The sequence below is a fragment of the Chelonia mydas genome, chromosome 10, assembly GCF_015237465.2.
Source record: "Chelonia mydas isolate rCheMyd1 chromosome 10, rCheMyd1.pri.v2, whole genome shotgun sequence".
Lineage (NCBI taxonomy): Eukaryota > Metazoa > Chordata > Testudines > Cheloniidae > Chelonia > Chelonia mydas.
In genome coordinates, this window is record NC_051250.2 from 49,593,240 (window position 1) to 49,729,838 (window position 136,599).

At 42.8% G+C, this 136,599-nt stretch overlaps 1 long non-coding RNA gene across 2 annotated transcripts; it reads right to left on the reverse strand.

Moving 5' to 3' along the window:
* Positions 1–25,090: 25,090 nt before the first annotated feature.
* On the reverse strand, positions 25,091–118,225 carry LOC122462148. 2 transcript variants are annotated; one of them, XR_006284525.1, is made up of 3 exons: positions 118,117–118,225; positions 113,417–113,566; positions 25,091–25,367 (listed from the first exon to the last, which is right to left on the reverse strand). It is a non-coding gene; the product is annotated as an uncharacterized LOC122462148 (long non-coding RNA). The 2 variants fall into 2 exon arrangements; XR_006284526.1 differs by having other exon boundaries at positions 25,091–25,370.
* Positions 118,226–136,599: the final 18,374 nt, after the last annotated feature.

Genomic DNA, 136,599 nt, shown 5'->3' on the forward strand with positions numbered 1-136,599 from the left:
GATCAGTTTGTACACAACTGAGCACTTACATGGCTTGAAAGCTGGTTTAAGAACAGTGAACAAGGGACGATAAGTAGCAAATTATTGAGCTGGGAGAGGTCTTTAGTCTAATACTGAAGGGATGTGTGTTAGGTCTGATCTGATGTCTTCATTAATGATCTGGAGAGGGAGTGAATACTACATTGATAAAATTAGCAGAGGATACTAAAGTGAGTAGAAGCATGAATACTAGTGAGGACAGAGAAATAACACAAAGGGATCTAGAGAGATCAGAAACAGGAGAAGAAAATAAATTAATCCAAAGGGAGGTAGAAACCTGGGAAAAAATGATGCCTGATGAGACCAAAGGCTCGTCTCCTAGTCTGCACTAGTATGTCATGCACTAACTGGCTCTTGTGGACTCTGCTGGCACATACTTAATGTTCCCAGTGCGTGTGAATGTAGTATTGCTTGAAATGGGACTACATTAACATGCACTAGGGAATGTTTAGTACATGACACCAGAGTCCACACGGGCCAGTTAATGCATGACATGCTAGCATAGAGTAAAATTTACACCTTTCTGGTGTGGACTAAACTATCATGTAGACAAGCCCTTATGTGCTAGAAATTAGACATGAATTTGCAATTTGACATGGCAGTAAAAAAATGGTCAGTGCAATGTTAGGCTGCATATGCTGGGTCATTCCATCATGGGACAGGGAGTGGATGGTCCCTCTCTACACCACTGTGCTGCAGCTGCACCTGGAATACTGCACTTGGTTCTGGACAGAAAGTTATTGACAAATTGCAGAGAGATCAGAGAACAGCAACAAAAATTATCATGGGGCTTGGATGGGCAAATTTACAAAGAGATTAAAAGAGGTAAATACCATGTGCTTGACCCTCAGGCCTAGTCAAGCTCCACTCAGTGGAAGACCTTCCTTTATGTTCCTCCTGGAGCTGTCTGGAGGTCATTTTAGTCCCTGGCACAACATACATCAGCCTCAGCGTATAAGGCTGAAATTTAAGTGTGGCTAGCACAGGATCACCAGAGTTTGGCAATGCTCCAGTCATACACCCTATCTGCTAGCCAAGACTGTCACCTGTCTCTCTGCAGGAGGTTGCCAGAGTGGTGATGTAGGGCTGGCTAAGGTGGCTGTGCATCATTGGAAGATGTCCTTTGCTCATCTAGCTTAAGCAGATTTAGCAGGGTTGAGGAACTGGCTTCATGTGAATAAACTGGCTCAATGATAACTCAGGATGACATAACAGTCTACAGGTATTTGCAGGTTGTCAACACCAAGCAAGGGGAAGATTTTTTTAGCATGGCACAGGGGAAGGGAAGGAAGCCGCCCTAAGTAGGAGGAAGGAAATAAAATTAAGAAAGGACAATGTAGCCTGAAGGTCAAAAAGAAAAAGCTTCCTGACAAAGGAATCCTTGGTGCTGAAGGGAATGGTGCTGGAGAGAATGATCCTGTATGAGCAGAGATGTGGGCTCGGTGGGACCTACCACTCCTTTTCCATTCACAGAGTCTGTGATTTTTTGGGGGGACAGGACAATCAGTAAAGGGCTACAACTGTAGCAAAGAAAAATTATGGTTAGTATTATGAAAAACTTTAAAGCAAGTTGAGCACAGGACAAGCTGCCTGGAGGAGGTTTGAAATCAGTGGTTTTCAATCTTTTTTCATTGCAGACCTCTACAAAATTTCACATGAATGTACAGATCCCTTTGGAAATTTTAGACGTCATCTGTGGACCCCCAGGTGTCCACAGACCACAGGTTGAAAACCACTGCTCTATCTTGAGCTATTTAAGGCTGAAGTTAGGCCACCACCTAGTGGGGATGGTTACAGGAGAATGAGCCACTTAGGTCTGATGCAGAAGACTGGATTAGAGAGCCCGTGGGAGAGCTCTCCCTCCCAACCGCAACAAAGTCCAAACTCCTAAATACACTTGGGTACACACTTTTAATCTTTGATTTACTCCTGACAGTGTTAACAGCCCTGTAAAGAGCAGACAGCAGAGAAAAGAATCCCACTCAGATGCTGTATTAACCAGATCCTCTCAGCAAGCATGAAACTGGAGTTATTGAGTGAGCTCACACTGCCACTTCGTGGCTAAAAAGTTTGCTGCAGGAAGAGGATTAAAAACTAGTAGCTTTTCCAGTGGTCAGCTCTGGCATGGAAAAGTGCAGTCCAGGTCCACAGCTCTGGCCAAATGCGTGACTCTTCTATTTAATATGTTGTATGTTTCTGCAGCTGTTTGCAATCTGTGTGACTTCATTTATATGTGGTTAGTACATAATCACTTGGGAGGTGAAGCAGACACAGACAAGTTTTAATGATGCTGTCACCTCTGACCATGCTGAATACTGCAAAGGGATTCAGGAATATGAAAATAGTTGTCTACCCTCCTTCTTTTGACAGCTGTTCATCCCAATTAGCATTGTGTTTCCCCTCTCCTGGCACAAGGAATGTACATGTCTCTAAGACAATCACATTTACCCATCACCTGAGAAAGGTGGCAAGGCTTGAAGGAAATGCACTGAAATGGTGTGAGTCCTTAGACTGCATTGATTTGTGCCAGTGGCTGAACTGACCCTTGGCCAGCCTCATAATTAAGAAGCAGAAAAGTGGCTTAAGAGTATAAAATGGGCACAACTGAGGACTGAGCCCAAGGTTTATATAGTACAATTAAACCTAATCTGCCTCATGTGTAGTTTGCAGTACTGAGGCAGATCTCCCTTTGTGACATGGAACTTGGAGTGCTGGGGGTGCTCCCGCACCCCCTAGCTTGAAGTGGTTTCCAGCATATACAGGGTTTACAGTTTGGTTCAATTGCTCTCAGAACTCCCATTATACAAATTGTTCCAGCCCCCCTGCTTTGTGATGACCTCAGGGTGGAGTTAACAGGGCCTTTCTGTTCTCCTTTTGGCCTTGTCCATGAAACTGGATAACGCTGACTACAAGGTCTCATTCATTCCTTAGACCAGTGTGACTCGTTAATAAGATGTGACTGTGGATTGGTTTGTTTCTGTCTTATTGTCTTGATATTTGAGAATCAGCAAACCCACCTGAATGATCATTGATTTGTATGTAATTTGTTAAGACTCACAGCCCTTCCAGGAAGGAGATTGCCTGTAATATTTTCAGATCCTTTTCATTCATAAAAATCTTAGCTGTTTGCAAGCAAAGCTCTTGGAAAAGTACAATGTTATACTGGGTGACACAGCAGAGCAAATAATGGAAAGAATTCTCCACAAATATTTCTTTGATTTTGAAAGCAAATTGTGACTCAAATTTATGACCTTTCACATTCATTTCTTATGAACATTTGAACTCTCAGGGGCAGATCCTCAGCTGGTGTAAACTGTCATAGCCATATTGAACTCACTGGAGCTATGACAATTTACATCAGCTGAGGATCTGCCCCTTGAGCTTTAGTAGCACAAATATCCACAAAACATGAATTTTTATCTTGAATAGTGGTGTATTCATTCTAGGTCCAATCCTTCACCCAATGAAATCAACAAAAAGGCTCCTCTTGACTTTAATTGACTTTGGATCTGGCACTGACAGTGAATTTCAAATTGTATTTCAAGCTACTTGCTGTACAGTTACATAAATCAGTCAACCAAGTCAATAGAAACAACTCACATAAATAACCAACACAATCCAAGTTCTGAATACATGCAATAAACTGCTTGCTTCCTTCTTTTGTCTTCAGCGGGCTTTGGATCACGCTGTGCAGTAGAACCTCAGAGTTATGAGCACCAGAGTTATGAACTGACCAGTCAACCACAAAGTGCATTTGGAACTGGAAGGACACAATCAGGCAGCAGCAGAGACACCCCTCTTCCCCCTCGCACCAAAAACAAACCACCAAATATAATACAGTACTGTGTTAAACGTAAACTACTAAAAGTATAAAGGGAAAGCAGCATTTTTCTTCTCCTTGGTTAAGTTTCAAAGATGTATTAAGTCAATGCTCAGGTGTAAACTTTTCAAACAACAACCATAACATTTTGTTCAGTTACGAATAACCTCTGTTCCCAAGGTGTTCATAACTCTGAGGTTCTACTGTATCTACAGAGCAAAATGTATTTCCTGAGGAAATATACAAATAATTTCAAATAGCAAATAAATCTGATAATTTCAGAATCAGATAAAAAGCAATATGTGTTGAATAAGTAAGTAATTGTGGATTGTTCACTTGGCTTTACTAGCTAATATAAGTAATCCTTTTGTGCTCAGTTAGCTGTGCTGTCTCATAGATTTTAAGGCCAAAAGGGACCATCATGATCATCTAGTCTGACCTCCTGCACATCACAGGCCACAGACCCTCACCCACCCACTCCTGTAATAGACCCCTAACCTCTGGCTGAGTTACTGAAGTCTTAAAATCATGATTTAAAGACTTCAAGTTACAGAGAATCCACTATTTACACTAGTTTAAACCTGAAAGTGACCTGTGCCCACGTTGCAGAGGAAGGTAGCCTACTGAAGCTATTTCATTTGTAGTAAGATTCAGGTAACTAAATATAGTGGCTGTGTTGTGTGAACCTTGCTGATGTAAATCTGTAAAATTTCACACTTTATATTTCAAATTATATTTAAAATATGAATGGAATACTCAGGCCCCAAAAGCACACGAGATTAGCTGAAAAATCATGAGGTTTTTTTAAAACAATACGTTTTAAGTTCTTTTTATTTAACTTCTGGGGGGTTTTTGTTGTTGAGATTTTAAAATACCACATTTCCAAGCTTTTCTCTCAAACCAGGAGGGTTAAAATCTTTTTTTTTTTTTTAATGAAAAAAGAGATTCTGGTGCAACTGCATAACTCCAGGAATGGAGGCTTTAAAGAAAACTACTAAATGTCAGAAGAGTTGGCAACACTGAAATATTCCTTAGATTACAAACATATTAAAGTGTGGCTGCTCATCACTATCAAACTTCTCCATACCCAGTATTTAATGGCAGATTCTTTTAATCTGGCAAACTGAATTAAAAGATGCCCTGATCTCCCCATGTCCAATTACCAAGGTATTCATGAAAACTGCTCTTATTACACTAACTCTTTTCCTGGTCTTAGAAGAAGGTGAGGTGATGTGATACAATTGAGCAACCGACTTCTGAACACAGCATCATCAGGCCAATGCAGGGGGTTTAAACAAGCCACATCACAGAGGCCCACATCCAACAAATACTTGAGTACACACTTAACTTTAAATGTGTGCTGAAATCCCATTGATTTCAATGGCGTGCTCACAGGCTTAAAGTTAAACGTCAATGCTTAACTACTTTGCTGAAGCAGGGCCTTAAACCTTTGGAATATCATCATTTTCACAGCAACCAGCTGTGACATTACAAAGAGAGGATTATGGCCTCTCTGATTGACATGGACCCAGCAGATCATCCACCTTGACCCCTGTGGATGTGAATCTGCCTTCCATGTGGACGGGGACTCTGCCATTTCCAGGCACGATCCCACTCTGTCCATGGGATCCAGGGTCTGTGTGAGGGCAGGAGGTGGAGACTGGGAGGAGGAGTGGGTTGATGTACATTTTCCCCTCTCTAGCCCTGCAGATTATAGGGAAAAAAGTAAATTCAGGCTGTAATCTCTTTTCAGTGAACCTCCCCCAGGACTCCCATGGGGAACTGCAGCCTGGGGAAGTCCTGGTATCACAGAATATCAGGGTTGGAAGGGACCTCAGGAGGTCATCTAGTCCAACCCCCTGCTCAAAGCAGGACCAATCCCCAATTTTTGCCCCAGATCCCAAATGGCCCCCTCAAGGATTGAACTCACAACCCTAGGTTTAGCAGGCCAATGCTCAAACCACTGAGCTATCCCTCCCCCCATGATTATAATGGAGCTGCACTGCCATCACTAACTGATCATGGTTAGTAGCATGATTTCAGCCTTCTAGACACTTCTTCTTCAACACTTAGCCAAACATTTGGTCATAGCGATGGTTCGCCATTTGGTCCGTTTTTGTGCAGCCTCAAGGGCTTGACAGGCTGAAAGTCCAACGTTGGAACAGACCTGATGCACCCAGGTAATAGGGGTCGGGGATGCCCGCACCCCTCGGTGGGTGGAATTTTATCCCAGATGTAACAAGCCATTCGGAGAATGGCATTTGCTGGAACATATTGTGGCATTCTGGCAACATGTCCGAAAAGCATAAGACACCAGCTGCGGGCAAGGCCCCAGGAGTCTGTCGACTGGAGCGCCCACAAACATCTACGTGATGAATGAAGTCATTCCACTTTGTTCCCAAAATACAAGGTTGGCATTTTGGGTGGAAAGCCTCCAACTTTGCCCAGTCTGAGAAGCATAGTATCCATGTTTCACAACCATACAACAGTCGGAGAAGATACAGCTCTAATAAATCCTGAACTTGGTTGTCGTGTTGAGATGATATTGATTCCATATTCGTCATAAACGACGTGTGGCAGACGCTGTGATGCCAATCCAGAGAAGAACCTCTGTATGAGAACTGGAGGAACTGGTTCGTATAGAACCCAAATAGCAAAAGCTGGAGACTGCTTTGACAGTTTCATTATTCAAAGAGATTGGAGTTGTGAGTGGATCTGTTCCTAGGTTTTACAGCTTTGTCTGACCATGAAACATGAAAGCTGACCTTAGCAGACTCCTCCTCCATTTGCTGGAGTGCCTCATGGAGTGCCTTTTGTTCTCTCTGTACTAGGAGAACAACGTCATCAGTATAGTCAAGATCGTAGAGTGAGAGATCACCGATCTAAATGCCTATGGACCTGACGGCATGCTGCATTATGAAATCCATTGCCCGACAAAAGGGCGCAGGGGCCAAGACACAGCCCTGCCTGACACCAGATACTGATTTAAAAGGTGCTGACATCCAATTCTGCAGACGTACATGGGCAGTGGTTTCATTATGCAGCTCACTAATCAAGTCCAGAAGAGTGGTTGGGACACGTACACCCTTTAAGGCCTTCCATAGCACAACTCAGTCAAATGAATCAAAAACTGCCTTAAGATTGACATTCGCCACAGGCAGGGGCTTCTTGAGCTTGTGGTGTACAGTATCTCTGACAACAAGCAGAGGGCCAAAATGGCAACTAATGTGGACCTGTTCTTCGTAAAGCCTGACTGTTGGGGGCGATGCTTCTGATGAGCAGGGGCTCCAAACAGGCCAGCAAAACATGCACAAGCACCTTCCCTGACATGGACAACAAGGTGATAGGCCTGTAGCTCTTACACTCGCGGCGTGGTACCTTGTGCTTATAAAGTGAGATCACAATACTGTCCTTCCAGGCAGTTGGGAAGGTTCCATTTCTCCAAACCAGGTGAAAGATGGCCAGAAGTGATTCCACTAAAGGGTCAAAAGCACATTTTAGCACCTCTGGGGGGGATACCATCAGCGCTGGCTGTGCATCCATTTTAGAGTTTGCAAATGGCGTGCGCTTCACTTCATCAATGTTGGTGCGTCACTACAAGTGTTGTGGGTATGAAACCACAGTTGCTGCCAAATTGTCCAGCTCTGGGCAAGAAGCAGCTGGAGGGTGGTTCAGTGCACTGTGATAATGTTCCACCCAGCGTGAGAGGATGAAATTGAACTTCTAGACACTGGAGGTTCCGTTTCATCACTGCCTCGTGCTTAACTTGTTATGTTTGGTCCAGGAACTTGGCAATTCTCATAATCAGTTCTCAGAAGAAACTATCTATGTTCACAAATATAACTTGAGAAGGGTTTTCAAAGCATCCATACAGATGGCTTTTGTAACAGGAGCCAAAAACAATTTGGAAAACTTAGCTTGCTACCCCCAGCGTGGCTTGGCTGAGTGAGAAAGGAAATGCATGTCAGGAAGTGAGATCTCACACTCCACCCCTTTAGGAACACTAGCCTACATTTTAACAGAAAATTGTTTCCCAGAACAACTCTGACAAGTATGGGGTTGCAGTACTTTGCCAGCCTCCTCAAATACCATACATATTCATAACAGCCCAAGCAAGTCCTCAAACTGCTCTGCCCAGCAATTGGGCCATAGAGATAAGGCCCTCAGAATTGCAAAGGAGCTCAACAGTTGCTTTTAAGCAAGGAACCTCCTTTCTAGCAAGTACTTCTCTTTAGAGTCAGAGACATGCTTTACCAGAGAGGTTAATGCCACTGTGCTTTGAAATAGATCGTATGGTTAAGTCATCTTGTTCTTTACAAATACAGTCACAGACTATAAATAACCACTGTATCGTCCACCAGATGCTGTTACTATGCAAGCCTTCTCCTTGGCAAACAGATGAGCTCACTGTAAGATAATTTCATGATAACTGGATAGTCTCAATGTAAGGTTGAGCCCATCATTATTAGCCCAATTAAGGTTCCTTTTTGTATCAGGAAATAACTGATACTCACATAAATCTACGTCTTTGTTCATTGTTTGTTCATCATCCACAGCTGGTATGTGCACTGCCCTGTAGTCAATAAGGCTCACTAAAAGGTTTATAAATGAGTTAACTCTTCCAGGAAATGGCTGGATTTCTGGGATATAAAGCCTCATCATTTTTATCTAGTGTTTCTTTTCTTCACTTAGGCATTCACTACAGCTGAGAGCAGATAGTGCACACTTCTACCAAGACCTGTGTCGGTGTAATATACTATTATTATTGCAGTACAGACTTAGATAGGGGATGTGGTGTTGAGGTTAAGGCATGTCCTAGAGCTCAAGGACCCCGGGCTCAATTCCATGCTCAGTTGCCAATTTCCTGTGAGACCTTGGAAAAGTCACTTAATGTCTCAGGTCTCATTCTGGGAAATGGGGATAATACTCCTTTTGTCTATCTTGTTTATTTAGATTGTGAGCTCTTTGAGGCAGAGACTCTCTCTTCCTCTGTGTTTGTGCAGGTCCTAACACAATGGGGTCTTGATCTTGATTAGGGTTTCTAGGCACTACTACAATACTACTAAACTTTCCCTTTTCCTTCTGACTCTGTCCATACCCCTTTCCTTGTACGCCAGTGCATACCTGCAGTACCACTCCACTTCCAGAGAAAGGTCTCTGTGAGCAGAAACTGCCAACTTTATCAAGCAGCCATACTGTGCAGTGGTGTAATGATATAAACTAATATCTGTAGGGCTTGAATTAGGTGACCCAACTTATTTTAGTTTAGATGCAAAGAGCTTAAGGATATAAATAGGGCTGTCAAGTGCTTAAAAACATTAATTGCAATTAATCACGCAATTAAAAAAATTAATTGCGATTAATCGCACTGTTAAACAATAAGAGAAATCCAAAAAATTTAAATAAATTGTCATTTTCTACATTTTCAAATATATTAATTTGAATTACAACACAGAATACAAAGTGTACAGTGCTCACTTTATATTTATTTTTCTTACAAGTGTTTGCACTGTAAAAAGACAAAAGAAATAGTATTTTTCAATTCACCTAATACAAGTACTGTAGTGCAATCTCTTTATCATGAAAGTTGAACTTACAAATGTAGAATTATGTACAAAAATACTGCATTCAAAAATAAAACAATGTAAAATTTGAGCTTGCAAGTCCACTTAGTCCTACTTCTTGTTCAGCCAATCACTCATACAAACAAGTTTGTTTACATTTGCAGGAGATAATGCTGCCCGCTTTCTTGTCACCTGAAAGTGAGAACAGGCATTCTCATGGCAATGTGATAGCCGGCATCAAAAGATATTTACATGCCAGATGCGCATGCTTCAACCACCATTCCAGGGGACATGTGCCCATGCTGATGACTGGTTCTGCTCAAAAACCAGTGCGAACCGACGCATGTTCATTTTCATTATCCAAGTCAGATGCCAACAGCAGAAGGTTGATTTTCCTTTTTGGTGGTTCAGGTGCTGTAGTTTCCGCATCAGAGTGTTGCTCTTTTAAGACTTATGAAAGCATGCTCCACACCTCGACCCTATCAGATTTTTGAAGACACTTCAGATTCTTAAACCTTGGGTCAAGTGCTGTAGCTATCTTTAGAAATCTCACATTGGTACCTTCTTTGCGTATTGTGAAATCTGCAGTGAAAGTGTTCTTAAAACGAACAACATGTGCTGGGTCATCAGCCAAGACTACTATAACATGAAATATATGGCAGAACGTAGGTAAAACAGAGCAGGGGACATTGAACTTCTTGAGGGAGAATTGTGTCACAAATTTAATTAACACATAATTTTTTTAATGGGCGCCATCAGCATGGAAACATGTCCTCTGGCATGGTGGCCGAAGCATGAAGGGGCATAGAAATGTTTAGCATATCTAACACATAAATACTTTGCAATGCTGGCTACAAAAGTGCCATGAAAATGCCTGTGCTCACTTTCTGGTGACATTGTACAAAGAAGAGGGCTGCATTATCTCCTGTAAATGTAAACAAACTTGTTTGTCTTAGCGATTCACTGAACAAGAAGTAGGATTGAGTGGACTTCTAACCTTTGAAGTTTTACATTGTTTTGTTTTTGAGTGCAGTTATGTAACAAAAAAAATCTACATTTGTAAATTGCACTTTCACAACAAAGAGATTGCACTATAGTACTTGTATGAGGTGAACTGAAAAATACTATTTCTTCTGTTTATCATTTTTACAGTGCAAATATTTGTAATCAAAATATATGCTGATTTCAATTACAACACAGAATACAAGATATATATGAAAATGTAGAAACACATCCAAAATATTTAATAAATTTCAATTGGTAGTCTCTTGTTTAATAGTGCAATTAAAGCTGTGATTAATCGAGATTAATTTTTTTTAACCGCGATTAATTTTTTTGAGTTAATTGTGTGAGTTAACTGCAATTAATTGACAACTCTAGATATAAATGATTCAGGACCTTACTTTTGTCATTCTGGCCCATGTAAGCCACAAAAGGCCAAAACTCCATCTTTCTAAGTGACCCATACATGCTATAACTGTCATGCCAAAAGCAAAATTCCAGGTAGCAAAAGACATGTAAATGAGCCTCCCTCGCTCCATCAGCAATTCATTGCCCTTTTTAAGGGAACAACTTCCCAGACTGGGAAAGACTGAACTTCAATAGTAGGTGAACTGCTGCAGGAGCCTCTCTCATTTAGCACAAAGAAAAGGAGTACCTGTGGCACCTTAGAGACTAACCAATTTATTTGAGCATAAGCTTTCGTGAGCTACAGCTCACTTCATCGGATGCATTCAGTGGAAAATACAGTGGGGAGATTTATATACACAGAGAACATGAAACAATGGGTGTTACCATACACACTGTAACCAGAGTCATCACTTAAGGTGAGCTATTACCAGCAGGAGAGCGGCGGGGGTGGGGAGGGGACCTTTTGTAGTGATAATCAAGGTGGGCCATTTCCAGCAGTTGACAAGAACGTCTCGGAGAACACTTCAATCTCTTTGGTCACTCGATTACAGACCTAAAAGTTGCAATTCTTCAACAAAAAAACTTCAAAAACAGACTCCAACGAGAGACTGCTGAATTGGAATTAATTTGCAAACTGGATACAATTAACTTAGGCTTGAATAGAGACTGGGAGTGGATGGGTCATTACACAAAGTAAAACAATTTCCACTTGTTTATTCCCCCCACCCACCCCCCACTGTTCCTCAGACGTTCTTGTCAACTGCTGGAAATGGCCCACCTTGATTATCACTACAAAAGGTTCCCCCCCCACCCCGCCCCGCTCTCCTGCTGCTAATAGCTCACCTTAAGTGATCACTCTCATTACAGTGTGTATGGTAACATCCATTGTTTCATGTTCACTATGTATATAACTCTCCCCACTGTATTTTCCACTGAGTGCATCCGATGAAGTGGGCTGTAGCTCACAAAAGCTTATGCTCAAATAAATTTGTTAGTCTCTAAGGTGCCCCAAGTCCTCCTATTCTTTTTGCGAATACAGACTAACACGGCTGCTACTCTGAAACCTCTCATTTAGTACTTAGCACCTACGTTATCTAATTGGCAGCATTCACTTTTTTTCTAAGCAGAGGGCCTGATTCGCCATTGCCCTGCACCACATACAGTTATTTAAGCCCAGATCTTCAAAGGTAATTAGATACCTCACTCCCTTTGAAATCAATAGGAGTGAGGTGCCTAACTACCTTTGTGGATCTGGGCATTAGTGCAAAGCAGGTGTTAAATTCTGCTTTGCTAGCCTTTCTCACCCACTTTGCAAAGGTGTAAATGCTGCACAATTTGCAGGCTAATGGAGAATCAGATCCTTGGTTTTCTTGTTTAGGATGGTGGATCTAGCTGCAATCTGTGTTAATCACATGCAGTTGATTAGAGAATACACAGAAAAGTGCAAATTTTCAGAACAAGACCAGAAGTTAGACAAAATCTCATCGGATGTCTTCTTTTGTTCCATACCCTAAAACTCATCCCAGATACATTGTGGTTCATGAACACTTCAGGTGAGCCCCACCCTACCCAACTTTCTGGGAAGAATTTATAGTTTCAGTTAAACCCACACATACTTTCGTGAGCTTGGCTGAGTTTTACTTTGAGTGTTTGTTGTTTGCTCCAATACAAAAGCCAAAGCAAAATCCAGAGTACTCAAACCAAAACCATAAACATTTTTAGAAAGTTTGATGAATCATCTGTATGGCAAAATGGTTGAATTTCCACGCATCTCTGCACACAAGCCAAATTCCCTGTTCAACACCACCCGCTACATCTTGATTTTGTGTGTGTCTGTGACATTTTGGACATAGGAGTAGCCCCAGATACCTGTGTAAAGAGGTGCATTGCTCAAGTGATTGTTAAGGTCTCTCTCTACTTGAGATAATTTAAAAACGTCCATTGAGCCAGCTCTAGAAGTTAATTCTACACTGTCTGGTGGTAGTCAGCAGAATCTTTGAATGCTCTGATCTGTTCCTATAAGTCAATCTCATCCTAGTACTTCAAAGAACAAAGTTGAGTGTTGCACAAGTACATCAGTTATTATAGGAATAGGTTTTTGGGGTCTGAATGTTATAGGCTTATGATCTATCATTAAGGTCAAATGATGGGCCATACAGATGCTGGCAGTACATCTTCACACTCTTCAAAGCAAGCAGAAGGCATCTCTGTTAGTGCATCACTCTCTCCAACTAGTGCTAATGGCAGATATGCAAAAGGGCAACATCAACACAGAATCACAGAAATTTAGGGCTGCAAGGGAACTCAAGGTCACGTGTGAACAGAGGAAAAGCCAACAGAGGGAGTTTGCTTGGGAACCGTCCGAGAAGAGCTACGGTGAGTGCTGCATTGGGCGGCTGTGTTGTGAGCTGGTGGGGTGACTATCCAAGTGTCTGTCTGCTGTGACCATTTGTTTAACTAGTGCTAGTTGCAGGGACTGTTTGACCGTGTTTGTTTGTTTGAAAAGTGTGACTGTTTAACTGCATGGTTGTTTGTTTGAAAAGTGTGATTTGGGAGTGCTTGTTCCAGGTGGGTCTTGAATGGTTGATTGGAGGGAAGGCTTTGAGCCAGGGCAACTGCTTGGAGCCAGCAGCCTTATAAAAGAGCAGCCAGTTGCGAACCAAACCGAGTGAGCTGCAAACAGAGGGAGAAGCCAAGAGAAGGAGTTTGCCTGGGGGGGATTCCCACAGAATTTTTGCCTTTCAGGCTTCTGTGAGCAGTAAATACAACATCTGAAGCTGCTCTTAGAAGGAAGACAATATGGATAGTGAGCAATCAGCTGTTGTGACCTGCACAGGATATGCCATGTTTGTTTTTCTCCCAGAGGATAGAAGCGACTTCGTCTGTAGGAAGTGCAAGCTGGTTTCCATATTGGAAGATAAGGTTAAAGGACTAGAGACCCAAGTATCAACCCCGTGCTTCATCAGAGAAAATGAAGATTTTCTGGATAGAAGTCAGCGTTTGGTACTGCAGGTACTGCATGCTGAAGAATCAGAGAGGGCAGTGCAGAACGGGGAAGAAAACTGGCAGCATGTGACCTCCAGAAGAAGAAAGAGGAGAACCCATGAAGCCCCAGTTCAGATAGAGATAAGAAACTGTTTTCAGGGTCTCTGCACAGATGGTGGATAATGGTTTGAAAGAGTCATCTGAGGGAAGGCATCAGAAGGAGACCCCATCAACCAGAAAGCAGGGGATGCATTGTCCTAGGGATGCGGGTCCCATGACCACCACTCCCAAGAGGAGGAGATGGGTGGTGGTGGTCCAGGACTCCCTCCTGAAGGGGGACGGAGTCATCCATTTGCTATCCAGACTGGGAAACTCGAGAACTGTGCTGCTTGCCTGGAGCTAGAATTCAGGATGTGACGGACTGTCTGCCGAGACCGATCAAGCCCTCAGACCACTACCCCTTCCTACTTATCCACGTGGGCACCAATGATACTGCCAAGAATGACCTTGAGCGGGTCACTGCAGACTGTGTGGCTCTGGGAAGAAGGATAAAGGAGTTTGAGGCGCAAGTTGTGTTCTCGTCCATCCTCCCTGTTGAAGAAAAAGGCCCAGGTAGGGACCATCAAATTGTGGAAGTAAATGCATGGTTACGCAGGTGGTGTCAGAGAGAGGGCTTTGGATTCTTTGACCATGGGATGTTGTTCCAGGAGGAAGGATTGCTAGGAATAGATGGGATCCACCTAACAAAGAGAGGGAAGAGCATCTCTGCAAGCAGGCTTGCTAACCTAGTGAGGAGGGCTTTAAACTAGGTTCGTCGGGGGATGGAGACTTAAGCCCTGAGGTAAGTGGGGAAGTGGGATATCGGGAGGAAACACAAGGAGGAGGGTGCAACAGGGGAGGCCTTCTGATTCATACTGAGAAATCAGGGCAATCGACTAGTTATTTTAGGTGCCTGTGTGACTGGAGTCCCAGGGAGCCACACTGGAGTTACTCAGTTAGGGTGAACTGTAAAGAATGGGGCAGACAATCCCCAAAACTCGTGGATATTCCAATACTTAGATTTACCAAGCCAGCACAAAACAGCTTCTATAATTACTGGTTACCCAGAAGTCAACAACATAGTTCCCTTAAAGCAACCCAATCTTAGGTGTCCACCCAGACACCCAAGTCAAATATGATGAGGAGTACTGTGTCCAGTTTTGGGCCCCCCACTACAGAAGGGATGTGGACAAATTGGAGAGCGTCCAGTGGAGGGCAACAAAAATGATTAGGGGGCTGAGGCACATGACTTATGAGGAGAGGCTGAGGGAACTGGGATTGTTTAGTCTGCAGAAGAGAAGAGTGAGGAGGGATTTGATAGCAGCTTTCAACGACCTGAAGGTGGGTTCCGAAGAGGATGAGCTAGGCTGTTCTCAGTGTTGGCAAATGACAGAATTAGGAAAAATGGTCTCAAGTTGCAGTGCGGGAGGTCAAGGTTGGACATTAGGAAAAACTATTTCACTAGGAGGGTGGTGAAGCACTGGAATGTTTACCTAGGGAGATGGTGAAATCTCCTTCCTTCGAGGTTTTTAAGGGATAGCTTGACAAAGCCCTGGCTGGCATAGGTGCTGACTCTGTGGATGCTCTGCGGCTGGAGCACCCATGGGGAAAATTTAGTGGGTGCTCTGCACCCACCGGCAGCCAGACTCCCCTCCCCCCCACCTTCCCCCTCTGCCTCCTCCCCTGAGCGCGCTGCATCCCCACTCCTCCACCTACCTCTCAGAGCTTCCTGCCTGGCTGCCACCAATAACAGCTGTTTCGCCGCTCTGGGAGGGGCGGGGAGGAGCAGAAACATGGCACACTCAGGGAAGGAGGCGGGGCCGGGGTGGGGATTTGGGGAAGGAGTCGGAGTAGGGGCAGGGAGTGGGAGGAGTTGGGGTGGGGACTTTGGGGAAGGGGTTGGAATGGGGGTGTGGGAGGGGTGGAGTCGGGGCGGGGGAAGAGAGGGGTCGAGCACCCACTGGCAGGGGCAGAAGTCAGCGTCTATGCTGGCAGGGATGAGTTAGTTGGGGTTGGTCCTGCTTTGAGCATGGGGTTGGACGAGATGACCTCCTGAGGTCTCTTCCAACTCTAATCTTCTATGATTCTATGATCTACTCCATCCCTCTGTGCTGAGGCAGGATTAAGTATACCTAGACACATGCAGTACCCACTGCTGACTTTTATTGCTTCTTATGCATCTAAGTCCAAAGGTAGACTGTTGTAGAATGCATCAAAATCCTTTTGGGAGAGCACCGATACTTTAGACCCTATGTCCAATTCCATTTTTAAGGGATTCCCATCTACCTAGAGTTCTAATTTGCTTTGGGTTGTTAAGAAGGGTCAGATGTCATTTGAAGATCATGATATTTGAATCCTTCAAGGGAAGAGGAAAAGGTGAACGGGTTGATTACCAGCCTCCTAAATTGCTTATAATAGAGAAAACTGTAGCTGAAGAGATGATCATGTTCACTTTAAATTCAGTCAAGCATCCATATCTCAGTGCAGTTGCTGTAGGAATGGTGATAAAGAAGAGCATGAAGTATGCACAGCAAGCTGTCCTCCACTTGTCACTCCTAGGATGAGAGTATGTGTTCTAAAGAACCCTTGATTCATGGCTATCTCTTACACTAAGGGAGAGCAAACTACGGCCAATGGGCTGGATCTAGCCCATCAGCGCTTTCAATCCAGCCCGCGTGGCGCAGCAGGGCTAAGCCAGGCTCCCTGCCTGCCCTGGCCCTGTGCCGCTCCCAGAAGCAGCCGGCACCACGTCCCTGAGGCCCCTGGTGGGGGGGGGGGGGCACAGCTCCCATTGGCTGGGAACAGGGATCCACTGCCAATTTGGGGGTGGTACTCGCAGGCGAGGGCAGTGTGTGGTGGAGCCACCTGCCCCCCCGCCTCCAGGAGTCACTGCTGGACATGCTGGCCACTTCTGGGAGTGGCACAGGGCCAGGGCAGGCAAGGAGCCTGCCTTAGCCCTGTTGCGTGCTGCTACCACCCCGAAGCTGCTCAAGATAAGCGGTGCCGGGCCAGATCCCACACCCCGAACCTCTCCTGCACCCCGCACCCCAATCCTGAGCCTCCTTCTGCACCGCGCACCCCTCTTGCATCCCAACCCCTTGCCCTGAGCCCCATCCTGCACCCCATGCCCCAATCTCCTGCCCTGAGTCCCCTAAACTCCTACCTTGAGCCCCCTGCCACACTCCTCCTGCACCCCAACCCCTTGCCCTGAGCCCCTTCCTGCACACCACACCCCTTCCCACACCCCGCACTCCCTCCTGCACCCTAACACTCTGACCCAGTTCTACATTCATGGCCCTGCATACAATTTCTCCACCTAGATGTGGCCCTCAGGCTAAAAAGTTTGCCCACCCCTGCCTTACACTCACCATATAGTTATGGTGAGCCAAAACATTTTTAGGAAAATCTTCAATGGAGAATTATCTTTGGAAGCTCTGTCTCGGTCCTGTATTAAGATCTGGCCTTTGACAATTCCAGAGGATCACTTTGGTTTTAGTGAAATTAAGGGAGAGGATCAAAACCAGGCTTATTAATGTGGAAAGCTTCAGCTGTAGTGGACACGGACTATTTTAAAAACCACACCTTTATCAGAATTTGAGTCTACTATTGCCACAAGTATCACATCTAAGATTACTGTAACATAGAGAGAGTAACACCTTTCTCTGTTGTTTTTAGCCAATTTACTTTGTCTGTGTGGCAGCACTTTGCAGCTAGATTTTCTCTGTTTCCCTGGTATTGTCAATCAGTTTCCTTTGTTTATGGGGAGGGGAAGGAAGAGGGGTTCACACAGCAGCAGAGAACAAAAAAAATTTTTTTAAATAGGAAAATTTGACTGTAAAACACAGAGCGATAGGGGGACACGGACAGCTGTAGTACTTGAAATTCCTTTTAACTAATTGTTTTAAAATTGACTGGATTTCAAATTAACTGTGTCCCTTTAACTATGGAAGGACTCTTGTCTTTCTATAATGAAAGATAGGAGTTTGGGTCACCAAACTGCCACCATCTGTCACAATGTCAAAATGAGTTAAGGAAACATGAATTAATCTACACTGTTTAGACGACAGTGAGACTATGTAACAATGAAAGACTCAGTTCTTTTAAATTCAGTGACCAAATTAATTTCTGCTTAGAAATTGTTTATATTCTTTTAAACACTTTTAAAAATGGAAGCTGCAGAGTTGAATAGTAATGCATGCAGGAGTCTGTTAGTATCTAGAAGATAATTTTTGTTTCTGATGAAAAAGTATAAGGAAAATAATTTTTTTAAAGATGGAAAATCCAACATTTACTTTTTTTCCCTTAGACGTTCTCCTAAGCACTGAGGATTTCCACTATGTCCCCTCCTTTATTTCCATTTACATCAACCACACATTGGGCTGAACATTTCTTCCACTAAGGATGGCAAAATATGACTCCCCATGGAGATGAGACTCCTATAGTCAACTCTACTCTCAAATGGTCTGCTTAAAGCACCTTGAGTCTCAATGGATTTGAAGAATAACTTGCTGCATGGAGAGGATGTTTCCCTCACTCTCTTGGCCCTGCCCCTCTCAGCCATATAGAGTAATGGTCCTACAAGACAGGTAGTGCAGAGCAGCTCTGAGGCAGGAGGGAGGCACATGCTGTACTGTTGCCTTTCTCTCCCGCACTGGCCCCTCAGCTCCCCTCTATGTGGTTTTGGGCTGTTCAGCTCCGTGCAATTCCCTTCTGTGGCCTCCTGCTCCCACTGTGGAATATAGGAATTGCCATATGAGTTCAGACCGATGGTCCATCTAATCAAATACCCTGTGTCTGACAGTGGCCAGGCACAGCTCATTCAATGGAATTTGCAAGAAACCTCAAAGTAACCAACTATGGAATGTTTCAGAGTAGCCGTGTTAGTCTGTATTCGCAAAAAGAAAAGGAGTACTTGTGGCACCTTTGAGACTAACAAATTTATTTGAGCATAAGCTTTCGTGAGCTACAGCTCACTTCATCGGATGCAATGGAATAACTTCCTCCATGATGCCCCCTTTCCACCCATTATGAAACAAAACCAAACATTGAAAAGAGAGCCTTCTTTTGGGTCACCCAATATGTTCTCTACTGCCCATTTATTTAGATTGTATGGTCCTCGGGACAGAGACCATGTTGTATCCCATGTTTTGTACATATCCAAGCTCTCTTGACCCTTAATACCCTCTTTGGTGCAGTTATCGATAGGCAAGTACAGCACCTCAGCAGCCTTTTGTATCCTTTGTTTATCCTTCGTCCTATGTCTCCCACAGGAAAGCAAGAGACACAAAAAGAAAGGAAAAGAAATAATAACTATCACTCCAAGCAAGGAGATTTTACATCTTGACTCACCCCTGTGGGCAAAAGACCAGGGAAGGGGTCGGGGGTGTCTCTCGAATTGAGAAACCGTTAATATGGGTGGCCAGGAGATGGCGCCTGAACAACGGTTATCAAAGAAAGTCTCCAGCTATGGCCTTCTGATAAAGCTTTAGCTGTGTGCCAGATTCTGCTTTCAGTTCCACCGGTGTAAACATGGAGTAATCCCACTGAATACATCGGAGGCACTCTGGATTTATACCTGTTTAACTGAGGTCAGAATCTGGCCCACCAAACATATGTATCTATGATTTGCCATGGACGGAGTTTGGCTCATCTCCTACGAAGCTTATGTTTTAGTTCTGCGGGTAGAGCAGAGCTGAATGTGCTGAAGGTTAAACAGAACTATAAAGTTCAAGCAAAGAAAATAATTTCTGGACAATTATGTATATTCATCAATGTTAAATTTATCGGCCTGTTAACAGTTGTTAAAATGTATACAAGTTATGTATATGGCATTTTCTGTATATGCCTGCCCAATGAACGCCACTTGAAATCTACTATTATAATCTTTATTCTCTAATATAGCTTGTGGAAAGCTTTTTCCTTGGGACTATAAAGGTTCCATCCATGTATCCATGGGCCAATGTTTGCATTATTTACTTGCAAGAAAGGATAACTGAATAAAAAAATTAATTCAGAACTAAATAATCACACACTTAGCAAATAAATGCTCCTTTGTCTATCTAAGATGACTGGAAAATGTGCCATACATTGTTCAAAACCTGCTGCTGGATACCTTTTTAGGGAAATGAATGTGTTAATGTCAGCCACTGGTTTAATAATAATGTGTATTCCTTATAAAGTTAATCATTTGATTACTGTGTTCAGATTTATATTAACCCAAAAGGGAAAATATTTTTATTAACACTTATTACGGTAGCACCTAAGTGCCCCCAATTGAGATTGGAGTCATAGTGTGCTAGGCACTGTACAAACAAACACATAGTAACAGACAGTCACTGCCCCCTAAGAGCTTACAATCTAAATAGACAAGACAGACAATGAATGGGAGACAGGTATGATTATCCTCATTTTACATCAGGGGAACTACGGCACAGAGGGCCAAATTTAAAAGTATTTAGGTGTCTAAAGATGTAGCTAGAACACTCAGTAGGATTTCCAAAAGCGCCTAAGTGCCTCACTCCTATTGGTTAGGCACCTATGCACTTTTAAAAATCCCACGGGGTGTCTAACTGCATCTTTAGGCACATAAATACTTTTAAAAATCTGGCCCAGAGAAACCGAGTTGCTCAAGGTCACACAGAAAATATGTAGCAGAACTGGGAACTGACCCAGGATTTCCTTAGTCTCGGTCTGCTACCATGAGTGTCTTTTTCCTCTCAATCCCCCAGCTGTGATTCTGCTGCTCAATGTCAACATGCAATAGCTGCACTGACTCCTAGCCATTTTCTGCTTGATCCCATCACTGAACTTGTCTCCACAAATGTAAAATATATTGTCACGAGAGGATAGACGACAATCACCTAAGGCCTTGAGTGTGGGTTCTTTCCATTGTCTGCAGCAGCGAGACAGTCACAGTGGTTATCAGGAGAGAAGGCAAAACCCAGCACACACAGCACATGGGTGAGACAGCTGGCTCTGGTATCACAGATGTTTGTTCTTACATAGCTTCCCTCCCTCAAGAGAAGGATCTGTTTACCGGGCAGCTGTGAAAGTTTGACAGAGGTATATCACTTCAAGGCATGCACCGCCCCATAAAAAATTTCAGAAAATTAGTGGTACACGTGCATTATCCAAAACAGCTAACCAAATCTATAGCACCCATTCAGGAATGGCTTTGATGACGCCCATGCAGCACCCCTTTGCTGCTACATGAGCCTTATGAGACAAAACAGTGTTAACTGGGGGTGGGAAAAAGAAAAATGATGGGCTTCCCCTCCCCACAACTGAAAGAAGCATACAGTACAATGATACAATACATTGTCACTGATATGCCTGTGGAAATGTATGGTGGTAGGGTAGATAGTCTCTTGTACATATTTTAATGCAAAGTATGTATTTTCGAAAAAACAATTAAGGAGGATGATTTCAATGAGGTATATTCCCTAATGGCAACTCACAGCCACAAGAGTGCATCCTTGTATTTTGGACTAAACATGCCACATCATACTGCAGTGGCAAGATATAAATATCGTTAAATCCATTGGAAAATGTATTCCAGTCCCAGCACCATCCTGTTTCCAGTTTTAGCCTTTTAACACTGGTGAATGCTAGTTTGCTGGTGATCAATTTCAAGCATTTCCCAATTTGATTTTATAGTTTGTTCACAGCATAACAAGCGGAATTAGTAAAATGCCCATTAACCAGGTCTATGGTAGATATCATCCCTTTTGTGCATGAATGTGCTGTACTAAATTATGTTCAGAAGTAACATCTCCAAAAGTGAGGTTGCAACCCTGTCCAATCAGATTTTCTGGTGCTGAAGTCTCATTCCCAAAAGAATGACATCTAAGGCATGCTATTTGTAAAAAAGAGAAGACTGCCTGGCAGGGTTGTAATCCAACTGAGTCTTTGGAGTGATGTTTTTAAGGTTTTTAAGGTCAGGCTTGACAAAGCCTTGGCTGGGATGATTTGATTGGGGATTGGTCCTGCTTTGAGCAGGGGGTTGGACTAGATGACCTCCTGAGGTCCCTTCCAACCCTGATATTCTATGATTCTATGATTCTATGTTGTCAATATCATGAAATGACAATATTAAAGAGCAATAACAATAATCATTTGCAAATACCCAGTGCCTCTCAACAGAAGATCTCAAAGCATTTTATAATAATGGAAATTAATGAGACAATTACTAATACCTTATGGGTCAAATCCTCAGGTTCTTACTCAATTTTAAGCAAATTCACATGAATTAATATTCTGAGCTTCCCCCTTCCCCATAAATACATCTGATTTCCCCATTCACACCTGCTTCCTGGCCATGCCAAATTTGTCTGGGCACAGAGTCAGGACTTTGAGAAGGAAGATGGTCTGACCATCTAGAAAGCTGTATTTCTCTTTTTTAATCAAAACCCCACCTCCCAATCAAGGAGGATATTCCCAACAGGACCTTAAGCCCATCCCATTTATTCCTTAGCAGGCATACAGCACTAGTACAGGGCTCACGCTGGAACATGAATACCACCTTTTTATACATGGCCAGTTTGGGGCTACTTTCAAAGCCATACAATTATTCCTTCCTCCTCTGTAGAGATATGGGTGTCACCCTCTGAATCTCCATGATGTTCTCAATTCCTGCCTCCCTGGAAGTGAGAGAACACAGATTCCCAACAAGCCTGTTTAAGATACAAGTGCTAATGTAGCTCTAAAGTAAGTAGACAGTTTCTTTCAATTGTCTTTCATGAAATAACAGAGGTTTATATTATTTTGATATGCATCTTGACCACATCATTAGATAATTTATTAGGTATAGCAACTGATTTACTGGGGCGTCTGTGTGGTCTGACTCTAGAGAACAGGTCGAAGGGCTCGGCATAAGGAAACCTGGGTTCTTTTGTCCTTGGGCAGGCCACGTCACCTCCATGTGCCAGTTTTCCCTCCTGCCCTTTGTCTGCTTTGTCTATTTAGCCTTTAAGCTCTTCAGGACATGACCTGTTTTTACTAGAAGTATGTATACAATCTCGGTTGGGGCCTCCAGACACTACCATAACACAAATTATAAGAGTTAAGCTACAAAAATAATAGATTTGATCTACTTCAAGGTTTTGCATCCTATTCATTCTACCAGGTTACAGAGACGAAAAAAGCATTGTCAAAGGACATGTTAAGAGCACCCTTGACTTGAATTCAGATAAACTGATCATGGGCCATAGACCCTATATTCAGCACTATACCTCCAGCACTGGTAATAACATACAGCCCCTGGGTGGGAGTGGGGGTAAGCATACAGCCACACAGTCTACAGAATGGCCTTTTCGTGATTGAGAGGGGAGCAAGGGAAATTGGGGAAGACTTGGAATGAGGTTTATGGGAAGACTGTCTATTTTTCTGAACGACTGGAGGGTTAGTGAGATCACTGTTCCAATATGTTCCAGCACTGGCCTGCTGAGCACCATCACATCATTTCCTGTAGCAGGCTGTAAAGTACAGCTCTACTTCAAAAGTGGCACCTTCCTCCTCAGTAAGTCTGTTCCCAGTTATCAAATAGGACATCTGTTCATGTTATTGACAGAAATATTTGTTTACTCTTGGCACTCCAGAGGCATTTCTGCTCTGATGGATGGACGTGTCAACAACGATCATCTAAGTTCCCATTGCAGAATCTTTACTGTTGTTGATGGGTGAGGCAAAAAGAAACCAGCATGAACTTTAGATCCCAGAATCAATTTGCAGGGCTGGCAGTTAGAAAAAACACCTGTTTACTTGGAATCTGAGCTGATTTGATCTGGAGTCACAGAGATGACAAGCATGGAAACCCACAATGACATTTTTGCAGTCACTTTGCACTTCTACACAATTTCCCTCCTCAGATCACCTTGGGGTGGCATGATGTTCTTCTGTAATAGAATACATTCTTGCTACACATTCTGTGGGTCAGACACTGCCACCGCTGGCATTCATGTTAAAACTCCCATTGACTTTAGTGGTACAGGATTTGGCCTTATATGCATTCTTGAAGACCACCTGGAAACATCAGATGATGCACAGCTGCCAGCTGACATAGCCATGTGGAGCATATTACCCCTCTTTGCTAAAACCTACTGCTTCTGCCTCCCTTACTTGTTGAGTAGTCTCACTGATTTCAAAGGGAGTACTCAAGGAGTAAAGCATTACTCCATGTAAATAAAGGTGGCAGAAGTGGGCCATTTTAAAGTGATTTGGTCATTCAATTCCCCTAAATTTCTAATAGGTGGCTTTGAAAATCTCCACTTAATCTACTATTGCTGGACTGAAAAATCAATGGGAGTTGCATGCTGATTTGAAAGAAAGACTGTGAGATCCACTGGCATTTCAGTGTCTGGTGAGTAGCTTTAGCCTGATATGGATGAAAAAAATATCCATTCCCACTCTTTTAATTTCTGATACAGTGCTTTGCATAACACTGCACCAGGTTAAACAGGACCATGCAGTGACATAACCTAACACCAGGCAATACACCACCTTCATGGAAGATATAAAGAAGGGTTTTTCAGCATTCAGACAAGTTACCTGAAGCCACTGTAGTATGCAGACAAGCCATCTACTCTGCAATACAACAGACAGCTTTCACAATGGGTTTTTTTTGACATTTTAAAAAAAACTATCCCTGAGCATAACCAGGCTTTACGAAAGGTCTTTCCGCTGTTGCATCTGCTTAGCTTTCCTCTTCAGCCAGCATGGGGAAGCCCACAGAGACTAGCATCGGTATGGTACAGTATGGAGCTGTGAGAGAATGGCCCTAGATCCCCAGTTTCACAATGTTGTGTCTCTCCCAAAATTAAATGAGCAAATCCAGCCACAAAATATGCCTGGCCTGTAGGGGCTCAGGAATGATGTTATTCAACCTGGTATCTGAAGGTCACGCTAGATTCTTTCTGCCCCATATTTCCTTTATACTAGCAGAATGGGTTTAAAAGCATACACCACCAAGTTGTCACTGAATATTTTAAATTCAGAAGATTTCCCTTTCCCCAAACTCCACCCCCTTCGTCCCTGCTTCCCCTCCCTCCCCAGACTTGTACAAAATATAAATATAAGGAGTCTATGACCTGAAGAAATTTACAGTCTAAAGCACAGTCACAGATAAGACTAAAAACACTGGAAGAGCCGGAGGATGGTGCCAACTCAGATTTTCTTTTCTGGAGAGGGCTTTATATTAAACATGTTTCAACAATATTTTCCAAATACTTTTTCTTGCCTGATTTTGTTTAGTCCCAGCCTTTCTTCCTCCCCTCTGTTTCTTTGGTCTCTTTTTTCCTTCTCTTCCTTTTTCCTCCTCGCTTTGTCCCAGATTTATTCCTGTGTTACACCTTTCCCCTTCTCAAGGTGTACAATGAGTTTCCCATCAATGAAATGAAGGAGTCCTTAATGCAACTAAGTTTAACCATGTATACATACACTGCCCTGAACACTGTCAAACAGCTGTACTCTTCTAAATGATGAAGGGAACCACATTCCAGCTGTAATCCTGGATGCTGCTTTAAAAACAAACAAACAAAACAGGACTTCTTCAGAATAGGAGGGGACTATAACATTTGTTACAAAATAAAAGAACAGGAAGGCAACCTAGTAAGTTTAGGGTACGAACACTTCAGACACTCAGCGTAATTTCGTTGTTTATCATAGAGACGAGGGAGTTAATTTATGCTACAAGTTGTATGAGTTAAAAAAACAGTGAGGCAACTGTAGAACATAAAGTGGGTTCCATCTATGTAACACATGAGCTTTCCTACTGCTTGGCTGTTCTCGCACTGAAATGTCAATCTACGACTGTTTTAATAATAGACTTCCCACCATTTTTCAGCTTTGTCTCACGTCACTAAAGATTCTTAAATATCAAAGAGGTGATAGATATAAGAGAAGTTCTGGAACAATTTTTGCGTGAATATGCTTTCTCTTAAAAGTGGAAAGGAACATTTGTTGTTATTCATTATACCTCAGGGACCTGGAAAAAACATCCGGCTACTTCTCTGTTATATTTAGTAATATGCTTGTTCTATCTTATAAACACTTTCTGATGTTTAAACATAGTGTGCCAAAGGTTCGCCAGGAAGTGGCATTTTACAGAACTGCATTTGCCCCAGTGAGTGTTGCAACAGCCAGGATATAGCTGGAACATAGGAATGCCCCAGTCTTACTTTCTCTTGTCCTCTGCAGCATACCCACAGCACTGGGGGCTCTTGTGAGGGAGAGGGGTACAGGGTTGGCTCTGTGCTTCTCAGAGAGTCTCTTGCCCTGGGATAGGTCTTTGCAGCCCATTTGCACTGGCATAGCTCATGCAGAGCAGCAGTGAATTCCCCTTAGGCTTTGTCTATACTGGCAACTGAAGGACTGTTTGTCTTCCAGAGGTGTTAGTCCCCCCTCCCCCCAGCTCTCCTGCCGACAAAGCTAATGCTGCTCCTTGGGGGTGGAACTTTTTTGCCGGTGGGAGAGCTCTCTTCTGGCGACAAACAGCGGCTACACTGGGTGCCTTTTAGCAGAACGGCTGTAATGGCACAGCTGTGTCCCTAAAAGCTGCCTAGTGTAGACATAGCCTTAGAGTGGGAGAAAGAGGCAAAGCAGGCAAAGCAACTAACAAAGGGCTTTAAGAGTAAGGCCCAAGTTCTGCTGTGTTACCCTGATCTAAATCTACAGTAACCCCATTAAATCACTGCCAAAGGTAATGTAGACATCCATTGAAGAATTTGGCCTTATGGTCCGCATTGTGTTCTTCATTCTGGTTCTGCATTTTCAATTAAATCTTATTTCTGAGAAGGAAGGATGAAAAGCTGTTTAATTTCCAGTATAGCATTTTTGACAGATAGAAATAATGGGCCCCAGTCATCTTCCACTGAAGTCTTTGGGAGTTTTGCCACCGACTTGAATGGGAGAAGGATTGGGCTCATTTTACACTAACATCAAATGAATAGTAATCAGCCCAAATGTGTTACCAAACTATCTCTGTTATTTAGCACCTAGAACAATGTATTTTCAGCTTTAACTCCACTGTGAAATTGTCTACTGTACCTACACTAACTATAAATTATTCTAAAATGAATTAAATTAGATGTCTTTTCATCAAATTATAATTAATGTAAAAAATTCTGACATAACATTTTAATGGAAAGAACTATCAAAACATTGTAAACCTGCCATTATAATTAGTAATTAATCAAACAGCTGGGCCATTAAACCAAACTCTTTCCTCTTCAGTGTAACAAAAGTTACAGCCAAACTGCAATAAAAGCGTTAACTCTCTGTGGTTAAACTGCAGATATTTCTTATCGGGATTAGGACAACTGGCAGATCTCATTTTCCATGGTCTTTAGTTTTGCTGGAGCTGTGATAAATGAATTGCAGTGAATTTGGCTGATGTGTCAGTCAGCGCACAGGTGCTGCTAATATTCTGCCCACCTGAGCTACAATGATAAAAACTTTAAGAATCAGCTTTACACGTCATACAGCGTGTGAGAGTTTTAAAGGAACCCTTTTTAGCTCAAAGATGAGCTGATGTGAGACTGGAAAGCTGCAGCAGCACATTTATCATTAGTTATTTGTAGTACAGTAGTACCTAGATGCCTCAGCTGAGATCATAGCCCCATTGTGCTGGGCACTGGTCTGATAATTAGTAAGAGAGGACTCCCTGCCTCAGGAAGTTTACAACCTAAATAGACAAAACATAGGAGGGGAAACAGGCATAGAGGGAAATTGACTTGCCCAGGGTCACACTCCAGGTCCATGGCCCAGCTGTAGTAGAATCCAGGTTTCCTGTCTCGCTGTCCAGTGCTCTATCCTCTAGGCCAGAGGTTCTCCAGCAGGGGTACATATATCCCTGGGGGTATGCAGAGGTCTTCCGGGGGTACATCAATTCAATTTGCCTAGTTTTACAACAGGCTACATTAAAAGCACTAGCGAAGTCCGTACAAACTAAAATTTTATACAGACAATGACTTGTTGGTACTGCTCTATATAACATACACTGAAACATAAGTACAATATTTATATTTCAATTGATTTATTTTATAAGTATATGGTAAAAATGAGAAAGTAAGCCATTTTTCAGTACCAGTGTGCTGTGACATTTTTGTATTTTTATGTCTGATTTTGTAAGCAAGTAGCTTTTAAGTGAGGTGAAACTTGGGGTATGCAAGATAAATCAGACTCCCGAAAGGGGTACAGTAGTCTGGAAAGGTTGAGAGCCACTGTCTCCCATGATACCTTGGGAATTTGTAGTAGGGTTTTTCTAGGCTAGAAATGTGTTTTGTCCATAGCACTCGGTACCTGCCTCTCTGCTCATACTCTCCTTCCAGGTGTGCAAACTTTTAAAGCTTTGCATCAGTGATGCACTGGAATACTCTCGAACACCAAATATATGGTAGAAAGTTGTGTTAGTGCAGTTTCATGCAGAAAGGCAAATAGTGATGGGGCAAAAACAATAGCTTCATCTCCCACGTAAGGCCCCCATTCATCAGTCCACTCATTCTCAGCAAAGCACTTAGGCATAACTTGAGTCATGTGCTTATAGTAACGCATGTGCTTAAGTGCTTTGATGAATTGGGGTCTAAATTCAGAGGCTGTTCCCCCAATGTACTGTAATTACCATGCTACGTCCAGTACATTTCTACTGTTTGGGTCACTTCTGCAATTTAATCTGCATCATCTCCTTGGGGCTGAATATCCCTCATCACTGCTGTGCTGATCCACAATGCCATTTCCAGTATGCTGTACTCTTTCTTTCTTTCCTTCCTTGGGTGGCTCTTGAGAATTTAGCTCTTGTTTTTCTATGGGTGCAGGAATATTTCTGCCATACAGATGATCTGCATTGCACACTACGGTTTTGAAATTCTTTGACTGTGTTAGTTTATATTGTGCTTATCATTGTGGTATCTCAACAACTTCCTTCACATCTGGACTGTAATACCATGACATACACAGGACATAGGAAGTGTAACCCATCTGAGTGATATATACATATTTTTTCATTTGTAAATAGCCCATTGTATTATGAACCCTCTAAAAGAGATCTTTTTGTGTTCCGGAAGGGCTGAGTACACATGGCCATGGTTGCCTTAACTCAATGTTTCTTTGCATTTGTAGGATTATACATCACTTATAATATCATGTCAGTATAAATTTTAGTTTTTAATTCCCTTTGTTCTTTAAAAGCAGCATAATGTGGGTTGAAATCCTTTCATTTTCCCTGTAACAACAATTCCACGGAAAGCTGTTGCATGTACTGTTGTTATGTCATATTGAATTATCATCAGCAGGTCTCTCCTGACTTGCATTAAAGTCATTTTCCCATTGTAATCTTATATAATGGCCTCATAATGACATTCTAATAGACATCCAACCTCAGACTGTTTTTCAACTTTATAATCTTTTCTTGGTATGCACATTATAACAGAATCATCAAGGGGTTTTCAGAGGGTTCCTTCCAAATTGTTTTGCCGTGATAATGGGGTCTCTATATGCTTGCATTGACATTCAGAGATCATCGAGACAATGTTATAGAAACAGATTTAATATCATTAAGAAGTTGCGTACTGAGTAGCTGGTGAGATTTTCAGACCGGGGCCCAATCCTGAGCGGAAATCCAAAAGAAGTTGTGGGTGCTCATGACCTTTCAAGCTCAGCTCCTTAATGATCTCAGGCAGTTCATTTTAAAGAGAAAACAATCTTCTATCTATTTGAGTTATGGCTACAGGATTCCAAACTAGTGTTAATCCACCATTAAAGAGAATTTTCCTCGGGGAAGATATGCATCCTCTCCTGAAGTTAAATATGTCCCATCATAGAGACTACATTGTATGTGACATAATGAAATGTGTATATTTAGTTAATTGCTACCTGAAGAGCAGATTGCCAGATTCCTCATGAAGAGTTCATATGAGCTAATACTCTGGCACAAATAAAGGGTACTGAGTTGAAAGAGTATAAACGTAATCCAGTATGTTAGGAAAAACAGAGAAATGAATAGTGACTAGTGTCAGTCACCAGAGAGTGACTCACAGTTATATGCTTGGGCTCACACAAAGGTGTCAGTTGAATCAGAAACAGTATGATCCAAGTACTCCCCTACACTGAACACTGAAGTCAAGAGAAAGAGCTACATTTTGCAGAGTTCATTATAAATCTTCTCCTATTAAGTTTATATTGTTCTTTAAATTATATGTTATGTAAGAGGATTTCCTAATCGACAAACAAGTGTTTCAGTCCCCATCTTGAAAACAGGGATAATACTTCTCTACTTCAGACAGGTGTTTGTGAGGATCAGGTAACTAATGTTTGTAAATCACTTTGCAGAGATGTAAAGTGATTTATATATACTTCATCATCATCATCATCATCCATTCGGATTTATCCCTAGCTGCTGCTCCTGGTGTATAAAGTGCATCTGATCCTTCCATATCGTACTTAATAGGAGAAAAAATACAGAACGAATATCCAGTCACATGTCTAACCTTCTCTTAAAAATCTCCAAAGATGGAGATTCCACAACTTCCCTAGGCAATATATTCCTAGTACTTAACTAACCTGACAGTTAGGAAGTTTTTCCTAATGTCCAACCTAAACCACCCTTGCTACAATTTAAGCCCATTGCTTCTAGTCCTATCCTCAGAGGCTAACGAGGACAATTTTTCTCCCTCCTCCTTGTAATAACCTTTTATGTACTTGAAAACTGTTGTCGTGTCCCCTCCCAAGTCTTCTCTTCTCCAGACTGAACAAACCCAATTTTTTCAGTCTTCTCTCATAGGTCGTGAAACATAGAACAAAAAATAGCTACACAAGGTGGCATTCACTACTGTGAGCTACACCCTTTTTAAACAGCCACAATATTAGATCGTAGCTTGTCAGGGATCGATGTCAGCATAGGCTCCTGAGCCCTACTCATTTCCAAGATAGCTCAGAGATGCAGAGGAAAGAGTTAGAACATACGAATGGCCATACTGGGTCAGACCAATGGTCCATCTAGCCCAGTCTCCTGTCTTCTGACAGTGGCCAGATGCTTCATAGAGAATGAACAGAAAGGGCAATTTATTGGGTGATCCATCCCCTGTCATCCCGTCCCAGTTTCTGACAGTCAGAAGTTTACAGAGGACATGGGTTTGCATCCCTGACCATCTTGGTTAATAGCCATTGATGGACCTATCCTCCATGAATTTATCTAATTCTTTTTTGAACCCAGTCATACATTTGGCCTTTACAACATCCCCTGACAATGAGTTCCACAGGTTGACTGTGTATTGTGCGAAGAAGTACTTCCCTTTGGTTGTTTTAAACCTACTGTCTATTAAGAGTTAGTGTTGTTTAGAGCAGCATTCATTCCCACGAAGGAATCTACCAGGCTAGAAAGTGAGCATGCCATGTAGAGCATCTATTCCCTGGCTCCCTTCTGCCATAGAGCAGCCCCTTCTAAACTGCAGATCCTAACTACTTGGTATGTCTGTGAAGAGGCTTTTATGACGAGGGGTGGGGGGGAGGGAAGGGACAACATACCACAGAACTGCTCCTCCCCACTTCCATAGTGCCCTACTCAGTTCTCCCTGCTTTTGCTCTCCTCCAGCTGTGTAAGTGAAGGGGCAGCATCAAGCCTTTGATATTTAAGCCTCATTCACAAAGCTGAGAGATTTCTAGAAGAGGGGGAGAAGGATCTTGACATTACCCTGAAATGTTACATCAGTACGTAACACAATTTAAAATATTAGTCTTTACTCTTTAATAGTCTTAATAATAAGGTTAATGGACTCTAAGACCAGAAGGGACCTTTGTCTGGTCTGACTTCCTGAATAATACAGCCATAGAATTCCAACTAGTGATTCATGTGTGGAGCCCAGTAATTTGCTGAAGCCCATCATCTCATGGCCTTCTCTCTCATTCTCTACCCTTCATTGTGTCCCTTACTCTTTGGTTCTAGTCTCACAAAACGAAAAAAGAAAAGGCTGCTGTTTTATTCCTGTCTCTAGAATACCTACCAAGCTCATACACACATGTACATAAAGCCACAAGAGGAATAAGATGTTCCTCAGAAGTCCATGGGCCTATGTACTCCCCTTTGTTTGCATATATTGCCAGTTGAGTGGAGTCTGAAATTCATTTGGTGGTTTTCTATATGACTTATCTTGTCTCTCTTGAACCCACATGGCCAATGTGGTTCTGCTACAGAAATTCAACAGGAATTCCTTGCACCTGACTTCCATCAGCAGGCTCTTCACATGCTTATCTTCTAGCACTGTACTTCCAAGTCCTTCCTCAAAAGTTCATACTTTTCTCTCTCACACTTCCTGTGTTATTTCAGCTTTGGCTTTCCGTGACCAAGAAAAGCAGCTGCCAGTGGTAACAGATAAGTGGAAACTGCTTGGCTAGAAAAACCAGCCTCTTTTTAGTTCTTTCTTGAGTCTGCTTTAGCTACAAAGATCTCCAGTAGGACTTTCCTACTGCTTCTTTTCCCTCTGCAACAGGCTAAAGAGGTGAGATTTCTGTCTTGGTTCAATCCTTATTTTTTTCTAAAGTTTAAAACCCTTGTCAGGACTGTTAGTATTCCTTCAGGATTCCAATCATATTGAACCTGGGCCTGGGCCATGGTGAAGGCTGGTTAGTAAATATCCTGAAGTTTGCACCTTCACTTCCTATCTCTCTGGCTGTCATCTACTCAAATCCTTAAAGTTACAAATTAAATTTCCTTGGCAGGAGATCATGGACTGTTTTTCATACTTCTTTCATCCATTTTCTATACTTCTGCATGGGAAATTACCCTTTGCTTTTCCACCATCACTTCCATCTCATGCAGTCTAACATGTTTCCAGGCACTGCTATTTTCTTATCATCACAGAGCCAAACTCTAAAGCAGTTCTTATTCAGTCAAACTCTGGTCTGAGTCCTTACTGAGGTGATGGGACTCAATAAGAACTGAACAAGGGCTTCCGAGTTTGGAGAGCACTGGATAACTTCTCCCCATTGCACTTAGTTCTCATTTCTCAGTGCTTCTGTGACTATTCCTTTGACAACATCCTTCCTGTACCCACTGAACTTTGCTGCCATGTAGTCTACTTTTCTGATGCCCTTATGTGCCACTTGGTTTTTCCATCATTGTAGCTATTTAGTATCATCACAACGGTAAGTACAGTACCATAGCACACAGAGAAAGAGATCATCTCTGAATCCTGGCTTCCTCAAATGTTCTTCCTTCCTTCCATACCCATTTATTTGTTTTTCAAAGGAACAGTTAAAGGAAAGTAGACAGCTGAGTAAGCAGCTATTTACACAAAATATACTAGACCTTTTTCTCAACTTTTTTTTGCTGGACATGGACACTGAACGGTCTTTGAAAGTGAATTAGCATAAACCAAATTAAGGCTGTTTCAATTCTGAACGAGGGCTTCACAAAGGGGTTTAATGCAGTTTAACTAATTTACTTCAAATCCATATCATTAGTTAATTCAGATTAACTTTCCTGGATGTCCCTGTGTAGACAAACCTTTAGTCTACTTTTCCTCAGTCACTATCGACTATGGAGCTCTGCTTTATTCCTTTCATGCCCTGGAGGCCATACATCTTGTGTGACTATAACATTCTACAATATTGCTTCTATAATCTGGATTTCATTCTCTGCTCTGTTAAATATTCCCTCTAGCAAGTCACTTAGCCTCCCTGTGTTTCAGCTCTGCATCTGTACAATGGGGATAAGAACACTTCTGTACCTTATAGGAGTGTTACTCAATAACTTAATTAATGTGTCTGAGGTGCTCAGATTCTTTGGTGGTAGAAGCAATATAGATAAGTAGGTAGATAGATAACCTTATGCTCCTTGAATGGGGCAAGGGCATGACCTTTGCCCTGTTGCGCCTCCACGGCAGGGCCAGCACTGGGAGGAGACAGTGCATGCTACAGCCTTTGGACAGGGGTAGCAGTTGTGCTTTTGCACGAGCCTCTGTAACACCAGTGGGAGTCTGCCTTCATCCTCTGAAGGCAGAATACCTCCAGGAACTGCCACCGATGTGGTAACTCACCCTGCACAGCTGTGGCTTCTAAAACCATGGCTGCAGATGCAAAGAAATAACAGTAGTTGAGCCTATGGACAATCCCACGTTTGTAGATTGCTGAGGAGCATCTTTAGTTCTTGAGCCCTGAACATGTGTGGTTATGTGACAGGTAACTGTTTACAAATGGAATTAAAAACTCTCCTCTCCTTCAACTATACCACTACAAACTGTGACCTCAGAGGGGGTCTCCAGCTACACAAGATCAGGCCTGGTCAGTACCTGGATAGGAGATATCAAAACAAAACCTGGGATCCTGGAAGATGGTCCCAAGTAGTAACAAACAAAACCAAGTAAATTACCAAGCAAAATTCTGTGGGACAGGCAAGGATAGAATCCAATTTTCTAGGGCAGCAATTTAGTACCTAAAACCATGAGACCATCCTTTCTTTTCCTGCAGTCCGCTGCCTTCTTCACCACACTCCTTCCAGCTTTCTCAACAAATGAGGTAGGATCCTATAGACAAAAGTTTCACTAAATGCACAATCCTGAGTCATTCTCTGGGTACCATCCATACTGTGCATTGAGTGAGGCAATGGAAAAATAGCATGTGGTCATGTAATTAAAGACTGTATAATAATGTTTATGCACAAGGGGATGAAATTAAAGGCTGCACGAATTAAGGAAACTAATTCTGGTATTTGCTGACTTTTGAGTGCTTTACTTTGCAACACTTACATTTTTTTAAACACTTTTTAGTATTATTTCCTGGATTTTTACAAAAGCAAGCTGAAAAAAATCCTAGAAATTCTATCATGTAGCATCATACTGACACATACACAGATCAGCAGCAGGATTGGAACCCTTCAATCCACAACACAGGCTTCTCCCACTTAAGCTAATGGAGTAACTAATAGAAGTAGTAGGTTGTCATCCTCTATGTGGCCAACCACTAGAGTGGGTTTCACGTTATTTGTTGACAGAAGAGGAAGGTTGAGACGTGGGAATCTTAGGTTCAATTCCATGTTCTGCAGGGAGAACACACTGCAGTGGTCACAGACCTTTCTGCCTCTGTTTTCGCCCTTTCTGCCCGTGTCCTCTCCAGCCTGTCCGTGTGCCAGTCTTTCCTCTCTCACATCCCTAGCTCTTCAGCCCAGTCCCTTCCGCTCCAGGTCTTTGTCCCAGTCTCCCCTTCTAGCTCCTTGTCTGAGCCACAGTCTTCCCCCCACCCAGGCTCTGGGTCACATTCTCCCTCCTTAGACTCCTCATCCCAGTGTCACCACCCTGAGCTGTCAGTCCCAGTCTCCTTGCTTCCCCCATGCTGCCCTGTCCAGCTTTTGCACCCTCTGCATTTCAATCAGTCTGTTTCTTCCTCCTCCTCCATGGTGTCTGGGCACCAGAAGGGGGGCCACTGAGAGCACAGGAGAGACCACTTGCCTGCTCTCAGTTCCTGTGCCTGGCACTACAGCACCTGGAAGCAGCAGTTGCAGAGAAATTCCTGCTGAGCCCTGCAGGCTTAGGCTATATAGTATGCCCAGTACAGATGGAATTTTTGAAGTATTGGCTGTAAAGCTTTAACACAGTGATAGAGAGGAAGGTCACCTGATCCGACTCAGAAGCCAGCTGAAGGGAGTGCTTCATCATCAGCAGTTTAATCTCCCTGTTGTTCCTTGCCCTGAACTTGAGGGCAAGGTAGAAGTTGCACTTCTAGGAGATGTGGGACTCTCCCATGTGACAGATACACTTGGAGAGGCAGTCACTAACAGGTATAGCCTCTTGACAAGAAAGGCAGCATTTAAACCAGGCATGCACTGCCAGAAGAATAAGGCTCTCCGAGGCAGGGGAGGGAGAGGAAACAAGTCAATTTTATCCCTACTTATATCTACTAACTAACTACACTAAACAAATAACTATAGGTAGCTGGACGAGAGATTAGGTGAGGCACACTCAAGGCATTTCCTAACTTTGTGTGATTGACTTTGCAAATACATTCTTGTAATGTATTTTTGTGAGTAATAAACAAAGTTCATGAAAATAAATGCATGATATTATTCATAATATATTTCTGTGAAGGGTTACAAAAGAGGGAAAGAAAAAGAGAAATTCACCTAAGTCTTCATCCAAGTTTTTCATTACATTGGTGATTAATATAAATATGTATTGTTGTTTTTCACAGCTATACTGAAATACCATTTCAAGAATCTAACTAAGAAATCCTCTCCCTTCATCATATATACAATATTCACAGCAAATATTGCTGAGGCAAATTCAGCCCCCAGTGCAACATACACACACTTGTCTGGCTACAGTCTATTCTCATTTTCAGCCTACATATGAAAGAACAAAAATAGCATGTTCAGTGAATGTTAAGAGACTCATACTCATTTGTGACCTTTTCCTCCTCTTGTAATGCACAAATGTTGAAATTACCACTAATGTTCAATTAGAACGACTTTACCAACACATACTGAGTCTAAAATATATCTGGGTTGTGGTGTCTTTTCAGTAAAGATTGAACCTGAAAACCATCATCACATTCCTCCCAAGCTTTCAGTTCTAACCTCCTAATAAACCAGAGAAAAGTTGTTTTGCCAACCTTAGTTTATGCCTGAAGCATTAGGTACCGAACCATTTAACTGTTGCAAACGTCAGCAATTCTAGCATATCTACTAAAATGTTTCACTGAATTCCAAACTATCCTCATGAAAAACACCAGTTTCCTTCCCATGTACAATAAATTTATTTGTGCATTGTTCAAGGAAATATTTCCTCATTCTTTAGAGTACTTAAATGATGTTATAGAAGAGTGATAAATAAGAGCTTCTTCCAGCTCTCTGAGTACTTCGGTTTTATTATTACTGATGCTGTGCTTTCAGCATAAAAAAAACTTAGATACAGGAATCTCAGTTTAGCTATCAAACATTCTCCATACGGAAGTTTATAACAAAGTAGAGGAATGTACACGATGCAAAAAAGTCTGCTCAGACTATGCCTGTTATACAGATATGTGGTATATAAAAGTCAGCAGCAAATGACAGACGTTATACACATGAATTAGCTCAATTGGAGACTAGGTGATCTACTATATTATCCACATGACTGGCACATGGGAGACGTAGATTCTAGACGCAGCTTCGCCACTATGTGGCCTTGGTCAAGTCAGCTAACCTCTCTATTTCCCTATCTGTAAAATGAGGTGAACACTGTTTCAGAGGGATGATGTCAGAACCGGCTAATGTTTCTAATGAGCCACGAATAAATATATAAATGCTAAACAGTTTTAGTACTCTACTCTTACTAGCATACAGTGGTGTGAGATTCAAGTGCACTATGAATTGTCTTGGAGTTAGTCCAATGCTCATTACTGCCTGAAAAAGCAGTTCGGTCTAGGTCACATTTGACTCTGTAGCTTCCTACACTTTCTTGACATCTTGTATTTTTTGCCTGTAATCAGTAGAAAGGGATTAATTCCTGTTGCTCCAAGCAAGCTGTCTCTTTTAGGTATTTTTGCTATACTCATTCTGAGTGATTTTTGTTTTTGACAGTAGAGATTCTTTTTAAACTTTGAGGTGACTACTTGTGTAAAAAAGCAAAATTATGAACTCAGAAAATCCAGTACCACTTAAGTGTGATAGTGTGATGATGATGAAGATAGGTGTGATTTTCAAAAGTGCCTAAGTCACTTAGAGGCACAAGTTCAATTGACTTTCAATGAGGGATTTGTGCTCCTAAGTTACTCTGGGTAGCATTCTCAAAAGTGTCTATCAGGTCTTGGATTTCTAAATGAGCCTAAGGGACTTAGGAACCCAAACCTCTTGTGAAATTAATTGGGAGTTGTGCATCAAAATCCTGCCTAATAACAAAAAGAAGAATGCCATGAGACTAAATTGTCCAGATTCTCAACGAAAAAATGAGGGGGGAAACCAGATATAGCTATGAAGGGAATCAAATGTATTCTTCTTCAAATTGTTTCTGACTTAGGTGTTCTTTGGGAGGTCTGATGTTCTATGGCTATCCCAGGCACCAAGGCAGGCCTCATGGCTTGCTTGAGAAGGAGCTGCTTCAACCTCAAGTCTCTGGCCACTCGTGTCCTCTTTTGAAAAGACTTGGAGGTGGAACACCGTTCCTTAATGTGCCCCTCCCCAATGCACAATAATCATCAAGCGTGGGGGCTGCTATTAGGGACAAGGCTTAAATCTTAGATAGCTGGTTCCTGGTGGAATGCCCTAACTAACTACCATCACTAACTAAACCTAAAGGTACTACTAACTAACCATGTATAGAAGAAAATCACAGTAAAAATTGTGAAGCAAGTGTGAAATAAAAACCACACTGAGCGCTCTGACTATGGGAGGGACTATGAGGAAAGGTCATAAGTGCCACTACTACATCTTCTGCTAGGCAAAAGCAGACTTTGGTGGGCTAAGCGTACACACACCTGAGTGGAATACATATCTGCACCCACATCTTGAAGAACAACAGTTACGCTACAGGTAATAACTATCTTTTAGCAGGGGACATACAACGACTTAATTTTTTGTAACTCTTATTTCATGATGAGGAATCTGAATTTAAAGCAATGTGCCAACCTTTAACATCTTCCCTATCTTCTCTTGAATCCTCATGCCTTCTTCTGCCTCCCTGCTTCATTAAAAATTAATGGGTGATTTCTTCTGAGATCTCATTTCCTTTTATTTAGTCATTATTTCTGTAGCTCTGTACACAGTTTCATCCATTCACTGTATGAGCGGATGTGGATTTTTTTCGGTTCTAACCCTTTTCTGCCTTTCTTCTGCTTGGGGTGTGATGCTGTCAAATGGAGTACTGGGCCACATGTAGGTATTCATTCCCTTGTTCTTCTCCCTTTTCACTGATATTTCCTCCTGGCCAATTCCACCTGTTGGGGTAGGAACTGGTGCAGTTAAACCACTATGGAGTTTGGGCAGGAGATGGCAGTCCCTGCTGGCCAAAGAGGGCAGGAAATACACCCCTGAAATGTAAATGAGATTAACTGGCTGGCAGGCTGTTAAATATTTGGCTCTCTGTTTGAAGTAGTGTAGCTTAAAATTCCAAGGAGGGGTGTGGCTGGGATAAATATATATAGTATGGTGCTTCTGGGGCTTGGGGCTATATGATTTTGTCTTAGCTGTGAGGTGCGGAATTGTATGTCTGGTGAAAGCCTAATTAAAAATATATATAGCTCTATGGTTTGGGATATTTTTAGTCAAGGCATTACATCTTCCCTACAATTTTGGTTTCTAGCAAATTGATACTGAAGTATCAATGTTTCAGCCAGTGGTTTTTGGTGAAAGACAAACAATTTGATATAAACACACTGTTACTACCATGACGGGAGCCACATAGGTTGATCAGATGATTAGGCTGGACGTGAGACAATCCCAGTTGAAAAATCACTTTAATATCCTAATGGGAGACCACCATAAAAGCACTACATACCTAATGCTGATGGAGCACATTGCTGATTAACCCATCTCCAGGACTGACTCTCCTGGATATTTGTTCATTTTATAGTAGCAAGATGAAAACACTTGCAGTGAATTCTAGAGGATTATTACTCCTCTTGGGTGGATGAAGTTACTTGGCTTTCAGCTTCATACCACTATCTGAGGGATGCATAATAAAGGATATAGAAAATGGATGTTCAGAAAAGCAGAAGTAGAAACAGACTGAACAGAATAATAAAACACTGAACAGGTTTTTGTCAAACCCAAGTCTGATGTCTGAAGATATCTCAATATAAATTTTCTGCACTGTAGAAGGACAATGTAGTCTGTTTTGGTGTTCTGCAAAGACTCTGTATTTTTGGACCTTGGTCAGCTGTCTTCCGTCAGCCAGGAATGGAAAGATGGTCTTGTGATTAAGGCACAGACTAAGACTCTGCATATCTTGGTTCAGTTCCTAGCTTCGCCACTGACATCCTATGTGACGGCTGCTAAGTCACTTAACCTCTCTGTGCTTCAGCTCCCCATCTGCAAAATGGGAAGATAATATTTCATATCTCCCTCCTTGTCTGTCTTGTATGTAGATTATTAAATCTTTGGAGCAATGATTGTCTATACTAAATATTTTTATGGTGCCTGGCACACTGGCCTCAGTCTAAGTTGCGACCTCTACCTGTGACCAGAATACAAATCAGAATTATACTTCATCTTCAAACTAAGATATTGCACATACAGCTAATGGATACAGTGATTCAGACAACTAGTTAAGATCAAAAATTATAAGGGATATGTCCACTCTTATGCTGCAAGACATCTCTGTAACTATCTGCCTGGGATTAGGAACAAACTTTTCCCATAGACACATGATCAGAAAAGTTGTGAGGGTTTTACACCTTCCTCTGAAGCATCTGGCCCTGGCCACTGCTGGCGACAGGATACAAGACTACGTGGGTCTGATCCAAGTAGCAATTCCTACATACCACCATAAGGGTTGGTCTACACTTAAAAGTTATATTGATATAGCTATGTTGGCCAGGAATGTGAAAAATAAACATACCGCTGACCGATGTACCTATGCCGACCTAACCCCCAGTGTAGACACCACCTCCCTGAAGTAAGTTGGCTATGTCAACACAGTGGTGTTCCTATACCAATGGAAAAACCTCTTCTGTCAGTGAAGGCTGTATCCACACTACAGGGTTATGCTGGCATACCTACACTGACATAGCTATGACTGTATAGTCTCCATAGTGTAGACATACTCTGAAGTCTTTTAGTGATGCTCTAGTCTAGGACAAAGGACACCTCTCTATCGTAGCTGAAATGTGCCATTCAAGAGCTCCTAGATGGGAGTTTTGTAAGCGGTGCATGAGAAGTACTCACATGAGTTACTGTCATCTAAACTGAGTGAGTTTAACAACCAACTTTATATGCTTCATATGAGTCTTAGTCATTGCTTGATGGGTGTCTTATTAATGCTGTATCAAAGATGTCCTTCTGCTCGTTGCTGAAAATTATAGGTGTAAACTCAATTCAAATTTCACATAATTTAAACCAACAAAATATTCTCTCTTTATTAGCATTTTCCATCTGAGGTCCTCAAAGTGCTTTATAATCATTAATGTATTAAACCACATGAGATAGACAAGTGTTATCCCCATTTCACAGAGGGGGGGAAACTGAGCCACAAAGAGGTTTATATACTACAATTTTGCTTGGACTCTCTCATTCTACATGCAGATGACTTGGTTTTAGTCTCTTACTGTACATGCACAAAAGAAAAAATAAAATAATTTTGGAATACCAGGACTCCTATAGCAAAACCATTAAGCGAAGAGTGTCAAGTACATTAAAAGCACAGTCACTGTAACTGATTACTTCATACACTATATTTATCATCCTGTCTCCTGTGTAATCATGAAGATTGCACTGGCTTAAGGATAGGTGAGCAAGCAACTTCACTCTAGATTATATGAAAGACAGGGAGACCACTGAAAGTTCCTACTATGATTGGGCACTCTGAATGCATACAGTAGATCTGTAATACAATTATCTTTTTACTATTCAAGGAAAAATGGACCAGAATCCTGAGAATTCCCCAAAGTAAAAAGTAAAAAATGGGTGCATGCTGCAAAACTGACACCAAGATCTCAGCTTAAATATTTGGTGTGTTTGAGCCCCTGAGTGTCAGACATGTTCTGCACTGCCATTGCTGGCAGCGCTTCCAGGAGGTAAGTGCCAGCCAATAGTATTACTCGCTTTCAGGATCAGTGACTTCAGGAAATGAGCCAATAATCCAGGAAGATCAGTTCCCCCTTGTTGTGATCTCCAAATATTGACATGTTCTGAAGCACTTATATATGTTTGCATCTGCTGAACTATTAAACCATCTCTTCCATCATCCACAGAATACATAACTCCCAATTCGCAATTACTCTAAGGCTGTTTTGCATGGCCAGCGTAGTATAAAGGGGCCCTCAAGACGGCATTTACACCCCATGGAGGAGTTTTAGAGGTAAAACCTTTGACATCACGTAATGGCAGTTTTGTTGGCTCCCTGCTGGTGGTCTCAGTCCAAAGTATAGCTGCCCTCCTGATAACCTGTAATACTGAGGTCTTCTACAGCATGTTTATCCATAACTCTCCAAGCACTTTACAGAAGGAGGTAGATATAATTATGCCCTTTCACACTAGGAACTTACCACGGTGTCTACGCTGCGCTGCTTTGATGGGAAACGCTCTCTGGTCGACTTATCTTACTCTTCTCAGGGAGCTGGAGTACTGGAGTTTACCGGAGAGCTCTCTGCCATCGATTTAGTGGGTCTTCATTAGACTCGCTAAATTGACACCCACTGCATTAATTGCAGCAGCGTTGATTTCTCCGTTAGTGAAGATAAGCCCTAGTGAAATGGGGTGAAGAGCCTGGCCCAAAATCACATGGCTGGTCAATGGGAGAGGTGAAAAGTGAGCCAATGTCTCCTGACTCTGTTCCATCAGTGTCAGCAGCAAGGCCAAGGAGCGAATGAAGATGTGAACTAAACCAGAGACTGCCCCTCAGAAATAAGATATATGTACACTGGCAGGTCAGTAATCACACAACAAGCTCCCACTGGACATGCTGTATCTGTACTGCTGTGTAGATAAACATGGGGCTTTAGCTTCCAGACCTATCAATCTGGCACCTTTTATGAACACTAAATTAATTTTTAAAATAAAAAGAGCTGAGCTGTTGCCCAGAAGAGGTTGTTATGCTGGGGAAGGAACATTGGGCACGACCAAAAAAGAGCTTACGTGAGGAATTCTTATGTGAGATATATGTACTCTGAGGGATATGTAACTGCATTGAACTGTAACATGCTAAATGATTTATAGGGGAAGTAGGCTAACTCTGAGTGGCACTGAAACCCTGGAAAGTGGTAAATAATGAATAAAAGACATTATTTTCTTGTTAGTCGTTTGGCTTGTTGCCTGTTGGATCTTTTCAGCAGCTGGAGCGAGACAAGAATGGTGGGGCAATGGAAAAGGATGGGCAACTTCCTAAACTTGGATTGCAAGAAAGCAGACCCTGAAGTTGGGTTCTCAACCAGCCCAGCAGCGTTGTTGCTCTTTATGCTGTGTGGATATTAAGGGTATCAAAAAGCAGTTGATGAGGCAAGTAGGGACTAAATTGTCCCCTTATATACCATTAGAGGATACGGAGTCCAGCCATGGAAGCTGTTCACCATCTTCAGCTCCCACCAAAGCCAATGGGAGTTGAAGGCAATCACCATCTTGCAGAATTAGACCCATATGGCCAGATCCTCCATGGAACTATTCCAATGTACACCAGCTGAGCTGGACCCTTATCCTTTCCTACCTCTCGCTGATCAGATCAACCCCAATACCATGGGAGAGAGAGGCCTGACAGTGAGGCAGCTGGATATAGTTTCAATCTACAACTGTGAACAGACCCTTGAGATCTACCACTGAATGTAAAGGGACTCGGAGACAGAAACGTGACTGCTGCCACGCAGATAGTTGGAGCTGTATCACAGAGAGCTTCCAGCACACAGCAGGAGTTGCCCACACAGCTGAACCCTTTGAAAAGAACCTGGAATGGCATTTTCCTGCCAATGTGAAGTGAAGGCCAGTCCTTCTGGGTTATGGAGTTAGCTGTAATAAGGGGTGATGCACAGGAATTCTGGCAAGAAACAAACTTTATTTCCTGGCCCCAGTCTGGGTCCAAGTTGCAAAGGTTGAGTCCCCTGTCACATGACAAGGCCAATTATCTACTGCCTCCAATACTATTACATTACTTATGAAAAATGGCAGTTAGTTACAACTGAAGTAATTCTTCAACAAAAACCTTCAAAAACAGACTCCAACGAGAGACTGCTGCATTGGAATTAATTTGCAAACTGCTGTGTAGATATGGATACAATTAATTTAGTCTTGAATAGAGACTGGGAGTGGATGGGTCATTACACAAAGTAAACTATTTCCCCATGTTTATTCCCCCCCCCTCCACCGTTCCTCAGACGTTCTTGTCAACTGCTGGAAATGGCCCACCTTGATTATCACTACAAAAGGTTCCCCCCGCCCCCGCTGGTAATAGCTCACCTTAAGTGATCACTCTCGTTACAGTGTGTATGGTAACACCCATTGTTTCATGTTCTCTATGTATATAAATCTCCCCACTGTATTTTCAACTGAATGCATCTGATGAAGTGAGCTGTAGCTCACGAAAGCTTATGCTCAAATAAATTTGTTAGTCTCTAAGATGCCACAAGTCCTCCTTTTCTTTTTGCGGATACAGACTAACACGGCTGCTACTCTGAAACCTGAAGTAAGAGTGAAGCTGCTGATGAGGAGCCTGATTCTCCACTGCCCTGCAGCTTGTTACCAACTACACCTGTGCAAAGTAGGTGCAAAATTCTGATTTGTTAGCATTTCATCCCCACTTTGTGGAAGGCTTTGGAGACTCAAGCCTCATTATCTCAGGCAGAGTCTAAGAGGATAAATAAGATGCGTTCTATAAATGGTGGTGTCTCTGTAATTTGAAGTTACCCAGAGAGGCCAAACAAGGAGAACCTGTTTATCATGCATACCATGGAGCACAGCAGATCTCTCATACCTCCATTCAGGGGGACTTGAGCCCAGGGGGAATCAGCTCTGCAGAGGCTCCATATTCTGGCTAGAGGATTCAATTTTCCCCGTCTCACAAAGCCCATTTCTGTAGGGTCTTCCACAGAATATGGACTGTATATTAGCAGACAGTTTGTTAGCTTTCCTCTGGTTCAGTGGCACCCCACGTTTCTGGTTCCTCTGGCTTTCTTTATAACAAGGTATTTCAAACTCGTGAAATTCCCAAAGCTTCTAGGGCAATAATGTCTGTCAGTCATTTCCTCTCTATTACCTTTCTTGGTGACACAGCATCTCTTCTCGTCACCATGACATTCCACAAACACAGTTCTGTTTCACCCTTAGCACTGAGCAGGTCTCAGAAGGTTCTGGAAAGTTGGGATTTGTTTCTCCCCAAATGTCTGGATTCTTTTGATTTTCACACTAGGTAATGTTTCTCCCTGATTTGTGGAGGTGGGGTGGGTTTTCCAGTCTTAGCAAACATATTTATAGTTACAAAGCAAACATTTAAACAATACCTTATAACATGGGATACAGATATTATAAGCAGGATTAACACATGCAGTATCCTACAAACATTCCATAGAAGTTTACCACAAGAGGTGTTATCTCCTCTCCAACAAAAGAAGGTCTACAGTTGGTTTAGATACAACAAATCCTGCATCTCATCAGGGGAATAGACTAGATCAGGGGTGCTGAAACTTCATTGCACCGCGACCCCCTTCTGACAACAAAAATTAATACGTGACCCCAGGAGGGGGAACTGAAGTCTGAGCTCACCTGAGCCCTGCTGTCCTGGGCAGGGGGGCCAAAGCCCAAGCCTGAGCCCCACTGCCCTGAGTGGGGTGGCCAAAGCCGAAGGACTTCAGCCCTGGGCGGGGGGAGGGGGGAGAGTCAGTAACCTGAGCCCCACCGCTCAGAGTTGAAGCCTGAGCCCTGGGCGCTCGGGCTTCGACCCTGAGCCCCAGCAGTCTAACGCCAGCCCTGGCAACCCCATTAAAACGGCGTCCGACCCACTCTGGGGTCCCGACCCAGAGTTTGCGAACTGCTGGACTAGATAACCTAGCAGTCCCTTCAAACCCTAGGATTCTGATTCTACCATCCCCTCCAACACTATGCTCCCATTCCCAAATGATCTTACCCCAGACTCAGTCCCACTTCTATTTGCTCTTCCCTCTATCGGGAATCCCACTGACTGGAGACGACCACTTCAATCAGATCCTGCTGCCCTTTACACCCTGGTTCTATGAATGACCCCACTGCCCCATCTTTCCTGCCACCTCTCCTTGAAATTCTCCATTCTTCTCCAATTCCCATGCTACCATCTCCTTCCCTAGTTCTCTTTTGTTCTTTTGACTTTTAATGATAACTCTATTTTGTGTTTGCTTCCAAGTTTTCCTTAAACATCTGACTATTTTACAATATGCACTTGTAAATAAAAAGATGGACAGAATTATGAGCAGTCAATAGCAGTGTTCACTAATGCTATATGTTTTCTTGCCATGTAAATTCTCTTTCCCCTAATTATTATTCATTCTTTAAAGCCAATTAATTTAATATGGTAATAGGAATTTGCAGTGGGGCTGCCAAGCCATATGTCTCCAAATCTCCATGGACTCACGGTGACTGTATTTGTTATGCACCCAGAAATGACAGATGTGTGACACTGAAAATATTATGTGGATAGACTTGTTCAGTTGTGAGGCTTTGGGCCAAAACCAGTGTAGAAAAATATGGATTCCAATTATGCGACCTATTCCATGTCCTATTCTAAGCTTCTAGTACTGCAAAAACTTACACATGTACTTACAATTAAAACACTTGCTAACATATTGTTCTGTTCCAGGCCCAGGAGGCCTGGCAGGGTTGCTCCGAAAAAGCGAGGCTCAAACGTGGCAAAGTGGCGAATTATTGGCTTTATTGAAGGTAAGTGACACACCCGCAACGGGGACTCCAAGCGTTGCTGTCAGGGAGGCGGAGAGCCCAGCGCACTGGAGCAATGCCTGGGATGGAGTCCAATGAATGGGCGGATAGCAGCCATTAATATACACTTAACATTGTCAGCTCATGTATAATTACTAAGGGGTTGTGCTCCTTTACTGGCAAGGGGCCACATGAGGCAGTCAAGGCCAGTTGAGGACCAGTTTGACCGGTTCCCCATGTCCGACACTGACCGATAGTAACCGTCTGCACGAGAAAGCGTTCTTCCCTAGCTAGGCCGTCACAGAGTCTTCCAGAGTCCCTTACACAATCCAAATCCATGTCTACTGTATACTTTGTTAATGCAGAAGAACTTCATTAGTCTGGTGTTCTTTGTGAAAGTGTGGGAAGGGGATTTACTACAGCTCTTAAAAGAATCCCAATAGGAGAGCATATTACATAATGTTAAAGTGGCTGTGGATCTCAGGATCTTGACACAACAAAAGATTTTATTCAAAACATACTGGATGCCACAGAGGTGGCACAAAAGAAAGGCCTTATCCTGATGTTTTCTGGCACTGTAACAAAGGAAAAGGAACCCTGATGCATATGTTATGGGACTGTCCAATAGTCAGGCAGCTGTGGAAAGAGGTAGACCCAAGAATTAAAGTAGAGCTCAGTGTCAGCAGCCAAACCTCTGCTAAAAGTTATATCCTATGTCATTTACCTGTTAAACTGGGTTTAACTCTGCCACAGAGACTTGGTTCTTGAGGGCTGCAATGATTACCAAGCACATATAACCTTCCTGCCAGGTGGAGCCGGCAGCAACCAGGGCTGGGTTCAATACCTAGGGGTTCTTTTCAACAGTACAACACAGAACTGTCTCAAGCTCCCACCCAGTAACCTGGGAAAATTACTTACCACCCCTGGGGCACCTCTGAGAGGCAACACTTCCCCACTCGCAAGCACAGACTCTGAGTGTAGAAAAGGAACTTTTAATGAAAGGAGGGAAGTCACCCAACATTAATTAGGGAAAATGCCACAAGCAGGATTCACAAACCTAAAACTGTGAGCAGGACACCCACCCCAGAGTCTGCATGAGAAAGCGTTCTTCTGCCTCATCTTCTTGAGTTCTACAACCAAAAGTGTAGAACTGTGCCCCCCGCTGCTCCCTCACCATATCCCACTCACAATGGTTGTCCTTGGTCAGTGAGGACCCAGGGTTCAGAAGTGCACCTGTGTGAGTTCACCACCCACCCAGGGAAGAAGACACCTGGCTTGCTCTGCCACCTGAGCACTTGCTCTGGCTGGCCGCCTCCCGCCAGCCGACTGCTCACCACTTTCGCCAGCCACCCATCCATCACCACCTGCCTCTCTGCTGTGACCTCTGTTGATCAGTATCAGGGCTTGTCTACACTGGCACTTTACAGGGCTGCAACTTTCTCGCTCAGGGGTGTGAAAAAAACACCTCCGTGAAAGCTGTAAGTTTCAGCACTGTAACATGCCAGTACAGGCTACACCCTTGTAGAAGTGGTTGTTTTAGAGCACTGGGAGAACTCTCCCAGGGCTGTGCAGCGACTACACAAGCCACGTTAAAGCGCTGCCAGTGAAGACGTGCCCGTAATGATATTTAGCTCTCAGCAAGCTGGGCAGAAACACTACCCCACCATAAGTGATTTCAGCTCTCATTGAGTACTTAACATAACAATGAAGCCTATTTAGCTTTATCTTTGAACAATGGGAGGAAGAGGTTAAACTAGACCTAGGACCCTTAGGGAGAGTCCACACCTCCTGGCTGGGACTCCTGTTCCTACCCCTCTTACTTTTACAGGGGTCTGACATTCCAGCCCCTACTTAACGAGGTCCTTTCAGATGAGGGTAACGCCCTCATTTGGGACAGGTTAAGCACAGTTCTGCTCCCCTTTATTCATACAATAAAGGCAACAACATTGATAACAGCATTTCACTACCCCACCCAAAGTTGATCACTTTGAGCAACACCGCTCTATCTGCTGGATATCTAAGCAGAGTAAGTGTGTTCATGTAAATACAGATTGTTCCTGAAGTCTCTCCCCCTCCCAGCTAGCTGTCAGACGAGAGTTCATTCAGACTCTGCTTACACACATGATTGTACAAAAATGGAAGAGTAGGCTTATTCCCAGAATAGAGCAGTGGTATTCAGACCTGTTTGAGTTAGCAGCCAAAGAAAGAAGAGTTTATTGCTGTAGCACTTGTCCTCAACCAGACATATGTATACTCCCAGGGGTAGGCAGAGGTCTTCCAAGGGATACATCAACTCATCTAGCTTTTTGCCTAGTTCTACAACAGGCTACATAAAAAGCACTATCAAAGTCATTACAAACTAAAATTTCATACACAGAGAATGACCTGTTTATACTGTTCTATATACTATACACTGAAATATAAGTTTCATAGTATATATAAGTACAATATTTATATTTCAATTGATTTATTTTATAATTATATGGCAATAATGAGAAAGTAAGCATTTTTTCAATACTAGTGTGCTGTGCCACTTCTCTATTTTTATGTCTGATTCTGTAAGCAAGTAGTTTTTAAGTGAGGTGTAACTTGGGGGTACGCAAGACAGATCAGACTTCCGAAAGGAGTACAGAAGTCTGGAAAGGCTGAGAGCCACTGCTGTAGAGAACAATTATATGAATTTGAAGAAATATTGGCCCCATCTCTAGATACCATTTGGATGAAAACGTTGAGATGGCTCAAAGAATGCCAGACCTTCATTCCTTGTAACCCCTCCTCTTTTGATCACCTCCCTCCCTCTTCTTCCTATTCACGTACATCTTCTCCTATTTTATTACTGACACCCCGACCCTAAGAGATTATGTCTATGTGGTATTGTCTGGTTTTGTATTGTCTGGTCTTGCAGCTTTGACAAGTTGTAAAATTGCATAATAGCGTAATTCTACTGAAGAACCCACAAAGTATCTGGTATTTGGAAACATATACAAGCTGTAAGTCATCTACATTTTGGGCTTTTCATCATCTTTTTTCTTTAGGAAATCAATAAATATTAATTACAACAAATACAATTAAAACATTATAATAAAACCCACCTTCTTAAAATTTAAAAATGAGTAAGACCAACTGACAGGCTTCCCCGCAACAAAGAGACATGAGGCCAAACTTGGTAACTCTGGGGTAAATGTGGAGCGGATCCATTGACATCAGTGGAGTCACTCCAGATTTACACCAGCGTAACTGAAAGCAGAATTTGGGCTTTGTTTAATTTAATAAGATTCTTAAGTTAAACAAATGGCACGGTCCCCAATATATGCAAAGTCATTTATTCTGCTAACATAACATTCTGAGTAAAGATTTATGTCTCAAATGCACAAAATAAGTTATTGTTGCAATAAAAAAATCCCTCCTGAAGGCAGCCTTTGCTAAATTGAGCTGAGGAGTTGCTATGGTGATGAGGTACTGAAGTTGCTGATGCATTATCACTTTGAAAACAATTGACAATGGACAACAACATTATTACATTAATGATCCTAAAGAAAACTACAGACAAATCCACATTCAAGGACAATCAAGGTGGTTTAAATTCAGAGTGGTTCTACTGATTTTAAGGGTCTGGATTTACACATGTGTAAATGAGATAAAAAAAGTTATCTCAAGAAAGTAGCAGTTGAGCAGAAGCAGCAACATCCAAAAGGGGTCCCAATGAGAACTAGAAATGCTACTACAAACAAACCAGTTGCGAGGAAAATATTAGAACACTGTAGTCTCCAAGCCATTACAGTATACTGGACTTTTAAACTTTTCACCAGCAAACAGATGAAGTTGTGCCAATAAATTTGATCTTAGTTATACAGGTATAAAACTGGAGTAACTCCACTCATTTCAGTGAAGTTACTCCTGATTTAAACTGGCATAAATGAGAGCAGAATCTGGTCCAGTGGGATTGTTTATTTCTGTAAGTAAGCCAGCAGGAAGTATTTCCAATCACACTTGGGATAACTGCGATATTCAAATTCTTTCCCACCTCCAATATTTTCTTTCCAGATTGTATTGGAGAAAAGTTTCCTAAGTCCTATAATTTACTTTATAATTTAAAACCTTCCACTGAGTTCACTTCTTCCATTACCTTCTCAAACACAGGCCTAGAGTTCAATATCAGTCCAACTGGTATAAATTCTGCATGTGTGATGCGATTTCAACAGAGCTACTTTGATGTAACTGAGAGCAGAATTGGACCCACGGACTTTAGGTTATTGAATTAGAGCTATGGATCCAGGTACTATTTTTCCTATGGAAACAATGGTTCTGATAGCGTGGCCCAGGGCAGAGACATATGAGATATTGCTCAAGATCACACAAGGGGAAAGCAGTTAACTTGTGTCATGGTCATAAATCAGACTTGGTTTTACTGGGTCATTCTTTTACCCATTTGTGGATGCTTTGCCATCATTGCGCTTTTTACAGTAACAGCAGGTATCTGATTAATGTTGGTAAACTCATATGCACAAAGGGACAACATATGTCCAGTAAAATTCTACCAAAACAAAACAAAACATACAAATTGTTTACTCAGGAATATGCTATTTCCACTAACAGAATGAAATTTCCTACACCAACTATGAAAAACTAGGCATATAGCCAGGGAGCAACATAAAGTACTGTTCACTACCATCAATCACACACTGTGAAATCACTCTAGCTGACAGCTCTAAAAGCAATTAAACTTCATCTTGGTTTAGGCTACTTCCATTTGCAAGGAAAGCAATTTTCCTATTAGTCTCCAGAGATATTTTGCAAGCTGTAGATAACCTTTTAAAATCCCTCTCACTGCGCATGTACAGGAGGTTATAATACCAGTTAGTGGGGACGGTGCAGGGAGAGGAGACGAAAATCATAAAATACCATTGGGTTATAGCATTACCTGAATTAATGCATAAAAAATTGGAAGCACTGTATGTCCGGTCATAATGCAACAGCTTAGCAATATACAACACATGTTCATATTACTGTACCCCAAATCCTAGCCTTTCTGTACACCATACAGAACTACAGGGTAATAAATATTTAAAAAAAATTATGTTTTTAATCTATTGAAAATTTCTTATAATACAGAAAAAACAACATAGATCAGTCTGCATCAACTAAATCCCTTCAACTGACTAGAGATGCTGTCTGGTTTTGGACACTGAAGTAGTTCAGGACCAAAATGTGACCCATTTTAAGAGAGCTGTAATCTGGTAGTGAATGTCCCCCTAATTTAATTTACGCCTTCCTATGGTTTTTTTCCCCTGATATGTCCCCATTTCTGCTCCGCCAGGGCCTAATTCTCATTCCCACAAGACTCCTTTTATTTTGCTTTGGCAGTATAATGGGGCTTAAAAGGGGGCATTAAACTGGTCCCTTTGCACTGGCAGAACAGTGTAAAAGGCCTCCATGTAAATGAGAATCAGGTCCTCAGGGTGTAATTTAACACCAGTGCTGACTTACAGCCATCTAATTTATGTGACTTCTGAATTTGGTCCATACTTATGGGTGGTCCAATTTGCCTAAATCAGTCACACAAATTTCACACCGTTTCCCAAATACATGTTTTTGATCCTTACCTCTTAATTTGGGTGCCTAATTTTAAGCAAATTTGGGCTCTTCAAAGTTATTGCTTCAAAAGTGAGCTAAAGCTCGAGCTATGTGGAGTTTATTGTTTTCTCTTTGCAGAGGATGGCTGAACATTTTCTTTGGTTTTGACTCAGATAAATTCTCCTCTCCCTCAAGCGTGACTTTGAGAACCAACAAATAAACCCGATACCTCAAAAGAAATTTAGCTGAAACTGTGACGTAGAAACCTATATAACTGACATGGCTCTTTTTCCCTGTACCGCATTTTTAAGTCTCTAAAGTACTCTAAATGCTGAGGTTGATATGCATTATGTATACAAAAAGAAAAGGAGTACTAGTGGCACCTTAGAGACTAACCAATTTATTTGAGCACAAGCTTTCGTGAGCTACAGCTCACTTCATTGGATGCAGCTGTAGCTCACGAAAGCTTATGCTCAGATAAATTGGTTAGTCTCTAAGGTGCCACTAGTACTCCTTTTCTTTTTGCGAATACAGACTAACACAGCTGCTACTCTGAAACCTGTCATTTTATATATAGTTCAGTGCAGACTGATGCACTGTATGATCTCATGGACACTCTACTGTTGTTACTTCTTTGGCTGCTTTCTTAACCAGACTAAAACTTCTGTTTTCTCTCTGTGTACAGAGAAATCTAACAAACCATCACATTTCACCTGGTTTGCATTGAAATTATACAAAACCATGAATTTTGGGGCGATTTCAGTGCCAAAAAAAAAACAAAAAAAACTCCATCACATTTAGTTCACTCAGAATTTGGATCTGATTTGCTAAAGACATTCATGAACCTTGGTGAGCATTTCTGCAAACATAGTGCCTAGTGCTGCATGGGGTTACTCCTTGTGCAACCTTACAGAAGTCAACAGAGCTACACAGGGCACAAATCAAAGCAAAGTTTGTTTCCACTGTTGAATTTTAACTTTCATCTTTATATTATACTGAGGACAGCCTCCGTTGCTCCTTCAATCAGGACCCCTTAAAAAATCCACACAGTCTAGATATTGAAAACATTCCACTTCTGGGGTCCCATTTATCAAGTCTACACAAAGTCTTCATCCCAGTTTCAGCTGGGTTCAGCCCATCCACCCTGGGGGTCTGTCCTTTATTTAAAATTCATTTGTTTCATCCCAGTCCCAAACTGGGCACAACCTCTCCTCTCTGAGGGTCTGTCTTCCCCTTAGAGTTCAAACACACTCCTGCTCCAATTTTAAGCTGGGCCCAGCCCTTCCCTCCTGCGGATCTGTCTACCTGCTCTCCCAAGTATCTCTTGCTTAGAGTATGGCCTTCTCCACAGGTGTCTTGCTCCTGCTGACTCAGGGACCTGCAGGTGCCTTTTTGCTCCCTGCAGTATCTGCAGGCACCTGCCAACGCCCACCAGCAGCTGTCTCTGCCTTCATAAGGCCCAGGTGCTTTTCCATAAGCCCAATTGAGCAGCATATAGGTGCACCGCACCTCACTTCCACTTAAATGGTCCAGTCACCTTGTGACAGTAATCCAAAGCCAAGAGAGTTTTGAGTGGGCACAGGATTCATCGAGAACATTTCACAGACTCTAATTGTGATACACATGGCAAGAGTTGTGGCCAGTTCTGCCGGGGAAAGATGGTGCCAAATAAGCGCCTTTCGCTTTTTTCCTAAATCCATCAATTTCTGGTTAAAAGAGGCAAGTCTTTGGAGATTCAGAAATGAAAACAACAGGCATATCAGGAGAGCTGCGCATTTTAAAGGATGACAGAATTCCAGCTCACTTGGAGGTCAGCAAATGTGCTTCCAATCCAGTGCCTGTTAACCTACAAACACAAGAGAGAGGGAGAGAGAGAAAGAGATGTGGTGGGAATCTGATAGCAGATCATGACCCTTAATACTCAGTATCATTTTTTAAAATCTATTGCTTGTATTGAAAAGCTACAAGACAAATACTGTTTGTTTATATCACATGCAATGATGTGTGCTCTGCTGCTTCAGAGGTAGACGGCTCACCAACAGAGGTCTGATAATCTAACTAAGTGATTCCTGCTTCTGGAGCTGGACTAACAGCACTGCTGATGGCAGCTGTAGCACACAAACAAGGATAAACTCAAACAGGCTATGTCCATTTCAGGTGAAGTGATAACAAAGGGTATGTCTATACTTAGGGAGACAAGATGGGCCATTTTTAAAGGAACAGTCCTGTATTTAAGCCCTCCTGGAGGTGTCCCGACTTTTTCTTAAAAACAGGAAAATTGTCCTGTATTTTCTGTCTCCCCCACATCAGCATTGATGGGTCCTGCTGCTGGCCAGATCCCTGCTTGCCAGCCACCCGCCCACCAGGGGTGAGTGAGGGTGGGGGCCAGTGGCTGACGGCCATTAAAGGCTGGTGGCGGGGCAAAGCTGCCATGCATGGGGCTGGCCACTCCCCCTGCTGGTCCTCTTGGCCAGCAGGGCCCGTCCCCCATCCTGTTTCTGGCTGGCACTGGCTGCGTGCTGCGAGCTACAGTGGCTGGTGAGTGCGAGCAGGCGCCAGTTGGCAGCCCATTACATGTCGCCTCTGCTGCCCACCCATCGGCCCTTTACATGCTCCCCCTCTCGCTGTCCTCTCCCTGCTTTGTCCCTTCACCCCGCCCCCAGTCCCGTGGCTCATCCATAACACCCCTGGCAGGGTGTGTCCCACTCCCAGTGCTGTGTGGAGAACCAGCCCCTGGTCAGAGAGCTCAGCTCATCAGCAGCCTGGCCGGCAGGTTCCTTCCTTCCCCCACTGCCTCTGGCTGGGCCAGTGCCCCAGGAAAGCTCAGGACACTCATTCCTGGGGCACTGGCCGGAAGGAGCCAAGCCTTCCATGTGCCAAAGCCCACAGAGTGCTGGCACGGGGAAGCCTCTCCACCCCTCAGCTCAGCTCTGGAGTAGGGGGGAAGCGATTTCCAGCCTGTCTGCACCCTGACCCTGCAGGCTCCACAGCACCCTCTTCACCTGCTCCTCCCTGCCCTGGGTCCTGCCCACAGGGAGCACAGGGCTGCTCTGTCCTCTAGGCACCCCCCTCTGCTGAGCCACCTCTCTGGCTGGGTTTGCTGAAGCCCCTGCAGTCAGGTTCCCTGGGCTCTGGTGCACAATGCATCCTTAGGGCTCAACTCCTTCCTGCCCTTGCTGTAACTGGGGGACAAGAGGCGGTTAGTTATGTCGGTGGCCAGCAGCAGCCTGGAGGTGTTAGCTGCCTTTCGACACTGTGAGGACAGGAAGGGACAAGCTGGTTAGAGCCACAGGGCCGGGGGAAAGAGATGAGCTCTGCAAAGACACAGACCAGGTCATCCCTTCCCTCCACCCACTGCTGCGGGAAGCAGCTCCTGTCTCTTTCCTCCCAAACAGTGCTGAGGGAGCTGGGATTGTTTAGTCTGCAGAAGAGAAGAATGAGGGGGGATTTGATAGCTGCTTTCAACTACTTGAAAGGGGGTTCCAAAGAGGATGGCTCTAGACTGTTCTCAATGGTAGAAGATGACAGAACGAGGAGTAATGGTCTCAAGTTGCAATGGGGGAGGTTTAGATTGGATATTAGGAAAAACTTTTTCACTAAGAGGGTGGCGAAACACTGGAATGCGTTACCTAGGGAGGTGGTAGAATCTCCTTCCTTAGAGGTTTTTAAGGTCAGGCTTGACAAAGCCCTGGCTGGGATGATTTAACTGGGAATTGGTCCTGCTTCGAGCAGGGGGTTGGACTAGATGACCTTCTGGGGTCCCTTCCAACCCTGATATTCTATGATTCTATGAAAGGCTGCTGCTGGTCACATTCTGGTGTGAACCCTGGCAGGAATCTGGGGAGGGGGGCATGTGACCCTGTGTGCTCCCCTATATGTTGCCTCGGGAAGATGCAGCAGCAGGTACCAGGAAACGTGGTGTTCATCCTGGAGTCTCAGCCAGGCATGGAGGGCACAGAGCACCGGGCAGGGAGGGTCAGGTTGGTCAGTCACCCCCCTGTGTGAAAGAGGTGTATGGGAGTGTGTGTGTGTCACCTCTCCCCATGTGAACACTAAAGCCTCAAAGATAAGAAGGTAAATAAAAATATCCAACTATGCAGTATTTCTTTTTAACAGGGGCTCAGTTACCATGATGTTAATTTGAATGTTTGTACTGCATAGTTCTGATTAATTGCCATTGAACTTGCTTGAATAAGAGTAATTTTACCAGGTATCCTTTATTCAGCATAGGGAAATATGGTCACCCTATCTATACTGCAATTAGACACCCAATGCTGGCCCATGCCAGCTGACTCAGGCTTATGGGGGTCAGGCTAAGGGGCTATTTAATTGCAGTGCAGCCATTAGGGATCTGGCTACAGCCCAACCTCTGGGACCCTCCCACTTTGCAGGGTCCTAGAGCCCAGGCTCCAATCTATGCCTGAATGTCCACAATGCAATCAAGCAGCCTTTTAGCCTGAGCCCTGTGAACCAAGTCATCTGGCATGGGCCAGCTGTGGACTTTTAATTGCAGTGTAGACATACCCAGAGAGAGCAGGGAGTCCACCTAAAGCAGAAATGAATAGAGGTAGCCAGGGCATGATTTTCCCAGAGTTTAAGGTTTCGTAATTTCTTCCTGTCCCAAATCAGGATTAAAAATTGAAATCTCAAAAATTTTCAAATCAATAATCTGAAACATTCTTTTCAGATCGGGTGAACTGAAGTGTTTAATTTACATAATTTTGAAACAGTTCAACCTTTTAAAAAGGTCTTTTGGGTACAAATTAGCAAAACTTTCAAAATGAAAAGTCATTTCGAATTGAGAAGCCAATTTTTTTGTTTTGAAAGTGTCAAAACTAGACGTTTCAACAGTCATGAAACTTTTTTCCCCTAAGATTTCTGAATCAGGAGTTTCATGAAAACTGATCCCTTTCCTGCAAACAGTTTGTTTTGAAGAATCGTCATTTTCCAATGGAAAAACATTTAACCTGAACATTCCTGACCAGCTCTAGAACTAAGTCCTTGTCTACAAACAAAAGTTGAATCATTAACTGTACTGGAATAGTTAAAGTGCATCTCCAGTGGCGATGTACTTATACTGTGGTAAATATGCTTATACCAGTATAGCTTATTCAGTATGGGAAAGGGAACAAGCTATACAGGTATAAAGTATCTTTATACCAGTATAAATGCATCTACTTAAGGGGTTGAACTGATATTACTGTAACAGGGAAAAAAATCCCGATAGTTATATTGGTACAAAAAATGTGTGTAGATTAGACCCGAGACAAATTGACAGGTCAGTGGGCGAAATCCTGCACTGCCACTGTCCTTGCTGTTTTGTGTTCCATAAAACACTTCAGTCTTCAGGACTTTTCATTCTGCACCTTTCACCAGCACTAACATTCATTGAAACCACACACATAAATATTTTAAAAGTACTGTACACTACTTATAGAGGCAGAGGCAGTGCCATTCATACTGTTTTTATTACACATGGTGAAAGGCCTGCTGATAGAAGAGAGAAATGTGCTTTCACTAACTTATACCACTGTGGAATTGGCACCCTACCTTATCACTTAGACTGCTGCAGAACTGGCACTCTGTGCTATGAAAAGGGAGAGACCGGCATATAGACTGAAATGAATGCTCACACAAGAATTCTTTCAGTTAACTCATCATTCTCATTATGTAAGTAAAACCTTGCAACCTGACAAGTTGCTAGGGTGCCTGGGTGCAGTTTCCTTCATGCAGCTAGGGTAAATTTCATCTCTACTATCAAACTCCGATTTCAGCAGGTAACAGTCTCTGGACCACTCAGCAGCAGAAAAGGGAATTATTTCCATAAAAATCAATGCAGGGAAAGAAATAGAGCAACTTTGCATAGTGAAGCTGTTTTTCAGAGCTGGATCAATAGCTGCTACTGCTGATGTACCCTCAAACTAAAAGGGAAGAATGTGAATAGTATTTTTAACCTGAGAGTACCACAGATTTGAATGCAAAGATTTAGAAAGTAGCACCACAGATTTCCCTCCTTTTTTATGATAAGGAAAAACGAATGGGTGACTATAATGAATTATAAGACTTTCCAATCTTTTGATTGTTCCTATGAGGTGAATAGAAGGAGGTGAAAACTGCCAGATTGACAGCACTGAAAACAGAAGTCTTCTGTTTATTCCCAGTTGAGAGCAGCACCAACAGTGCAAGCTGCTGCCCTTATCCCAAATTGCTCCATTAAAAGCTCTTAGCATGGAGTTATAACCATTAGGCTGAAAGGGTAGTTCAGTCTCCATAACTATCTAAACCTTGGCCTTAATACTCAGGCTACCAACAATGGTGACACCATTAGTACTGATTGTGATGATGGAGTTTACGACGTGGTCCACAATAACTGGACTGAGGCCAAATACAAACTCATTTCATATAGGCAGCACTGAGTCCTCAGTAGGTTTTATTTTATTTTACAGGTGAGTTTATAATCCACGTAAAAAGGTAATTCCAATCCAGGATTTTAGGAAAGATTCTCTGAAGTGTTCTACTACTCAACAGCATCCCACCTCTTGGTGGGATACATTCGTGGAAATAAAAGGAATCCATAAGTGTTTGCATACTTTGATTACGTGAAAGATTAAGAAATATGTGGGAGTCAAGACAAACATACCAGCACACATGGGAGTAATGTGCTTTTCCCCAAACAGCACAAGGATGCTTATTTCACAATATTTTCATTTTTGACCCACTATGTACTCTCTTCCCAAAGAGCTTCCCTCAAACTTTAACTTACTCTAAGATTATATTAAAGTGAATGTTACCAGCACATCAGTATTTGTATGTTACCAGATTTCGGTTTCTTTTGGTGCATACACTGAGACCATTTGACACCGTCTTCTCTGTACTAAAATTGTTGTGGGAAAAATCAGACATTTGGGGGATACTGCCAAGAATATAATCAGCTGATTTTGACCCACAGTCTATCAGAACAGTTCTGCTCTAATTCTAATCTAATTTTAGTGTATAAACAGTTCTGTTGTTCTGTCAGGGTGATTTTGTGGACACCCGTTTTCAACTGCATTTTCCAGTGACAAAGCATTCTTCTTTATTAAGCCAAATTAATCCTATTTTAAGCTCTTTTTCTCAAGCTCACTGGTGGTAAAAGATTGGAGTGTGGCACAAGAAAATGACACATCCCAGCACTTTCAAGAGATATTAATTTTGTGTTTCCAAACAGTACACCTTAGAACCCCAGTCCAAGACACTCACACCGCTCCCCCAAATTTCACTATTCAGGCCCTGAATTTAACAACCCATAACTCTAGGAAAGTCCATATTTAGATTCAAATCCAGTTCCAAATTCTGAGGCTTGGGCCCATTTCTACTTATAATTGACATTAACAGGGTTTCTTGCATCTTCTTCTGAAATCATCTGGTACTAGCCAGTGAAAGATAGACTCCCTTGACTAGAGCAACTGCTTGTCTAATCAGGACTGGCAGTTCCTGTTTTCCCTAGCTAGGCCTGGATCCTGCATCACTGAAGCCAAAGCAAGATTTATCACAGACTGTCAATGAAAGCAGGCTCTTGATCCAGATCACAAACCACACTTCAGGCATGTTTGGATTCAGGGTTTTGGTTTGACCCAGTAGAATCAACTGCAAAGTTTAGATCAGGACCCAACATATCGAGAAACTCAGAGTGTTCACATCTGTGGTCTCGATTCAGGCCCATCTCCAATTCCCAGGTACCTTTTCCCATTGTTCTTTGTGATTTTTCCTTGAAAATTCCACTGCTGGGTTTGGCCTGTGCTTAACCCCAGCCTGTGAACTATGATTTCTTTCTAGCCTTGTCTGGAATTTATTTTGGTTGAAAAGGTGAAAAGTAAATAAATAAATAGAGGTAAAATCAAAAAACATTTGAATGCAAACTGTCCAACAATTCTTCAACTGCAAATTAGAACTAAAAACAGAAAAGAAGAACTGGAGAAGACACTGCCTCTTTTCCTAGCCCTTTTTAAAGCTTTTTTGTACACTGTCCTGATGACTGAGCCACAAATCACCCTTGTCAGTGCACCTTTATTTAATTTGCATCAGCTTCATTATATTTCAGTGGAGCGCTGTCAATCAAAGTGACACTAGATCCATTAAGATTGGCACCAGTTGGATGCAATTTAATGTAACTCAGAGCAGGTTAATTTACTCACCATGTGTTCACCTCCTTCATACATATTTTTTTTAAATCACAATCTGAGCAGCTACTTGCATTTCTGCTTATCCTATTAAGTTATGAAGTGATGCAATGTTAAAATCCAGTCAGTCAATCAGCTAGATGGTGAAAATTAATGGCCAGTGGAAAGAAAGGCTGCCTGTGATAGACTGAGCCTTCATGTAAAGAACATTGGAAATGCAAGTGAGAGAGTCAATGGAGTGAGCCAGGGCTGCTTGGGGCCCTGCCAACAACCAAGTGAAAAATATCCACAAAACACATTTTACAACTTGGTGCAATCAGGCCGCCCCTCAGAGCATTGACCAGGGAAATTACTCAGTGCATGGAAACGTCAGGTCTGATCTGAATGAGCTTCATACTGTATTCACCAGCCACAGGAAGAAGCTGATATCTTAAAGGGGCGGGAGAAAGAGGCACTGTCTTTTGGAGATGGGCCAAATGATTCCTGAGTAATCTGAACATGGGTGCCTGTGGCCTGTTTGAAGACCACAGAACACATAGTCCTTCACCACAGCTCATCTGTCATCTATTCACCTCTCTGTGTCAGCTAACATTAACTGATAGCAGCTTTCCTAATGGAACACACTAAAGAGAAGTGTATATTGAGCTCACTCTTTTGATGGTATGTCGTTTTTAGTGTCCTAACATACTTCAGTATGCTTCACCTGTCTGGTCACATAGTGCTCCCAGTAACCTTGCATGATTGACATTGTGCAGTCATCCGCAGTTCACACAATAACTTGGAGCTGTAAGATTCACTCCAAAAGCAATTTGCGAACAAGAGTCTGATGTTCAACCTCTTGAGAATTGTAGAGAAAAACAGCTAATTCAGGATGGAAACAGTCTTCGTTCCCTACCCAAATGTCATCACTGCTCAAGAACTGGAAAAATCAATCAAGGCTGAAACAACCATCTTGTTTTGACAAGTGTGTAAAAGCTACTACAGAAATGCAAGCATTTGATGAAGTAAGAAGGGTAGAGTGCTTGAAGAAGCTTGTATGCCCATCAGTTCCTCCTATTTACTTTACTAAATATTGCTACCTTTTGTAACCTTGCTCAAAGGAACATGGAGTTGGCTACATAAGGAAAATTACAGAACGGACCATCTAACAGTATCACTAGGCAGAGACATGTACACTATTTATGGTTCATCTGATAAATCTTTCAAAAATGGTGGTTGTGGTGTCTTTGCACAGTGGCCTAATGTAGCAAGTATAAGAGCGAGCATTATTTTGGGATAGATTAGCTTGAATTATATGACTGAAATGAAAGCTCTTCTCACTGCATTGCAAGAAATAAACAGAGCAGAAACAGAAGATGATGTTGTGATGTTTGTTAACTTGTAGGTGGTGATCCTTGGTTCCTTTCTAAGAAACCAGAATACTATAAACAATGCATTCATAAGAAAGCTTGGAGGATCAGAAAGCCAATAAAGTTTTCGATGGATTCCATCACACATTGGTATACGTGGGAGTGAGGTAGCAGATGATATGGCCAAAGTTGGAAGATCAGAAACTCGGGTAAGAATGACAATGGTCAAGGATATTGACATTTTATCTAGGAAAACGTTAGCTAAAACTAATGGTCAAAAGATAAAAGATCCTCTGATTAATATCAAAGCATATCAGAGAATAACATCCACGAGCGTGAAATCACAGACAGGGTGCACTGCTGGAATAAGAATTAATAGAGATGAGCAAGAGATATATCCACTCTACAAATTGTGTCAGGAACAGGCTTTAACATGTGCCCACATTTTTGCATGTGACATTGTAAGGTGAAGTGATGCTCTTCAGATTCAACACCTTGGATCAAACCTTAGAAAAGACCTTGTAAGAGTCTCTAAATTCATTCTAGTGTTTTGTCCCACAATCATCATATCAGGCCACGAGAGAACCACAACAACTCTTTTGGCAGGAGGCAGGAATTTCATCATCCAGAGCGTGGGACAGTGTTTAATTGTCTTTGGCAAACCCTAGACCTCAGAGTAGCTAAACTAGAGCCCTCTGTCACCCAGACATTTAAAGTAAACTCATCTTGTTTTGGCTGGACAATCCACTCTGTGTATACATGTTTTTTTCAATGGAAATAAGACATGAGCCATCAAATCAGGCTCAGGTTTACATCAGGTGGACTGCAGTCAGATGGAAGCTCTGAACTGCATGCAAAGCAATTAGTAATGCGGTTTGCCTGTTCTGGCTCCCCACCACTATTTTTCTGATTTCCCATGATAATCTCAATATAAAAGCACATCATTGTCGCCAGTACATAGAGGCAAACTGAGGCACTCTTTAGCTTATCACAAAGGATAATCTTGGAATCATGGGAACAAATCCTAAAGTCATTATTCAGGCAAAAGCAAACCCCCACTGCCTTCTGTTGCAGCTCAAATGCAATATTACAATTGAAAATACAGATCTTGCAAATTTTCTGCAGGACCAGATTCTGCATACCCTTCCTTATTTATTTATATGAGTGAATCCATTGATATTAATGGAACTACTTCTGAGAGTATGGTTTTGTTCCAACCATATTTATCAGTAAGGCACTGCTGAAGTATCCCTTTAGTGATTTTTTTCTTTTTTTTCCTTGTCAATATTGCTTCTGTCTCATTAAATGACCTATATTTAAGGATCTCAACAGATTGCTGGAAAATGCCTTCTTCCTTAGTAACTTCTGAATATATGGACGTTCCCTTATAAAATTAATTTGGATGGGACTATATATTTATTACCCAGAGGTCTTTATGTTACCTTGATCCTATAAATAAGAGAAGCATAATGAGATCATTTTCAGTGGTCTGAATTCTCATGCACATTTACCCAAAAAGAAAAGGAGTACTTGTGGTACCTTAGAGACTAACCAATTTATTTGAGCATAAGCTTTCGTGAGCTACAGCTCACTTCATCGAAAGCTTATGCTCAAATAAATTGGTTAGTCTCTAAGGTGCCACAAGTACTCCTTTTCTTTTTGCGGATACAGACTAACATGGCTGCTACTCTGAAACCAAAAATAAATCATTTGCTTATACAACACCACATTGATACAATCTATCTTACATGCTGATTTTTTGAAAAGGAGAACACAAAGGTGTATATTCACCTCTTAATTAACTATGAAGAGATCTGTCTCTCTGCATCAAAGGGAGAGTTCACCCCCAGGAACTGTTCAGTTGTGTATGCATGTGATTTCTGAGTCATTTCAATTGAGAAATGTAAATATCAGTCTTTAGGAGACTAATTTCTGTAAGACTAAATTGAATTACATATTAGCAGAACTGACATCTGGCTAGCACTCTATTTAATTCAGTCTGTCAGTGCCTGTTTTAGAGCTCTGTGCTGGAGGTTGAGTTAGTCCAAGACTGATGGTCTCTGCTCTACAAATTGAATCCACTGATGCATAATTGAGCTCTTGACTACATCAAGTATTTTCTTTACCAGACCCTCCTCTTGCTTACTTGCTCTATTTAGTTAATGAAAAACATATTTCCTGGTGATTAGGAGGGGAATGAAAAATTTAAGGTTCCGATCATGGAGATGCAGAGTGCCTCATCTCGCTTTACCCTCACCAAAAAGTTGAGTGTGCTTGGCACATGTCAGGTGGGTCCTTGATTTCAACTGGTTTGCTATAAGTCTTAAATCTCCCACAATGTGTTTTTAAAACAAGTTATATAGTAAGTGGAAAACAGCTAATGTTAATGGCACATTAAGGCTGCAACATCAAGTGCTCCAGGTCTTGTAAAGACAAAAACCAGACTCACTGCATGTATCAGCAGATTTGAAGTCTGCATTTGGAAAGGCCTCTAGGGTAGATTCTGGAACATTTCCTAAAAAACCCTATCATGTCCTGTTTGGTCAATAAATCATATATTATACATAATTTACATTACATTATAAGATGGGATGACTCCTCTTTACCTGTTGAGCATGTAGTTTGATTGTTTCATTGTATTTTCCTCTCTCGAAATTGATTTATATTTGCTCGGATCTATAACAACTAACAGAAGATCAAGACTTAATTTTACTATTAAAAAAGAAATATGAAATAGTGGGGATTTTTTCTAAGGCACACTTGGGGGCCTACTCCTCTAGGCTCATCTAGACTGTAATTTGGAAGATGTCAGTTAACACCTGCTACCTGCCTAGGGTACATCTTTGCTGCAAAATTAACATGGGTGATCAGCACTTGGGTTAGCCTAGTGTGGGTGTTAGCAGCCACACTGCAAAGCCTTACCTGAGTTACTGTGTCCTTACTGGGGCTGCACTGCCCTGTGTGTGTTGCTAGGATTTCTGGGGGCATATCCCATAGTTCTTTGTGCTACGGAAAGCTGATCTGCTCTGTGAACTGTGGAAAAATTTGCCTGTCCTGGGCACACAGGGAGGGAATTGTGGGAAGGTACTGGAGAACTATCAACACTAGAGTGATTTTAAGTGTAGACAAGGCAGTGAAGTGTGCCTTTAGCACTTGTTAAACTGCTCCACCTAAAACCTGTAAGGCTAGGTCTACACTTGGAGCTGGGGCTATGATTTCCAGCTTGAGTAGACATTCCTGCGCTAGCTCTCACTGAGTGAGCACACTAAAAATAGTAGTGTAGCCACAGTAGTGCAGGCAGTGCTGAGCGGAAGCACAGGCTAGCCGCCCCAAAAATGTACCCACGAGGTCTGTGCAGGTGTGCACTCAAGGAGTACATCTACATTTCAATTAGACACACGCAGCTGGCCCATGTTGGCTGACTCAAGCTTGCGGAGCTCAAGCTAAGAGGATGTTTAATTTCAGTGTAGATGTTCAGGCTCCAGGCCCTGTGAGGCTAGGGGGAGGGGTGTCCCAGAGCTCAGGCTGCAGCCTGAGCCCAAACGTCTACACTGCAATTAAATAAGCCCACAGCCCGAGCCCCAATCAGCTGGCCCGGACCAACTGCAGGTGTCTAACTGTAGTGTAGACACACCCTAGAGAGGCTAGTTCATGCTGCTGCCTGTGCTACCACAGCTACGCTGCTGTTTGTAGCACAGTAGTGCAACGGCAGCTAGCACAAGTATGTCTACTTGATCTGGGAACCACCCCTGTCTCCAGCTGTAGATGTAGACTAAGTGTCTTGCTCAGGTGCTAACTTGTGAAGCCACAAAAATCCCTATCGCCTTGTTAGCCTGGAATTTAGAAGTTTACTGCACTTGTGAGCTGCACCACACCTTGCTTTGAGTCATTTAAGCCTCTCAGTAATAACATCTCCTAAAAACCTACTTTTATTTGTAAATGGTGTCCATTTGCCAGGGGGTCAGTGAAAAGAAGCTGTAGTTCCAGGGAATCCAGGCATTTCAAACCTGATGTCTGAGATGAAGGATGGTCTTGTGGTTAAGGCACTACACTGGAGATCTGGGTTCAAAACCTGTATCTACCATAGACCTCCTGTGTGACCCTGGGCAGGTCATTTAAGCTGTCTGTCTCTCAGTTCCACTTCTGTACAGTGGATATAATAATATTTTCTTTGTCCATTTTGTATATTTACAATATAAGATTTTTACAGCCAGGACTGTGTTTTACTGTGCGTGTACAGCACATAGCACAATGGGGCCCTGATCTAGGCTGGAGTCAGTAGACACTATCATAATACTAATAAATAACGGAACCACTAAAGCCATCCCCTCTGGGTGTTATAAAAACCAGATTTAGTTTTCAGTCTGATGAAAGAAACTACTGCTAACATTAACAATTGTCAACTTGTTTTCCCATCAGAAGTTGTAGCTTAGAATATCTGTAAAGGGAACAAAGTAATCACAAAAAAGAAAGCGAAAGAGTATGCCAAAAAAACCCGCACAGATAAACCTGTGGAAATACTGCTGCTTACAGAATTTTAAAAAGCACATATAGACAAATGCAGAAGTTTGCCTTATTAATTTATGAAGTAACTTAACAACAACTTTCTTCCTTCCAGGTTTATACCTAGATTTAACGGTTTGTGGTTTATATAAGATTGCTGTCAGCAGCATATATAAACTATCACAGTTTTCATTTGGAAACAAAATGGGGACAAGCCGTTACAAGTTTTACTTTGTTGGAAAGCCCTGGGGTCTTTCTGCAGTAGTTACATAGATTGCTTTTGACATGTGAGTTGCATTTGCTGATGCCACTCATCGACCAGATAGGTTAAAAGTAGTTTCTATCATCCCTCTAGCTGTAGAGGTCACTGCACAACAAGAATTATACTTAGTGTTGGATTAATAGTTTCTGTTTTAGCCACTGTTGAGCAGACAGTTTGATGTTATAGTATAAAGCCCGCACATTTAGCACTTGAAATCCCCCCCACATAATTTATGCTATATACTGTCCATTGTTCTGTATTATTTATTATGTAAATCATATTGGAATGCAGTTTGTATGGAGGATGCTCTAAAGCTCTATAGTTTTGTTACTGTATTGCTTGCTGTCTGTGACCAAATACTTTGAAAATACAGAGACAAAGTGGATGAGGTAAAGATATTACCTCACCTACCATGTCTCTCTAATATCCTGGACCAACATGGCTTCAACTACACTTGAAAAAATAGGCACGATAGGGACTCGATAGACCAAACATTTCCCTTTGCTACTGAGGTGCAATCCCACTAAAATCAATGGGATTGGACAAGGGTGATTGAGGGCAGAATTCAATTCACTGCTACCTTTTTATTCTCACCTGCATGTATCTTTGATCTCACCTTGGGGTGAATAAGTGAGAGGATTGTTTGTTATCTGGATGAAACGTAGCAAAAAATCACCCTATATTAGCTCCGAGCTGTGTTTGAATGATTGCATGTTTGGTCTTTGATTTTAAACATGGGCACAAAGATTCCCATCTCTGTGCAAATATTTTAAAGCTGTCTGTGCAATTTAGAGGGTATTCTGCACCTGGCTCTCCTGGGCAAGATGACAAGGGGTACACTACATGTCTTTTCCACACATCACTGGGTGGCAGTCAACGCAGAATCTGGCCAATACTGTTTTCTACCAATGGAAACTTCACAGTGGATCCAGAAAGCCACAAGATTAGAATAAACTAGGCTTCAATAGAAATGGAGCTTGGGAGTTTGCTTTGCATTCAACAGAATAGATGTGCTTGTTTGAAGAGATAAAATGTGTAAAAGCAGTATAATAGTGTGTGTCAGTTTTTGATAAAATGCATCTTTGTGCCTTATTTCTTATGCCAGTGAAATTGCTGAAGCTCTCATATACACTGCCCAAAACATGAAAAGATGGCAAGATATTTTGTCACCTGCTGGGGAAGTGCCAACTGCACAAGTGATGATTCCTAGGAGGAACTTTAACTTGAACAGTTTTCGCAAACTTTTCAGAATTTTTTTTAAATTTTGCTTTTATGGATTAGTCCTCTTTTTCAGGTTGGATTTGCCAATGTTGATTTATGCAGGTTGCAGTTTCCTGAAGGTAAACTGCACTGCTTGCATCTTAAATCTCCAGGTATGCCCTTCACAGGCTGATCTTTCTCATCTGGGCTCAGCCCCTGCCTCCCCCAGCTTAGTTCCTTTGTTTCTTCAGGTGTTTTCAGAAATCTTTCTTGGGCGGGGAGGCAGTGGAGAAGAGCCTAGATTAAGTCACTCCCCAGCCTTAAATAGGATTTGCATATGGCGGGAATCCTTTGTTTCCCAGTTTGACCCTCACCCCCTTCCCGTGGAAAAGTATCAGCATTTCAAGATGTACCAGGTGACATGGTATCACATGAGCATGCAGTGTCAAAGAAGCATCCCAGGAAACTTCTCTCAGGAAGGAGGGAGACTAGTATCTTCAAAGTTCTACTGTCCTTCCATCCAGGCTGATTGCATACTGTCTGGTGGGTATTCCCCAAGTGTACACACAGTTGTAATTATTACATGGTCAATATTCCTAATTTCAGATACAGAATGATACATGCATACAAATTGGATAATCACATTCAGCATATCATAACATTTCCAATGTTACCTCACATGACTCATCTTGCATAAAACATATCTTAGTTATGCCATATTCCTATCATCAAAACATTTCTATGAAGAATATGGGGCATAATGTCACAGGCCACGGTCCTCACAGGAAAGGTACAGCGCTTCAGTTCAAGCTTTTATACAGATCACATTAAATGGAAGAGGAAAGGATGGGTGATCCAGGAATAAATTACACCTGGAACTAAACCAGTGTAGAAACTCTGTGCACAGAACTCCCATTGAAGTCAACAAGAGTCCTATAACTGCAGCATTGGCAGGATCAAACTCTGTGGTTTGATGTATAGGTAGCACCAAGGGACCAAATTCTCTCGATATAACTGCATTAACTTCAGTGGAGCTAACATCAGGAGAAAACTTTACCCAAGGAGTCTTGGAAAGTCTATCAAATGCCTTAAGAGTCTCAGGTCTTGATTCTGTCCTTTGCTTTCTCTGGTTTTACACTGACTTCAATGGGGTTTCACCAGTGGTCAGAAATGAGTCCCGACCAGTAGGTCCTTTCCTAAAAGGACAGTGATGTGAGGGGCTCCATTGCAGCAGCTTCAAAGATACAGGTGGATCCGATACCCAGCTTTAACAAACACTCACAGAATAAAATGAATAGCCACAGCTGATCCTAGAATAATTTAGAAGGACTAAGATAAAAGGAACGCAAGTTTACAAAGCTTCCCTAAAATGCCTTCCCACTATCTGTACTGATGAAGATGGACAGTCCCGATGTATTATTCACAATGTTGCCAGGGATGCTCTTAAGCCAAGGGAGGGAAACAAATCTTCAAATAATGATGCAAGAAAGCTGCTACTGAAGTGGGTTTCATTCAGGGGCACATGATGAGAAGCAGCATATGTGACTAACCATGAGATTCTAAATGACATCTCTTGACTGAGGACAAAATAGTATATTCTCTCCAATGGTAACAAAGTTCCTTTTCTTGAAGGGGGACGAACGCTCATGGAACAAAACACTTTCTCAAATGCTCCAGGGACCTGGCCTGAGAATGTTCCCTCTTCACTACCACCGCCGTAACACTGCCTTCGACAGAAGACTGAAAGGTTGTAAAAGCTTTAGGCCATTCTCCATACAGATGCGTAACCTTCTATCTTTGACATAGGCAGGGGAAGAATTATGCCTTCTCATATTTCTTATTGCTACCCCCTTTGCTCTGCCAAAGATTCTACCCTCGACACTTGCTTTATCCCCTTCTCCCATCTTCCTCTTTGAGCCCTCTTCCCTGTTTGCTCTTATGCCTCAAACTTCCACCCTGTCCCAGTGTACCAGGTCCTGCACAGAGATATTCAAATATCTCTGTAAAGCTCACTTTTTCCTTTAAATCCACCAGGGCTAATATACTGAAGCCAAGGAATTAAAAACATCAATCAAAACAAAAAAACTACTACTTGAGGAGACATCATTTTCCTGCAATGTATTAGCCTCCCAGTGCATTTTGTGTCTGAAACATGTTGTCTGTTTACTAAGGCCAGATTTTGCTAGCCTTATTTACAGTTAGTAGAACCTTACTCTGGAAGCAATCCCACTGAAGATCAATGGGATTACTAGTGCATTAAAGGACTGCACAACTTGAATATGGGTGGCAGAACCGAGCTGTTAGATTTTAAACTCTACAGGCAGGAACCATATCCTTCAGTGTCTGGTACAGCATAAAGCATGCCATTGGTGCTTTACAAATCTACCTTTTATACAGTGCTTTTCATCAATAGATCTTAAAGCAGAATAATAGCTCCAATGATATGAATGTGTGTGTGTGTGTCTTTTTATGCTGTCCCCTTCCCTGTGGTGGCACTTAATGGGAGTTATGCACATGGACAAAGGGAGGAAAAGACCCTGTAATAGTCAAACACTAGACGTTCCCAGGAAGAGGGAAGCTTAATTTCAACAATACTTGCAAGACAATTAATACTGACTTTTTAATACGTGCATGTAAAAGGCCTAGTATAATGGAGCCCGATTCTTGGTTGGGGCCTCTAGGGGCTACTACAAATTTGTTGATATTTCCTCATATTATCCCCCAAATGTTTTCAGTCTTGCATTTCAGTTTCCTTCAGGAGAGAATTACCTTCTGTGCCTGTATTCTTCCACTTAATAAGTTAGTTATTGTTTTCAAAAGACTGTTTTGTAATTTCAGTCTTTTTTAAAGACACTCCTGGTTTTTAATCGCTGTAAGACACTCCAGGGAATGAATGATGGTGCAATAATTCATGCCTAGTGCTTTCAACATCTCACCCTCAGCCTCAGGCCCAATACCTCACTTGGCATGAATTATGACACTCTAATTCACACCCTGCCAAGTCTCATTACTGAATGAATAGATATTGAAACTAGTTAACTCTTTATGGGTAGACTTTATTGTTAGCATAAGATCTGAGTATATTACTAATCACTCAGTTTTTTCATCACTGGTCTATCAGATGAAGTTGAGGTGGGCTAATATCTATTTTGGGGCTGGAGATTTTAATGAGTCTTTGTATTAGGTTTCTGGAAGAGTCCTTTAACTGACACTGATTCCATTTTTAATTGGTGTTTTACCACCTAATGATGGTCTATTCTGTAAATGACCTTGGAATTGTGACAAGTGATCTGTACCTCTCCTCTATAGCATGCTGTGCACTTTATACTATTTTCAGTTCTCTGTCTGCCAGGCCTCTTGAACCTGGTCAAAACCAGGATATGCAATTCCCCCCAGGGGGTGCTACTTCTGACGATTTGTTTACTTCTCTAAAGGTATGCAGTAATTACGCCTCGTGATATTAGTTCCTGATAGTTCATTAATGTTGAGTGACTTCCCCTCAGTCGTTTCATTGCTTGTCTTGCTTCAAGAAAGAAGTAACCCCTTCCCCATGGTGGAGAACAATACAAGATGAGAGGGGAAACAATCATGCATATACTTTCATAAAAAAATAAGATCAGAATTTTCTCAATTTGCCGCAACACTTAGAAAGGCATCTTATTACCCCAATAAATAAGTTAAAAGAAAAGGAGGACTTGTGGCACCTTAGAGACTAAAATTTATTTGAGCATAAGCTTTCGTGAGCTATAGCTCACTTCATCGGATGCATTCAGTGGAAAATACAGTGGGGAGATTTATATACACAGAGAACATGAAACAATGGGTGTTACCATACACACTGTAATAAGAGTGATCAGGTAAGGTGAACTATTACCAGCAGGAGAGCGGGGGGATGGGGAGAACCTTTTGTAGTGACAATCAAGGTGGGCCATTTCCAGCAGTTGACAAGAACATGTGAGGAACAGCTGGGGGAGGGGGGATAAACATGGGGAAATAGTTTTACTTTGTGTAATGACCCATCCACTTCCAGTCTTTATTCAAGCCTAAGTTAATTATATCCAGTTTGCAAATTAATTCCAATTCAGTAGTCTCCAACAAGAGAATAAAGACTCGGAGTGGATGGGTCATTACACAAAGTAAAACTACTTCACCATGTTTATTGTAGAGTCCACTGGTTTTAAGCCTCCAAACAAGAAAAGATATTTTGTTGACTGAAAGTTCTGTACCACAGTACAGTGCTGCTCTGGGCAGACCAGGGAGTCATAGACAATGTAGGCCTCAAGCCCCTTCCACTGTGTCATTTTCTAATGATCTTCTTTGGGCCCATGTTTATAACATACACTATTAATATTAATAAAATAATAAACTGCATTCCTATGACACCTTTCAGAGGATCTCTAAGTACAAGGCAAATATTTTAGCACTCTTGACAGATGGGGAAACTGAGACACAGAGGTGAAGTGACTTGCTGACAGCACATCAGTGACAGAAGCAGGCAGAGATCCTGACTCACCATCCCCTGCTATCACCACTAGTCACACTATCACAAGGCACAGGTCTCATATAGTTTAGTCCTGACGGGAGGGGGAATAGAGCGATTTTGCAAAACAAAAAAAAGAAAAAAGTCTGAAGCAAATATAGTAAATTCCATCTCTGGTGGCTTCAGGTAAAATCACCAGTACATCAGCCCTATTGACATTTACCCCACTCAGCATCATTCCAGAGTGTTCACTCTGGAGTAGTCCATATCTAGGGTGACCATATTTCCCTATGCTGAATATGGGACACCTGGTAAAATTACTCATATTCAAGTGAGTTCAATGGCAATCAATCAGAACTATGCAGTACAAACATTCAAATTAACATCATGGTAACTGAGCCCTGTTAAAAAGAAATACTGCATAGTTGGATTCTTTTTATTTACTTTCTTATCTTTAAGGCTTTAGGGTTCACACGGGGAAAGGTGACACACACACACTCCTGTAAACTTTTCTCACACGGGGTGGGGGGGATGGCCAACCGACTTGACCCTCTGTGCCCAGCGCTCTCTGCCCTCCATGCCTGCCTGAGCCCTGGGACGAATGCACCTCTCCTGGTACCTGCTGCCGCATCTTCCCGAGGCAACACGTAGGGGGGGTACACAGGGTCACATGCGCCCCCCCCCGCCCCGATTCCTGCCAGGGTTCATACCAGAATGTGGCCAGCAGCAGCCTTTCGGCACAGTACAGGAAGGACGAGACGGGAGCTGCTTCTAGCCGCAGTGGGTGGGAGGAAGGGATGACCTGGCCTGTGCCTTTGCAGAGCTCATCTCTTCCCCCTCCCGCCCTCCCCTGTGGCTCTAAGCAGCTTGTCCCATCCTGTCCACACAGTGTCAAAAGGCAGCTAACACCTCCAGGCTGCTGCTGGCCACCAGCATAACCCAGCTGTCTCTTGTCCCCCAATTACAGCGTGGGCAGGAAGGAGTTAAGCCCTAAGGATGCATTGGGCACCAGAGGGTTTGCTGCAAGGGCTTCAGCAAACCCAGCCAGAGAGGTGGCTCAGCAGAGGAGGGTGCCTGGAGGACAGAGCAGGCCCACGCTCCTTGTGGACAGGTGAAGAGAGTGCTGTGCCCCTGCCCGGGGAGCAGTCGTGGAGCCTGCACGGTCAGGGCACGAACAGGCTGGAAATCGCTTCCCCACAACTTCAGAGCTTAGCTGAGGGGCGGAGAGGCTTCCCCATGCTAGCGCTCAGTGGGCTTGTCACATGCAGGGCTTGGCTCCTCCTGGCCAGCGCCCCAGGGCGGAGGGTCTTGAGCTTTTCTGGGGCCCTGGCCCAGCCAGAGGCAGTAGGGGAAGGAAGGAGCCTGCAGCCAGACTGCTGGTGAGCAGAGCACTCCAACCAGTGGCTGGTTCTCCAGCGCGGGGAGTGGGACACACCCTGCCAGGGGTGTTATGGAGGAGCAGTGGGACTGGGTGTGTGTGTGAAGGGACAAAGCAGGGAGAGGACAGTGAGAGGCGGAGCATGTAAAGGGCCGATGCGTGGGCAGCAGAGGCAACATGTACCCAGCCGCCAAGTGGCACCTGCCCGCACTCACCAGTCACCGCAGCTTGCAGCAAGTGCCGGCCAGAAATGGGATGGGGGGAGAGCCCTGCTGGTCAAGAGTCAGAACACAGTGGGGGCTGTGCTGACGGACCAGCGGGGGGGCCAGCCCCATGCATGGCAGCTTTACCCCGCCACCAGCTTTTCACACCCGTTGGCCCCTGGCCCCCCACCCTCACTCACCGCTGGCGGCTGGCGAGCAGGGATCTGGCCAGCAACAGGACCCACCAGTACTGATGGGGAGAAGACAAAAAATACGGGACAATTTGCTCATTTTTAAGAAAAAGTCAGGACACCTGCAGGAGGGCTTAAAAATGGAACGTCTGGTCACCCTATCAGCAAAAGTGATCAGCAAAACTAGGGTCTGATGAAAAGTAGGCTTCTTAGGAGTAGTTGCAACTTCAGATCTGAGGAGTTCAACTCATAGCTCCATGGGTGTTTGAAAACTTACATCTTTAATGAGGTGAAGTTTAATGCAGTAATTTGCTCTGAGCAAGTTATTCTAGTGAAGTTTACTGTAGCTATTTAAATGATAGAACATTTCTGCAAGCTGATTAGCAGCAAAGGCCCACAAGCACCATCATGAAAATGTCTTTGAAACACTGGTAGCATAATCTGCAGATGCTTGTTGTAAAGTCTAATCAGGACTGCAACCCTTAAGACAAACTGCAGACAATTCAGAAATTCCTCCATGTCAGAAATGGTTAACGTGGCATTCTATATGGGAGCCAAGTAGAGGTTGTAGTACAGAAGAACATACAATCCAATACTGATAAAATAGATCTTTTCAGGGGAGTAACTCAAATATTGCAAGTCTGGGATTTATCTGTGACTGTGACACATGAAGAAGTCATATAATGAGTGTCTGAAGTAGTTTCAGGTGGGAAGAGCATTCCCTAGGTCTATTTCTCCTTTCATTGTTCATTAGCAAGTCATTTTCTTCATACCAGTCCCAGATCAATCCCAGAATGGAGTTGCTTGCCTTATCTAGATGGATACTAGTGTTGCCCATCTACAGGATTTTATTGGTTAAGTGATTCTAAAATAAACTGAAAAATACAAGTTACTGGATGGCACAATGGGAGGCTGGGGAAACGCAGCATGTCACAGGATCAAACCCAAGGTCCCTTGAAAAGGGGCATGGCATCTGGTATTAATTAGCTGGTGTTTGTACAGTGCTTTGAACACGTACAGACCTATTTAAGCGTTCAGTAGTATTGACCGGGAAGCCCACTATATAATTCAAGTCACACCAACGACATTAATGCAACACGAGTGGAAGACATTAGTGCAACGCCAACTGAAATTCTTCTTCTCATTTAATTGAAAATTATCTCCTATAAAAAAATATGGAAGCTGAAAAAAAAAATCTGCTTCTCTTAAATGGCTCCCAAGATGGAGTCTTCAACCCTGACTGAGGCTGATTAAATGAGAGAATATTATGAAGGATTGTTATTTCAGTAGCACATAGAGATCCCCACTGAGATCAAGATCCCATTGTGCCAAGCTCTGTACAAACACACAGTAAGAGAGAGTGTCTCTGTCCCAAAGAGCTCCCGCTCCAAATAGCCAAGATATAGTGTGGGTCAGAGTGGTGACGGCAGATCACTGACAGGGCTGGAAATAGACCTGAATCCCAATCTGGCACTCTAGTTAGGTTTAAGAATCAATTACAATATATTAAAAACAACTTTTGAATCAGTGAGAGAAATATCAGACCTTCTTTCTCACTAGTGGGTTCTGTCTCCAAGTGCTTTTCATTACAAAAGGTGTATTGGGTAGCGGGGGGGGAGAAGGAGAGGGGAACATTTAACTTTAAAATTTTTTTTGAAAACTTTATCTACAGTTGTTAAAAGTAACCACTGTTTGTACATTACACATCACTTTGCGTATGGTCAGGTTCATTATTTTCCCTGTAGAGACCAGTTAAATTTCACCTGTTTGTGTGAATCTTTCACATAGTAACAGAGATAGACAAAAACAGTTAAAAAAAATAAGAGCATGTGGCTGTAAAACTTAAAGTATCAGTGTGGATTTAGAGAGGCAGGCAAAGTACTTAAAATGACTTTCAGGTTTTTAACTGACTAGATTTCAAGTTGGCAGTGTCCCTTTAAAATATGACCAAATAATTGTCATCTTAATGAAACACACAACAAAATGAATTAATACAGACTAATTCACATCTAACTACATAAGAATTTTAGTTGTCTAATGTCTGTGATTAATATTGCACTAGTCAATTACTACAACACAGTTCATGCTCCACTGTTTCTTATTACACATATAAGTAGGAAAAAATGTTCGTTTTTTTCTATTTTCTAGTAGATATAATAAATTGATATTTTCACGCATAGAAAATTGGAAAAATGAAGAGGGTCAATTTAGTTTGACTATAATAATCTAATGATGCAAAACTTTGATTTTCATAGGCAAAGTTAAATGGCATCTTTGGGCAGTAACGCATTTGTTTTAATCCTGTGTAAAATTGCTCTGTAAAGTGGAGCTCTGGTAAGAGCCAGAGAACTCAAGTAACAACTTTTAAAATAGATTCTGAGAATTAAATGTTCATGAAAGATGCCAGATTGAAAACACCTGAGTCTTCTATTTAGCCACAGAATGGGTAAAGCACTGCTGGGCCTTGTCTACATACAAAAGTTGCACCAGTTTAACTTAAATAGGTTTTTAAACTGATTTAGTTAAACCAGTGCAAGTTTGCTTGTAGACAAACTTATTTTTTGCCTTATCTGCAAAACAAAAATGTTACTGAATTAGCTGACATGATGTTGAGCACCACTTATCAGTCAGTGTAGACCAGAATAAGCGGTATTCAGCATCATGTCCGTCAACCACCACCAACTCCTGGTCCTGATCAACACTGACTGTAAAGTCATGGTAAATATCATCTCAACTAATTCAACAGCTGACAACTCTGATCAAGCACAGTAACACTTTGCACGGTAGACAAGTCTTAAGGGGAAGACTGTGTGAAGGAACTTGTCTACATGAACACTTAGTTCGTGGCAAGCTAGGGTGTAAATCTGTCCTGCTGCACACAACGTGTCCATGTGGATCCTGAGGCTTCGCATTAAAAGTTCCTTAGTTTAACCAACTCCCATTTCAAAGCAGGGAAGATCAAAGTTCATTAGGGAACTTTTAGTGTGCAGCAGCTGGGTCTACACAACCCCTTAATTCACAGTCAACAGGGGTGTAAATCTACCCCACACTAGGCAGCTGTGCTCTAAGTGTTCATACAGACAGGCCCTAAGTCTTCATGGCCCATCATCATTCCTTGCCCTTGCTGCTGAAAATACTGCCCACGAAGTGGCCCGAGGCCAACAAATTCATTTCGTATTCACATACAACCATTGGATAGGAACAACTTTCATTCATTAGCAACCAGGCTCATGCCAGAGCTTGCAAGTAAAACCAAAATTTCACTTCTTCATAAGATATGCTTTTTAAAAAAGATATTGTTTATTATCTTCTTCCCCTTTCTACTTTCCAAGTGCTTTCATAGGTGCTGTCCAGATGGTGTTGCATGGCAGAAGGATGACATTAGGAAACGGAATTAATTCATTTTGCATTATGCCTGTGTTATGCTATCAAAAGCCACAAAGGGAAATGAGAGATAATGGTGAGCTAGTGCTGTCAAATTTCCTTTCCAATATTTTTTTCTTAATTTTTTTCCATTTTGTGGTAGAGAGGGTTTCTGGGAAGGAGAAATTCACACTCTTTATGAAATGTTCACTATGATTCACTTCAAAACAAAGTAATTTCCCTTGTGGAAGAGAACAGAGGTGGGATAGTACGTTAATGCACTAACCTTGCAGCCTACGAGACCTAGGTACTAATCCAATTAAGTGAAGAAGAGCTCAATGGTCTCAATCAATTCCCTTTCTTACTCACTTGTTCACACCACAAAACCAATCAACATTGCAGTATTTTCTGCTTAGGAGCATCTCAGGACTGAAACATGGCTTTTGTATTGAGGCTCTCTGGCAAAGCTGGATGGAAGAAACTTGCACTATATATGGCCATTTCTATTAGTCATGGGTTTTCCTGAATCCCAAATAAAAGCAGCAGGAGTGGGTAGTGGGCAGGGATGAACTTAAAGCGGGGAACAACCTGCCTTAAAAAAAAAAAAAAGCACTAGAAAACAGTCCAAACATTCTGGATTTGTAGAAATGCATGCTCAAAAATTCATATGCAAGTTTGTACACACAATTATTGCAGCTACACATGTGATCATACACATTACACATGCAAGTAACCAGACAAAAAATGAATTAGTTAATTCTGCATATACAATATTTTAAAAAAAATCTATCCCTTAGATGCAAAAATAATCAGAATCATTATATGCAAGTTTTAGCTTTTACTAGGCCAGTAAGAACTATAAAAAAAAATTCCTTCAGACACCACAGAGATGGGCACTTTATCTGAACTCAGATAAACAGATATGCTCTTAGCATAAATTAAATAGACCCATCTCAGAATAAAAGGAACAAATGAAACCACAGGAACTGCTTCACCCATCGCTGAAATGCAGACACATCTGGGATGGAACAGAGCAGATGTTTAGGAATGCACAGAAACACCTACTTTTTCATGGCAGGCCCTGAAGAAACCTATAGAAACCGCAGGAAGTAGGCAGAATGTAGTTACCCAGACTAGATGCTGGCCAAGGAGCTTGAGGTTCAAGTGCTTAGTCTTGTGAAATGTGCAGATGGATTTTTAATGGTGGCCAGTCTTGTATCCCATAGGAACACTTCCGTCGGCCACAAACCAACTAATATCATACTAGCATATTGATTCAACATGAGGACTACTGAATAATCTGCACTTACTGCAACATCATGGGTTTTCACTGGAGAGTTCATATCAACACACTAGCTTAAACAGGTGACGACCACAGCTCATGGTAAATGTCTGGTGCTTCTCCGAAGCACATCTGACCAGGTTGTTGTGAATCTAAATAAGCTTTCCCTACCTCCCCACCCTATTTATTTGCTTTTAATTGAACACTCCTGTGAGTATGTAGAGCTCTCTAAATAAATACATCCTCCACACAACTTGGTTCTACTTCATTCATATTTCACCAAGACCATTGCTACACAGAATTTCACACAACACATTTACTCACTGAAACAATTCCTGGCTGACAGTCTATCAGAAAATTGATGTTAACATTTTACTACTCTCCTGTTTTGCTTGCATGGTTGGTGAAGAGAGACCTTTCTAATTTTATGATTTACTCAAGCTTTGCTATTCTCAAACTCATACAGGATTAAAAAACTTTCACAAACTGAGCCCTCGCTGGGAGACTCACTCCTGGTTGATCTGACATTTTTGAACTCACAGCTTTACCAGTGAAAATAATTGTGGGTGCAGCTGTTGTTGGCATCCTTTCATCTATGAGAGACGGTGGGAATTGCAGCCTATGAAGTAGATGGTTTGCAATTGTGACGGTGCACCCCATAAGGCTTTATGGAAATATGCTTATGAAAGTATATATGACATAACTTGAAAATGTTTTATGCTACATATGCCATGTAACATATCTCTGTAAAGGTTATGATCTACTGAAACTATTAATCCTATTTGTATGCATATATCATTTTTGTATTTGAAGTTATGAATACAGGCTGTGTACCGGCTTGATTTTTAAGTAGCCTTTGTAAAGCATTTGGTCAGCTTCTTGAGAAAGGAATCTGCAAATTAAGTGCCCAATCAAGAAGCACTTAAGGGACAATGGATCTTGGAAGGCTCCAATCCACATAAGAAGTCTACATGAGGACGTTCAAGGTAGCAGGTAAGTAATGGCTGCTGCCTGTAAAAACGGAGTCATGCATTGACATGTGACTTGCCCATGTGACTCCAAAACTCCATTTTGGAGCTGGACTTTGCATCAGAGAGAGGAGGGGGGTCTCCACCCACAAGAGAAAGTCTATTTAAGCCCATGGGAGACCTCTCCATTTGGTCTTCAGCTGGCTCAAGAGATAGCCTCTCCACCCCCAATGATACCTGAAAGAAACTGGAACAAAGGACAGTAACTACAGGGGGTGTGAGTGATTGCCGGACCCAGACTAGAAGGAGACTACTCTGTAAAAGAAAACTTACTGAAACATCTGAGGGTGAGATTTTATCTGTATTCAGTCTTCTTACTGTATTGGACTTGCGGGTTTTATTTTATTTTACTTAGTAATTCACTTTGTTCTGTCTGTTACTACTTGGAACCACTTAAATCCTACTTTCTGTATTTAATAAAATCACTTTTTACTTATTAATTAACCCAGAGTATGTGTTAATACCTTGGGGGGGGGGAATAGCTATGCTTATCTCTACCAGTGTTATAGAGGCCGAACAATTTATGAGTTTAGCCTGTATAAGCTTTATACAGGGTAAAAACGGATTTATTTGGGGTTTGGACCCCATTGGGAGTTGGACATCTGAATGTTAAAGACAGGAACACTTCTTAAGTTGCTTTCAATTAAGTCTGCAGCTTTGGGGCATGTGATTCAGACCCTGGGTCACTGTTGGAGCAGACTGGTGTGTTTGGCTCAACAAGACAGGGTGCTGGAGTCCCAAGCTGGCAGGGAAAGCAGGGGCAGAATTAGTCTTGGCATATCAGGTGGCAGCCCCCAGGAGGTTTCTGTGATCCAACCCGTCACAGCAATGTCTTATGTGACTGAATAGTCCAATCCGAGATTTGCATGATCTTTGGCAGTTATTGCAAATGTATGTATCTTGGTTGGGAGCTGCTTGCTTCCTATGGGCTCCTTTCTCTTCAAGTTGTAGGAGCCAGCTTCCGTCATGGACTTTGATACCTTGATGGAGATGATGGTGCCACTTATTACGAACACTTGCGAAGATTTCCCATTGGTCAGGATCAATTCCAAATTCTTTCATATCTCACTTGCATGTGTCTTTATAGCAAAACTTGGGATGTCCTGTTGTTCTTGTTCCCTCTGATAGCTCCCCATGTAGCATGTCCTTGGGTATGCGTCCTTCTTCCAACCTACTCAGATGGCCCAGCCAGCGCAGTTATCTTTGCTTGAGCAGGGCTGTCACACTTGGTAAATTTGTCCTTTGAAGAAACCCTGCATTGGTCACTTTACCTTGCCATTTGGTGTTGAATATACAGCATAAACAGTGTAGGTGGAAACTGTTTAACCTTTTCTCCTGATGAGCATAAGTTGTCCATGTTTCCCCATCATACATGAGTGCGCTCAGGACGCAAGCTTGGTCCACAAGCTTTTTGGTCTTGATGGTAAGCTTTGAGTTGTTCCATGCTCTTTTAGTTAGTCTGCTAAAGGTGGTGGCAGCCTTTCCAATGTGAACATTTAGTTCTTCATCCAGTGAGAGTTGGTGGTCACTGTAGAACCTAAATAGCTGAACTTTTGGACTACTTCTAGCAGGTTTGCATTTAAAGATAATTGAATGATCCTGTGGAACCCCCTGTCCTAATACAACTGTTTTCTTAATGCTGATGGCAAAAGCAAATGCCTGACAAGCACTTGAAAGGCAGTCCATGAGTTCTTGTAGTAGATCTTTATCGTCAGCTGTGAGGACAGCATCATCAGCAAATAGAAGTTCCCTGATTAGCACCTTTTTGACTTTGGTCTTTGACTTAAGTCGTGACAGGCTGAAGAGAGTACAACTATGAACTCACAATTATTTGCAAATGCAATTACTGTCATGGCCTGATAATGTTGGCACAGTCAAGTACAATACTTTGACCTGTAGATGACATTAAGTTTTACCTGAATATAGTTACAGTGAAAAAATTGGGTCCAGGTTTTGATACCTGGCCCTAAACATCTGCAATAAATTTGCTTTCAATCGCCGTTTTTATTCTCCATGGGCAAATTTCACTCCTGTACAGAGGGGCCAACACTTGACATAGGAACTACTGACATCCCATTTTGAGGACAGAATGGTGGTAGATACACATTGTTCTGTCTTCTCTGCACCAGGGTATGTTTCCATTGTGAACAAAGGGAGTTAATCTTTCCACTAATCATCTGTGTAGTGGAATTTAAAAAACAAAAAGATGCTTTTTGGTAGCCTCACTCTTTTCGTTTAGGGTCTTGGGCTCCAGCTCTTCCTTTTTGTCTGTCTCTCCATGATTCTTTCAAGAATGCACATTACTTTTAGTGTGTATTGATGAACTAAAATCCCACTGTGAATTAGGCCATCATTTCATCTGTACGAGAAAGTCCAGTTAGAAGAAACTGCTGTTAGGACTTGTAATCTCCCTCTCACAATGGTACCTGCTTTGGAATGCAACAGTTTGCCAGAAAGGCTGTTCAGGAAACTCTGATTTCCAACCAAATAATGGATCTCCAACAGAGATTCTGGTGTCCTGGCAAGTCAGCCCTAAAGACCTTCCTTTTCAGCCACCCCTACCACCAAAGGTGGGATTCTGTTGCCAAGTCTGGAGGAGTCTGCAAGAGTATGGATTGTCCCAGAAGAGGGAAAGTGAAAGGCAAAGCTGTCAAACTGTAGATGAAATTCACCTTCCTCAGAGGGTCAGTAGAAGGGGTGTACCATTAAAGTCCTACTAAATGCTAGGCCTCGTGTGGGACTTAAAGGTGCATAGGCTTTGGCCCTCTACACAAGGACAAATTTAATCTTGTGTGAGGGACAAGGTCAGCCCCAATGAATGGAGGTGTAAGTCCTGTGGATGGCAAGTGGTGTTTTTCCATTTGTGACAGCACCAAGCTTGGTCCTTTAAACAGATTGCTAGGAGCTGGTTACCAGCCTCAAATCAATTAAAATGTTACACAAATATATAACACAACTGTATACAAATCTCCATCTTTATGGCATAACAGGAACCTTGACTCTAAATCAGCTGTTGGAGTTTAGTTAAGGAAGTTTATCATCAGTTAAATTGACAATTGTTGATTAAAGAAATGGTGGTTTTACAATTACCTTTCTAACTAACCCAAAAGCCAGGCTTAAACTTTCCAGCAACAGAAGTACATGAAGACATTTTATGATTTGACAAGACTTTGAACCTGCATCTGCTCTCACTCACACCAGAGTAATTTTGGAATAACTCTCAGAAATCAGTGGAATTAGATCAGTGTGAGATCAGTTTGAAAACCCGAGTTCAAAATTAAGATGTTCATTGAATCCTTCTCTCAAGGCTAAGTTATTTTCAGCATTACATCTTCCAGCCAAATAGAAATGAGTGACTTGAATAACTTGTCTGGTTGGTTATTACTTACTTGTTCCTTTTCCCTGCCTGTATTCCCTGCCTAGAGTTTTTCCTATTTAATGGAAATAAATCTGGATATTTACATAGAGAGATTTTCACTCTCAAATATGCATGACCGCTTAGATCTAGAATATAATTGGACATTAACACTGCTCTACACAAAAACAAATACATTACCCACAGAGATCTGATCAATTGCTCCCCACTGCTTCACAGCTTTCTGCAGGGTGCCACATGGAATCTGCACCCAGCTCAGCAATCTCTGACTACATTCAAGTCCCCTGAGGGTCCAATGACTCTTCTCCACCCCATCAAGTGCTTTTTCATCACTACACTTCTTGAGATAGAGTGGATTGCTCAGTTTGCTGAATATGCCTGGAGGACAAAGATGCACTGAGGTGGGATTAATGCTGGTTCAGCTAGAGAAACCTATAACCCTCTAGACAATAAGTGCAGAAAGAATTGTAAAAAAAAATTAAACTAAAGATCACATAGCTACTGTTTGAGACTCAAGGCATTTTACACATTGGCATCCTTGGTAACAGTACATTTTCTAAAATGAACCACTGATTTAAGAAGAATAACCAATTACTGTATAAGGCAGTGGTTCTCAAACTTTTGTACTGGTGACCCCTTTCACATAGCAAGCTGCTGAGTGCGACCCCCCCCCCATAAAAATTAAAAATATTTTTTTATATATTTAACACCATTATAAATGCTGGAGGCAATGCGGGGTTTGGGGTGGAGGCTGACAGCTCATGACCCCCCCCCATGTAATAACCTTGTGAAACCCCGAGGGGTCCCAACTCCCAGTTTGAGAACCCCTGGTAAAAGGGATGTTTATTAAGTCAACACAGAATGAAGGGGAAAATTACGGCTGCCCTGCACAGGAACATTAGAGAGGGCAAGGTTTGCCAAGAGCTCCTTCCCCACCTGTGCATCTGCACAAGAGGCAGACATCGCCTGGCTAGATATGATCAGGAATAGCAGGAGGTGGAGGGCAGCCCAGCCAATACTGCCAGGCTATGGCAATTCTCTAGCCCCAGAGAACTTGTGTCTGGACCCAGCCATGGCCCCTTCTCCTGAACACCATCTAGCAACTGGCAGCAAGAGATTTTCAAAGGCAGTGATGCACTCAACTCCTATCGGCAGTAAACAGGAATTCGGTGCATAGGTTTTATTGGTGTCACTGAAAATCTCCCCCTAGGTCTGTAGCATAACAAAGGTGTCATAAATATAAAGGGAAGGGTAATCACCTTTCTGTACACAGAACTATAAAATCCCTCCTGGCCAGATGCAAAACCCTTTCTCCTGTAAAGGGTTAAGAAGCTAGGATAACCTCGCTGGCACCTGACCAAAATGACCAATGAGGAGACAAGATACTTTCAAAGCTGGAGCGGGGGAACAAAGAGTTCTCTCTGTCTGTGTGTTGCTTTTGCCGGGAACAGATCAGGAATGCTCTTCAGAACTCCTGTAAAAAGTTAGTAAGCAATCTAGCTAGAAATGCGTTAAATTTTCTTTTGTTTAAATGGCTGGTAAAATAAGCTGTGCTGAATGGAATGTATATTCCTGTTTGTGTCTTTTTGTAACTCAAGGTTTTGCCTAGAGGGATTCTCTATGTTTTGAATCTGATTACCCTGTAAGGTATTTACCATCCTGATTTTACAGAGGTGATTCTTTTACTTTTTCTCTAATTAAAAGTCTTCTTTTAAGATCCTGATTGCTTTTTCATTGTTCTTAAGATCCAAGGATTTGGGTCTGTGTTCACCTGTACAAATTGGTGAGGATTTTTATCACGCCTTCCCCAGGAAAATGGGTGTAGGGCTTGGGGGGATATTTTGAGGGGAAGACGTCTCCAAGTGGGCTCTTTCCCTGTTCTTTGTTTAACACGCTTGGTGGTGGCAGCAGAGGGTTGAAGGACAAGGCAAAGTTTGTACCTTGAGGAAGTTTTTAACCTAAGCTGGTAAGAATAAGCTTAGGGGGTCTTTCATGCAGGTCCCCACATCTGTACCCTAGAGTTCAGAGTGGGGAAGAAACCTTGACATGGTGGCAGAGCGGTGGGATCATTTTGAAATTTTTTTTTAGATAATTTTGAACCAGCAGCACAGCAGGATTTTAAAAGGGTTTTGTAAAAGGGGACAGCAGCAAGCATAACAAAGGGATCTTCCTTTTGTAAGCTGGAGTTTTCTCTACCTAAAGGCAGGGTAGTTAACCTCCTGCAGGGAAATTCACAAGTTTTTCACAGACCTGAAGAGGTTTTTTTCTTTTTAAGCTAAGAGCAACTAGAGGGTTTTTCTGTCTATTTGCCTGGAGACAAAGGACTTTTCTGTAGGCTGAGAATAGCTATCAGAGAACATAGGTATCACATTACAGCACAAAAATTTTACAAGCCAGGTTTGTTTTTTTTAACTCTCGGGTGTAAAGTTAGTTAAAAACAGAGAGGCTAAGATGACAGAACTGAAGGCAGAAAAAGTCAAAGAGGCTGCCCACAGGACAGAAATGGGGGCAAAGGAAAACAAAATGGAGGATGCCCACAGGAGAGCTATGGAGGTAAAGGAAAAAAGAGAGGAAGCATGCTGAGGAAAAAGGAAAAAAAAGAGAGGAAGCATGCACTGGAGATGAGAAGGCAAAGGCTCAACAGAATATACCAACAAACCCTAGCAATCCTTCTCCAGGTACCACTTCCCATCCCAGAAAGTTCCCCAGTTACAAGGCAGGTGATGATACCGAGGCCTTCTTAGAAAACTTCGAAAGGGCCTGCCTTGGATACAGCATCTCTACAGACCAGTACATGGTAGAGCTGAGGCTGCAGCTCAGTGGACCCTTAGCAGAGGTGGCAGCTGAAATGCCTAAGGAACACATGAACAAGTATGAACTGTTTAAAACCAAGGCGAAAGTCAGAATGGGGCTAACACCCGAGCATTCCCGTCGGAGGTTCAGAGCCCTAAGGTGGAAACCAGTCATGTCATTTACCCGACATGCCTACCACATTGTGAAACATTGGGATGCCTGGATATCAGGAGCAAGTGTTAAATCTCCAGAAGAGTCGCCCTTCCTAATGCAAATGGAGCAGTTCTTAGAGGGTGTTGCTGAGGAAACAGAAAGATACATCCTAGATGGGAAGCCCACAACTGTCATCAAGGGGAGATTGGAGCCAAATGGGTGGAGGTGGCAGAAAAGAAAAAAAACTAGTAGCAGTTGGGGCGAATATCAGAAGGGGCAAACCGGAACAAAACGGGTGGAGGGAGGAGAGAGGAACAATCCTGGTCGCAGTTGGAGCGGAGACCAGAAGGGACAACCTCCGACCTCACCCTAGTACCGGGGACAGCCCAAGGCCTCGGAGCAGAGGGAAACTGTGAGTGTGGGTGGAAAGAAGGTCACAGTGTGAAGGGACACCGGCGCGCAAGTGTCGGCTATCCACGCTTCCTTAGTGGACTCTAATTTAATCGACCCAGAGATCCAAGTAACAATTCAACCCTTCAAGTCCAACTCTTTCAATTTGCCTTCAGCCAAGTTGCCTGTCCAGTACAAGGGCTGGTCAGGCACGTGGACTTTTGCAGTCTATGATGATTATCCCATCCCCATGCTGTTGGGGGAAGACTTGGCCAACCATGTGAAGCTAGCCAGGAGGGTAGGAATGGTCACCCGCAGCCAGGCTAAGCAAGCCGTCACGCCTAGCTCTGTTCCGGAAACTTCGACCAAGACCCGGTCAGAGGTGATGGAACTGGACCCCATGCCAACATCTGCAACGGCAGTAGTGGATCCAGTCCCAGAGACCCAGACAGAGCCAGTCCCAGAACCAGAACCAGTGGAACAACCAGCACCAGAACCATTCCCAGCACTGAATCCAGTACTTGCAACCTCAACACCAGAGGGCCCCATCGAACCTGCACTGGCAGCAGCAGATAACCCTAAACAAGAGGCTCAGCCGGAGCCTGAACCCCAACGTAGTGCACCAGTGGAAAGCGGTTCACAGTCAACGGAAACAGCCCCATCCCCTACATCGCTTCCAGAGGGACCAAGCCCAGATCCACAATCCAATGAGGAACTGATGTCTCCAGCCTCAAGGGAACAGTTCCAGACTGAACAGGAAGCAGATGAAAGCCTCCAAAGAGCTTGGACGGCAGCACGGAGCAACCCACTGCCTCTCAGCTCTTCTAATCGATCCAGGTTTGTTGTAGAAAGAGGACTTTTATACAAGGAAACTCTTTCTGGTGGACACCAGGAAGACTGGCATCCTCAGATACAGTTGGTAGTTCCAACTAAGTACCGGGTAAAGCAATTAAGCTTAGTCCACGATCATCCTAATGGCCATGCTGGGGTGAACAGAACCAAAGACCATTGGGAAAGTCGTTCCACTGGGAGGGAATGGGCAAGGATGTTTCTACCTATGTCCGGTCTTGTGAGGTGAGCCAAAGAGTGGGAAAACCCCAAGACCAGGTCAAAGCCCCTCTCCAGCCACTCCCCATCATTAAGGTTCCATTTCAGCGAGTAGCCGTGGATATTCTGGGTCCTTTTCCGAAAAGGACACCCAGAGGAAAGCAGTACATACTGACTTTCATGGATTTTGCCAATGGCCGGAAGCAGTAGCTCTAAGCAACACTAGGGCTAAAAGTGTGTGCCAGGCACTAACAGACATTTTTGCCAGAGTAGGTTAGCCCTCTGACATCCTCACAGATGCAGGAACTAATTTTCTGGCAGGAACTATGGAAAGCCTTTGAGAAGCTCATGGGGTGAATCACTTGGTTGCCACCCCTTATCATCAAACAAATGGCCTGGTGGAGAAGTTTAATGGAACTTTGGGGCCCATGATACGTACATTCGTAAATGAGCACCCCAACGATTGGGACCTAGTGTTGCAGCAGTTGCTCTTTGCCTACAGAGCTGTACCCCATCCCAGTTTAGGGTTTTCACCATTTGAACTTGTATATGGCCACGAGGTTAAGGGGCCATTCAGTTGGTGAAGCAGCAATGGGAGGGGTTTACACCTTCTCCAGGAACTAACATTCTGGACTTTGTAACCAACCTACAAAACACCCTCCAAACCTCTTTAGCCCTTGCTAAAGAAAACCTACAGGATGCTCAAAAAGAGCAAAAAGCCTGGTATGATAAACATACCAGAGAGCATTCCTTCAAAGTAGGGGACCAGATCATGGTCTTAAAGGCGCTCCAGGCCCATAAAATGGAAGCGTCATGGGAAGGGCCATTCACAGTCCAAGAGCACCTGGGAGCTGTTAATTATCTCACAGCATTCCCCACCTCCAATCGAAAGCCTAAGGTGTACCATATTAATTCTCTAAAGCCCTTTTATTCCAGAGAATTAAAGGTTTGTCAGTTTACAGTCCAGGGAGGAGATGACACTGAGTGGCCTGAAAGTGTCTACTATGAAGGGAAAAGTGATGGAGGCGTGGAAGAGGTGAACCTCTCCATGACCCTTGGGCGTATGCAGCGACAGCAGATCAAGGAGCTGTGCACTAGCGACGCGCCGACGTTCTCAACCACCCCAGGACTGACTGAACGGGCATACCACTCCACTGACACAGGTAATGCTCACCCAATTAAAGCCCAACCATACTGGGTGTCTCCTCACGCTAAAACTGCTATAGAACGGGAGATCCAGGGTATGCTACAGATGGGTGTAATCCGCCCCCCTGGGAGTGCATGGGCATCTCCAGTGGTTCTAGTTCCGAAACCAGATGGGGAGATACGTTTTTGCGTGGACTACCATAAGCTAAATGCTGTAATTCGCCCAGACAACTATCCAATGCCACACAGAGATGAACTATTGGAGAAACTGGGACAGGCCCAGTTCATCTCTACCTTGGACTTAACCAACGGGTACTGGCAGGTACAGCTAAATGAATCTGCCAAGGAAAGGTCAGCCTTCACTACACATGTTGGGCTGTATGAATTTAATGTGCTCCCTTTCGGGCTGCGGAATGCACCTGCCACCTTCCAAAGACTTGTAGATGGTTTCCTAGCGGGATTAGGAGAATATGCAGTCGCCTACCTTGACAATTTGGCCATATTTTCGGATTCCTGGGCAGAACACCTGGAACATCTACAAAAAGTCTTCGAGCGCATAAGGGAGGTAGGACTAACAGTTAAAGCTAAGAAGTGTCAAATAGGCCTCAACAGAGTGACTTACCTTGGACACCAGGTGGGTCAAGGAACTATCAACCTCCTACAGGCCAAAGTGGATGCTATCCAAAAGTGGCCTGTCCCAAAGTCAAAGAAACAGGTCCAATCCTTCTTAGGCTTGGCCAGATATTACAGGCGATTTATACCGCAATACAGCCAAATCGCCGCCCCACTGACAGACCTAACCAAAAAGAAACAGCCAAATGCTGTTCAGTGGACCGAAGAGTGTCAGAAGGCCTTTAACCAGCTTAAAGCGACACTCATGTCTGACCCTGTACTAAGGGCCCCAGACTTTGACAAACCGTTCCTAGTAACCACAGATGCGTCTGAGCACGGTGTGGGAGCAGTTTTAATGCAGGAAGGACTGGATCAGGAATTCCATCCTGTAGTGTTTCTCAGCAAGAAGCTGTCTGAGAGGGAAAGCAACTGGTCAGTCAGTGAAAAAGAATGTTACGCCTTTGTCTACACTCTGGAAAAGCTACGCCCATATGTTTGGGGACAGCGTTTCCACCTGCAAACTGACCATGCTGCGCTACAGTGGCTTCATACCGCCACGGGAAATGACAAAAAACTTATTCGGTGGAGTTTAGCTCTCCAAGATTTTGATTTCGACATCCAACACATCTCAGGAGCTTCTAACAAAGTGGCTGATGCACTCTCCCGTGAAAGTTTCCCAGAATCAACTGGTTAAAATCTTCCTTGAGATGTGGAAAATATTGTTAGTCTTTATATACTTGGTAGTATATTTAGAGGTGCATGTGTCTCATTAACTCTGTTTTCTCCTAGAGCTCCAGGAAGAAATCACAGCCAGTGTTTCACCCTATCTGTAATTTGGGGGGCGTGTCATAAATATAAAGGGAAGGGTAAACGCCTTTAAAATTCCTACTGGCCAGAGGCAAAACCCTTTCTCCTGTAAAGGGTTAAGAAGCTAAGATAACCTCGCTGGCACCTGACCAAAATGACCAATGAGGAGACAAGATACTTTCAAAGCTGGAGCAGGGGAACAAAGAGTTCTCTCTGTCTGTGTGTTGCTTTTGCCGGGAACAGATCAGGAATGCTCTTCAGAACTCCTGTAAAAAGTTAGTAAGCAATCTAGCTGGAAATGCGTTAGATTTTCTTTTGTTTAATGGCTGGTAAAATAGCTGTGCTGAATGGAATGTATATTCCTGATTGTGTCTTTTTGTAACTCAAGGTTTTGCCTAGAGGGATTCTCTATGTTTTGAATCTGATTACCCTGTAAGGTATTTACCATCCTGATTTTACAGAGGTGATTCTTTTACTTTTTCTTTAATTACAAGTCCTCTTTTAAGAACCTGATTGCTTTTTCATTGTTCACAGGGCTCTTTCCCTGTTCTTTGTTTAACACGCTTGGTGGTATCAGCATAGGGTTCAAGGACAAGGCAAAGTTTGTACCTTGAGGAAGTTTTTAGCCTAAGCTGGTAGAAATAAGCTTAGGGGGTCTTTCATGCAGGTCCCCACATCTGTACCCTAGAGTTCAGAGTGGGGAAGAAACCTTGACAAAAGGCCTGATCTGAAGCCCACTGAAGTCACTGAGAATCTTTGCATGGAATTCAATGGGCATTATATCTGCTCCTGGCTGCCACAGGCAATACACCTCCAGTAACCCACACTGGAATAGCACATTAAAATTTCCTTATTCCATCCCACCCACACATCTCTGTCAGGCCATAAGAGACTCCCAATTTTTAATCATTCCTTATAGAGCAGTCAATACATTTCTCCCATGCCATGTTCGATGAAAGTCATTTATGACACTTTAAAGACCAGCATTTACATTGTGAGTATTTTCAAGAAAAATACTGGTCACAGGGCAAGTGTCACCATGCTGAGTTTACTGGTGCTGTCAGAGTGAGTGCAACAAGGAAAATATGAAAACTGAAATGTGGATTAGTGAATTTGTAGTTAAAGCAATTAATTGACAGCCAGGAGCTGATGAGTGTTGAGTGATGAGCTGATGAGTGTTCTATGCAGTAAGTGCTCTTAAGCCATTGCTGGGGTTTGAATAATTAGTACAGTAATTGTAATGATTATTAATGGGTCTTTATTATGTAAAATTGTAAACATTATATATTTAACTCTTGGTAATACACAGATCATGTTAGGGACCATCCATACAAATGTGCATGTATTGTGCAAAAAGAGAAGCCTCACCACTTGTTACAATTATCTGTAAAGTGGAAGAGTTTCAGTACGGTATTATCAGTTCCTCTTTAATTTATTATGCAGTGTTCTTGGAGCCCTAAGGGGCCTATTAACAGGAATTGACTTCTATTCCACAGATCTATAATAATTCTGTCATCAAAGCAAGTCAAGTGCTAATATCATGAAAATAATGTTCAAACCTCCTTTGATCTCCCATTAGAAATCATCAGGGGAGGAGCTGAATTAGGAAAAAAAACCCCAAAACTTTCTAACACAAAGAGAAAATAACCTTCATAAACAGACCAAAAGCTAAGAGATGGCAGTCAGATATTTTTCTATATTAGTGTCCATCTCTTCCAACCCAGGATTTTCACAAGAATGCTCTCTGTCAATTCTACAAGGGAGCAGGTATAGGAAAGGATGAAAGAAAGCCAACAAAATAAACAAACACTAAGTGCATCCATGTTCTCTGGAGGCCTCAGGGATAGCTGGATCTATAATAGCACACCTTTCAGGAACTGCCAAATGGAAAAGGCATATATATTTAAATATTCATAGTTTTTTACTGCTGCACAGACTTAGAGACAGCTTCACTCACTCCACACTAAAGAACTGATCCTAGCACCAAGGGTATATCCATCATTATCCTCCCAATGCCATCAGAATATTGTTTTTCTTTTCCTTTTATTTGTATGTTAGGCGCTCTCAAGCATGTCATCTCATATGCCTGGCAATCTTCTCAGGCCTGGCAACGTGAATCTCTCTGGAGTCTTTGGCCCATCTCTTCATATAGAATTTCATCACTCCCTGCCTCTTCATATAGATGCAGTTGCTGCTAAAGTCACCCTGCAGCTGGGAAATGAAGCAGATTCAAAATCTGCAACCTTGTGCCTAAGTTAGGTGATTGTAGGTACTGAAGCATGGCATTAATTGGACCCTTCCACTCCCAGTTTGAGGGCAAATGGGTTGCCTCTACAAAGCTTCTGGCCCATGCTGGGCAAAGAGTGAGAAACCTGACTCATTCCTGAACATGCAGCTGCTGCAGCTAATGCATAGCACCATTTGGAAGACCCCTGGTTGTTCCTGTTCTATACTGTGGGCTAGATCCTCCGCTGGTGTATATTGATTTAGCTCCATTGAAGAGGAGTTATACCAGCTGAAGATCTGGCGCAGTAACCTTAAAGTCCCTTCCTCCGCCTAATAATTATAATACAAGTAGAAAGGGGCTTGAGCCACAAAGCACCAATCCAAATGACCCAAAGGGCAGATCCGGGGCTTTGTTTTATTCCCACCTCTTCTTTAAAGGGACGGGGATTAAAATTAAACCTTTTGGAAAGGAAACAGAATTAATTTTAGTTTGAATCCATCTATCCAGTTGTTCTGGTAAGTCTGCGCAGGCATTCAGGCTGAGAGTTTGTCCAGCTGCAAATTAGAGAAGCGGGGAATGGAGAACCTGAAGAGTAGTGGGACCTGAAATTGCTTCAGTACGTTTTTTAAATGCTCTAGTTGTTTTGAATAAAGCACCATGACTGCCTGGGAACAAATACAGCTCACACTGTTAACCACAGCAGACATGAGTACATTATGTTCCTTCTCTTTCTGAGGATCTCATCCCCTCTCTGTTCACAACACCCATATCATGGCTTGATGGGACACATCCTTTTCCCTTTCCACTTTTGCTTCCAAGGCTCCATTTCTCTTTCAGATCTCTGATCCCAGTTTCCTGGGTGTAGGTCTCTTTTTCTTCTGCACTTTCATACATTCCTCCTTCTTGGCATCCATCCATGGACTAGGTATCCATCTCTCAGAGATGCTATGGGGCCCATCTGTTGCACATTCAACTTCTAGATGACACACCTCTCATCTTCAGGAAAATCCCATTCTCTAGGACCCTATTCTTCCTCAGACTTTGCATCCCTGGCTCCCTTCTTTCACACTCTTGCTTCTAAGGGTCCCCTTCTCTGTCTTAGTTCAAGGAGACCCCACCTTTCTCTGTTTCCTGGGGCCCTGTCTTGCAGCTTTCAGGAGCCACATCTCTTTCATGCTATATACAGGGCTTCATCTTTCTCTTTCTTTGGGCTTCTGCTTTCTCTTCTACCTTTTCTTCAGGTGCTTTCCTTCCTTCCTTCCACTACTCTATACTAAACTAATCCAGAACATCTCTATCAAATAATCATGCTAATCAGATCTCTACTGATCCCACTACCAGCACCAATTTTTGCCTCCCCCACTGTTCCTGGCTTTTCTTGCAGTGCATCTGTTTGTTTCACGTTCTACAATATAACCCATGATTCTGAGCAGGAAATTTTTTCCTCACAAAGCTGTAAAAGGGACATAGTTACATTCAAGATACAATCCAATATAATTCTGACTGTGGCTGTTGAGCCTAAAGCCTGCAAAATTCTTACTACATCCATCTATTGTGTTACATTTTACATGAACCCTTTGACAAGGATAAAGCTAGATACTTTGGGGGAGGTAACTGTCAGATGAAAGGTCTCAGTCAAAATGTAGTTAATAGTTCACAAATATAGGGCTGTTTATTTGATGTACTTGTTACTTCTCATCAACTGTGCACACTGTGGAAGTCCACCTTGCTCCTGGCCAGATAGCAGGCAACCTACCATTTCACAGAGGAAAATGCATTTATTTATAGGTGCCTCTTTCTTTACAAGAAGTTCTCAAACGCATCTGTCTAGCTAAAGCAAACAGGTCCTTGACATGAAAACCTAGAAATACAGTGATTACCCATTGATTAGCTTCTGGTTGCGACTGGATTTTAGCATGAGGAAAATAATTTAGTAATGTGCTTATATCACTATTTACTCCACTTGTTGTTTCAAAACTCTAGTGTGTCACCACTGGGGAATGAGGCTAGTGAAAGGGTCAGTGCTGTTAATATTGCATTAGAAACGGTCCTGAAGTCAAACACCAGGACTGACTGTCCCTAACGTTGGAGGGTGCAGCTCAGAATCCAAACCTGTATCCAGATCTGAATTTTGCATTTGGCCCATCTATATAATAGGCTGAACCTAAACCCCACTCTGAACACCCCTAAACTTTAAGGCATTTGAAACCCCCAATGTGAAGGAAACAGACTCTTGCAAAATCTGGGTCTCGTTCTCCACTCACATCAGCTTTATGTTGATGTAGGTGTAACCCCGTTGACTTCTGTGATTTATACCAGTCTAACTGAGAAGAGATTCAGAGCCTCTGAACGTTACAGAGCCCACATAAGTGACAGTGAAATGAGGGCCATCAATGTTTATTTAGACTATGACTAAGTGCAGAGGGCAAAAAGCACCAGTGTTGCATGAAACCGATGTCAATAATGCCAAAGCATTCAGAAGAGAGTGTAAATTGTACCATGTTTTTGTTATTAAAGAATACAGAGGACCAGATCCTCCGTTCTGGCCAAGCAATGCTCCATATAGGCCCTGAATGGGGGCGGTAAGTATTGCTAATCAACAGTTCTGTTCCCCCCCAATCCTTGGGCAGATATAGCCCCTGGCATAGCTCTCCTTTCAATTACATCAGTATTAGCAATTCCCCAGGCACCATTCCACTAGTTGGGGACTGCTGGAGCACAAAGCACTCTGGAAATCCTCTCGTCCATCCCAACATGCTCCTTAAGCTCTGAGTGGGTGGCTCAGAGGCAGCTGTGCCACTATGGCATTTCCCTATTTCAAAGGAATTGTAAGATGTATGGTACAGCCTGAACAGTTGGAAGGGAGTCTGAGGACAAAGTGATTGGTTCCCTTACTAGATTTATTGTCACATACAACTGAATGTGTACAAAAGACCCCAAATTTAGTTAACAAAAAACACAAAAACAGACCTATTCCTGAATGGGAGACGCCATTCTAAACTGGTTCATGTGCTTTGAATTTAGAAATCCCAGCATGAGAGGCTTCTCCTCCAGCAAGCACTTGAGTGGAAGATAGGAACAGACCAAAATAGTAGGCAGAGTGCTTACGAGTGGAGCTATGGCAAAGTGATGTGCTGACTGCTGAGTGCCAGCCCATAGGGATCAGCATTTTTTGGAGGGAAGGTGGGGTGAAAACTGATTCAAATCTTTATAACTGAAATAGTCAAACATGCTGTTTCCAGTTCAGGGGGAAACTAAGGAGAAAAAAAAATTCAGACATTTGGAAAATAACCAAACTCTAAAATATTTTCTCTTATTTATCTAATACAAAAGGAATCAGTCTCTTATTTGAGATGCATGTTGGTTAAAAAAGACAATTCAACAATGTGTATTTTGTATGGTGCCTGTCACACAACACTGCAGAGTAAAACAGTTGAATCATGATGAATAGCAGAGGAAAAGATTAACAGGGAGAGGCAAGACAAAAGACCCAAATTCATCCTTGCTGTAAAATCCACTGAGTTAAGTGGCATTACACAAGGGATGAATCTGGTCAGAAGTGTGGTGAGATGGTGACATAGGAAGGCTGTTGTTCCAGATGGCATGAGTTGCAGAGAAAATGCTCACACCAGCAGTGCTGAGATGTGTGAAGGAAGAGAGGAGGCCAGGGCTAAACAAGCTGAGACAATGCAGAAAAAGGCTGAGTTGATAAGATAGCTTGGAGCAAGTCCATGGGAGAGGCGTAGAAAGCAAGGCAAGCAATTTTCTACTGGATCCTAAAGTGCTTGGAGAAGTGTGTGTGGGGGCGGGGAATGATGTAGCCATGCTTCTTTGTATCCACAAGAAGGCTGGCAGAGATATTCTGCATATGCTGGTGTCTCGAGAGCTACGATCTGGGAAGACCGTAGAGAAGGGTATTACAGGCAACATGAGATGAGGGCATGAATAAGGACCAGACAGAGTGCTACTGGCCATGCTCTGGAATAATCCAGTGAACTTAAAGCCCAAAGGACAATGGTCTGTCCTGATTTGCATCTGACTGGAAGCAGTAGTGGGTGTTTACCTGTGACAGTACAGAGTCCCAACCTCAGGCCTTCTCTTTGATCCTAGCCAAATAATGGAATGTAAAATTCTGTGGCAACATCAGTCCTGGGACACACAAAGAGCACCCTGCTCAGATTGGTGTCAGGCTATGTGTCCATAGGCTCGGACCCTGGGTCAGGTAATTGGAGGAGACAGTGGACCCTCTCCCTCTCCTCTTCTTTCTGCTCTCCTGGGAGAGAGCACTGGCAGGGCTAGCTGGAGGGCCAGCAGAATGTTGCCGTCTGTAGCAGGGTCAGAAGGGTGACAATGCTCTGTCCAAGCTCTCGTTTAAGAAGATCACTCCTTGGTACTTAGGCTTCTCCCTCCTCAGCCTGTTCTAGGTCAATGGATCCAAAGAAGTGGAGCATGGGTGGGGGGTATCATAGGGTGGGGGAGACTGTGCCTCCCCAAACAGCCAGGCACAGCCCCACCCACACTCTGCCCCCAGACCCCATCCCTCTACTTCCCCTCCGCGCGACTGGAGTCCAGTCTTCCTGGGCCACGCCACCCGCTCTCCCGGCACTCCGGGGAGCTGCAGCCACGCAGCCCGCCCTCCTGGCGCTCCGGGGAGCTGTGGCCGCACCACCTGCCCTCCCATTGCTCCTGTGCTAGCGGGAGCTAGCCTGGGGATGGGGTGACGACTGTGGTGGAGGGGGCTCAGGGGGTGGTGGTGGAAGGGGTGAGGCTGGGGGCTAGCTTCCGGCAGCTGGCACTTCATGCCCTGCCCATGAAGTGGAAGAGAAATTGGAATTACTTTTGTTTTGTTTGCGTCCCAGCTCATGTTTACCTAGCCCCTGCTGAGAAACAGTAGAAATCTACAGTGTAGGCAACCCTAACAGTGCCACTCTTCCCCCAGAGAGATCCATATAACCGTTCCAGGTGCCTGTTCCTCGTAACAGCACAATAGTGCTACTACTCCCCTTTTTACATTGCACAGAAATGACTGCACTGGCTTCCAAACTTCTGTCAATGAATCGTACATTTCATATCAGCCTCTCAAGAAAAGATGGCTTGAGCCAATGGATACAGCAACACGGACTATAAATTACAAGAGTTTCCATCAAAATATCAGCATTACCGTTTATAGTGACTTCGGTTTCTCAGGCCAGCTGCATCCACAGCATTCATTAAACTCAGCAACATACAAAAATCAAAAATACACTGTACCAAAACAGAACAGAGCATTTTCAATTCACACGTAATCTCAATGCTTACCTATGGCTGTGAGAGCAGGAGATTTATTAAAATGTTAGAAAGAAGACTAGATTCCTTTGAAAATAAGTACCTATGAAAGATTCTGGGCATTGGATGGAGAGACTATCACCAATGAAGAGATAAGAAAAAAAATCACCAAATCAGTACCTCATTTCCATCAGAAGAAAGTGCTGGACATATCTGGGGCATGTACCCCAGATGCCAACCCACAGACTCCCACATGAAGTCATCAGGGGAAACCAACTGGTGTGAGGACATGAGGGCACCCCAGAGAAGCCTTAAAAAAAACCCTTAGCAGGGGGAGCAGAAGAGTCTCTCTCACCACCACAGAACAGATAGAAGCAGCAGGTCCAATCCTTCTTGGGCTTGGCTGAGCATTGCAGACTATTTTTACCACACTACAGCCAAATTGCCAGACAGACCTAACCAGGAAAAAAACAACCAAATGCAGTTCAGAGAACTGAGAAGCATCAGAAAGCCTTTAACGAGCTTCAGGTGGCCCCTAAATCTGACCCTGTACTAAGGGCTCCGAACTTCGACCAACCTTTCATCATAACCACAGATGCATCCGAGCATAGTGTAGGAGCAGTTTTAATGCAGGAAGGACCAGATCAACAATTCCATCCTGTCATGTTTCTCAGCAAAAAACTTTCTGAGAGGGAAAGCCACTGGCCAGTCTCAGAAAAAGAATGTTACGCCATTGTGTAGGCTCTGGAAAAGCTACACCCATACATTTGGGGATGGTGGTTCCACCTGCAGACTGACCATGCTGCACTGAAGTGGCTTCACACAGTCAAAGAGACGAACAAAAAACTTCAGTGGAGTTTAGCTCTTCAAGACTTTGATTTTGAAATACAACACATTTCAGGAGCCTCTAACAAAGTGTCTGATGCACTCTCCCGGGAAGGTTTCCCCAAATCAGCCGGGTAAAATTGTCCCTGCATTCTAAGTCATTGTAGTCCTTAAAATGTAAAAAAATACTGTGTAGTTCTTCCTGTAATTATTAGTGAAATTAGAAGTAAATGTTTCTTATTAACTCTGTTTCCTAAGCCTCCAGGAATAAATCCCAGCCAGTGTGGACCCGACCTAGACCAGGCTGGCCAACATAGTCTGTGATTTGGGGGAGGGTGTGATAAATGAAGGGCGGGGAGGAGCTCCCTTTTATGGGCACCCACCCAGCCAGTTAGCTATAAAATTCCTCCTTGTAGCTGTTCTCTACTTGGTTTACCTGTAAAGGGTTAAAAAGTCCACAGGTAAAAGGAAAGGAGTGGGCACCTGACCAAAAGAGCCAATGGGAAGGCTAGAACTTTTAAAATTGGGATAAAACTTCCCTTTGTCTGTTCTGTTGTTCTCTGGAGAGAGGGGACAGAGCAGAGACAGGGTTGGGACTATGCTGTAAAAAGCTTTTTGTCAGGTATGGAAATAATCAGATTATACCTAAAATTTACTCATAAATCAGAAAGTGTCTAGAAAGACGTGATTAGGTTTATTTCTCATTGGCTTGTGGACTCCTCTGTGATAAGCCCAAATGCTTTTTGTTTTGCTTGTAATCTTTAAGCTGGATCTCAAGGTGGTTATTCTTGATGTTTAATTTTTGTGAGTGGGTTTTTTAAATCTAACAAAAGCCTAAGTTCCAGATATATTTTCTTTTTTGTTTTTAACAAAATTTACCTCTTAAAAACAGGATTGGATTTTTGGTGTCTTAAGAGGTTTGTGCATATGTTGTTTAATTAACTTGTGGCAACAGCTAATTTCCTTTTGTTTTCTTTCTCAACTCTTCCCCGGAGGGGGGTGCAGAGTGAAAGGGCTTGATGTACCCCACTGGAAGGAATTCCCAAGTGCACCTTCCTGGGTCCCAAGGGGTTTTGCATTTGGGTGGTGGCAGCATCTACCCATCCAAGGTCAGAGAAAAACTAACTTTGGGAGTTTAATACAAGCCTAGAGTGGCCGATATTATTTTTTAGAATCCTTGAGGGCCCCCTCCTTTTGCACTTGAAGTGCCAGAGTGGGGAATCAGCCTCAATACTAAGTATCAGAGTTACCCCCCATTGAAATGAATGGGGCAGTTCACATCTCATGGAACTATTGTTTCAGGTTTTGCAAATACACACAAATCTGAATTAGCTAGCCTTGAAAATGTGAACTGAGTGGAATCCAAAAACCACAAGAGCTAGACACCTTCCACAAAACAAAAACAAAACAGATGCTGGAGAATTAGAAGACAGCACGAAAGAGGTGCTGGTACACTATATACCTGTGAAGCTGTATGTACTGAGGATACTTATGTGGCCCCCATTACAATAGTATCTGAGCATCTCAGTTAACACATTTATCCTCAACACCCCCATCAGGCAGGGCAGTGCTAGTATCCCCATTGTACAGACTGAGGGAGACTAAGTGAATTGCCCAAGGTCATACAGGGAGTATGTAGCAAAGCAGAGAATTGATGTTCGGTGTCCCAAGTTAGTAGCCTAACTAGCATGTCTTAGCTGAATCCAAGCTGTGGACCTCTGGATCTAAAAGCATGAACTTCTACTGCTTGATCTGCAGCACCTAATTATTTTCTGGGTTATGCAGAGTTTCCATTTTCTGAGTCACATATGCAGGGAAAAAGACATTTAAGAATAACATGCTTCCCACAAACCATGGAAAACTGAAGAAGAGTCATGCAATAACTTCAGCCAGTGTGCCAAACCTGAGAGCCTTACCAAGGCTTTCATCCTACAACCAGCCACAAAGCCACACCCCTTGTGAAGCTCCAGTGACTTCAGTAAGGCTTCTCATGAGTGTGGGCACCCACCCTGCTGATCTGATTGTAAGATCAGGCTTCAGTTCTTGCTTATGCAAAATTTGCCCCAAATTCAGCAAAGTTTGGCTCAGGCTTTGCAGGATTTCCATTGACTCTGAAGAAATCTTTTTTAACCTGCTGCTTAGTGGTAAGGGATGTGAAACTAACTGATGTAAATAAAATTGACAATGCAAAGAGCAGCTTTGCCCTGTGGCCATTCCCATCTTCCTGTTATTTATATTGTTTTTAATTGTGCCATTGGACAATGAGGAACTTGTGGGAATTTTTTTTTTAAGCACTCGTAGATATAATTAAATAGCTGCAAGGCAAAACAAAGCTTCAAATGGAAACATATAAAATGAATTATAAGAGCCACACATCATAGGACCTTCTCAATAAGAGAGATAGCAGGAAATCAGTTATGATGGGAGCACTAGCAGTAAGTTCAATGCTGTGTCCATAGCAAGCTCTAGAGTGGCAGCAATCTTCCTGGCCTCAGAATAAATCCATCTTTCCTCGCCCCTGAAGTGATATCCTGGGACCCAGACTATTAATCTACTGCCATACCTTTCCTGTGCAGCAGACATTGCAGAAATTCTCCTTCAGCAACCTGACAGGGCCAAACTGTTTTCTTAATTTTATTTCTGCCACCACTTAGTTGTCTCACCAGAGGCACCTTTATTTAAGCTAATAATGGCTGTAATAAATACAGGGCCTGCATCCAGAAATTCTACTGTCTTATTTCCAGGTTTGCAACTGAGATATTTTTCACCTGATAAGCAAAAGCGAGCTTGATGTGAGAAGGCTGCAGAGGGATTAGGACTTGATCCTGAAAAAACACTTTCACACATGAGTAACCCCAGGATCAGGCCATTTGCTTGTCTGTAACCACTGTAGCAGTGAGAAGGAAAACATTAAGGTTCCAGTCCTTCAGCTGGGTCCAAACGGGCTAATCCCGGTGACTGTCCATAGCCGTCGTACCCTTCATTCCTTAAAAGGGCTGACTCCTTTACATGTAATTTGAGCAGCTGTCTGATCAGGAGCAGTGCTGAGATGAGTTTCAATCTGCTGAATCATGAAAGTTCTTTTGCATGGACATGCTTAACATAGAGGTGCTAAAGGCAGTATTATAACAACTGATTTAGCCTCTTCTTGAGGAAGCAGCAGAGGGTTATTTTTTGGGGTGCAGACTCCAATATACGTATGTGCCTGACCTCTACCACTATGGATACCGCCTGAGCCTCTGCTTCCTCAGTGCTGCTCTGGCTGACTGCCCCTTTCCCTGCTCCTGTTTACATCCTCTGATGCGGACCAGTTTTGTCTCCCTGTTACCTTCTGCTCCCCCCCCGTTGTATCCACTTGTTGTTTCTTCTTCTACTTAGATTGTAAGTTTCTCGAGGGAGGAACTGTCTTTTTCCCTGTGCTCCACACCGCCTAGCATAATAGGATTCTGATTTATGACTGGGGTCCCTTGACTCTGCTTTAATACGAATAAACAAACATGAGGGCAGTAATCCCTCTGTAGAGATTTGTGGCCAGTAATCACGAACTCACTGGCTATGCGCTGTTCCTCTCCTGTGGCCTGCTCCCAGATTTCTACTTCATGGTGTGGAGTCCAGTTCTGTTGCATTGGAGAGTGCATAGAATCATAGAATCATAGAATCATAGAATATCAGGGTTGGAAGGGACCCCAGAAGGTCATCTAGTCCAACCCCCTGCTCAAAGCAGGACCAAGTCCCAGTTAAATCATCCCAGCCAGGGCTTTGTCAAGCCTGACCTTAAAAACCTGTAAGGAAGGAGATTCTACCACCTCCCTAGGTAACGCATTCCAGTGTTTCACCACCCTCTTAGTGAAAAAGTTTTTCCTAATATCCAATCTAAACCTCCCCCATTGCAACTTGAGACCATTACTCCTCGTTCTGTCATCTGCTACCATTGAGAACAGTCTAGAGCCATCCTCTTTGGAACCCCCTTTCAGGTAGTTGAAAGCAGCTATCAAATCCCCCCTCATTCTTCTCTTCTGCAGACTAAACAATCCCAGCTCCCTCAGCCTCTCCTCATAAGTCATGTGCTCTAGACCCCTAATCATTTTTGTTGCCCTTCGCTGGACTCTTTCCAATTTATCCACATCCTTCTTGTAGTGTGGGGCCCAAAACTGGACACAGTACTCCAGATGAGGCCTCACCAGTGTCGAATAGAGGGGAACGATCACGTCCCTCGATCTGCTCGCTATGCCCCTACTTATACATCCCAAAATGCCATTGGCCTTCTTGGCAACAAGGGCACACTGCTGACTCATATCCAGCTTCTCGTCCACTGTCACCCCTAGGTCCTTTTCCGCAGAACTGCTGCCTAGCCATTCGGTCCCTAGTCTGTAGCGGTGCATTGGGTTCTTCCGTCCTAAGTGCAGGACCCTGCACTTATCCTTATTGAACCTCATCAGATTTCTTTTGGCCCAATCCTCCAATTTGTCTAGGTCCTTCTGTATCCTATCCCTCCCCTCCAGCGTATCTACCACTCCTCCCAGTTTAGTATCATCCGCAAATTTGCTGAGAGTGCAATCCACACCATCCTCCAGATCATTTATGAAGATATTGAACAAAACCGGCCCCAGGACCGACCCCTGGGGCACTCCACTTGACACCGGCTGCCAACTAGACATGGAGCCATTGATCACTACCCGTTGAGCCCGACAATCTAGCCAGCTTTCTACCCACCTTATAGTGCATTCATCCAGCCCATACTTCCTTAACTTGCTGACAAGAATGCTGTGGGAGACCGTGTCAAAAGCTTTGCTAAAGTCAAGAAACAATACATCCACTGCTTTCCCTTCATCCACAGAACCAGTAATCTCATCATAAAAGGCGATTAGATTAGTCAGGCATGACCTTCCCTTGGTGAATCCATGCTGACTGTTCCTGATCACTTTCCTCTCCTCTAAGTGCTTCAGGATTGATTCTTTGAGGACCTGCTCCATGATTTTTCCAGGGACTGAGGTGAGGCTGACTGGCCTGTAGTTCCCAGGATCCTCCTTCTTCCCTTTTTTAAAGATGGGCACTACATTAGCCTTTTTCCAGTCATCCGGGACTTCCCCCGTTCGCCACGAGTTTTCAAAGATAATGGCCAAGGGCTCTGCAATCACAGCCGCCAATTCCTTCAGCACTCTCGGATGCAATTCGTCCGGCCCCATGGACTTGTGCACGTCCAGCTTTTCTAAATAGTCCCTAACCACCTCTATCTCTACAGAGGGCTGGCCATCTCTTCCCCATTTTGTGATGCCCAGCGCAGCAGTCTGGGAGCTGACCTTGTTAGTGAAAACAGAGGCAAAAAAAGCATTGAGTACATTAGCTTTTTCCACATCCTCTGTCACTAGGTTGCCTCCCTCATTCAGTAAGGGGCCCACACTTTCCTTGGCTTTCTGCCTGAGCTCTTTCTCTGCCCCCGGTGCAGTGGGAGGGCAGCAAGACTTTGGAGCCTTCTGTCACTGCTAGGCCACCATCTGAATTTTACTCACGGTGCAAAAAAATTGCATTGACGCTACCCTAGTATAGGTAAAATGATCAGGTTATCCCAGAAGGGTGGATGAAAGGTTCTAATGAAGAACAGAATAGACTGAGCAGATCCAGTTTGCCAGCATTTAGTTCTGGGTAAAGGATACAAGCACTGCATGAACTCTCGCAGCTCTTAGTGAAACAGCTCATTTCAGATATTTCCAGCCTCTGCCCACCCATCACTGGTGTGACAAAAACGGAAGGGGAACCAGCTGACATGGGAAGCAAATAGGGTTGCCAAGCATTCGGTTTTCAACCAAACACCCAATTGAAAAGTGACCCTGGCTACGGCAGCCAGGAAAAGCTGATGCATAAAGATTCTCAGAATACATCCCAGCTGCAGGAATTGCCACGTGGTGAGCGAAGCTGGCTATAGAGTTCCTTTGCCCACCCCAACTTGGTGCAAAGGGTCCACATCATAACAAAGACTAGGGATTGCTGTCTTTATAGCAATAGTGGCTTTATTAGGCTCCAGCAGTAACTTCTTGCACACAATTTTCTGCTACCACAGGAAACTGGATGCAGCAATTCAGGAAATATAAATTTAAACTCAGCACAGGAGACTTATGTGAGGAGGGAAAGGGGAAAATACGTCACCAGATCAGGTTACTGACTTTAAAAGAGACAGGGACAATAAGAAGAAGTGACAACCTGCTATGCACAGAAATGCTGTTACATCAGCCTTTACACAGGACCAACACAGTCCCTGAGCTTTTCAAAAGGGCTCCTAAACCATTACACACCTGACATTTACTGTAAGAACCTGAACACACACACCATATCAAATAGAACAGGAACATCCCTCAGCTCTCTTTGTACAGAGCACCCTGTGATTGCTCTCACTGCAGCTGGGGTCCTTCTCACAGGTGGAAGGAAAGAAGACCCCTTCCCATCTAGCCTGCTGCCTCTGAGCTATGAAACATTCTCAGGACTGATTTTCTGATTTGGCCAGTAGGTGGCAGTCCTGCATTCACCAACCTACACACAGTGGGAAGCTCCAGGTCTGAAATGCTTTTTCTCTAGAGCATTTACTTTAGAGAGTAACAAACTACATCTCTGTTACATTCTAAAAGGTATATTGTACTCTAAAGATATTTGTGCTCAGACACTCCATACAGACTAGCCCAAGTCACTAAGAGTTAATTTCATATTACACTATTAAGAGGTGCTAACCATAGCTGAACTCGTTCAGTTCCACTGCATCATGGGTGGGAAGGGGCAGCAATTTGGGACCCTGAGCAGGAGGTCTGAGAGCTTGAACTGATGTGCCAACGTGCCCAGCTCTGCATGGCGCTTGCTGTGTCTGAAAGTGCAAGGTGAGTTTGGGGGCAGAGCAGGAGATCTATTAGCCACTGTCCACCTTCCTCCACAGGAGTATATGCCCAAATGCTGCAGAAGATCTACCATGCTGAAGAATCTTTTCCCGCGGGAACCCTCTCTCCAGCAAGCCAAGCACTCAGGCTTGGTGCAGGGTGTTGACTTTGCTCCTAAATGAATACACTTGTCAAAGATACATCACTGAAAAATAAAAGTCATTGCCCCTTTCAGCAGGTGATCTCCTCAGCCAAAGTAAGGTTGAAGTACTTATTAAAAGTGTATTGTGTTGTTCTAGAGAGAGTCACTTTCCTGAGTCTACCTCTTAAAGGCTCTGTAACATTAATGCATGCCTTCCAGGTCATCTCCCTCTGCCTTCTCAGAGCTGCTGGCTGGGAAAATACTTGCCATTATATTTGGGAAAATGCACAAGAGTAAATAGGAGCAATTCTGTTAGCTTTAAATTTTAATTCACTTCATTATTGACAATTCTGTTCTATTGTATATAAGTTCTTATACCGTGCTCATCACTATAGTATCTAAACGCCTTCCAATAGTGCATTAAGCAATGTGATTACACATCTGTCGTGTTGTTTGTTCTCTTCCCCTCTCCCCAGGGGGAGCAGCATGTGCAGTGAGTGTCTTGTTTTGGTAGGGTTTTTTTGGTTTTGCTGCTCTTAACTTTTTGATCAAAATAGCTGCATTCTAGTATCAGTAAGTCAGCTCCAACAGGCCTATCCATTGGTCCCCGGTGTTCGTAGCTCAAGGCCAAGAAGGAGCACTAGAGCCAGGCCAACATACCCTCCTTTGGTTAAAGATGGGATTTTAAATGGTGTGGATCAAAAATGGGTCTTGTGCTCTTTTTTGGTTGTTGGGTTTTTTTGTTTTTTTTTTGTAAAGCTGGCCTTAGAATTCAGTTGTTTTAAGGCTGCTGGGGTTTGGGGGCGGGGGGAGGGATTAACCACAGAAATATTAGGAGCATCAACTCTAGTTTCCCTTGGCTTTGCTAAGGGGCTTTGGAAGGTCTCAGGGACATTTACTTTTAGCTCTCACACCTTAGCTGGAAGGGAGATGACTTTCTGCTCCCCTTCTCCAAAATGCTAATTATACATTGAAGTTTAATGGGGTTAACACCCCCCCCCCCATTGAATCAATTTTAAACGGCCTGACTGAAAAGGCCTCCCTCCACCTCTTGTTCTTCATTCGTGTGATGCTGTCATTTTTCTGGTTCTCCAGTCAGAGTCTTCCAGGCTAGATAATATATGAATTTTTAATGTACAAAAATAAGCAAAAGCTACATCTCTGCCTTAAGCCTCCAGAAATTTTAAAGAATGCTTTAATCATCATATAGAAGCAGAAGACTCACAAACCCACTAAGTTTTTTCTTTGCAGCTCACTTGGAGAAGGTCACTTGTACTGAACATATGTATTCTGAAGGGATCATGTACTGAATGTCATGCATAGACAGACAGACCGACCATTACATTTGTTTTTGCTGATATATATCATACCTGCTGCTTAAATCCTTAAAATTCCTATTGGATGCTTGGGAACACTCATAATAAACCCTCTATATGTCCATTTTCCTTTTAAAGCACATATTTTAAAGCCCTTTTTAATTCTCCATTCTGAAAGATTTTGGCCTTAAGAAAGAAATCAAAGGTTAAAAAGGTAGGTTTTAAGGTAGAAAACAGGATAAGAGCTCCCTGAGAAATCTCCTTCCCTTCTCCCCTCACCCTGGGCAGCAAATACTGAACATAATTGATCCCTAGTAAGATCTGACGGAAGGACAGTTTTGAAAGCATCCAATTCCCAATCCCTTCCATCTTCCCTCTACAGTTAGAAGAAGAGACTTTAGAAGAGAAAGAGGACTGCTCAGGCATATACTTTCTGGCAACACAAACATCCATTGACCTCAAATCTCCAAGAGAATCTGAAGGAGATAGTATATGGCCAACCCTCAAGAGGAGAACCTGTGAAGTGATTCACCCTTCTACAACATGTACACTTATTTCATGTATAGTAGACAAATGAAAAAATAACCAGTTACAGTTATGGCTGCTTATTACTTTAATTTGACAACAATTACTTCCAGTGAGAGTGGAGTGGGATTTTAGCAGCATGCAGATTACTCAAAATTATTAATCTTACAGCATCCAGGACTTGCACACCCACCCTAACTGGTCACACCACCATTATCAAGGAACGGGAAAACATTTCCTCTAATCCTCTCCCCACCCACCTCAGCATTCTGGCTGCTACGTTCTGGTTTCTGGGGTCAAAGGTCTACGAAGAACATTTTACCACCCTCCAGTCAACCAGATCCTGCTGCTTGCTCTGCAAAAACAAACTATGAACTATTTCAAAGCCATTGTTGGTTCTCCTCAGTCACTACGGATCTAATCCTGCAGCCCTTAGTCAAAAAGCTCTCCTTGAAGTCAGCAGAGCAGATGCAGACTCAGAGGTGCTGTGCCTCAGCAACTCCCACTGAAGCTTGAGTAGAGATGAAGCAAAGCCCTTGGGATTTGAACCAATAGTAAGACTTGGGCCAGTTATAGCACTGTAAACTGGCAGGGTGACCAAGCAGAAACAAAAACCAAGCCTCATGCAGTAAGATCTGTTCAACAGAAGAGAATCTTCATACACACAGTCTAACCAAGGTAACACAAAGTTAAAAAAAAAACTGCCCCACCCTGAGCATCCACCCACTCTTAAGAACCTAAGTTGGGAGTATTACTTCCACCAAGCACACACACGTGCTGCTTTCTGACACAGATTCTTTGTCCCAGTCCAGCTCCTATACGCTGCTCTGATGGTATACAGGGGCTGTACAGACACCGTAAGGGGCCGTGGGAGAATTACTGCAGCACAGACACTGTGGAGTTAATGTGGGTGACCCTATGCTCTGCCCCTTGCAATTATTGGCCGGGGGTGAGCTGAGGGCAGATCCAATGCAGGCTTACAGCATATGGGCCTTTGGACAGTTTAGGCTGTGTTGCAGCCTAATTAGATAAATAGAGACGCTGGGAGCTGTTCTAACTTACTCCAGGGGCCATTTTGTGCCTCTAGCAATGCAGACTCCTGAGGGCACAAAGGGGGCATCAAGTCCCCTGTCTCCTGGAGGTGCAGCAAAGAACAAGACCCTCTTGCTTCAGCATCCTTTTTTATAGCCCATCCCTTACATAGGTGTTGGGGGCTGGGACTGGAAAGGGGAAGGAATGCTGAAGTTAATTCTTTGTGTATTGGGGGGTTAGGAAGTGTCCCTTCATCTTGCCACAAGCACTAGGCCATTTTTCCAGTATCGTATTAACATCAATTAATTCATTTTTAAATAAGATATAAAAATATCAATTGCTCCCTGTCTAAAAAGGAGAGAAGAGACAGCCCACCCCTGCAAGGAGAAGATTGGGCAACCCAAACTGAGCTGGGAGTTTGATCTCAATACAGTTTCCTGTAATTTTACAGATTAGCTGGACATTATCGGTCTGCACAGTTATATGTTAAGTAGTCATGGGATTGAGACTGGGAAAACACCATAAAGGAGCAATTGCAGACGGGAGGCCAAATGTCTTCAGGAGGTGTACTACATCACTGAACCAGAGCCATCGTGTAAGCCTAACAGCTGCAGTCATTGTAAAGATTTTTTTTATTCTTATTTGAATTTGTGTATGCACTCAGTAGCGTGGATGCTGAAACAACTGGTTAAGTGTTTATATTGACAATTAAATAAGATACCCTGGGTTAGCCTACGTGAAAGCACACCATCTCCAACTGTCAAAAGTCCCAATCCCTGTATTGATTTTGTAAGGTATTATAAATATATTTTGGGGAGTTTAGGCCCATGTTATATGGTTCATTTTAAAGGAAAATAAATTTCTAATTAGGGATGTTAATCTAGATAGGTTGCATTGCAACTGCTGTGCTATAACAGGTTTGGGGTTTTTTGGAGTGTTATTCATAAAATGGAATTTAAAATTAACTGTGTGTATGAATAATTGTCTGATGATAAAGACTGGATTCATAAGGAAAGGAAGAAAGTGAATCCTATTATTTACTAAAAGTAGAAATGATGATAATAATAGGATTCACTTTCTTCCTTTAACATCATACAACATCATACTTTTAGTATTTAGAGGGTTCCCATAGAAAATCCAGCTGCAGTCTTTTACAAGGATAGGAATTCATGGTCTGTGCACATACTTTGTCAGAGGAATTCTGTAGCACAGAATTGGTAAATCAATTGATTTACCCTTCCCCCTACATAGGTTATATAAAAAATGGGGTGATTTCTCAGCTAGTCCTGCAAAGGAGGCATCTGAAAAGAAAGCAGAAGAAATACGTCCATATCTCCAATTTCTTTATTGGAGCTTTCTTCTCTCATTTACCCTGTTGTATTCCCTAGAGTTTGCAAAGTCTGTCTTGTTAAGAAGCTGTCAGAATTTCTGTTAAGCACATTTGTGAGATTTTTCGGGAGGCCCTATAGTTTAAAGAAAGGAGGCCAACAACAGATGAAAACAATGACAGACAAGTGAATCTCATAATGCTTCACTTCCCAGGGATGTCAATACAATCAAAGGAAGCTGCACCACGAATGTAAATGTGTCCACGCTGCTCAAGAAAATATATAGTCCGATGACTCAAGAAACAGCTAGTAACACTGCAGCCCAAATTTCCCAAAATTTAATTAGGAATGTGAAAATCAATTGTGACCAGGTTTGTGACTGCAAAGATTGTATGATGAACCCTAGGCACTTATGTGCTGCATTATTAAGTGCAATAGAGCAGTGGTTCTCAACCCAGGCTACATGTACCCCTTGGGGGTACGCAGAAATCTTCCAGGGGGGTACATCAGCTTGTCTAGATACTTGCCTAGTTTTAGGACAGGCTACATAAAAAGCACTAGAAAAGTCAGTACAAACTAAAATTTCGTACAATGACTTGTTTATACTGCTCTACATACACTATACACTGAAGTACAATATTTATATTCCAATGGCTTTATGCTATAATATGGTAAAAAATGAGAAAGTAAGCAATTTTTAGTATTAGTATGCTGTGACACTTATATTTTTATGTCTGATTTTGTAAGCAAGTGGTTTTTAAGTGAGGTGAAACTTGGCGGTACGCAATCCTTTGGGATTGGTAGAACTTTCTTGTATGATGAATAAGATTTTCAGTAATCCTCATCATATTTGACTTGGGTGTCTGGGTGGAGGCCTAAGGCTGGGTTACTTTAATGGAACTGTGTTGTTGGCTTCTGGGTAACAAGTGAGGTGTTATAGAAGCTGTTTTGTCCTGGCTTGGTAAATCTAAGTATTGGAATATCCAACAGCTTTGGGGATTGTCTGCCCCATTCTTTGCAATTCATCCTAATTGAGTGACCCCAGTTGGCTCCCCTGGGACTCCGGTCACAGCATATATTATTTTTATATTTAGATAAGAAAGAGAGAGAGAGAGAGAGAGAGACTATTGAAAATTACATCATATACTACACCTACAAATAAGCTTGAGCTCTCATATATAGTGATGCCTAGTTACAGAGGGGTAATTAGAATCCATGTAGGAGAGGCAAAAAGTTCTAGCCTGGAATTTACTTGTGCTTGTCACAGATTAAATGTGTTGGTGATGCAGGAAGTAGACTCCCCACTCTGCCCATTCCTCGTGCATGGGCAATTTTCACAAGTGACTATACCAAGTCAATCCCAGATCATATTTCTACCCTAGTCTAAATTGATTTTATTTACTCATTTGCCCAGTGTCACTTCACACTGTAAGACGTAACAAGCAGATGGAATTTTAGCTCTCACCTGGCAGAATTCAAAATAGATTTTCAGCTAAGCAAGATATTATGCGGTCTACAGATTTTCAATTAGATATTAATTCTCTATAAATATATCCAGGCTTTATTTACAAACCAAGATATTAACCCATATACCAGCAATCATTCTGAATTTGGATATTTCATATGGCATTGAACTAACAATTCTACTGGACCACATACTAACATAAATCTGTCACAAAGCAAATCTGTTATAGGTTATGTGGGCTTCTGTAAATAAACCACACACACACACACACACACAAAAATTATTCAGGAGGGAAAAATAGATCACCTATTGAGCAACACACATCACTCATTGGATTTTATATACCACTTGCAGAAGCAGACAAGTCAACTAGTGAATCAGATCTATTACCTGCTGAATTCAGATATTATATATGATTCAGTAAGCAATATATCTCTTGTAATAGACACATCCCTTCTTAAACCAGATGCAATATATCACCTTCCATGTCAGATAACAATGCTGTATACTAATCTGTGCTAACTTAAGATAACATCCTCAGACTCAAAGCTCCCAGTGTGATACAGTGGGAAAGAAAGCAAATGGGATACCTGGAGGTATAAGCAGAGGAAGATCAAGTAGAAGTAAGGTGGTACTGTTACTGCTTGGCATTAGCGAGACAGTACTGGAATGCTGTGGACACCAGAACTGAACCCTCTTTAAAAAGGATGTTTACAAACTGAAAAGGTTCAGATAAGAGCTGCAAAATTAGAAGCCTGGAAAACCTTTTCAGTGAGAGACTAAAGAAGCTCAGTCTATTTAGTTTTTCTAAGAAAAGGTTAAGAAGTGACTTGGTCACAGCATATAAGCATCTACAGGGCAGAAAGATTTCTGCTAGAGGGCTCTTTAATTTATCTAACAGAGGCATAACAAGATCCAATGGCTCAAAGCTAGAAATAAGGTGAGATTTTTAACAGTGAGGGTAATTAACCACTGGAATAACTTATCTAGGGATGTGGTAGATTCCATCACTTGAAGTCTTTAAATAAAGATTACATGTCTAAAAAGATATGCTCTATCTTAACCAGAAGAGATGGGCTAGATACAGGAATCACTGGGTGAGCCCATAGCCTGTGTTGTGCAGAAGGTCAGACTAGGTGCTCAGTGGTCCCTTCTGGCTTTATAAATCTATGAAACATCACATTGATATAGAATCAAATATATTCTTCTTGTGAAGTGTGTAGGTATATAAAAATACACAGGCTAAAAATATAACTCATTGCATCAGCTATGTATTTATACATCAAATCCTGAAAGAACTAGGGTACAATAATTAGTAAACCCAATACAGTAATCAACTCTCCAGCACACACTTTTCTCATCTCGAAATCAGAGGTGGTCCTGAATTGGAATTCCAGATAAAAACATACACATCTCACAACCTACAGGAAAGTCTGGATTTGGATCTGGATCCTAATCTGGACTCCATGAGTCAAGCCCATCTCGTTCCCTTGACTGTCCTGTCTTCTCAGGGGATATGAGCTGGGAATCTGGAGAGCTGGATTTTACTCCTAATCTTTGACTTTGTGTGACCATGGGCAAGTCACTGAAACTCATATGCTCCCATTTCCCCATATATAAGAGGGCAAGAATGATACCTTGACAGCTTTGTGAAGTGTTTGTGGATCTATGACTAAAAAGTTATCCACATGTGCTAAATATTATATCTTTGGGTCAAATGTCAAACTGCTGCAGCAAATGTTCAGGTCACCCACAGCTCCACAGTAAGAAACTTCCCTTGTGTTTAATTTTTATTTTAGTAATTCCATACAAATTTTTTAAAAAAATCAATATACAAAAGAAAACCCGTACTCTCCAGAAACAATTCTGGACTAACTCCCTTTGCATTGTGAGTGAATAGGAACAGATTCTGCAGAAGTGAAAGGGATGCTTTTTCAAGTTATTAAGTTTGGAGCTAAGAAAAGATAATAGCATTGAAAAGTTCATGGAGAAGTATAAAGGGAAGAGAAGGGAGAGAGTATGCAGGAGAGATGGGTAAGGAGCTAGTAGAAACAAACTACAGCTATCTGGCAGACCCTGCGTGGACATACAGAGCCGTTCTGCTGACTCACTGTGGCACTGAAAGCAGGCAGGTTTCATAAGCTCCAATTTAGGATGATAAAAGGAAGAGAGCTTGTCATAAGAGAGGGGGAAGGAATTGACATAGGAGATGTTACAGGAAAAATTCCTATAAACAGCCAACTCTAGCTCAAATTTATGTTTCCTGTTCTCAAGAACAAAAGCTTGTGGAAGAGGAATGAGTTATAGATGCTGATCCAGACTGTGCATGCTTGTGTTGGCCAGGGCGGGGACTCCACCTGTTAACACACCCAAACACCCATTTTATATTTTCTTGTCTAGGGATAAGAGGGCCATTCTGCACACATCTCCCTGTCACTTTTAAGGGCTCGTTTTATTATTGGATATATTGCTGTGGAACCAAGGATCAGGGCCACATCATAGTAGGCGCTGAACAGACATGCAGTATAAAGTCATCCCTTGCCCCAAAGAGCTCACAGTCAAGGGTCCTTCAAACAAACTAAATCTCACTAACACCTATATACATGCATAGGAATAATTTTGCCAACGATTGAAGCGAAGCAACCTCAGGGGAGGAACACCGCAGCTGTCTATACAACAGTTTAGGACAAGAAGTGAAGAATACTATACACATTTAGTACTGCAGAGGGAATTCTGTGGTCACACACACCTCTGTTACCCCCAAGTAAATCCACTTACCTCACCAGGGAGCTCCAGCTCCCATTCATCAAGAGAAGCGATACTTCCCTTGAGATACATACTGCATTTGGTGGGGGAAATCTCTCTGGGCCACACAGAGGAACGTGAAGGGCTGTCTTCTCCGCAGAACCTGGTCTGGACCTCGACATTCTAGGTGGAACAAGACAGAAGGAAACTGTTAGCTCAGCTGCAAAACAAAGCCTAAAGCAAGAAAACAAGAACAGGAACAAAATTAAACATATAAAACTAATTGAATCCATGAAAGCTGGTCACAAAGTCAAGCTCTTATCTCTAAGCACACCATCACCAAAAGATGCCTTAGCACAGCACGTGCTGGGCCTCCAGAGTCAGAAGCTCAGGGGTAGATGGCAGACTATCATGGTTTCTGCATAGATAGCATGAGGGGATATCCCTTGCCCTTCATGGTGTTTCACTGGCAACAAGTGGTGCAGCAGCAGGCAGTGTTGTAGGAAAGAGGTCTCTATTCAGAAGGCTGAGTGGTCAGTTATATGCTAGGACTCTCAAGAGTAAGAGCTAGCAGTCTGGACCAGCCTGCATTCCTGTGGCTACATCAGACTACGTCCCTCCTGAAACCCAACCCTCTTTCCCCAGTTCCATTCATCATGATACATGTGGTATCCATACAGCTCCAGAGGCAGGACAGAACCATTCAAAGCATCCACTGGAACAAAGCAAGTGTGATCAGGTGCACAAAGACATTATACCCCCCAGACAGTCTGTGCTGGCTCCTGGGAGTTGTGGCATAGGCACAACACTCTGCAAGGAACGTTGTGTGCGGTGCACTGCATGCACCTGAAAAGGGTGGCTAGTGGGAGTGCCCCAGCCGTTACTGCAATCTGCAATGGTTCAATTCTATAGTGAGGGCACAGGCCTTTGAGCTCTGTCAGACACATGCCAACGAGCTATGGAAAAATCAATGATATCTTCTTCAGAGTCACCTAAAATTCCTGCATGACAAGAACAGATACCAAATTATGGCCAAAGAGAACCAGTCTTCCCCACTGAAGTAAATGGCAGGCACTTTTGTCACTGGCTTCAGTGAGAACAAAGTCAGAGCTATAGTGCCATAATTTCTATTTAACTAAAAGGACATAAGAGCAAAAACCTGAAGGCATTAAGGCCAGAAAACATCTGAAGATCTTTCCGCTGACCACAAGGGAAGTAGAAATAGAGGAAGTCTTGCAGGTGCTAGGAAGGGCTTGGTCTGCATCCCAGCTGAGGGGACCGCAGAGTCCTTCCAAGACAGGTGTAGCTAAAAAGCTGGTATCAGCCAGTGCGGGCACAGAGAGAACTGAAAAGCCAGGAGAGCGAGGCAGGGAGGTGGCAGTGCCCAATGCTGCTGTTGTCTGATTTGGAGCCAGAAAAAGGAGTTTTGTGCATTCCCTTTTTTTGGAGGGGTTGTCTTTTTCAAGCGCTCTCTTTGCACACCTCGCTCTACTCATACATTTGGCCATCAGATCCTGTCCTGTGCAGATGCCCTGTGGAGTCAGAACAGGGAGCTCCGTCCTCCACCACACTCAAGCAGCAACAGGGCAGGAAAACCTGCTAGCAGTAGGATGGTTTCCAGCTCACTGGCACTCCATGACTCAAGGTGGCTTAGAGATACAGTCATGCCCTTGTCCTCACCATGCACATATGGTACAGTCTGCAGTACATATTGGATGGGGAGCACATAAGGCTACTCTCTGGAGCAGCACTAAGGTGCTCACTCTCCAGAGTGTAGTCCCTTCTGCAAATCTCCGCTGAGCCTTCTTGTGCTGTGGCAGGATGGCAGCTCAGGGATCCCTGGATAGCTGACCCTTTATTTTTTTGTGCAGCTACTAACATTAAGGACAGGATTTTTGCCCTGTGTGCGTATTAGAAATAGCCTCACTGCAGTATGTAGTTTCTTTTAGAAAGCAAAATGGAAAACAAGGATTCCCTGCTCCCAGATTTAATCAGGGCAAATACCCTCCTATGTCTAAGCCATGGGTCTGACTTTGCTCTCACTTAAACTGGTGTAAGTCAGGAGTAACTCAGCAAAGTCTGTGGAGTTACGCTAGTTTAAAATTGGCATGGCAGGAGAGTAAGGGCCAGTATTTATCAGAAGGATGACCCCAATACACAGTCACACTGTTGCCTCTGATTTTTGAAGTATCAAAAAACAAAACAAAAAACCAAATTACTCCTGAGTTCTAATAAGCACAACTGGCATTAAGGAAAATAAAGAGGTTACAGAGACGAAGTCCTCATAATGATTTCCTTTCAGTCATAACTTATTACATCTACATAATAGAATCCTGAGAAAACTAACGATAGCAGATTCTGTCAGCATTCAAGACTCTGTGAAACTTCAGGAATTACACCCCATTATTGTCCTAAATTATAGATAACTTTCTCCCTTTAGTTGCTGATATGGAACATGTTTTTTCTGCAAGGCAGTTAGATAATGTCAGCACAAATTACTGCTTTCCACACAGTGTAGATGATAGGACCAGAGGCATTAAAGAAGCTTAAGAAAAGCAAATCAGAATAGACAGAAGGAACTGCTCTCCTTAACTTGAAAATAACAAATGTTTGTAGTAGCATGCTGGATAAGTCGAGAGAAAAATATCTGGGTCACTCAAAAAGCTTTATAAGCTCCATGTAATGAAAAATCAAAACTGAAGTTTAGATTCTCTTGCAGGATGAAAGAAGAGCAATTGAAGTCTCTATCTTTAGATATCTCCTCTCTTCAGCTCTACACTGGATATTATACCACTATTAATATCAGTATATAAGCATTTGTATTGGCTAAACAGGAAAACTTTATTTCTGGCTTTGTACATAGATTGTCAAAATAACCAGAATATGAATGCAGGTTATTTAAAGTGCTTGTCTACCTGTCTTCCATTTGTTGGGCCTTTCCCAGTGGGGCACAATTGGAGAAAGGGTAGAAGGAATGATAGGGAAGTTACATATCAGTGAAAGAATCACAAATTCCATAGCATTCTTTGTCACTTGATTTACTGATAATTAGTTTGAGTCTCAGAAATTACTCCCTTATCCTTCAGAGTTTTACTTCATTACCATTTGATTCCTGTACCATGTTGCATTAAAAGTCAAGCTCTAGGTTGCCACCTGCTGTTTCATTGTTTACATTTCAATCTTCATGATTGAGAGAAGGGGCCATAACAAGAAATCTTACAGGGGATTAGCAAAAACAACAAGGAATCCTTGTGGCACCTTAGAGACTAACATTTATTTGGGCATAAGCTTTCATGGGCTAAAACCCACTTCATCAGATGCATGGAGTGGAAAATACAGAAGAGAGGTATAAATACACAGCATAGGAAAAGCTGGGAGTTGCCTTACCAAGTGAAGTGAGCTGTAGCTCATAAAAGCTTATGCTTAAATAAATTGGTTGGTCTCTAAGGTGCCACAAGTACTCCTTTTCTTTTTGAGAATACAGACCAACATGGCTGCTACTCTGAAACTTACCAAGTGTGTGTGGGGCAGGAGGGGTCATTGCTCATGAGCCAGTTGAATTGAATTGACTTGTGGGGGGGGGGGTGGGGGTGGTCAGTGCTAACAAGCCAATTCAATTGGTTTGTTAGCACTGACTCCCCCCCACACACACACACACTTGGTAAGGCAACTCCCAGCTTTTCATATGCTGGGAATTTATACCTCTCTACTGTATCTTCCACTCCATGCATCTGATGAAGTGGGTTTTAGCCCACAAAAACTTATGCCCAAATAAATGCGTTAGTCTCTACAGTCCCACAAGGACTCCTCATTGTTTTTGCTGATACAGACTAACACGGCTACCACTCTGAAACCTTACAGGGGATTGTTAACTATAGGCACAAATACCCCCTTTGCAGGAAATTCTGCCAGAGAGAGCTGTACAGGAGGAAGCCTCTGAGAGATTCTCTTTGTGAAGCACTCCCCAATCATTCTCGCCCCAGTCCAACTGCAGAACAAGCCCTGATATCCACCCACAAACCCTGGGATCTGCAGGGATCATCTTGTGTATGTGACTAGGGTACTGGGATAGGATTCAAGAGAGCTGGGTTCAGCTGTTGTGGCTGTTACAGACATTCCTGCACTATTGCAATCCTCTCATACCTTAAGCCACTGCACCTGGAGTCAGAAGATTAAAAACATGATCACTGAGATTTTCATGTAATTAAGATTTTAGGCTTTAAAGCTGTGAAAAAAAACCTTGCAAATGTGACCCAACTGTACCCTAAAACTCAGAAACCAGAGGACAGATAATAGGAACCTGACATTTAGTTGTATGTGGTTCTACTCGCTAACATAGCACCCCCTGGTGTTGGACCATAGTATTGCAGCCATTTTCATCCCTAGCTCCTCCTTGTTTACCACTTCTTTGGTTCTTCTTTAGTCCTGCAATCTTCCATAGCCTAGCCCTCAAGACAAGTCACCTCTTTCCAGTTCTGTCCCCTTCCAAGGTAGGAACAGTCCAACTAAAAAATCCACAGCAACATCCAAACAGAAGATCCTTCCACCCCTCAGGCTGTGGAGAAGTTCCCTACTTTTTCACCCCAATTCCCAGGGACTACAGAGTTCCTTCTTTACTCCTTTGGCTGAGCACTGACTTCCAGATTTTTTTTCCATAGAGACCTCTCCCAACCATCTCCCCTCTACAGGGACCCTGGCAGTGTCTTCCTCCCAAGAAGCTCCCTGTTTCTTACACGTCTTATCTCAGGACCTTCCCACCAAAGCCCAACATGCTCTCCATGGTTCTCTCCAGCCAGTCTTCATCAGGCCCTTCCCAGAGAGAGGGAACTCCCCTTATTCCTCTCCCTGGGATCTATTCCTTACTGAGTGGCCTTTCCTCTCTATCTACTTCTCCATGAGCTTTTCACAGCTGGGATCACTAATTGTAATTGAGTTACCAAATCAAGATCAGTTGGGGGGATGGGGGGGGGTTAACTGCTAAACCACTGACAAGGCTGAGCCCAACTCCCCTTAAAGAGCCAGCCTGCCTGTCACATTAGTATTTAAAAATCTCAGGATTTTTAAGCAAGTCTTAATGAGGCAGGCATGACTCATGATATTTGGAGTTAGTAATACTGCTGGTGCAGATACAGTCAGCCCCAAACTTCCAAAAGTGCCATTGATAATGAGTGCCCAACCTGAGGCCTGTTAAGATGGCTCCTCTAGTGCAGGGGTTCTCAAACTTTATTTTACCGCGACCCCTTCTGACAACAAAAATTACTTCAGGACCCCAGGAGGGTGACTGAAGCCTGAGCCTGCCCGACTCCCACTGCCCCGGGTGGAGGGGCCACAGCCCGAGCCCCACCGCTCCGGCCTGGAGGGCCAAAGCTGAAGCTCAAGGGCTTGAGCCACAGGCAGGGGGCCTGCAACCTGAGTCCTGCCACCCAGGGCTGAAGCCCTTGGGCTTTGGCTTCAACCCTGGGCGGTGGGGCTTAGGCTTCAGCCTTGGGCCCCAACAAGTCTAGGCCAGCCCTAGCAACCCTGTTCAAAGGAGGTCGCAACCCACTTTGGGGTCCTGACCCACAGTTTGAGAACCACTGCTCTAGTGTATGTTAGAGGCCACAGAATGTCAGAGGGGAGAGGGTATGTGTGAGGAGGTCAAGGGTCTGACTGCACCTCCAGAACAGCAAATCATGTCCTCTTGGGTCATGGAGCATCAGTGGGCACATTAGCCAGGATTCCATCCTAGGTGTACAGAGTACTAACAGGGTATCCTGTCCTGCTGCTGTTTGAGCGTGCGGTGGGGGAGAAGCTCCCTGTTCTGTCTGACTCCGCAAGGCGTCCACACAGCACAGGGCAAGATCTGGCACAGTCCATCAGAGCACAACCACTCCCTTTCTTAGATTTTATCTACACTAGTCACTTCCAGCTCAGGTAGACATACACGTGCCAGCGGTGATAGTATGCTAAAAACAGCAGTGTAGCCACAGCTACATGCGGAGCAGGATGGGCTAGGCACACTGAATACGATCCCATCTGAAACCCTAAGTAGACACTTGGGGTGGCTAGTTTGTCCTGCTGCGGCTGTGCTACTATTTTCAGTGTGCTAGCTCAATGAGAGCTAGCGCGGGTGCCTCTACCCAACGTGGAAATGACCCCTTCCCCCAGCCTCAGTGTAGACATGGCCTTATTATCTTTTTGCTGGCCAAATGTCCGCGTAAAATCAGAGAGTGCAGACCAGAGTGTGACTAGAGAATATTTGAAAGAGACAAAGAAGAGGAACACACAAAACTTCTCTTCCTTGCTCTAATTCAGAGGAAAACAGCATCCAAAATTGTGATCACTGCTACACATGCCTCAACCTCCTCCTGAGTGTAGTGCATTTCCAGGGAATCTCCATAGGGCTGGGAGAGTCGTCGATTCCAAAGCCAAAAAGGACCACTGTGATAATCTAGTCTGACCTCTTATATACCACAGGACACAAAACTTCCCCAGGACAATTCCTAGAGCAGATATTTTAGAAAAACAGAGCCTGCTGGACTCCATCCTGCTTCCATGCAGGTGGAGGAAATCCATACACACAGAAATCCCCTCTCTAGGTGGATCTTGGCGTCACAATCAGGCTGTATGTTCTCATGCTGGTATTTTTCACAGTGAGCTCAATCCAGTCCCCTCTGAAATCAGTGGGAATTATGACAGTGAATTCAGTGGAAGGAGGACTGGGTCAACCCAAAGTACTACAGTATTCAATAGTAATATTCAAAAACACTGCAGCTTACAACAGAGATACTGCAGAAAAAGCAAACAGGCACAGGAGCTCAGAAGACATATAGGCAATTGAAACTCAGGTAGGAGACAGTTGGAACTACAGCTAGGATTTACGGGAGCCAGTGAAAGCCAATGGCAGCTGGGTGCCCAATTCCTTTAGGTCTCTGGAACTCCCATCCCACATCTCCGGGAAGGAAAGAAGAGGCAATGGAGGGAGAGCTACACGTGTGCATGTGTTTGTGGGTGAGGTGGTTGAAATAATTATTCCAGGCACTCCCTTGCTCACTCTTGTAAGCTGTTTACAATAAGATAATATTCTCCTTGCGGTTACTAGAGGTGGACCTCAATGCTACAACGCCCACTCAAAAAATGCTTACATCACCCTGATGCTGCCCTCACAATGTCTCCTCCATTGTTTTAGAATGAACTTCCAAATGTAACATTTTCTCAGAACTTTTCCAAGGGAAATTTCCTCAGGAAACTTTCCCAATGGTGCATTAAGAGACAGTGACAATACCTTTAACTTGAGTTGTATATGAAACGAGCACCTATGGTGGAATAGTTTGGGAGCACTAAGCACACCATAGAAGATGAGTGTTTCCACCCCACACTGGGTTTTATGCCATGAACCCCTCACTGGAAGCCCCTATTGAATGGCAGGTGGTTTATGGTGCTTTTAAGAAATGAACATGTATTGCAGAAAACCACTGCTTTTCTGCGTATGGAAAACTCATTTTATTTGTGCATATAGCAAAGAAAATGTAACTTGTTCTCCTTCAAGAATTGATCATAAAGGCTTACATTACTGGAACAAATGATCCCTTGTCAAGAGCTTGGAATTTTCTAGAAAGGATGGGCAAGGAGACTTCCCTCCCCCTCCCGCCCCGCCCCCCCACACCACTTGCCCACCCCTCAGGGTTCTGAGAGTATAGAAGAGCATTCCCCGCCCCCCCAAATTTATTTTTGCTTTCTGGTTCCTTTTAATTGCTGAAAGTGCAAGGAGCTTAGAGATCACTCGTGTTTTAAGAGCCAATGTACAGAGCTTAACAAAAGGTAGCCATTTGCAGGGCACAACAAGTGCCAGGAACTATGCTACGTATTATTGAGAGCCATCTACTCACTCTTCATCTGTCAACCATTTACATATTTATAGCTACCTTTCATAAGTTCTCTCTTCTTATAGTGAAAACCTAGTAATTTTAATTATGTGCCTACTCTTTGAAATCACTGGGCAACTTCCCAGGTCTTCCATTTTGTGTGGTTCCAGTCTGAATACCTTCCTTCTCCTGTGGTTTCCCCTTGGGAGCTTTCTGTGTCACTAGATTTTCTGGTATTACCTTTGACAACTCCTGAGGGTTGCCTATAAATGACCTCCTTTCACAGATCCTGCATCTGCATCAGTGTGAAGGGAACTCACCCCAGGCATCTGTTGATGAAAGCTGCTCCCTGGTTGCTCTGTTTTTCCCACTGCGTACTACACATTTACATTTCTACTAACTGCCTGCGTGCAGAAACGGCAGCCATTACAGCTCTCTCCAATACATTTCACTTTTGTACAGATATTTTTTTTCTCAGTCTAAAATAAATCACTTTAATCTGAAGCACTCTGGTTGCTCTTTGTGTACAAAAAAGCATGATGGAAAATTGTGATACTGAGCTTAATCCTGCTCCTGTTGAAATAACTGGCACAAATCTCTTAATTTCAGAGGGAGCAACATCTATCTTCATGATCCCATTGTGTCCTTTTACTGTTCATGCAGAATAAGAAATGGATTTTAAAAAAATCCTCCCCAAACACAATAAAAATACAAAGGAAATTCAATAAAACCCTTTTGTGATGCACTTTACAAGACCATTGAGGATCAGCAGCACTCAACACGCAGAAACATGGAAAATGGAAGTTAGAAGCCCTGTGGTCCCTGACTTCATGGGTTTGGACCAAACTCTTAATGTAATTTTAATGTTGTTCACACTGAATCATTGATGATGCTGGCTATTTCTCAGTGTGTATTTTATCAGGAATTTAGCAGGTTTTAAAACCACATTTTTTTCTCTTAGCCACCAATTACAAAAAAATAAAATAAAAACGTGAAAAGCATATTTCTGACAATTAGTCCTTATCTAGGACTGCTGTCAAACTAGATTTATGAACTATTATACTGCTTTACATTTTAGACGTGTCTACTGCTCTTACACGGCTGGTTGAATTCCCACAGAGAACTGGAAATCAGGCAGGAAACAATCTGCAAATATCTGAAAGGTGTAAACAGAAGGCTGGATTGTGACTGTGCTAATGCCTCCCCCCAACTCCTGTGTGCAAGGAACTGGGCACAGTTAGGCTGGAGAGCAGGGACCTATGAGGACCCAGAAGGAAGGCGAGCTCACACCCCTCACTTTCAAACGCTGCCAGAGCTGCTAGTCTGGCATGTGAAGTGCCAGGAGGAATTGTGTCCAAGTCAGTCAGAATTCTTCCAAGGGGTCACATTGCAGCGCAGCCCTTCCGTTTCCCCTCCACTGAGATCCAAAGGAGATGGAGTAATTCTTTTGGACTCTGTTGTGCCTGTTAGATGCTGTGCTGTGCTGCACTGCAGGATGTATGGAGCTGCACTGGCCAAGGGTGGCCCACTGTGCTATTGGGAGACGTTTGCCTTAGGAAAGCAGAATGGCCCCTGGAGTTCCAAGCCTCTAGAGGCTGCATGCCCACAGTTTGTGGGGTGCATCTTACTTAATCCTGCTCTCTCCTGCAGATGTATGCACTGGAAGGACTAGAGCCATGTCTGCTCTACCTGCAGCCATCCTTCCCTACATTCCTTGTGCTGAGTGCTCTGAGGGTGTAGTAGACAGGATGCAGCCCTGGCACTTCCCAGAGCACAGGGCTACAGTCCTCCCTGGCACTTACATGAGTCACACATGAGTTGGGAGAAGGGCTGTTCACACCCATCTCTATTTCACATCGACGAGAGGGCTGGGCACAATCTGTGGTGCATTAGAATTTAACTAAGAGACATGGGATGAAACTAAGAAAGCAAAATAGAGGTTGAATCTTAGGAAATCTTTCAAGGTTCAAGACACTTTGGACAGTGAACCACTCTCCTGTGGTGGGTGGGTATTCAGCATTGGCCTAACACTACTCCCATTATGGTCAATGGGAGTTTTGTCATGGAATTCAATGGGAGCAGAGTTAGACCAGTGCAAAGTGCTTTTGAAAAGCCCATCACACTGGAAGCACCAGGAGCCTCATTAAAACTAGAATGGACAAAGCCTTAAGAATGGTCTGGCCGTGGCTGGAGGACCTAACAGGGTTTTTCCATTTTTAACTGCTGTAATTCTAACATTGCCCAGTAGGTAGAAATATTGTTGTCTATATATTTATTTCTGCATTTCTCTTTCCTCAGTCTTCTTAACTAGAAGTATTTGCCTGATATTAAGCAGGAAGGGTGTCTATTTCTAGTATACCCATTGTACCCTGAGGGTCTCCATTAAAGTTAAAGTTAGGGGGCTGGGGAGGAAGAAGCTTTTTACTCCCTCCCCGTCACTGCGCAGCCACATAAGGGCCAGGCAGAATCTAGTCTGTAATAATTACTGGAGCAGCCAACTGCAATATCAAAAACAATTCAGTCACGTGAGTTGCTATAAAACTTTTATGAGTTGCTTCTAGGAAAATCTGCTGTTTGGGCCTGATCTGTTTGACTACAGGGGGTCTTGAAGGCACTCAGCACCTTACAGGATCATGCCCAAAACAGCAGACTTTTCAGTGAATGCCTCTTGTTCTGTACATATATTAAAAACAGACAACTCCCTCCCCTCTGCTAATAGGAGCAGCAGTATGAATCCCATCATGATATAACTACACTTCATAGTTTGGTAACAGTTTCCATCCCTGGATCTCTAAGCATTTAGAAACATTGGATAAGCCTTTCAAGGTAGGTAAGTTGTTATCCTCATTTTACAACTGTGGAAACTGAGGCACAGAGCTGGTAAAGGACATACCCAAAAAAATATAGGAAGCCCATGGCAGAGCCGGAAATAGGCACAAATCTCCTGCCTCCCTGTTTTGTATCCTAACTACAAAACCATCCTTCCCCTCTAGCACCCTGTGCTAACCACAATTTTAAAATCTACCATGACATGTGATACTGCAGCTCCAAATGCAAAGGCCAAATGCTCATTTAAAGTAGCGCAATTTTCTCTGCATTGTCAGTTCAGCCCTTTTCTGGTGTGTGTTAAGGAGACTGTCAGTAAATATAGTGTTCTCAGTTTCTTCGTTGAGTTGTCAATGTGGGAGATGAAAACCTTTGAACCTGACTGCAGACAGATTCCATGTTCCAGGCACATTGGTCTTATAAATGATAGAAAAAGAACTAATATATTGCAAGGTCTCATTCTACAAGCCTTCTGTAAGCAAAACTGCCATTAAAAATCAAGGGACTGGGCCCCAAGCAGTGAGACAGTTTGTAATGTGCAATTCTGCTTCATTGAAGAATTCTGGTGTGTAAGAATTCAACACAGCTTCTTACAGAAATGCAGAATTTGGCCCTGTATAATTAAAATCCACATACATATTCAGAATTTTCTGTGTGTTTGAATCACAACACATGCTTCTGATGGTCAGTGTAGCTTTTTTCAGAAGATTACTGGTTACAGAATAAATACAACAGAACAGAAGTGAAAGTGCATCACCATTTAAATCAGAATTGAAATACATTATGATGTTTTTGTTTCAGCACAGAGTACTACAGCTTTTTTAGTCTATAATATTGGGATAGGTGTGTTTTATCTCAAGAGGAACTGTAGTAGATTTTACTACACAGCGCGTAGTGCATGTACGAAGCAGTGTTCTCCGCAGGATTTCACTCTAGGATACCATGCACATTTTAGTATGCATGGAAAGGGATGAAAATGAAATCTCAGGAGGTAGGGTCTAATTGTTAAAGTGGAATAAAATGGCTATTTCTGGTGAAGCTGGAATGTCTGATATCAGTGCTGAGTATTATCGTCAGAGATATATCAAAGCAGATAAGATGCTATCAGTTGCCCATGAGGTGTTATACAAAAGATGGGTACAGGGCTCAGTTTGGAGGATTTAGTAGATAAGGGAATGCAGTTCCTCTTGTCAAAATAAAGTACTTATATGTCTAAAGGTAAGAAATGGAGTTCCTTTTTTTAGCATTTATCTTTCATATTCTTGATTCAAAAAGTAAGCCCCTACAGTTCGCTTAAGCCACAAACCACCTTTACCTGCTAAAATCTAATCCCAACTGTACACATTCATTATTTAGCCCTTCCTTATTAAATCACATCAGACCATCAGACCATGATGTTCAAGAATGAATTCAGTGACTCTTACAGGGTCCTTTGAAAGGGCTTGATCCCAGGTGTCAGATCCAAAGAGTGTCATTTTCCCTACAATATTACATTCAAAAGCACAGGCAGGTGTTAAATCCTGCTTCCAACACAACTTGCAGAGTGGATACATCTTGGTCCCAGCTCTACTGATTTTCATTCCTGCGGTGCACCCTGTCCATAGTCTCATAATAGTGGATATTATTTTCTGAGATGCTCTGATATCAATCAGAGGATCCTTTATCTTTTGATTATTTATTTCAGCTAATATTTTTCTTGACAGGGGGTCAATATTCTCAACTGTCCTCATTCCTACTTGAATTTCTGATCTTCCAATTTTGGCCCAATTATCATTTACCTCACTTCCATATATACCAACCGGTAATGGAATCCATAGAAAAGTCAATTTTATTGCCTTGCTCCCTGATTCTCCAAGCCTTCTTATGAATTGCATATATGATAGCATTCTAGTTTCTTCAAAAAGGAACTCAGGATGACCACTTGCAAGTTCCGTGGTTCCATTCTTTCCTTTTTAAGAGAGATAATCCAATCCAGACAGGGTCTACAGGTAAGCCAACAAAAAACTTGTGGCCAACACTAGTAAAGGCTGTTGAAGGATCTGCATGAATGGGCATTGACACTACCTTTATCTATTCCTAGGAAGAGATAACGTATCTGAGGTTTTTCTATAGCACTAAACTTCATAGAATCAAATATCAGAAACAAGACTAATGTAGTCTCTGTGCTATATGCAAGCCAAAAGTCAGACTGAGGAGAATGTGAAGACTCCCTATGATGACAACTTTTACCACATCCTTTTTGATAACAATTCCTAAGAAGAGAAAGTTAGAGACAGAATAATTTATGAGATCACTAATGTTACAAGAGAAGTGTTAACAAAACTTCACCTTGTTCAGATGAAGCAGCTTGGCTACATAGTTACATAAGCTGATGAGAACTTTGGTAGCAGCTCCCATTGAATACTGAGGCATGTTTGGGGTTTTGGTCCTTCAGAATGTCCCCATGGGCACTCTGGGATCATGAAATTCCACTACAGTTATACTTCTCTGGAACAATGGACATATCAACTTCAAAAATGATACACACGGGTAAGCCTTCTCAGCAACAGGCCAACATCTGAGGACCTCATGGCCTAAGGAAATCAGACTGACCATTAATCTCACTACCTTCAGAATAAAATGTAAAACTTTATACCCACATTGTAGCATTCTCACAATAAATGAACTACTAATGCGGGGGGTGGGGGGGTGGCAGTAGAGAGACACTGATCCATAGGTGTATATTTGACAGGTGAATTTGTAAAATACACAAATCCTATAGTGATGGGTATGGGCCCATTCTAATCTGCAATCTTATTGAGTCTATCATTGTAGGATAAAAGTGCCACATCAATGGGCCTTACATTGATTCCACCTATAAAGGACTCAAACTCTCCACTCTCCTTGATTTAGAGTGGTCATGTTTAAAAACGTTACAGTCTTCCATTTGCAACTAGGCAACATTGCCACAGCGTTTATGGCATCCCCTAGACTTAGTATGGGGAATACTGTGATGTCATCATTTAGTGACAAAGATAATTGAATAACATCTGCTATAAAGACTGGCCTCATCCCTGGTGGTTTTCTTCCAGAAAGGTATTACCAAGTCATTCAGGGAAGGCCTCTGCAATGAGATAAGTGTTACATTGTGTCCTAAAAGAAGCAAGACTTGGGCTCATCCTTGAACTCTGGTGCTAAGGAACTCCTCTGCCTACAGCCCTCCACCTGGAACAGCCCTGGTCCTGGCTCCCAAGCGGTGTAGCCTGGAGCTCTCAGATTGTCCAGGTAGCTGCAGCCATTGTGGTGGGGTGCCGAGGGAGAAGTGGTCACTGAGGTAGCTTGATCTAAGCCCAGTAATGACTTTGAAGATCAGGATCACCATCTTGAAATGGATCTGGAATTGGGCAGGGAATCTGTACAGAATATGGATCCCTGTTGAGAAGTGGTCTTCTGAGTTTATCTTGCTTAGGATAATCTCCTACTATATATTTTCCACTTCTGAGAATACGTTCACCTTTTAAGGCTTTAAAAGTTTTTGCCCAGCAGGGAATTTTAGTTAATCTCCTTGTCACGGGGCACACCACTCACGGCTGAATTGGCGCCTCCTCTTCTGGTCACTCTGGGGGTTAGCTCAAGGACGACACTCCCATATCCACAGTTTGCACCCCATCACTCTGCCTCCGCGTCTGCCAGCAGCCTCTCCAGGAACTGCTGTGCCCTCTTCATCACTGGGTCCTCCAGCCAGTCACCAGCTCTGTTTCTTCACACTTACCTCAGGGCCTCAGCATGTCAGTCCTAGCAGCCAGCCAGGAGCTTCTTCTTGTTCCCTGCCAGAAACTGCTCTGTCCATGGTGCTAGCTTCCATCCACCTGCTAGGAACCCAGCCCTCCTTCTTGAGCTCCAGGCAGTGACTAAACTCTGGCCCAGCAGCTTCTTTTATGTGAGCCCACTGGGGCCTGATTGGTTGCTCCCTGCAGCCTTTCCCTGATTGGCTGCACCCAATGCAGCATCTCTAGGCCACTTGGAGGACTCCCCTCAACTGCTCACTCATGCGGTTAACCCCTTCTACACCTCTGTGAGGTAGATACCCCATCACACTCCTCTTTTGTGCATCTTGCCTACACATTTTTTAAGAAATCAATAAGGTCTCCTTGTGAAGACACCATTGCTTTATCAAGCTGGAGTGCACCACCTAGTTTTTCCTTTTATGCCATGTTGTTCTGGACTGGCAATTTCATAGTTCACCTCCCCGGCCTTCTACCGATGTTATAGGAACTTGGCCAAACTGGTACAACAGAAGTTTATTTTCACAACTAAGCAAATAGCCCCTGTGTTTTAAAACCTCTTGCAAAAGTTTTGCACTTTTCTGACAGCCCGCTGGATGGAATTCACCTCAGGAACAACCCATTGAAATTCTACATATAATTTTGGGGAACAATAATTTCTTCCTGAGACATCAGTACTAAGTTCTCAAGAACTGGCTCTTGTTATTCAGTGAACTTTAGTGTTCAGGAACCAAGCACAGAATTTAGGGCCAAATCCTGAGTTCCTCACTCAGTTTTTATTCAGTCATAATCAGTGGCAGTGTTGCCTATGTAAAGACTGAGTTTCAAGTCAGTAAGAACCTTCAGGTTTGGCTGTTAGGCACAATGTTGTGAGATTCCAAAAAAAAGACCCTCTCCCTGCTGAGTGTTATGAGCCATCTCTGTTTGTTTTCTCATCTCACATTAGATTTGCTGTTTGTGATTAGAAAACCAAATATCAAATTGCCAAGAAGAATAATGGCCCATCAGTGTCTATGGCTGCAAGCCTCAGAAATCAGCCTGAATCCTAGCTTCAGATTCCTCAAATCCAGCTAGCAAATGGCTCCACTGGATATTTGCATCTTCAAACATTTCTTAAAGTGTTCACCACATCTTGTTCTTGCTGATGTTGGCAATTTGATCCATAGTTAAATGTTTGTGTAAAGAAATTCTACCTGAATTATTTACTAGCCATTCGTCTTTTTTAACTTCAATGCATGACCTTTAAATTAAATATTCTTTCAAACAATTTCTTGGCATCAACTCAGTCCTGTTCTTTAAGGGTTGTACACAGAGTTTTAATAGAATTGTCCCTTTGAGCTTTAATTCACCAGCTGGGCTAGATTCTTCTTCACTCTGTGTGGTGTAAATAAGGAGTGATTTCATGGAGGTCATTGGTGCTGCACCAATGTAAAACTGATGCAAATGAGAGCAGAATCAGGTCCCATGTCCTCATACATGGATCGCTTCTTCAGGATATAAAGATTCGTTTTGTGCTACTTAAAACTGTGAAAAACATGATTGCCTGCTACTGGGATGAAGCAATGTGAATGGAATTGGTCCCCATCCAGACAGCTAACACAAGGCCTATGCACCACTTAAGTCCCTACGAACCCTTATTTTGAAGGCTTAAGTGGTGCATAGGCCTCGTGTTAGCTGTCTGGATGGGGACCAATTTTATCCACAATGCTTCATTTGAGAAAGCAGCATTCTAGTTACGTCTGTTGCTGTGAAATAAAAAGATGGGTCTTGCTGCTGGTGCATCTGCTTTGGATATACAGGTGCTATCTTTAGGGTCCAACAAATGAAAGACAGTTATTCTGCCATAGAAACATAATGGCATGAAATATTAGCGTGTTCTCTATTGATCTGGATTATTAAAAGGGAGTCATTCACAAGGTGATATATTGGTATGAAACATCATCCTGAAAGCTCTAAACTCACTTAATTCACTAAATGGGATGATCACTCAAACTGATCTGGACAGACCCTCAAATGCTAGTGAAGAGAAAGATGGATACAGATGTGCAGTACAGGCAATAGGAGGAAAAGCATCCTGACAGTTTTCATTCTTATTAAGGAAAATATGCTAGGGACAAAAATTCTGTGCCTGGTGCTGAGACTTGTTAAGTTCCAGCAAATCCCATTGCCTTCAATGGTTGTTGAAGGTAAATCAGTATCTAGCAGGGTCAGTCCATTTATTAGGACATCTCTAGGTCTCTTACTGTTTCTAGCTTCACAACACGTTTTCTTTGAAAAAACCTCAAGGACGTTAATGAGACTGGGTCACATGATAGAACTCTGACCAAGGAGCTCTAATCTAGTGCTAGAGTCATAGTAATAGATCTTTATAGTGGAGGAACTTTTAGCTCTGACTTGCATAAGGACCATTAACTAAAGACTCTCAAATGATATAGGATTCAGCTATCTTGCACCCAGACAAGAAACCTAACTTGACTAAATCATCAGATCCCTTTTCAACCATTTTCCCAAACAAAGCTCCTCCAGTTGCAGAGCCCTTTCAGGCATCATATAAATCGACATGCCTAGTTGCATATTCAAGAAATGCTGCATATCGTGAGCCATCCTTTTGAATCAAGCTGTGGTTCATCTCAGCCTTCAACACTCTGGAATCCCAACAAATGCAATTCTCAAACATAGTTCTGTGCACAGATCTTTTTTGCTTGATTACGTGCATTTTTTGAGGGCATATTGGAAACCAGTTTCATGCATTCTTTAGCTCCACACTGGTGATGTTCAGCCAGTCACTGCAACTACTGGCTGTATTTGAGGGCTGTGCTACAGGTTACTTCATCTCTTTGACCCGAATCAAAGACCTTGAACCATACAACTGAATCTAGAAAAAACTGATCTTAATAAAATCTTCAGCCTCCATACAAGTACATCTGCTTCTTCTCTAGTATTTGAGAGCTGTCAGTGCCTGTTACACTTCTATAATTTGAAGGCTCAAAGCTTTGACAGTGGAAAATATCAAGTGTCAGAGACTTGACAATCGTATTTCCACAATCATATTTTCACATACCATGGAAACATATCCCACCTGCTAGTCAAAAATGAATATCAGGTTTATGACATTCCAAAAATCTAACCAGCAAAAGAATTTGTTGTTCCAGAAGAGTGGGCTGCTTTGTATACTCCCAGATTCAAACTGTGACTGCTTCCTAATAGACAGAATGCTTTCTGATTTAGCACATACATTCATATTTAGATACCTGGGCCAAATTCAGACCAGGTGCAACTCCACTTGTCTGTGGTCTTTCACAAGGCTGTTATATTCCTGTCTGTGGCAGTTCTTTAGATCATTTTTGTGGGTTTGGAGCATATCCATGATGTGATGTGTCAGGTTTCTACTCATAGGCATCACCATAATTCAGACCCACAAAAAAGTGATATCTATCTAAACATTCGGCAGCATCAAGAAATCTACTTGCCACTGCCATATGCAGAACTGTGATATCATAATACCTTGCCTGAATCATAGAACTGGAAGGGACCTCGAGAGATCATCTAGTCCAGTCCCCTGCACTCATGGCAGGACTGAGTATTATCTAGACTATCCCTGACAGGTGTTTGTCCAACCTGCTCTTAAAAATCCCCAGTGATGGAGAGTCCACAACCTCCCTAGGCAATTTATTCCAGTGCTTAACCACTCTGACAGTTAGGAAGTGTTTCCTAATGTCCAACCTAAACTGCCCTTGCTGCAATTTAAGCCCATTGCTTCTTGTCCTATCCTCAGAGGTTAAGAAGAATAATTTTTCTCCCTGCTCCTTGTAACAACCTTTTATGTACTTGAAAACTGTTATGTCCCCTCCCAGTCTTCTCTTCTCCAGACTAAACAAACCCAATTTTTTCAATCTTCCCTCATAGTTCATGTTTTCTAGACCTTTAATCATTTTTGTTGCTCTTCTCTGGACGTTCTCCAATTTGTCCATATCTTTCCTGAAATGTGACACCCAGAACCGGACACAATACTCCAGTCGATGCCTAATCAGCGCGGAGTGGAGCAGAAGAATTACTTCTCGTGTCTTGCTTACAATACTCCTGCTAATACATCCCAGAATGATGTTCGCTTTTTTTGCAACAGTGTTACACTGTTGACTTATATTTAGCTTGTGATCCACTATGACCCCCAGATCCCTTTCCGCAGTACTCCTTCCTAGGCAGTCATTTCACATTTTGTTTGTGTGTAACTGATTGTTCCTTCCTAAGTGGAGTACTTTGCATTTGTCCTTATTGAATTTTATCCAATTTACTTCAGACCATTTCTCCAGTTTGTTCAGATCATTTTGAATTTTAATCATAGAATATCAGGGTTGGAAGGGACCTCAGGTGGCTCAAAGCAGGACCAATCCCCAACTAAATAATCTCAACCTGGGCTTTGTCAAGCCTGACCTTAAAAACCTCTAAGGAAGGAGATTCCACCACCTCCCTAGGTAACACATTCCAGTGCTTCACCACCCTCCTAGTGAAAAAGTTTTTCCTATTATCCAACCTAAACCTCCCCCACTGCAACTTGAGACCATTAGTCTTGTTCCGTCATCTGCTACCACTGAGAACAGTCTAGATCCATCCTCTTTGGAACTCCCTTTCAGGTAGTTGAAAGCAGCTATCAAATCCCCTCTCATTGTTCTCTTCTGCAGACTAAACAATCCAAGTTCCCTCAGCCTCTCCTCATAAGTCATGTGTTCTAGTCCCCTAATCATTTTTGTTGCCCTCCGCTGGACTCTTTCCAATTTTTCCACATCCTTCTTGTAGTGTGGGGCCAAAACTGGACACAGTACTCCAGATGAGGCCTCACCAATGTCGAATAGAGGAGAACGATCACGTCCCTCGATCTGCTGGCAGTGCCCCTACTTATACAGCCCAAAATGCCATTAGCCTTCTTGGCAACAAGGGCACACTGTTGACTCATATCCAGCTTCTCGTCCACTGTAACCCCTAGGTCCTTTTCTGCAGAACTGCTGCCTAGCCATTCGGTCCCTAGTCTGTAGCGGTGCATGGGAGTCTTCTGTCCTAAGTGCAGGACTCTGCACTTGTCTTTGTTGAACCTCATCAGATTTCTTTTGGCCCAATCCTCTAATTTGCCTAGGTCCCTCTGTGTCCTATCCCTACCCTCCAGCGTATCTACCTCTCCTCCCAGTTTAGTGTCATCTGCAAATTTACCTGTTGAGCCCGACGATCTAGCCAGCTTTCTATCCACTTTATAGTCCATTCATCCAGCCCATACTTCTTTAACTTGCTGGCAAGAATACTGTGGGAGACTGTATCAAAAGCTTTGCTCAAGTCAAAGAATAACATGTTCACTGCTTTCCCCTCATCCACGGAGCCAGTTATCTCATCATAGAAGGCAATTAGATTAGTTAGGTATGACTTGCCCTTGGTGAATCCATGCTGACTGTTCCTGATCACTTTCCTCTCCTCTAAGTGCTTCAGAATTGATTCCTTGAGGACCTGCTCCATGATTTTTCCAGGGACTGAGGTGAGGCTGACTGGCCTGTAGTTCCCTGGATCTTCCTCCTTCCCTTTTTTAAAGATGGGCACTACATTAGCCTTTTTCCAGTCATCCGGGACCTCCCCCGATCACCATGAGTTTTCAAAGATAATGGCCAATGGCTCTGCAATCACATCCACCAACTCCTTTAGCACCCTCGAATGCAGCGCATCCAGCCCCATGGACTTGTGCTTGTCCAGCTTTTCTAAATAGTCCCAAACCACTTCTTTCTCAACAGAGGGCTGGTCACCTCCTCCCCATGCTGTGCTGCCCAGTGCAGTAATCTGGGAGGTGACCTTGTTCGTGAAGACAGAGGCAAAACAAAGCATTGAGTACATTAGCTTTTTCCACATCCTCTGTCACTAGGTTGCCTCTGTGACAGTGCCCCCCATAAGGCTTTATGGAAATATGCTTATGAATATATATGACATAATTGGAATATGTTCTATGCTACATATGCCATGTAACATATCTATGCAAAGGTTATGATCTACTGAATCTATTTATCCTATTTGTATGCATGTATCATTTTTGTATTCGAAGTTATGAATATTGGCCATGTACTGGCTTGATTACTAAATAACCTTAGTAAAGCATTTGGTCAGTTACTGGAGAAAGGAATTCGTAAAGTTAAGTGCCCAGTCAAGAAGCACTTAAGCAACAATGCATCTTGGAATGCTCCAATCCACATAAGAAGTCTTCCTGGAGACATTCGAGATACCATGTGGCCAATGGCTTCTGCCTGTAAAACTGTGAGTCATGCATGGACATGTGACTTGCTCAGGTGACTCCAGAACTCCATCTTGGAGCTGGACTTTGCAAAGGAGAAAGGAGGGGGTCTCCACCCACAAGAGAAAGTCTATTTAAGACCGTGGGAGACCCCTCCATTTGGTCACACAGAGCTGAGGAAAACATCCCTTGACTTTGATTAGATGAGCCATGACCCAGGTTTGTTTAATTAATTAATTAATGTTCACTCAGATGGAAGGTGCTACAGAAATGCAAATATTGATATATTTACTTTCCCATTAGACATTTTTCTGTAGCAATTTTCAGCAGTAAAGTGATAGCCATTCTGCTAGTTCAAATATTTACCAAGCCAATCTGAAGTTTTTCTTCAATTCACTTTAACCACACACTAAAACCTAAATTTCAGTTCAACATTATAACTACTTGAGGGAAATGGTGTTTTTTTCACTTGGAAGCAATTTCTTTTTGCGGTGTTCTTCTTGTATCTGTACCAGTCTCATTAGGGATGCCAGCTATGCCTCAGGCTGCTTCTGCTCAGCTAGCTTCAGTATCTGTGGCTTGTTCTTAAGTAATGCAAGGGGCAGCCTGAAAACACAGTGATAAATCTGCCAAGATCCCTGCTCAATTCTTGGGCACATTGTGATCCTGAATTCCTTATGTACTCAAACTGTCCACTGAAATCAAAAGAAGTTTTGGGGTGGAAAGAATGCAGGTCAGGTCTCTGCAGTTAGGTCAATTAAATGGATAGATTTCTTCCCTCCAATCTTCACTGCTTGTGCAGAACATTAGTATGTGACTCCACAATACTGGATACTAAAACGTCTGGTAGAAAGGCCTTTCATCTCAGGATCTCAAGGCTCAATACACACTACGAAAGCCCCACAACATCTCGGTGGGGAATCAATGTACATATGGCTAAAATGATGCACAGAGAGTTTAAATGACTTGTCCTCAGGGTCACACAAGATGTTAATGGCAAAGTAAGGATCAGAACACAACAGAAGAAAATCTGTTCTCTGCTTTCCTTATCTGATTCCAGCTCCGCCAGCTATGGAGCAGTAGCACAGTCAGTGAGAGATTAGGAATCCTTCGGCTACTCTGGACCATTCACATTCACCCTATTCTGACTCACCCACTCTGAAGTATTCGAGCTAGCATGGCCATATCTACTCTATGTTTGTTCTGATATGTCCCCTGCTTTCTCATGGCTTTAGACTGTAAGCTCTTCACAATATGGACCTGTTGATTGTTCAGCACAGATCGCCCATTCTGTGGTATCACATAAACCAATGAAGTAATATAATATTCTGTGTGAACTGTCTGCAGGAAGGATATAGGTGCAGAGATGGTGCAAGATGACTCCAGGGTCCACAAATCCATTACTAATACGACTGCTGCCGAAGCCCAGAGCTATATTCAGTTGGCAGATGGAGGTCTTTCCTTTAGGGAGAAGAGGGCCAGAAGCAGAGAGGATAAAAATAAAACAAACATTTGTGTTTTTCTCCCAGCAGAGTGACACTTTGCTCCACTACAACCTCAAAAGCTGAAGAGAATGGCAAGGCTGACACAGCTGTCTTGAGCACAGTTCCCTAAATATTACTAAAGCCATGATTGCCAGATAAGATCAGAGATGTAGGAACCATATGATTCACAGGCCTCTAACACAGCCTTTCACACACAGAACAATAAAATATACCATTCTGAATGCATGTTTTGATAGGTAATGTGAAGTGGAGGGGTACGGTATGAGAAATCCATTTGGGACACATGGTATGGGTTACAACTTGCACAAAGGGCTGGTCTTCTGGTGGAAACAATATCTAGAACCGTAAGGAAGAGCTTAATTGAAGGCTGCAGGAAAGGGGCAAGGACAGTGTTACATTTTGATTGCAAAAAATAGGATTAAAATGCAATCACTTGGCTTGCAGTGGCTTTTTTATCCACTCAGACATAGATAAATTCACAGCTCCTCCATCCTGTCTCTCTCTTCTCAGTGTCCTTCTCTAAACTCCCTACAGTGTTCTTGAAGTACAAATTGCATTTACTAACTCCTGCTCAAATCAGTTAAACTTAGACACAACGTACAGGGAATAAAAAGGAGAGAGAAAGTAAGAGAGTGATATAACAACTTATTACAGTGTAGAACATAGCGTAATGAGGCCCCGATCCCTGATTTGGCCTCTTGACATTACCGTAATGTAAATAACAACAGATTACCAAGGCATAGCTGAGGATCTAGATAAGAGGAGACGCATTACAAGTGACTACTTTTGGAGGATATGGACATTAACACAACAGTAATTCTTGGTACATATATAGAGCTTTTTATCCTCAAAGCTCCTTATACAAGCTTTAAGATATCAATAAAAAAAGAGAGTAAAAATCAGACCATGCACAAAGTTACCTTCTATACATGTAAGAAGTGTAGCAATTAAAATAGATGAAGAGGCACAAAAATTGAGCAATACTTTTGGACTTCTGGGCAATAATTAGAGAGCAATA